Source organism: Haliotis asinina, chromosome 6 (assembly GCF_037392515.1).
Source record: "Haliotis asinina isolate JCU_RB_2024 chromosome 6, JCU_Hal_asi_v2, whole genome shotgun sequence".
In the NCBI taxonomy this organism is placed as follows: Eukaryota; Metazoa; Mollusca; class Gastropoda; order Lepetellida; family Haliotidae; genus Haliotis; species Haliotis asinina.
In genome coordinates, this window is record NC_090285.1 from 59,714,926 (window position 1) to 59,831,415 (window position 116,490).

Below are 116,490 nucleotides of genomic sequence, written 5' to 3' on the forward strand. Positions count from 1 at the left end.
CAACGCCCACGTCACCACAGAATCAGACCACGACGTCTCGCCATACCATACGACCTATGCTGACACAATGTCATCGACAAGCTCACCGAATGTGGCGCCGAAATCATGTCCGCAGACCTTTGTTTGGGTGGAGAAATGTTGTTTTTACAGATGAATCCAGGTTTAACATTTCCCATAGTGATGGACGTCAACGTGCTTATAGACGCGTGGGAGAACATTATGCACAGGTTGTGTCTTGGAGAGAATCGCTTTGGTGGTCGCTCCGTGATGATTTGGGGTGGAATAACAGCATGCCAAAGAATTCCTTTGGCTATTGTTCAAGGCAGCTTAACTGGTGTGGGATACATGGATCAGGTTATTCGACCTGTGGCAATTCCTCTTCTGCAACGTCATGGCCCTGGGTTAACATTCCAACAGGACTACTGTCCGCCCTTATACGGCAATGGTTGCTATAGATTTCATGCAACACCACAACGTTGGCGTACTGCCTTGGCCTGCAAATTCACCGGATTTCTCGCCCGACAGAGCATGTTTGGGTTGAAATGGATCGACGTCTACGCCGTCTTCCTAATCCGCTCGATAACGTCCTTGACCTTGCAACAGAACCGGCGTGACATCACACAAGCATTCCTTGCACCTTTGATAGGCTCTATGCATCGTCGATGCACTGCCGTTCTCACTGCCGATGGTGGACATACCCGTTATTGAGCTTGTGACATGGTCGTTTGACCCCTGTCCTGCATGTGGACTCGTGACGTCATTGTGAATGACTTGCCAATTGAAATACTCCCGACTTGCAATGGTCTCATGACACCTCCATTAAAGTTTATATGTATCTTTGACAATGCTATCATACTTACTGCTAGACACATATTAGATGATCCTGCGCACTAAACGCATTTGTGACAAGAGAGGCGGTACAACGAATTGGGCGAGTACACTTGGCTGCTACAGGTAGCTTGACGATTATGCACGTGCAATACATGCTAACCGTGACATGAAATCAACACCGCATATTCCTTCGAATGATAAGACTGCAATTTCAGGCATAAGACACTGATATTCCACACTAACCTTTAGTTAAGACGAAGACAAATAGATGATTGGGGCATTGACAAGCATTTTAGATATTCAACAATTTTGCTAAAAAAACCCCAGGAAAATGACATTTGCTTCGTGAAATGGATCGGTGGTCCTAAACATATTTGCTCAGTATATTGTGTTGATTCAATTCGTTGGGATTGTACCTGTTCCCAAACCATGTGTGCTATAACAATTCATGAGTGAAACGCATGGGGAAAATTAACTTCTCCATATTTATCAGACAACCTGTCTCCCTCTTGTGTCAAGTGGATCGTTCTGTGGGGCGTTCCCAAGTATGCGAATTGGGGTCATTTGTCAGGTCGTGGATCATCTTATATGTGTTTACCAGTATCAACTTGGATAATATTTTGACAATGTACAGTTTCTTTATGTGACTAGTATAGATCTCTTTAGCCAGCTCAACAGAATTCAACCTAAGGTCATCCAATCTGTATTGCAAACACAACAAATTTCCAGCATAATAAAATGTTTATTAATTCAATGAACATTTATGTTTGTTTTCTCAGGATCCTTTTAAAACCATCCTCACATTACCCACAAATTATTCTGTTAATAGAGTACCACCTTGCTCTACCGAACAGCTTTGATTCTTAAGGTTAAAACCATTTAAAAGACAAATGGATAACCAGTGCTCATACTAGCACAAGTGGGATTAAAACCAATACCTTTGAATAATCACCGGGTTTATACATTTTTGTTATTGTTGTTAGTCCTGGCTTTTATGCATGTCTGTCAGACAAATATATGTATCTAGAATGGAGAATGCATGAAGCTTCATAAAAAGTTTCTTCCTGAAATTTGAAGATTATCAATAGAAAAACATCAAAAGTCATTAATGGGATGATGACATTATATGTTGTAATTAGTCAATATATTTATTATCATGTCTCACCTGGTGTTTATCAAAGAAACGTTTTTGGTTCGTCAGTTGATCCTGCATGTGTTCAAGGAAGGCACTGATTTCAGGATTCAAGTAAGGTATAAATTTCAAGATTCAAGGAGGTACTTCAGACAGATAAAGTGTAGTTGGCGGAGTGAGAATGGTGAAGTCCATACCACATCACTACTGTAGATAAGATATATGCACATTCATACATACATCTGATATCATATCATGCACGTGTATATAAAAATATTTCTTTAAAAAACGATGGGAAGAAATATCCATCCCTTATTGTATTTTACTTCAGTATATTTCAACTGATAGTCTTGGTCTGATATGGGCTAAAGTTCACACCATTACCTTCAGGGCTTGATTTAGTGCTTTGTTACTTGCACTGGTGCAACCCAATATTACAAAGTGCAACCTAGATATGAGTCAAACTTGAACGAAGTTTGACAGGTCTAACATAATAGGCATAAGTATATAAGCTGAACTTTGGAAATTGTGGCACCAAAACCTAGCTACAATGTATTTATAGGCACGCTATGGCTATGACAGCCCTTGTAAACAAACATAGTTTCTGTGTTCTGTGGTGTCATGGGTACTAAATCATGGAAACACGTTTATGTGCACTGAAACCCCTGACATCTTAACACACTAAATTGCAACTGGAATTTGGCTGGTACAACTAGGTTTTTATCTTAGGCTGCACCTGGTGCAAGCAGGTTAACATCTCTTAACACGTTAACTGCAACCACGAGTATACTTGTGCTATCAATTCTGGTCAATTTTGCTTCTACAAGTTATCTCTTAGTGGCAATAGTGGTTTTTAGAAACAAGTTCCACATGTTGGCAAACATTCACAAAAATCAATTGTCTGCTAGTAGTAACAAAGAACACCAGGAGCCATTTCTTTCTTGTGCTTGTTTTTGTAAAACTTGTTCAAAGTACCACCGGTGTAGCTATGAGATAACTCAAAGTGGCAAATTTGACAAGAATTGAGACTATGAGTACACTCATGATAGGCAGTCAACTGTTAAATCGAGCTGACATGGGTCTGATAGTATTGGCCAAACTGTGGCTCCATCCACACAACACCATTCCACAGACTGACATGGGTCTGAAAGTCTTGCAAAAGTAAATGTCTTATGTTTGAAATATCTGAAATAGTTCAGAATGAAAAAATGGTATATTTCCTTCTTTTCCCACTTTACAATGTTAATAATGTCAGAAGCAATATGACAAAACCATAACAAATGTAAAAAGTGAATACTGTCATGAGAAAACAAAAAGTAGAGAAAGACCCGTACAAAATCGTAACACAACCATCTCCTAAAAGTTTCATTTTGATTAAAACTGATTAAATATCTGAACTAGTTATTCCAAGTCAGAAAATATTTCACTATATTTAAAATAAAGTGGGCATTTATAACATCACAGGTGTCACAGGAGACTGTTAGGACTCAACCTCCTTTCACTGGCCCAAAAATGACAAGATGACATTTTGTTTGGAGAAGGATAATAATACTGTGATCTCATGGGCTCATGCAGGTTGATGGATGTGTGTTGTCCTGTGAAGCCTCAGACACGTCCTGGGGAGACCCAGCCACCAGGTCCTGCTTCCAGTACCTGAGCCACAGCTATAGTGTTCCGATCTTCATGCATGCCACCCACAATCTGAACCCCCATCGGCAACCCTCTCTTGTTGAGCCCTAGAGGACACTGGGTGACAGGCAGACCCAGGGCATTGAAGATAGCTGTGTAGGAGAAGTTGACTGGCGTTGAGAGAGGCTGACTGTGGAGCTGGGCACAGCATGGATGGGAGGGATAAAGGAGGATTCCTCCATCATCAAGCAACTCCCTCATTTCTTTCTCAAACTCTGTCAGCATCTTCAGGAATTGTGCATTGCTGCCCTCTAGCAATGGGGTGAAGCACTCTATGACAGCCAGCATGATGGCTGGAAGATTGTGCTTGGATCGCCCAATCAACCAGCGGAGCAACTCAACAAAGCCATTCACAGACCCGTTTTGTCCTGACATGAACTCACTGAATGTTGTTCCTTCAGATGATGTCATGCGGGCTGACCACATCTCAAGGCTGTACTTCATCCGCCTCAAATTTACTCTGGTCACTCGGACCCCCAGAGTGTGCTCCAGATAGTACACTGCCTGCAAGGGGATTAAATTCTTTAATCTGAAGCAATTCCATTTGACTGGAAGAAACCATACCACACACAGTCAACTCCTGACTTAGGGAGGTCTGAACTAAGTACTGGGAAATCTACTACATACAGCACATGTCTAATTCATCACACTGTCAAATCTGGTATAAAAGTTTAGTCCCACCATTTTACCATGATATTATGATCATTAAAACATTGTCTAACCAAAATGAACAAATACAATGAATACAATGTAACTAACCAATATCAGCATGTAGGTACCACATTATAAATTTTATTTTTTAATATTTTTTGAGCATGCAGTTCTTATCTGAGAGAAAACTGAAGATTCTAGGGAACATAAATCTCTTCCAGCTATAGTCATATACATGAACATGCTCAACTCACTTTCCTCTGTGCTGCCACAAGTTCTTGATCCACATTGCTCTGGAGCAAACCACCTCCATCATTCTCCATGGAGAAAAACCTCAGCGCCTTAAAGTCCACCTGCAAGATTCATAGTCTCAGTATGTGGAGGAAATAAACAGAAATATTAATGAGCAATAATGTTTCACACAGCCCCAGAAAAGCTGTGTATCCAGGTAAAATACATATAAACAATTTCGAAATACCCACTGAAAAATAATTCTTGCATACCAATTACCCACTTAAAATGTAAAATACACAAAAAGTTTAAAACATATATGTGTACGGAATGTATTTGTAAAATTTGCTTGCTTAATGAAAAAAACTTTGATTGCTATCAAGTTGTGCTGTTAGTATAGGACTAGTGTTGTACTGTCGGTATAGGACTAGTGTTGTACTGTCGGTATAGGACTAGTGTTGTACTGTGAGTATAGGACTAGTGTTGTACTGTCAGTATAGGACTAGTGTTGTACTGTCGGTATAGGACTAGTGTTGTACTGTCAGTATAGGACTAGTGTTGTACTGTCAGTATAGGACTATTTGTACTGTCAATATAGTATGAGTGATGTTTTATGACATCATTTCCATTATGTTTAAGTTGGTTTTGATTACTGCTAGACACATATTAGATGATCCTGCGCACTAAACGCATTTGTGACAAGAGAGGCGGTACAACGGATTGGGCGAGTACACTTGGCTGCTACAGGTAGCTTGACGATTATGCACGTGCAATACATGCTAACCGTGACATGAAATCAACACTGCTACTGATTAACACCTGTCTCGCTACTGTTTTACACCTGTCTCAATACTGTTAAAGAGATTTCAGTTGTAGTAAAAAATGTCCAACTTAGGAAAACATGGGCAAATAGTTCATTCTCAGGCAAGGGAGATAGCATACAATGTTATTTATTTTATTTACCCTTAGTTAAGACGAAGACAAATAGATGATTGGGGCATTGACAAGCATTTTAGATATTCAACAATTTTGTTAAAAAAAACCCCAGGAAAATGTCATTTACTTCGTGAAATGGATCGGTGGTCCTAAACATATTTGCTCAGTATATTGTGTTGATTCAATTCGTTGGGACTGTACCTGTTCCCCAAAAAAGTGTGCTATAACAATTCATGAGTGAAACGCATGGGGAAAATTAACTTCTCGATATTTATCAGACAACCTGTCTCCCTCTTGTTTCAAGTGGATCGTTCTGTGGGGCGTTCCCAAGTATGCAAATTGGGGTCATTTGTCAGGTCGTGGATCATCTTATATGTGTTTACCAGTACCTGTCCAATTTTGATATCTCTCTGTTATCTTTCGATGATTTGTTATATGGTTTTCACAATAGTTATGTTGGTTTTCATATTCCATGTGTCATAAATGTGGATTTGTGTAAATTAGGATGTTTCATTTGAATGCATAATAACCTGTGCATGTTGAGGCTTACATGGATTTATATAGCACTACCATATTACCCTCACCTACTGTATTTTAAATAAATATTCCCTTAGATGTGCAAGACTGCTTGATTGTGTGTTCGGGCGAATATAAAATTAAGGCTGCGGATTTGGGACTAATGTTGTACTGTCAGTATAGGACTAATGTTGTACTGTCAGTATAGGACTAATGTTGTACTGTCAGTATAGGACTAGTGTTGTACTGTCAGTATAGGACTAGTGTTGTACTGTGAGTATAGGACTAGTGTTGTACTGTCGGTATAGGACTAGTGTTGTACTGTGAGTATAGGACTAGTGTTGTACTGTCGGTATAGGACTAGTGTTGTACTGTCGGTATAGGACTAGTGTTGTACTGTCGGTATAGGACTAATGTTGTACTGTGAGTATAGGACTAGTGTTGTACTGTCAGTATAGGACTAGTGTTGTACTGTCAATATAGAATGAGTGATGTTTTATGACATCACTTCCATTATGTTTAAGTTGGTTTTGATTAGGTATGACATAAGGCAGTACATGCCTGCTTAGTAATCTTACACAATGTCATACACATAGCTGAGTAAAATCACTGAAATGAAGACATTTTTGCCCATCATGGACCTTTCACCAGTATTTATATGAAGGTCTTGGTCCAACACTAATGTTTCAAACTGTCATCAACATTCTCAAAGCAGTCTAGGTTCATATCTGGTGAAGTAAGAATATTGCTTGATAAAAGATTCTCACTTGTTTCTGTAGGTTGAGCTGTGGAGCATTGCCAGACATAATCTGCATCAGAGGTAGAAGATCAGCTGCATAGCGGCATAGTGGCCCAGTTACTAACAGATCTTCCTGACCTCCCGTGGCAGGGGGATGCTGGCCGCTGTTGTCAACAACACCTGCAAAACAACATGACAACATCAGAATCTAACTGAATATTTTCAACCCATGTCCACAAAATGTTTGGTGACATTCAGAAAATGGATATGTGTCCTTCACTGTCTACTGAAAACTGTCCACTGTTGTCAGCAACAACTAAGTACATGACACAACATTCCTAAAAACCAAAAAGATAAGGATACAACAATATTTTAACTCAACATCCAACAACATTTTTCTGGGAGACAGGGCGCTATTGTTGTGTTGGATAGAAGAGAGGCGAGGAATGGTGTTGGAGCTGTCACAGGTGGTGGTGTAAGTCTGTGCTTAAAGACCATGGTCATATCCTAAAAACAGATGGGTGTGGCCTCATTACCTTGTCAAAGCTGTCTTTCAATGTAAAGCAATGCAGTATTCAAATACATTCCACTGAATATCACAAAACTGACTTACCGGTCCATGACGAAATTAAGCCATTGTGCAAAGAAGTTTATCATGAATTCTCACAGTACAAGAGTCTGTGAAGAAGATGACATATCCGCTGGTCCCCGATTATTTAAAAGAACAAATCATCTCTAACAGTTATATAAAGTCCAAATCATTTCCATGGAAATCATGAAAAAAACATACATGTAAATGGAAAAGAACCTGTAAATAGCAAAAGGCTCCACTTCAATATCTGCCTGATTTGGAAATGAAGTTTACCCCTCCCTTTTGAGACAAAGTCCAAACCAGAAACAAGGATAAATTTTTTTTACAAAAATCTAATGATTGAGAAAAGCATCACTTTCAGATCTGCCTCAAACATCTGCCAAATTTGGCATGAAAATATTGAACATTTATTTTCGTTATGCTCTGGAATTTAAGCCCCGTCTCTTCAGGACTAAGTCCCAAACATTTCTATGGAAACTGAGAAAAATTAAAATGACAAAAATCTGTAATTAGCAAAAGACACCACCTAAGGTTATGTTTGTTACAATATATGTTGAAAAATATTGAATGGTTTTGTGTAATGCTCTGGAAACAAAATGGTTATGAACAGATGGACGAGGCATTGACTATATCCCCCCCCTCCCTCGCATTACATGTTGGGGGGATAAAAATGTATGCTTCATACGCAGCTGTTACCAGCCCTTTTATAATATTTTTTTACATTCATTTGAAATGGTGAGGTATGTATTTCCACATGACATGTAATACAATCCTTGCTGATGAAAGTTACACATCAATAATAAATAGCATATCATAATACTCAAGTCAGGACACAGCTGTACATTTCATTAACATGTCAGAGTACTGTGACAATAAAACACTACTGATGGTTCATTTACAAATTTAATCATTTTGGGGCAAATTTAAAAAGTGCCCCCTTTTATTGATTTGCATTGATTTCTCTATTAGGAACATGTTGACTAAAATCTTAAGAAAGTTTTGAAACATATACATTTTTTTATTCTGCATCCTATATAAAAAGCGATTTTTCTTTGTAAATGTAAAGTGTTTTGAGGATGTGTTTTGAGAAAACATTCTACTATGGCTCAGTTATCTTCAATCATTGTGATTCTTATGTGAATGTGACATCAAGACCCTTTGTACTTACCACAACTTCCTCTGTGTAAATGATACAATGAATAATGTAACTGAAATTTAAAGTAACATCTGTCACTCATATTCTGTATCTGATAAAGAGATCTTTTGGTAGCATATCTCATTCAAGTACAAATCCCAATTTTTTGACAAACCAAGACAAACTTTCCTCTCTGAAGGTTCAGCTCTGAACAATGAAGGGGTTTAGCTATGCCTGGGATCAACATCACCCAGGATAATCCCAACTGTACTGCACTTTGCTAGCCACTCCAAAAGCGAGCCCTAAAAGCATGAAGCTCACTGACTCAAGCTGATAGACGAGCCCCTAGAAAATACATCTACATGGCCTGTTAATGGAAGGATGCTGAAGCAGAGATCCCGGAAAAGCATGGAGTACCAAACTGTTTTACCAGCATTCTGGATGTTAGTGAGTCAAGAAATGAGGTATATATATTTTTTTTTATGGATGACAACTTCTAATTTATTGCATGGAGTGACATTTTGATGTAGATCAGCAATGTTTCGATGTGTTGTCATTCATAAAGTTGCATGCCACGTTTATGGAGTACCCACATAAGGTCTCATGACGGTGGTCTGAACTTGATCTCCACAAAATAATCTTCCAGTCTTTGTCACCAAAGCATACTTGCTTGAATAAAAGCTTCTAATTCTAGTTTCATTGATATGTCAGTCATGTTGTTTGTCTGACAAGAGCCCTGTGGCTGTCTGGCCTTCAAGACAAGCACCTTATCCTGGGATGATACATCTACACACACTGGGGTGGGAGAATGAACTCTGTATAAGAGATCCTTGATTAGATGTTCCATTAAAACAATAGAGTGGCAGGTCATGATAACATGTTATCAGGAACATTTGGATTGGATGCCGCTGATGACTACATAAGAGAACCATGTGCTTGAATTTGAGACCTTAACAGCCTTATAGTTGTTAGGCAAAAGTAGGATGGGGGATCCAGATATTGATTGTTGAACATATTTTGTTTTTGTTTTTTTTCAATTTGAAGTTTTATTCTCAGAGTAGACAGTATTCATTGCATCCACAGAGAATGGACACCAAGTTTTTTCAAACATGTGCTCTTTTTAAACAATGAAACATTTGCTTACACATCCATGTTGAACATTTCACATTGTGGATGATCATCACCTTGGTTGAGTTCATTGAGGGGACAAGGAAGATGGGAGAGTAGAAGAAGTTTCCCACACAGTCAGTGATTTCATTGGCTGAGGGTGCTACAGCTGTGCATGGATACAATTTCAGTACTTTCCCTACTGTCAGACTCAGACTCTGCTGGGATTGATATCAGCTCCAGGTTCTTTCTTGGCTCTTTACCAAACAGAGAGTCTCTCCCAGCCTTCTAGTTAGCCTTCAAGACAGTGACTGAGATCAATGTAAATAACTGCCCATCTTTGAATATTGTCAATGAAACCAAATCTTTGAGAACAGCGTCCAGTGGATATAGATTTCACTCAAATGGTGCCTTCTTCAGAAATGATGTGGTCTGAGCAAGGTGACTTAGACACCAGTCTAACAGTCATCCAGCCAGTGCCCTGATGAAAGCCTATATGCAGGGATGAGAATGGAAATTTTCATTTACAGCTGAAAACTAGTCGGGGGTCTGGGGGATTTTGGCATTTTACACACTAAATATGGCTTCTAAAATCAATATTAACACTGTATATATATTTAGACGCTTCAGAAACATGACCCTGGGGATGTAAAAAAACGCGGATTTCCGCGGATCCGCGGAAATTTCTCATCCCTGTATATGTATTGTATTTTCATGACTCACTTTGACTTTGACTCTAATGTCATTATGTATGAACTATGCATAAGAAAAAAGTAATAAAGAAACTGCTACTCAAAAAACATTCACTGGAAGTCCTGAAAGTCTATGAAGAAAATCTAGTGAATGATTCTTGAGATATCTTGCTGACAATCTTAGCATGCAGTTTAACATGCTGAAATCTTCAAGGCGTTGCTGTGACCTCAAAATTATGTGAAGGTCACAAAAATGGACCAGGCTCTGTGCCTTCCTGAGATGAAGTTTGGTGTCAAATATAAAAAAATACAGTGAATGGTTCATGAGGCAATTCACTGACATGCTTTGCAAGCCGATTAACATGCTGAAATCGTCAGTGTTGCTGTGACTTTCAGAATTATGTGAAGGTCATCAAAATCAACTGAGCACTGTGTCTTCACTACATGGAGCTTGGTGTCAAGTATGAAGTATCTTGAGAATTATGTGAAGGTCATCAAAATCAACTAAGCACTGTGTCTTCACTACATAGAGCTTGGTTCCAGGTATGAAGTATACAGTTCATACAGACTGACACTAGTGACAGAGCCTGATACGATGTTCCCCGCTTCACGCTGAACATGTGGTGGAGGGTAATAAACAGTAGCCAAGTTCCTGGTCTCAACACTGAGGATTTTATACACCATCAGGTAAATGTAAATGTCAAGTTTGCCTAACAGAAAGTACTTCCTCACTCACCTCTGGTGGGTTTGTGTCCAAACACACCATTGAAGAAAGCTGGCATTCGTATACTTCCCCCAATGTCAGATCCTACGCCTATGACTGAGGCTCCAGTGGACAAGATGCAGCCTTCCCCTCCTGCAACATGAAACATACATCTTGTACTTGGGGAAAAAAGTGACTCCAATCCATGTTTGCACCGTCCATGGTTTTACAATCTATGCTTGTGCAGTCCACAGTTATACAGCCTGTGTTTGACAGTCCATGGTTGTACAACCAATGTTTGTACAGTCCATGTTTGAACAAGTCCTTGGTTGCACAATCCATGTTTGCGCAGTCCATGGTTGTACAACCCTTATTTTTACAGTCAATGATTGTACAGTCCACAGTTGTACAATTCATGTTTGTGCAGTCAACGGTTGTACAACCCATGCTTGTACAGTCCATGATTGTACAACCAATATTTTTACAGTCCATGATTGTAAATCCATGTGTGTACAGTCCATGATTGTACAATCCATGCTTGTACAGTCTACAGTTGTACAATCCATGTTTGAACAGTCCACAGTTGTACAATCCATGTTTGGGCAGCCCACGGTTGTACAATCCATATATGAACAGTCCATGGTTGTACAACCCATACTTGTACTGTCCATGGTTGTACAATCCATACTTGTACAGTCTTCAGTTGTACAGTCCATGTTTGTTCCACCAATGTTGTATTTGTACCACTCAATCACAAAGCACAGATCCAAATAGTACACAGTGTCTAGTGTCAGAAATAAAGGGAGACTCACAGTAGTGAAGTCTAATGTAAGTGTGATTGGTATACTACCTCCATGTATAAAGATCATTTAGGTGCATGTAATCACAGAATAAATGATTCTGCATGGTTCTTTTAAACCCACTTGCACAGTTTTCTTCTCAAAATATGGCTTTCTTCACAAAAAGTTTATCTTGTAACTTTTTTTCACAATACTTGACTTATTGACTGGGTATTAATCTGGAGATACAGGCGATCAAAAGTGCATATTGTTCTAAAAATAATATATTCTTAACATTAAAACAGACTAAGTATAAGTTGTCCAAACCAGAGCTCCCTCTCTGTACAAACACAATATATACAGAAAAAAATGGACAGAGGAACAGCACTATGAATTTATAGTAATTTAATATCTTAAAAGCTTATTTTGTTGTATACATTGCTTGTTACTAACAGCACTTGATGCTGAATGGAAACAAATTTTAGAACACATATCCTTCATGTTTCCAACATAAGAACACATCACTAAAACACAACCCCTTTCACACGAATGCAGTACGTTCTGCGTGGGTCCCATACATACTCTAATCTAGTCATATTCAGGTGGAAATATCACTCTGAGATTGTACACAGTGGAAGTTATTAAAACCAGCAGCCATCCAATCTGGCCAGTTGTAAACACCAGCATAAAATCTGTGACTAGGAGATTTATCATCATTTGAAAGCTCTGCAATCTGGCAGCTGTTACTATTCTGGATCTCGGTGCCAAAATATGTGTATTGTGATATACAGTTGTTCGGTTGTGAGTGAACAAACCAAAATGTTTGATTTTTCTTAAAAGTCATATGCATCCAAAAATTGAAATATAATGAAAACACATTTATCACTTATTCATGACATATAATATACATTAGAAGCATGCAATCGCATTTCAAAAGTGCAATATTTTGTACTTGGTCTTACTTCCCCGAAACAAAGCCCTCGGGACACTGGGTCTGCACTCAAGTGTAAGAATGGCTTCCGATTGGCTGGTTCATTTGCTGATACTCAGAGGGCTCATTGTGTGTACAGAAAGATGATCTGTTTGAGGGCATTTTAGAGGTATGGCGAGTCACAAGATAGTAAGATTCTTAATGGATAACAACTTCTTTTTGTGTACTTGATGCATCGCTTCATTCATATACGGATTCATATACTGTTGTCAAACAAAATCATATACACTAAAAGAAGTTGTTATCCATGAAGAGTGTATATCGAGATGTTGCGTTTTGTAAATACATGTTCTCTGAATTTGCATTCAATCCAGTTAAAAATCTCAGTAGAGATGGTAAACTTCTGTGTGGCTAGTACTGTCATTCGTCCAAGTACAAAGCAGGACTTGAAACTGACAAGCGTTTGCACCAGTTTCCATCAGAATACTCAGATCCAGTCATCTGAGAAAAATGGATGTAGTTTGTTTGCAACCCACAGACATAAAAACATGTCATGTGTACAAGTATCACACCTGCCTAATTACATAATGTGGCAGAGACGGGGCGAGTCATAAATCAATTTATTTCCTTTATGTCGTATAGTCTCATAGGTGTTAAGTTCAAATTGCATGTGGTCAATGATTGCAGCTGTGTACTGCATGTTGTCTTTAGCAGACAGGCAGGCAGACATGTAGGTGTGAATAAACCAGACACTGAGCTTTCTCTGTGACAGAGACTGCTTACCACAATCAACAAGTTTTTTTTATGTTTTTTTTTTATTTACTTGTTTGTGCATATACTGCTCGCAACCTCTTACTCATAAGGGCATGCATGCTGTTTCAAGCTCTGCGAACCTATTCACTGCGCATGCGTTATGGGCGCAGCGCGGCACAGCAGCTGAAACCACTTTTTCCCCCAGCGCTGGGGAAAATTTAGAGAAACATCTGAACTCCGATTTCGAGGGCTTTTTTTTCATCATGTTTTTCTCAACTTTATGGATTGAATAGACATTTTTGATGATTTGTTTCCGTAAGTGCATACTGAGAGGTACCATAATCTGCAAAGTTGTGTTGCATGTGATCTTTAAATGGGTTGATATATCATGTTTCTGTTATTAAACGAATAAAAGTGAATATGAGCTCAGTTCAAATGGTAGGTAACTCAACAATCTGGCACAGTGTCTAAACTGGATTATTTCTTCAGTCTGGATGAGTGCCTGTTTAGAAAGCTCAGGCTGTTATGTGCACTGATTTTCAGTTGCTGTGAGATCTGCTGGGCAATACAGAGCTACTCTGATACCTAATGAAAAACTGTTCATTACTGTATCATTACTGTTGAAAATTTGTTCTGTTGGCATGTAGAGACTTCATTATAAAAACTCCAAAAGTAATGAAATGAGATTTTATATCAGTCTTCACTCAAAGGTGCATACAGTTATTGTCTACCTGAACTTCCTCCGACGATGTGACTGGTGCTGTAGGCATTGTTCGTTCTGCCGTACACATTGTTGGCTGACTCATACCACATGCAGAGTTCGCTGAGATTGGTAAGGACGAAGGGAATAGCTCCTGCTGCCTGAAGGTGCTTCACAACCGGAGCTGTTGATGTTGCCTTGTTATCTCTCCTTGACCACAGACCAGAGCTGTTGGGCATACCTGAACAATGCAGGATAACATGGACTCACTGGACACCAGTGTTAGCTTCATGAAACTGTTCTTAGTGTCTGACCTGTACTTGTGCTTGTACATGTCCACTGATAGACAAGAGTTGTATGCTTGGCCACCTTCCTACACTTACAACAAATGAAGATTGTTACATCATTACATTTCCCCCTTCTTTGAGTGTACAGTCAGGCCGCGTTATTCCGGACCCCGACAATCCGATTCCCGCGATATCCGAACAATAGCTAACTGTAACCAATCTTGTTTACTATGTAAACTCATTACCTGTTGATTCAGTAATCTGGTGCTTCACTCTCCGTATCCGAACGTTAATCAGCGGTAACAGATTAGCTAATTACACATAGTTTTGCTTCATTAATCCGGCGGTACATCAAAAAGGTTGGGATAATCCCTTCACCCCATGAGCCCCATTCAGTGGTAATTGTTAAGTGACACTTGCAAGTTGAAGATGTCGTTAGTTTGTGATTTTGATCAATTAGTAGGTCTCACTTTTGGTTAGTTGGAGTAATACCTGTCATGCATACTTCCTGTATAAAACACTCATCGTGTCAAAATGAGATCACCTGACGCTTGTCAGTCATAATGGCAAGTCCCGCCCCTAGGCGTAAAAGATGTGAAATTACTGCCGCACAAGAAAAAACAGAAAACCCTAAAGCCAATTTTGATCTTATGTGTAAACATTTTGGTCAAGAATTCGGACAGTCTATCGACAAGAGCACAATTTCGGACATCGGATATGTTTTGTGATTGGTATGATCATTTGACAGACAGATGCAATCACGTGGTTGACACGTGATCTCACTTCGTAACAATGCTGCCAGTCACAAGTATGCCAATGTCAAACTGACCAATGTGAAAGTTGATTTCTTGTTCCCAAACATCACATCGCACATTCAGCCAACTTGTATACGTTCGTATGTTTGTATTGCCATGTCAAAGGGAAGTAACCCTACTGTAGTTGTGTTCATAAAAGTTCGTTTCAGTAGTCCATACGTTTCACTATCCGAACGTTTTTGATGAAAAACAGACGTGTTCGGATTAACTCTGCCTGACTGTATATCCCAACATATCTACAATGTCTGAATTGTAAGTGACCTGCTTGTCCTGATATCTGATCTGTATGTGATACATTAAAGCCTAAACCTCTTGAAACAGTCAGTGAACAGCCTTATATCCCCCTTTACCTCCCATCCCAATAGTGATAGTGGTAGTAGTGGTAGTGGTGGTGGTAGTGGTAGTGGAACTGGCAGTGGTAGTGGTGGTGGTAGTGGTGGTGGTAGTGGTAGTGGTAGTGGTGGTGGTGGTAGTGGTGGTGGTAGTGGTGGTGGTGGTGGTGGTAGTAGTGGTACTGGCAGTGGTAGTGGTGGTGGTGGTAGTGGTAGTGGTGGTAGTGGTAGTAGTGGTGGTGGTGGTACTGGCAGTGGTGGTGGTGGTGGTGGTGGTGGTAGTGGTGGTAGTGGTGGTGGTGGTGGTGGTAGTGGTAGTGGTAGTGGTGGTGGTACTGGCAGTGGTAGTGGTGGTGGTGGTGGTGGTAGTGGTGGTGGTAGTGGTGGTAGTGGTACTGGCAGTGGTAGTGGTGGTGGTAGTGGTAGTGGTAGTGGTAGTGGTAGTGGTAGTGGTAGTGGTGGTGGTGGTGGTGGTGGTAGTGGTAGTGGTAGTGGTGGTGGTACTGGCAGTGGTAGTGGTGGTGGTGGTGGTGGTAGTGGTGGTGGTAGTGATAGTGGTACTGGCAGTGGTGGTAGTGGTAGAGGTGGTGGTAGTGGTAGTGGTAGTGGTAGTGGTGGTGGTGGTGGTGGTAGTGGTAGTGGTAGTGGTGGTGGTACTGGCAGTGGTAGTGGTGGTGGTGGTGCTGGTGGTAGTGGTGGTGGTAGTAGTGGTGGTAGTGGTGGTGGTGGTAGTGATGGTGGTAGTGGTGGTGGTGGTAGTGGTGGTGGTGGTGGTAGTGGTGGTGGTAGTGGTAGTGATAGTGGTACTGGCAGTGGTGGTGGTGGTAGTGGTAGTGGTAGTGGTGGTGGTAGTGGTAGTGGTTGTAGTAGTGGTAGTGGTAGTGGAAGTGGTAGTGTTGGTAGTAGTGATAGTGGTAGTGGAAGTGGTAATGGTAGTAGTAGTGGTAGTAGTATTAGTGGTAGTGGTAGTAGTGGTAGCAGCAGTAGTAGTAGCGATAGTAGTGGTAGTGGTTGTTGTTACATCATTACTAATCATTCTTAATAATTAGTTACTGTCATTAGTCCCTTTCCAAGACTTTCTTTGGTACCATCAAATTCTTCCAGTACACAATATCTTCGTTAATTAACTTTAACCCCCTGGATGCCACAGGGACATAGATGTCCCTCCTCTTCACCCCTCACTTTGAAGTCTAATAAAATTCTAAATATACCGCGCACATATATATACTTCACAGTTTTGAATTCTGCGGAAAATTCCCTTTTTCGTGATACCATCCAGTATTATCTCAGACCAAGCTAAAGTGCTTAATATTGCCTTTCAAAATAGGCTTCATTGTAAATGTCGCCATTTTTCACAAGATACAAAATCGCGATTCAAAGCGTTATTTGCTGTATGTTTTGAAATGTGAAAATCGGACAATTGCTGGGAGTATTGAATTTCAAAAATACTATAGTAATGATCACTCATATCAAGTTTTCACGTAACCAGTAATGATAATTCTGAAACGTCGCCAATGAACCCAGAATCGGTTGGGATGTTTACGAAAATACACTTACACGAACGCCGAAGTGCGCTTTCCACCATATTGAATAGTGTTTACAAAATCACGTTTCGAGAAGGCCAGTGTTGAAACGCCAATTACATCACGTATGTTTCATATTCGGCTGTGACAAATGCATCATTGCATTCCCCACACATCTTAGAATCAAATTACAAATGGTCTTTGTCACCAATACCAACTGTCTTGATAAAATGAAAAAAAAGATACATGATATGAAAACGTATGCTGTGCTCGACACACAGCGCTTGTTTGAAATGTAAGCAAAGAAAAAATCTGATTTTACACTGCGTAGCATTTTAGGAAAATTTCCAACATCCAGCCGTGTAATGATTGCTTACAATGGCTCAATACGCTTAGAATACTCAAGGGAACAGCATCGTAGCAAGAAATAGCAAATTAAATAGAGATACAATGCAATCCTTAGATAATTCAGAAGAAACTGTCAAACTTTTAGTGCAGCGTGACGCCATGACTGACGCAAAATCACGCAGAACGACAACAGTACTTATACTCATTTCTGGCTTCTTCCATCATTTACAATGTAAACGATAAAAACATATAACAATACACAGATAGTCAGAATAATTCTGATTACTTACATCTCACATTTATGTACAAAACATCCTTGAATGAAGGAAAAAGTCCTGGCAAAATCCTGTGTACCCTTGTCAGCGAAACCGCCATTTTGAAAGAAATCGGTCATCGGTAGTGATGTCACACGTCAACATTGTTGACATATTAGACAATTTCTTTGGGGTGAAGGTCGGTTGAACACAATGCCCATACCATTCCGATTTCACTTTCAGTATTGTCATGTATATTTTGCGTATCGTTCAGATATTTTTTCATGAAACTGATTTCAGTATCTACATATATCCATGTTCAACAACATATCCTATGTGGATATAAGGTATGCGTTTTTATTCTTTGAAAGGTTCTGATTGTTTGAATAATATTTACATGGGGTATTGACTCAGTAAGTGTACTATACCACATTTCAAGCCTCTACACAAGTGTTGGAAGATCACACGTAGCCATTACTGCAACATGTACTTTAGTTCCGGTGATATACAATATTCAATCGTTGGGATAAATATTGCAGTTTCATATGAACAGGTTAATAAACAGCGATTTAATTCCAACTTATACGTAAAACTGATAATATTAATGAAAATGATTTGTACATTTCATGAAATATAGAGGCCCACATATTTAAAGGAACTGTCTTGTTCATCGTATTGGTTTGTGTCGTTTATATAGACAAAACAATTATGAATATTGATTGACCAGGTGAGAGTTTGTCAAAAACGTTTTATGATTCATTATGATTTTTTTTCAATAATAAAGTCAATTCTAATTCGATTAAAATATATCTGATGGCAGAATATCTAACTCAAACAATATTTATACGCAAATTGTTAAAAATGTATAAACCAGGTCGTGTCTTAATTTGGACAAGCCTTACGTCCATATTCTAATACTTCTGTACTGAAAAAGCGATCTCTTCGTACCTTTCTTTGCATACTTATGAAGTGAAATAATTTCATAATCATAAGAAGAAAAGTACATTTTCCAAATGAACATTCAGTGAATATTCAAATGTTGTGAAATTTTCATTTACGCTAAATTAATGCTAGACAGGTATGAAGTAAATATGTAGTAGATATGTAGTAAAACCGTGTAATTGTTGATATATTCAGGACACTATTTCAGTGGTAAAACCACTCATTTTATATTTTTTTCGCTAAAAAGTGTTGAATTCTGACACAGAAGCCGAGATCTTTTACACATTGAGTGGAAATTAGATTGGATATATACACTAATCAGCAACCAAAGTCGTCTTTTTCCGACGTCACAAAGTGCACAAAACATGCCGTGACGTCAACTAAAATGTCGCATTATTTTCGGTTATTTCATTACATTTGAAAATGTGGCTGCTACTCCGTTACTAATGATGCAAAATTAATAAAAATACATCCACACAAAGAGGAGAATATGGGAATCTAAGAACTAAATTCTGTGTCTGATAGGGACATCCAAATCGCTATTACCTGCTTTTTGATGTAGTACATTGGCATCTTTTATTACAAATTTTGAAATTACCAAAAGGTATCCTCTCACATTGGGGAACTTTGTATTGGAATCGTTTGGTTCAATGTGAACAAAAAATCACGAAAATATACTGTCCGTATCCATGGCAAATTCTCTCCATGTGATCTCAGTTGTGTTTACCTAATCTAAACCATATCGGAGTTATGCCCCTTTATCTTTATACGTGCATGACCTCTCTGTCGATGTTTGACGTCATAGTAGAAAATCGATTTTTGACATTTATTGCGGGTCATTTTGTATTTTGTGTGTATGATGTTATGCATTAGCACATACATCCATTTCATATACACTTATGTCGTTCAGACATCAAGCTGTATTTTTTTCGCTCACACTTTCCGTAAAGATGCCAAATTAAAAAAAATCGTAACAGAGTGCTTTTATTGGTGCACGATAAAAAACTGAGAAATTTACTGTTTTTGAACACACACAAAAGTTTTGGACAACTTTTAGCAGTGTCTATTTCTCAAACCCCTGAGGTAGCCGCAGTTATATTTATACAAAGGGATAGGAAATTAAATATTCTACATTTGTGTGCAATTTTATAGCCGTATGCATATCCAGGACCACGCGAGAGCAAATCTCGCACAACGTTCACTTTTCAAACCTTACGAAAATGTGCGCCTGAAAAAAAACTCGGCATCCAGGGGGTTAAGCAATCCATCAACCAAACATTGACATATCTGACAAAATATCAAATGATATTTCCAACTGGTAGGTGCCAGAAGATACTTAAACAAATTACTTCAGAACCCTTGTGTGTCCCTTTTATTGACAAACTGACCACTAGTATCTGAATGTACATTCTCACAATCATGTAGAATCACAAGGTCCTCGTTTATGTCACTTCAGAGGAATTACCATTCCCCCAAGTAAAGTGAATCCATAAAAATTAGATTACTTGGTCAATGCACTTTCCCAGTACATTGACCCTTCCTAACTTGACTTAAAATGTTCCTTAAATATTTGTAGCTGTAGTGGTAGTGGTAGTGGTAGTGGTAGTCCTATCAGTAGTTAATGGTAGTGTTAGTGTTAGTGGTAGTGGTAGTAGTAGTGATAATGGTAGTTAATGTTAGTGTTAGTGTTAGTGGTAGTAGTAGTGATAATGGTAGTTAATGGTAGTGTTAGTGGTAATGATAGTAAAGGTAGTGGTAGTGGTAGAAGTAGTGGTAGTTGAAGCAACAGCAGCAGCAGCATTAGCAGTTATGGTAGTAGTATGCATGAATATGAAGTGTTCAGTCTTCATCAGCAGATGTGTGGTGAGATCTGAAGGCTTACCTTTCACTTGAACTATTACATATGAATATGAAGTGTTCAGTCTTCATCAGCAGATGTGTGGTGAGATCCGAACGCTTACCTTTTACTTCAAATGATTCTTTGACAGACAGTGGCACTCCCAACAATGGTAGGTTCTTGATAGAACTGTCATCCTTTGCCAGGTGCTTGTCAACATTTGCCGCTGCCAACATGGCTTCCGAGAACCTATCCACAACTACTGCATTGACCACTGGGTTGACCTCCCTCACTCGCTTTATGAATCTTTGCATCACCTCAACAGCAGTCAGCTACACCATAAACAACATGAATACATGACATGTTCCAAAACTTTGTGTCACTTAACATTTGAAAAAAAAATACTTGTGCTTGCATGTGATCCCTTATCTCTTTCCCTCAGTATATATAGATAAAACATGTTTACACAAGCAAGGTGGAAGACTGTAAAAAGATAACATAATCATGAAGCCACACAGTGTGTGTGCGTGCGTGCGTGCGTGCGTGCGTGCGTGCGTGCGAGAGAGAGAGATAAAGCTGAAAGTCATATACTTTCCAGTATCAATCACGTTTCGTTCTCTATCTTGTAGTTAGTAAGGAAACAACACCATGTAGCACCATACATAGGCAAATCTTTACATTATAGTCATAAAACCAGTCGAAGTAAACTTAGTCTCAGTGTATTTCGTTACACTTCACCACTGAGTCTAACAAAACCTAGTAGAAGGTCGCGTCAGGTAACCTTTGAGCGACCAATGACCGTCCAATCAAATGTGAGACGGTTAAATAGAATTAACCAATCAGACAACAGCTACTATTTAGGGATCAGAGGGACTTTCAAAATATTCAGGTCATTGACATAGATCTCTCCACACACCAAAATCTGCATATGACACAGTTATTTGGCATATAGGGTTTGGGGTTTCTGTTGACATGGTTACCATTAGCTAATATTTCCACAAGATGACATCCTTGAATATTGCCAAAAAACACTATTTTCAGTGAATGTTTACTCGCCGTTGTAATGGTTGTATGCATGCCCAGTGTATAATCCGGAAGTAAGCGTGCGCTAAATAGCATTAGGAATCGTTCAGGTGTGAACCTTTTCGAGATAAAAAGTTGAAAAGGTATGTGCGAATGTCCACTTTCGCGATTTGGTAAGCTGTGTCCTGATTGGTCAATCTCAAATGTTACCTGACGTGACCTCCCATAAGGTTTTGTTAGACTCAGTAGTGGAGAGTAACGAAAAGTACTGAGGATGCGTTTACTTAGACTGGTCATAAAATGGGAATGAGTTAATGGGAGGGAAGTTTTCTTCATCATCACTGCTGATCAGTGGGGCATCCAAAATGAAGCATTTGCTTCTTGAATGGAGCATTGCAATCAGGGCACATTTTTACACCATTATCAAGCTAAAAGAGTTTTAAGAACTTCTAGCTGGAAAACAGTGTAAGAATCAACATTAAAACATCACTCTATGCAATAAACAAGTCTATTATATGTTTCATTCTGAACTTTTCCGTCATGTCCAATTCCCCAGTTATGACTACAATGCTAAGAGGAGTGAGATTAGTTTAAGCTGCACTCAGCAACATTCCAGCTATACGGTGGCAGTCTGTAAATATCAAGTCTGGACCAGGTAATCCAATGATCAACAACATGAGCATCAGTCTACGTAATTTATCAACCAAGACAGCGAGCCTGACCCTCTCATCCCCTAGATCGCTTCTTACAATAGGCATGGGTTACTGAAGATCAATCGTCACCTGGATGTTCACGGTTGATTCATGCATTGACTGAGGTTTGAGGCCACTACCATTCACATTCATACCTTTTTTGTTCGGATACGATCTGCAATCTCCACGGCACTCAAGAGCAGCACTTCATCAGTGACTGGTGAGACAGTTGTAGACGGGTACCACCATGTCAGTATCATAAGAACAGGCTGAAGGAACATCTGGAGAAGAAGGAACACGCATCTCACTGCCTGTCGAAGCAGTCTCACTCCTGGCTGCATTCTGTAGCTGAAACATCAAAGACCATCATTATATAACATGGTCTTCATCACACAACCAACAACATCATTGAATAACACTGAATACATCAAACAACAAGCAGGATCAATGTATAACACTGTCTTCATCTAACAACAAGCATCACCATTGTAAAACACTGTCCTCATCATTGAGTGAGTATGGTTTTATGCCACTTTTAGCCATATTCCAGCAGTATCATAAGGACACACGAAATGGACATCACGTATTTTACCCACATGAGGAGCCAAACCTGGATCTTCAGCATGACATGCCAAAGCTTTATCCATTAGGTTACTCCACTGTCCCACTTCATCACAGTGTTACAGAATGATGATGTTGGTTGTGCAGTGGAGATGATCATCATTGTATGACACTGTTTTCAACACACAACCAACATCATCATTTTTAATACTGTCTACATTACACAACAAACATCATCATTGTATAATGATAATTTGTACTATGATTTTTTGGTTGGTTTTACGAGAACTGGGAGGTTCGTAGGAAAATATGACAAGTATGGAAAGTAGAGTCAAGGGAAGCTTGTTTTAGGATTGCTTCCACAAGTTGAAGAAGGCGGATGAAAGCATGTATAACTGAAATTAACTGTTTTTGTAGCTGATGTTTTAGTTAAGATGACAGAAAGCTGCACATACAACCAGAAAGGGGACATAACTTTGCCACGCTTGGCACCAGTTCATGAGTACTGCACTTTACCAATGCACTTTTTCAGATTAATTATCGCTGATAGAAATTGAACCATTAAGGAGTGGAAATGGTGCCCAACCCTAACCCCAAACCTAAGGATCGTAATGGGTGACTAACCCTAACCCCAAACCCTAACCCCAAACCTTAACCCTAAAGATCATAAGGGGGAACAAAGCCCTACCCCCAAACCCCATCCCTAGGGTTTGTAAAGTGTGCCAATCCCTAACCCCCAACTCTAGGAATCGTAAAGGGTTGTTTACCTCTGTAGGAGAAATCAATGGAGTGTGAGACAATAAGCAATACAGCGAGACAGGAGGGGCAATAAAGTGAGCTAACTGCTCTGTGACAAATATCAAAACTGAAACTGAATACATTTACCATGTCTACATATAACAGAAATAAAAAAAATGACATTATACTACTTAAAGAAGGAAATAAGAAATCATATTCAAAATGTACATTCCGATAGTGAAATCATTTATGTGTACAGTCAGACTGTTTAATCAGTCAATTCGTGAAATGATTCAAACTTTCGGTCAGTTCAAGAAATGACTGAAATCTCTAGTCATTTCATAAAATTACACTGCAAATTGGCCCTGGGAGATACACGACCTGACAGAAATGGTTGTTTGTTGGTAATACTGTTTCTTGTATCTCTTTCTGATTTTTTTATTTTTTTTGCTATGACAACATCCTTATTAGCTTAATCTTACAATGAGTTCACAGGGAGTGGACTCTGAAGCAGCATACCTATCACAACATCAACATATGTCATCTCATATTTGGGATATCACTTTCTCAGTAAAGTACAAATTCTAGTACTTTTTTGGTTAAGTCCCATCCGGGATTCGAACCCGCACCCTCAGAGTCAGGCACCTAATCACAAGCACACAAAGTCAGCCGTCTAGCCCGCTCAGCCACCATGACTTCCTTTTACTGAGAAAGTGAAATCCCAAATATAACATATGTTGCATTTGACCAATTTCTAAATGGCATCTTGTAATCACTGTCACAACATCCTTATCTGCTGCCCTTTCAGTTCGCTTCTCAGGGATTAATTCTTTCCCAGAGAAGATTCAAGTGGCAAGCATAAGCAGTTATGAAAACATCTCCTGCAACACCTCCTGAATCATACAAAATGTACCAAACACTGCCACCAACAGACATTCGCAGTCAACTTTCAGTTTGGATAACAGTAGTGAGCAACGGTTTCTTACTGAACTGTAAGAGAGATAAGTCAAGTGCCCCAAGTACATGATTCCCAGAGAAGAATACTTCACTTTGGAAGAAGAGGTCAGGCAGGCTGGTGAATCAACCAGTAAAAACAGTGAGTACTACCTTCCGTCGAAGTATGAGGTCCTGCAGTGCAGTGACGTCTACAAGTTGATAATCAGGCGCCAGATCCCAGGTGATACACTTGTGTACTTCATGAGCATTGAAGATACCTTTGATGTCATAAGGAGAGTGCATGTGGCTATAGGACACAGCAGTCAAGATCAAATGACGAAACAGCTGAGTATTAATTATGTCAAAACCTTACGTGACAGAGTTGAGTTTCTGAAATCACTGTGCCTAGAGTGCCGGAAAAAGAGAAAGAGACAGATGACCAAGGGCATGGTAGTCAAACCTCTTTGTTGGTTTCACATTAATTTCAGAGCGTGTAAAAATATCTACTGGTCAATTCTGCTTTGGACGTACGTTTACTGACAGCGTAAACACAAGCTAAAGAAAACGAAAAATCAAACCAAATACATAGTTTTATGTCTTTTACAACTTATTTTTATACAGGTATGTACAAAAGACCGGGAGTAGAGAAATAAATAGCTTCAATAAGTTCTTGTATCAACACATCTCGCCACCACCGTTCTTCCCGCACATCTCCTTCTAACAACTATCAAAACACACATTTCTGATGCAGCTGCAACCAAAATAGCACATCAATAACTGAAAAGCATATGTAAATTGATATATTTAGTCAGCTATGAACAGTTGTCACTCGTAAATAATTATTATTTAATCACTTTGTTTTGAGTGTATTTACACTATCGGTATGCGTACGTCCAAAGCGGAATTGACAAGTAGATATTTTTACAGCTCTGCGCATGCACACAGTGTCTGAAATTAATGTGAAACCAACGAATTCTTACTAGTGAATGTGCCAATCCCTATACTTGAATGTGGTAGAGGTGATCTGCGCAATATATTGGGTGTGATAAAGGACAGAAACGAAAATAACATGAACATAATTGCTACCAAGGGTGGTATTCTCAGAGGGCACTACTCCCATATTTCCATGTCATCCATATCTGGTGGGCAGGGTTTTGTCAAATGTGACTGTTCAGGACTTAAAAGTTGACAGACATATTGGGCCAAACTGAGATGTAAGAGTCCTTGCCATAACAGCTTAAAGGGGCACTGATGCGGAGCATTTTCCGTGGACTGGTGTAAACTTTTGTTATTGTTTTTCTCCCGTGAGTACCCGGATGATATCCCAGAATTCGTGACTGGTTCGTGACCTCTGCTGCGCAGTCCGTAAGCGCAATTGATAGTTTAATTATAGACAGATCAACTGAGGTGAAGTCAATTGTACTTCATTACAAATGTATTATGAAAACAAATGAAACACTTAGAAGGTTAATCATCTGCCAGTGGTAGAAATGGTAAAAAACTATTAGGACGGAAAAATAACGAAGCCAATGTACGTCTCTATATTTTGTCTCATAACCCTAATTAGTTTATTGTCATATTTGTATGATTCTGAAAATTAATAAAAGAACACACGATTTGCTTATACTCATAGTAAATTTCTAACATAACAGCAACATTTATACATTGTATAGATTGCCAATGTGGATCCTATTTCACACACATACGCGATCTAGTGTGTGTTTTCTGTCATATAGATTCTGCTGAATGCTACAACAAATAAATTAAAACAAAATGCAAATAATGAACGTAAAACAGACTAATTTTACAGCAACAGTGTCAGGCTACTACCTTGTTCAGGAATGTATCCATCAATATCCACGTAAAAGAAATCGTATTCCATTCATCTGCAGCTGGTAAATAATCCTGCTCTGTGTCGCGTGTCTTACAACTGTCTCATTTGCGAAAAAGTAACACATCGTTTCACGTCTTTCGTTGGTGAACTAGATAAACCTCTCATTGGTCTCCCAAGATAGCACACCTGGCAACTAATTGTATGATGTCCACTATTCTAAGTAATTTAGTTGACCAATATTGAGCAATCAATCAATCAACGCAAGGGTGGTTAATTCTTTGAAGGGAGGATGTTGTTTTTGCACTCACACTTTACGACAGGGTGTAGTCATCTACACACACTGCCTTTTGACAAATCCGCTAGAAGAACAAAAGTAATTAATCAATCAGTGTGTTATCGGTTAATCCTTTGATCGATGTTTGTTTTTGTAACTCAGGTGATAAACCCTCTTGCATCACTTACATGCACATATTACATAACATACAATACATTTGCCATTACAGACCTTAATTTATAATGTTGAGTATTTACTCCAGACAGGAGAAATGCCAAATGGGAACCTTTGTTGAGTAACCGAAGTGGTGTTGCTACTAATTATACCTGTTATAAATTCATGAATTGACCATCAAGAGAATGATGACAAATAACACGTGTAGGTTTACACCATCAAACGCGAGTTACAGCAAGGAAGATGTAATCTCTGTGTCGCATGCAGCCTGAAAACACTTATGGGCCGAAACTGTTTTGAGGATACCAACGGAATTTCGTTACATAAGGAATACACACAGGCATTTGCTGTGTACTTTGGTAAATAAGTGAAATAAGTTTTTTTGTACGTAAGACAATTTTCAGATTTCTCTACCAAAGCCAAGGTCATCGTTTTTTTGTTTACGAATTCAAATAAATCAACTGTGTGTTTTATTATCATAAATAATAAACCATTGTAGCTACCATAGCTACCAAAATTTACGTATGCTATTTGCTATCACAGCTCAACCAACACTCAAAACTACCTAAATATACAGCTTTGCAATCTTCCGTACTGAAACAAATGGCTTGCTACGTGCCTGTAGACATCATATTTTCATGTAACATGATTAAATATCGAGGTTAAAAACACAGAAATAGGATCAAATTGGATCAGTAAGTATACCATCCAAGCATCCGAAAAGAACTACACTGCTGGGATATATGGTTACGATCAGACAGGGAATACCATGGATATTTTTAAACAAATGGCATGTGATGGGCATCCGGCCTCCTGACTGTTTAAGTGAAGAAATTTTGCTAATATGGACAGGAGCCCAGTTCCTTAGTCCGTCACGGTCGAAGGAGTGGGCACTGACCAATTTGCGGTCTGCTTTCGTAATTAGACCGTTGGCGAGAAGCATTATTCGCTCCGCATCAGTGCCCCTTTAAAGTGTTGTAACAAGTAATAAGGTATGTGCCAAGACCTGCCCTTCTGTGTATGGGCGTTTAACAATGATTGTTATCTGATTACACGTATATGAAATAAAAAATGTAATATGCATATTTTGTCTTGTCATATATGAAGTATCAGCCACGAATAACTATTGCAAGCAGGTAGTGTAACTCCCGGGGCCAATTTTCAGTCATTTCATGAAATGACTGACCAAAACAATCATTTTACGAACCGACTGATAACACGCTGTAACCCAGTCTAACTGTAACTGTTAGCGGCAAGATTATTTAACTCAAGTACCAAATATATACAGAATTGCTCACTGTAGGTCACTGCTGTATACAGTGACAAATAACCAGTAAGGAAAGTAATGTCAAGACACTGTAGATTGTTGTATCCCATTGTTATGGTGGCTCCCGCTGTCTTGGGTGTGATCTACCTACCCTAAACACGACTGAATAACAGGATCGAAGAAGCACGTGAGACCTAAGAAGCGACAGCCACACTGTGGACAGCCTGTAACAGTTATCGCTATAGTAACCTGTGTCCGATAAACTGCATTGTTACAAACACCTTACACAGACAACGAGAAAAGCGTAGTCACCTGATCAGCAGTCACGGAAGTGTATACTGATAAAGCTCCGCACACCATTCAACTTTAGTTTTTATGAAACAGGTACGCTGATGTTTCACTGCAAAGAGCCTTCGCGTTGACAAACGGCGATTGGAACGAGATCAATTTGCTGCTCTTGAAAACTTGTTTCACTGGGAAGCATGCACAAATAAATGTCGCTGCGATGTCAAATTTCATGTCTCTACATATCCAAATATACCAGAAAAGGGCTCGCGATTCGTGTTTATAAATAGTATAGCGGAATTCCGATTAATAATAAAAATAGTAACCCTGCAGGTTCGCGCACTTAGCTTCGCTCGTAGGTCTAGAGGAATTGACTGTGCTCCTGTCTATTAACATTTAAGCATGCTTCAACTGGCGCAGGATACCAACGGAACCAGATTATAATACAAATTTTCACAGAATAAATGTGTTAAGTATCAGAGGAATAGTCTGGTTTACTTGAATTTTTATCCAGGTTTGAGTGAGCTCTATAGGAACCGATATTCTTATCAATGCAGTTCACGGAACAAGCCGAAGATTTATGACAGTGCGTGGCTGAGCCAATCAAAACACTTTCTGGTTTGTTTGGGGATTCCCCAAAACGAAATCCCCTTGGAGGTTTTACGTTTTAGCTTTCAACATATTCTGCACAGTAATCTCTGAATTTCGGTAATGACGGTGACCGAACGGTACGGAATACATACGTGAACCGACTGAAAAGAATGTAAGTATTAAAATATGTAGGTAAAGTGACTCGTGTGAACTGAACACAGTAACTTGTACCCCGTACACACCCCTCTTGTACCACTAACAAAATATATCTCAACACAAATTTGTAGTTTGACAGGATACCCACTTCATGATGAAGTCTTTCGACACAGATGTTTGTCTTTACAGGTTAGACGATTCGTTCGTTGGATGAATATATCCACCGTATATGTATAAACCGATGAAAATAAACCCCAAACATGGCCGAAATCAACTTGATAAAGGTTAGGCGTTTACTATTATATAAAGTATGTTAGCAGGAAGAACTATTCAACATTTTGTATTTTCTCCACGTTTTTTAGAAATATTTTTTGACAATCAGAAACAAATATAGGCAGATATTCTGATAAAAAGAATCAAGAGTACATGGCAGAGGAGCATTTGTTTGACATGGTGATGACAACCATATGAAGCCCAAACCCTTTGAGAGATCCATCTGGTCAGGGATTAAAAGAGTCCATGGATTTTTCCTTGTCCTACAAACTATGTGTCAAGTGGAATGGTGCACGAAATGTGAGGGTCCTGTATTGAAACTGTGTGCTGTATGCAGTGTTAGAAATAGATTCAATGTGTCACTGGCCAGTGGTGCTAATGCCCCAATAATGTCACTAGCCCTTCAGACACCTTACTGCCCTGAATACTTCATGGTAATTAACAGACAATAAAACAGCACTTATGAGTATAGTAAAATATTCATTTCACAAATTAGTTGTTTCAGACTATTCACTTTGAGCCAATGAACATTGATGGGACATACTATAGAATACCCATATGTTTTCAAATTATCTTCATATTAAATTATGTTAAAGACTTCAGTCATCATCACTGGAAGAGTTTACATCTGAGATGCTATCACAGGAACTGTCGCAGTCAGAATTTTGAGCAGTTTGGGCCTCGCCATCCTTTTCACCATCTGTCTCATATGCATGTAATATCTGCTCACCATCTGACTTCCTGAGATTCCGAGGGCTGGAGAACTCTCCTTAGCCACCTGGGTTTTGCTTTCAGCCAGTGGTGAATCACTGGGGTCATACTCTGGCACTTCAGAACTGACCAATGACATTACTACTTACGATTTAGATAGTTATTTGTAACAACATGCATTTGACTATTAGTTTATGCTTTTGAGGAAAGTGTTGACACTATACTTGGCAAGTCAGGATTCAGGAAACATGATCAGCTCCTAAATTATCACTAGTTAGGTGGGCCAGCTTCAGTAACATTTGGCAGGCCAGAGCAAATGTAAAAACTAGCATTTTGCTAGCGAGCAGGCAGTAATTTTGAACAGTGGCTGTATGAGGTAGTACTGAATAAAACTGGAAGTGCTAGTGCTTACGGAGAATTTTGTTTGGTGAATGTTGTGATCTATGTACATTTCTTCTGCTTTGTTTCTGTATATTGTGCATGTAAATCCCTGATTAGTGCCTAACATACTATGAAAGTTTATACTGAAACATACTATTAAATATGAAAGCCAAGAATGTTTAATTCTTAATTTTCTATTTTGAAATTTGTAATAACCATATTTTTACTGGTAAATACCACTTTTAAAACTGGTGATATAAAACTTCTAAATGTTACTAATTTTTAGTCACATTTATTTTATGCACTTTAATTGCTGTAAAATATTTCTCTGGAAATATTGATTGTGGGAGATCAAGGGATTTCTCCAAGGAGATATCATTTGGACAGCAGATTTAGTTCAGTTCCTTTATGTCAATGCATGACTCACAATGATATGATGTCAAAACATAAAGACATGACAATACAATGGCATCACTCTCCTGGAAGTCTAATGCCAGTACCATGTTCAGAGATGCACTTTTTTCATACAAAACTAATGAAGGATGATTTTTGATGATAAATAGAATTTCATCCTCGTGTCTTCTGATATGAAATATATCAACATCCATTGATAAAGGTACAAATATCCTCGACAAGCCTCTAATATTTGTAACTTTATAAGCTTGTGGTGATATATTTGATATCAAATGATACCTTGGTGAAATTCTCTACATATTAAACAAGTAAGTTGCAGTTTAGTCATCCTTCAGTCACAAAATGCAAATGCACAAAATATACTCAGATATTGACAAGACATTCCTGTAAAATATTGTAAGCCCTTTAGTTTCTTTTATGTTGAAGCTGAATAAGTTACATGTCTATCAAGATTCTGAAATGATAAAAATATATTCATAGAAATGGCATATATGCAAACTAAAATACAACAATCAATACATACATTATTTTGTAAATGGAAATATTGCATAACATTTGGTATGTAAAATGATAGCTCAGTTGTGATATTAAAAGAATAATTTAGAATACAGTAAATGAATAACAATAAGTAAAATTGAAATGTTCTAATTTACTTTTTCAAAAGTGGTATGTACCAGAAAAGGTAATAATTAGTAGTTTCAAAACCATTGTTCATAACTTCAATCAGATTGTCTGGTCCAGATTCATATAGCTGGACTGTTGCTGAGTGTAGTGTTAAGCATCTTAAAAAGATACAATAACCAAAACGAAATATGTCTGAACCTGGTATGAATGTCCTGCTAAGGTAAGATCATGATATGGCATAAATCATTTATTATATGGTTCTATATAGCTGTTAATGTTCATTTTCTTCAATAATTGGCAAATATGGTTTCCAAAACTGAAAATGAAACTTTGACATGGATTTAAAAATAGGTCTGTGTTCAGTAATAGAAACTACAAGGTGGAAATACCACTCCAGGATGAGGTATTGTTTGTAGTCTAATTTAAATAAGTGGCGGACGTGATATTGTATGAAAGGATGAAATTTCACTTCGTACATCTGATTGATAATTTAAAATGTGCTTGCATGAACATGTATCTGTTTCAAGATTTGTACACCATCACAGCAACCACAATCGTCCTAGTGCTGTTGGACAGGAACACATAATGCACTCTCGGTGTCTTGCTATCAAATTGAAATTGGTTTATATACGAATGAAAACAGGAATGAGTAGTGATTGAGTGAGTGAGTGAGTTTGGTTTTACATGATCTGTAAATAATCAGACTCCGGACCAGACAATCCTGGGATCAACAGAATGAGCATCAATCTACGCAATTGTGAGATGATGACACATGTCCACCCTGTGAGAGAGTCTGACCATCCAACCCTGCTAAATGACCTCTTATGACAAGCATGGGTTTGCTGAAGATTGATTCTAACCCAGATCCTCACAGGTATGAAAACATGATATGAGAGTAACATCATACTACACAAGGGACTAGGCAACATTAGAACTTAAGACGATGGATTTTTCCCACTTACATCAATTCTGCATAAGTCATTCTGAAAGTCAGTGAACAGAAAGGTTCAGTAATTGAAAATTATACACTGTTAATGTACAAAATACCATTTCATTACTTTGCAAGATCACAGGCCCTAATGTAAGGAATTTTGAAATTACTGAATCTGGTCCACTTGATTCCTTGTTTTGTAGATCAGAGTAAAACAGTCAGTGTAAGCTATCAAGCATCCATATCTGCTGAAGTTAAACCCAGTAAAATGCCTTGTTATTGTTGCCTTCATTCAGTTTCCATGGTATTACGATGTGTCATCTTTCCTTGGTACAAATGCGTTCCTGGTCCTTATTTAACAAGGAAGATAATTACAAACTATGATTGTAGAGAAGATTAAGATAAAGCATTCAGTCATCAAGACTCATCATAATACAAAATATGACAATGTATGTGTCATGGCATGAGTGAGTGAGTTTTGCTCTGCAATGAGCAATATTCCAGCTACAAACCTAACAGAAAGTACTAGTATTCGTCACTTGACGTCATTACCATAGACTTACATGTTAATTTAGTGGTGCATAAATAACTTTCTTGCTTTTGATTTTTGTAGTAAGTGAGTGAATTAATATTTAACGTCACATTGGCAATATTTCAGCCATATCATGACGAGTACATTTTGATATTGAAATGAAATTGATTTTTGTAAGATTCAAGTGGAATTTTGCACATTTGTGAAGAATCATCATACCTACTATCACATAATTTCTGTCTAATTTTCTGTTGCTTGTATATCAAATGGCAACAATTTAATCAACATATGTACAGTGTCATGAACTCCAGTACCATGGCCTCGTATGGGATTGTGCATCATAGAACCGTATGTAAGTTGATAAATGTGATGTCATTAGTTAAATAGTGGTCAGAGAGTCGAACTGAAATTGTGTGCACAGAGCAGACAAAGATCCATCCTAAACTCACTTCATGAAAATTATTTTTGCTACACTGAAATAACATGTAAGTCTATAGAAATGACATCAAGAAACAAATACTTTTGGTAATGGTCTGTATACATGGTATATGGCTGCAGTCTTTAAATAGTCAAGTCTAGACCAGATAATCCAGTGATCAACATCATGAGCAGTGATCCTATTATGTGGGATACGATGACATTTAACTCCATTAATCATCTATGAAGACAAGTGAGTGAGTGAGTGAGGTTAGTTTGACGCCGCACTCAGCAATATTCCAGCTATATGACAGTGGTCTGTAAATAATTGAGTCTGGACAAGACAATTCAGTGATCAACAGCATGAGCATCGATCTGTGCAATTGGGAATTGAAGACATGAGTCAAACAAGTCAGCAAGCCTGACCACCTGATCTCATTAGTTGCCTCTTATGACAAGTATAGTCGCCTTTTATGGCAAACCAGTGAAGGTCCCGGGGTACAATAGGCCTTCAGCAACCCATGCTTGCCATAAATATTGCTGAGTACAGTGTAAAACTAAACTCACTCACTGCTTTTATAGCAAGCATGGGTTGCTGAAGGCCTATTCTACCCTGGACCTTCACTGGTCTTCAAGGTTCATGTCAGGTCATGGTATGCACAAGGCCTCTATATGTGTAGTAAACAATGTTTTAAAATATGACACCAAATGATTAATAAATATGTCACATTGTCATTTTATATTTCCATTACATCCGCAAAATTTAGCAGATCTCATCCAACTTTGAAGCGTAATGCCATTTTCAGAAAATGATCAGTGTGTTGTTTCATAGGCCCACACAAGGTGGACGTTTATTAAGTGGTAATGACAATATAATTGCCCAAATAATTCAATGTATGTAGCAATAGGCCACAAGGGTAGGGAAGCCTCCACCAAAGAACCATACAAACATGCAGAGAAAGAGAGGAGGAGGTGGTTATAAATTCCTGTGCAAATATGCAATGTAGCTTTCAAGCCAGTCTGAAGTGAAGTGAGCAGCACTATGAAATGGTAAAGATGATACATGCATATGACATCACAATTGTAAAGAAGGTGTAGGGTTTTGTGCCAAGACAGTATGGGAACTGTGCCAAGAAACTGAAAGCATGAAATGTTGTTTTTTCTTCTAAAATGATTTTTTATAAAATTCTGCATTTATGGATTGTATCACCTTGCATATCATATAACCATTATGAAACATATTATATTTGTTTCAAGTTACAGAAATCAGAAACAGAATGAGTGACAGGAATCAGCTCAACCATAGGAGGAAAATTGAGGAGTTTATCAACAGCAAGATCGACTACGATGGCAGAGTCACAATCACGTTCCAGCAGAATTTCGCCTTTTACTCCCAGGTCTTGCCAGTACCCTCACAGCGCCAGACAGCCAACCCCAGGGTCCTTGACACAGACATGCATCATGACCTCCAGCAGGCCAGAGTACTCAACTGGTGTCGGACCGCAGACCCTGTGTTCCCACTGCAGACAAAGAGTGAGTACACCCCATGTACTGTACACCTGCAGTAAACCTGGGTACTCAACTGGTGTCTTGACCAAGTTGCTCCTGTTGAGAAACCTGCTTGGCCATGTGTAAGAAAAATGTTCAGAATCCATGTATTGTTTTGTTTAAAGGTTCTCTTTACATCTGGAGCATTTTGAGACACAGCTCAGGGCTCCAGATAAGGTCCATCTTGACATTTGTACTGATAAAAAATATGCATGATACAGTAGGAAAAAAAAAAAGCAGAAAACGTTGAAGATACGCACCACTCCAATGGTGTATGGTCTTGGAATCATTTACAAAATCATTTATCTGAAAAAGTATTGCTTTATTGTTTATTGACCTGTTTACACAAGAGTAGAGATGTTGTGGTGCATAGGTGAAACGAAACATGAGATTACTTACACACCATTCAGTACTCTAATTTTTCCTAGTACTCTTATACTGAAAAAATAAGGCCCACACCCTCCTCATGTTGAAAAATCATCTGGAGCCCTCTGGAGCCCTGCAGCTGATTAGAAAATAAATCATACTGTAATTGAGAATTTAAGGTAATCTCTCAGTAATTGTAATAGAAGTAATACTTCTTCTTTTTAATTTTATCCAAGTGATCTTTTCATGGTTTGATATTGTACCAGTGTATTATATGCATGTTTTTAGCGTGATGAGGCTTCCTTTGCAGATGACAAGAATTTTTATGGATGATCAACTTCTTTATTGCAGGGTAGCGACGTTTCGGTATAGATTCTTATACCGTTTTCAAGCGTGTGGGGAATGGCAGGGGGAGTACAATATATATACAGCAGGGATGAGCGGCTTCAGTCCTTAATCAGCTTACCTCAACACTTCTCTAATGTATTGTTACCTCAAATAGTTATTGTTAATCCTGTCATTGTTGTATTGTCATCACATGCTCATCCCTGCTGTATATATATTGTACTCCCTCTGCCATTCCCCACACGCTTGAAAACGGTATAAGAATCTATACCGAAACGTCGCTACCCTGCAATAAAGAAGTTGATCATCCATAAAAATTCTTGTCATCTTTATCTCAGCAACTTCTAGAATGCCTCTCAAACAGCTTCCTTTGCAGTATAATATCTTCTCAGCTTCATAGTTGGGACCAGTGGGAAGAATGTAGACATATGGTGTCAACATTACAGGTGATGGCAACTGTCTGTGCCATGCTGTCTCATCATTCATCTGGGGCATAGCTGATGACAGTCTCACACTGAGAAGACTTATCAACATTGCTGTCGACTCTGAGAACAACAAACAAAGATGGCGGACTCAGTACGAGAGGCAGATGAGCACCGCTTCAAGAGACAGTATGAGACTGAATGGAACCGTAAGACTTCAACTCTTTCAACTTGTCTTGATATTCAGCTTATATTTTCTGAACTAGAATTATTTAGGGCCAAGACATTGCTTGATCTAGGGGGTAATGGGGTGGCCTAGTGGTTAAAGCATTTGCTCGTCATGCTGAAGATCCAGGTTCGATTCTCCACATGGGTTCAATGTGTGAAACCCATTTCTGATGTCCCCAACGGTGATATTGTAGGAATATCACTAGAAGAGGCGCAAAATCAAACTCACTCATTGATCAATGTTTCCTTGCTATTCAATAAAGTTCATGATGTTTTAAACTTTTAAACTTTCGTGGACATTGACAAATGCTGATGTAGTTTTATATCAAAAGACACTATATGGTCCTTATTGTCCAAAGTTATTCATCTAACAGTTTCAGTTTATAACATGATAACCAATGTCTTTAGTGTAAAAGGCACCTAACAAGCTTCAGTGGCAGACAGACATTAGTGATGTCTTTTGATTGTTACATCATAGTTACCAGTGATGTCACAATAGTCTGCGGAGCAAGTCACTATAGCGATACCTCCTTCATTAAATGGTTTCACCCATATCCCCTGTCTGGGTAAAACACTTCTTGAAGCTCATACAAATCCACACAAAGCCTAACCATAATAATGAATTCACATGCTGAAACAACATTGTGGATGTTGACTGATGCGATGTTCCTGCCGTCAGTGTGGCATCATGACTGACTATTATGCACGTTACTTCAAGGTTAAGTAGTAGTGAGTTAGTTTAGCTTTATGCCATGTTTAGCAATATTCCATCTACATGGCGGAGGTCTGTAAATAATCGGGTCTGCACCAGACAATCCACTCATCAGCAGCATGGGTTTGATCTGTACAATCTGGAACCAATGACATGTGTCCACCAAGTCAACGAGTCTGAGTATAGAACATATTGCAATTGCAACAGCCATGTTAGCTGCTGCCGGTGCTGACAATAAGGAGACTCTGCATTCCTTTGTTTATCCTACTGAATTATGAAACTCAGTTTGAAATTAGCTGTCATCAGTTTGTAATATTCAGTCTCATGTCGTGATATCTAGTTATTTTATTTTGAACTGGTCAAAAAGTGGATAAATTTTGAGTGTACTTCATGCAAGGTCAAGCATGGTCACTGTGTCTTGTTTTTATAAGTGGACAAATGCACAGTATAATGATTACTGACATTGTGTTTTTAAGCCTTAGTTTTTATAATGTCTTTATCAATTTTGTCTTCAGAATTTTATAAATGAACAGAGATTTTCTTTTACATATTTGATGTGTTGAGACTAATTTGATACTGATGCTGTGAAGATCCGGGCTGTTAGCAGCACTATTTTAGTAGGCATTAGAATCAGAACTATTTGAGGCAAATAAAGTTTCACTTTTTCTCAATTTTTATAGTGCTTGATTGACTTAATATGAATTTTAAGCATTTGGTTCTCTGTTGGTTTTTGTTTTGCTGTTTCTATTTCAAAGTGATGACTGATATGTGGTGAACAAAAACTTTCCGAGAGTCTTTAAGATATATTCAGTCAGACTTGTCAGTAAATGAAGTGAGTATTCTTTGAATTTAACATGTTTTTAAGTCCTGACAACATCCTAGATATGTTTCAAAAACTCAATTACACTGATTCCCAAAATAGTTTGTGTTCGCCACTGCAACCAAAGTCTGGTTATTTCAGTTAATTAGAAATATTACTTACATGATGATGACTGGCTACTGTTGTTTGGCAGGACTGGGAACAGGAATGGAAGGCAGTCGTCATGACAGCAGCACCTACCCGGAATATGATGGGAGTTGTCCCATATTCTCACCTTGAAGCTATCCATATTTTCACCCTGGCAAAAATATTGAGGCGTCCAATCATAATACTTGCTGATGCTACAGCCCGTACCTTGTCTGGAGCCAGTTTGCAGGAGAGTGACATTGGTGGCATCTACCTTCCCCTTGACTGGCCAGTGCAGGAGTGCTCCAAATATCCTGTTGTCCTGGCCTATAACATGAATCACTTCTGCCCGCTTCTGCCTCAGATGACCACCAGCGCGGAGAAGATCCTCTTCACGGTACCCATTGTGACTCATGATAATTCATCTCTGCCCATCAGATTCCTTTCAGATGGAGAAGAGAAAAATGCAGCTCGGATTCTTAAGTCATACTTGAAAGTAAAGGAGATAGGTGTATCCACAACTGAGTCAATGTCTCTTGTGCTATGCACAGAAATAAAATACGTACCCCTACCAGATCACCTGAGAGTGTTCGAGCAGACAGTGCCAAGTGTTTTAAATAGCTCTTACAGACCAAGCACAGGAGTAGCTGCAACTAACTTTGATATGGCTCCATGTATCAGCCAAGGTTGCAAGTTTTATGGTTCCCCAGCAACAGGTAATATGTGCTCTGAGTGTGTGGAGAAGTACCTACAGCAGGAACCAGCCCCACGTCTAGTAGAACCAACAGCTCCTCCTGCCTCCATGCCTGTTGCTGCAGAGTATATTGATATGTCTATGATGGGGGAAACTTGTAAAGGAGGCTGTGGGTATAGGTGTTCCATCAACACATACCCTTATTGCCATGAGTGTGCAGAAATAAGGAGAAACCAGTTGTCAGGCTCCATAATTCACCCCAGACCTACTGACATCCCTGAGAACGGTCCTAATGCTATCTCCTTCCAAGAACAAGGTGGATTTTTTGAACCACAACCCAATGCTATCTCTCAGCAAGGACCAGGCAATAACACTCAGTCACAGTTTGCCACCTTGCAAGCACAACCTGGTGCCACCTCCAAGTCAAACATGAACACAGAGGATTATCTATTTGGTGGTGGTGGTGGTGGTTCCCAGCAGGGTTTGGAGCAGCCTGAGACATTAACTTGTACAACAGAAGGATGTATTCAGCATGCAAAAGCAAAGCTTGGTGGACAGTGTGAGAAGTGTTACATGAGAGAGGAGTTGGTTAAGCACATCTGCAGCACTCCAGGCTGCAATGGACCCCGAGTCCATGATGGGTACTGTCAGCTGTGTAGGTCAAACCAAACTACAATTCACCATCCACCAACAATTGCACCAGGAGAAGAACATAAGAGGAAGATAAACCAGCAATTGACTGGACTGACTGACAGACAGGAATCGGAATCAAGCGAACAGGAAGGTAGTTTGCTGGAATCTGGATCCAAGTGTAATGCGGAGACAATGAAAATAACGGTGCTGAAAGGACCCGAGGACAAGATAGCATGTGCTAGCCCAATGTGTAACACACTTATCTATCCGCCAAACAAACTGTGCCACAACTGCATTGACATCCTAAGACAAAGCCAGGCACTCCAGCAGCAGCAGCGCTCATACCTGCAACAACTAAACCCAACTGTGGTGTCGCTGAAGCAAGAAGAGCTGCCAGGATCAGCCAGAAGTTCAGGTGAGAGGACAAGTCCAGGCCAATATTCTCAGGACAATTTATCTAGAACACTGATCAAGTGGACAGTTGCCACAGGTTCAGGTTCAGGGGTGTTCATTCATGTGGTCATCCCGAAATGTTTATAGTAGCCTAATTGGACATGCGTGAGGAAAATATGAAATATCACCCTGATTATTTGTTTTGTCACAATGATAAAAGGACTCAAACCAATGGTCAGAATATAAGCTTGTTATTTATCTAAATAGATTTTATTTTCAATGCCGCAGTTTCTTAAAATGGTCATTTTCTTGTCTGGGAAAACTTCAAGGTCAGTTGTATCATGTTTACATGCTGCTGATATAACAGAACTTTGCAAGTGCATCGTTTAGTCATATTTCATTACAAAGTGAGAACTTTTGAATATTCAGAACCATATTCCAAAACAATGTCTCTGTGACATCTATGACACCAGTAATTGTTTCTGTGTTTATTTTCTTGGGGTATTATGGCAGTCATAAATGGCAAGAATGCCAGACTGATATGGACCAGATCATGAGTTTGCAAAGTGATCTTGACCCAAACTTGCAGGGAAAGCTGTTGGTCCCAGTCTAACCATCTTGTCTATTGAAGCAAGAAAAATAAGATCATGATGACAGACAAGAGATGTATGAGTTACATATTTGTGTCTTGCAGGAAGAAGTAACAACAGTGCCCCACATGCTGTCAGGCAACACATGGTGAAGGTTCCCCTTGCAGAGACTCAGCGTCCTAACTCAGCACCAGTAGGACGGAGATGCCTCACTCCTGGCTGCAGTAGATTTGGTGACCCATCAACTGAAGGCAGGTGCAGTGCCTGCTGGACAAGGCACTTTAACCATGGGTCAATAGCGGCATCACCTGACCTTGAGAATAACACATTTGGTGGGAGTCAGCAACAGGACCCATTTCATGCTATGATGGCTCGGATAGTCAGTCAGAAGAGAAGTCCCAGGCATTGCAAAATGTCTGGTTGTTCTAACTTCGGTAACCCTAACAGTGAAGGGTTCTGCAACAGTTGCTACCCATCTTACTTACAAATGATCACAAATAATTCGTAAATGATGTTGAACTGACTTGGAGAGAGTTGATTGCCACTCAAGGCAATATTGTAGCCTAGTGGTGAGCATGAGAGGATTGCAGTTATAATGGGGTTTTTTTCTCTCATGCAGGAATACTAATTTGGGATATTCAGCGTGATAATCTTTGGCTACCCTTCTTCTTTTCTGAAGATAAGCGGACACCCACAGACATTTAAATGTCTGTGGGTGCCTGTTTATCTTCAAAAGTTGGTATCTGTACCACTTGTTTACCAATACCTCAAGTTGTATGTATGTTATGTATTGTCAATAACTTGGTATATTGATGTTTTGTGTCACTTGACACCTGAAACACCTTCACCTGAACTGTATTGACTGAGTCTTTTACTTCAATATATACAAGTACCTCTCAATATTAGCCCATCCTTGACTTTAAATTCACAAAAACACCCGAAACTAATCGTCCACCATAATAATTTTCATGAACAAAATGACATGACAGTGAAATGACACTGTTATTTTGTGAAAGAAATTGCTATGAGAAGCCATATCACCAGTTCTTGACTGACCTTGTTGACCTTTTAATAATAGGCAGGAGAAGATACTATTTGATGAGGAGATTTTTCTGGGTTCCATCTTCTTTTCCTTCTTAACACAATGATGTGTTTAACTATTCATATTTAATGGTAGGAAAAAAGATCTGATTATGAAGTCTTTTGAATTATATATAAATTTGGTTTAAGAATCAAGAATTTGGGTTTGATATGTTATCGAAAAGCAACAAACTGTAAATCACCCAATCACATTCTGTTCATTACATTTTCAAGACGAAACAAATCTTCAGTTCTAGCACCTTAACATTCCTTTTGTTCATCAACATTTGGCTTTCAACCTGCTTGCCTATGATCCGACCCAGTTCACCTGACATTATTCATTGTACATAATTTTCAACAGTCCAACAAAACTTGCTGAACATGTTCTTTCGTTTGTTGATGTAATGATCATAGATGTCCCTGAAAGATTCTCACCCCTCTTTCTTAATTTCCTGAACAATTGGTAAAACTCTTACATGTCTGTAGATATATTTTAGCTTTATATTGATAACACAGGATTTGATTTGTATCTTTTCAAGATGTACATGTGAACGTAGAAAATAAAAGATGTGAAACGAAAGGGACATTCAAGCCTCTAGATACACATATGCTTCTTGCAGAAATCACCACATCAATGGGGTTGCATACAAAACTGTATGTCATGGTGATCTTGTGGAAATGATTACTTGTCCTGATTTTACTTGTACTTACCTAATTGTCAGTCATCATTTCTGTGTACTAAATAATAAACAGCTTTGAAATTCACACAGTTCACAGTTTTGTTTTTTTTTAAATATGAAATTCTTTTTGATAGTTATATTGCCATATTGCTCATTCAATAAACTGTGTGTTGGAACTGAAGATTCACACTTAGAACTTGGGAAAACTGGATGGACAAACCATGTGGCAAATTGCATCAAACATTCCAAGGAGTTTTAGACGAAGCTGATTGTTGAGGGTGTTTTCTTGCCTAGTAAGGGTGGATTAAAGATGTTTAAAGACGTGTTGTGGTATAGTGTTTCAGAGTAAACAGTGGCTGACATGTAAGTGATGAACAATCCTTTCATTCACCCTTATCTGCAACAGCTGATAGACCAGGTTCACAATCATACCCCTGAGATTCAAATGCTGAGAGGTTCCTGGAATGTCAAAGCCATGCAAACAAAGCACTTTGTATTCATCTGCAAACTAAAGTGTGTATTCACCTGGAATATATACCAAACTTCAATGAGTCTCTTAGAAATATCCAAACATGAGAATGAACACAATTTGATATGTCTAAATCACGACTGTCATCAGCTGATAGTCTTATAATCTTAAGTACTTTGTAGTACTATTTCTCATTGGTAGGTTATGTCAAGTGGCAGTCATCATCGCTTTCAAAGTCTGAGAAAATGGTTGATTATACATGGAAGGGTTTACTGTAGGTAAACAGAACTTTGTAACACATCAGTCCGGGATAGAACAGGTCTTCAGGAACCAATGTTTGCCACAAAAAGCGACGATGCTTGTCGGAAGAGGCGACTAACATGATCGGGTGGTGAGTCATGCGGACTTCACTGACCCATGTCATCGCTTCCCAACTGTTCAGATCATGCTGTTGATCACTAGATTGCCGTGTCCAGACTCAGCCATATAGCTGGAATTTTGCTGACTGCAGCGTAAAACTCACTCACTAGTAACACATCATCAGCAGAAACAAATCCAGAATGGAAAAGGTGTCTTAATAAAAATGTCAGGATTACAGAGAAGGTCATTCGAAACTATATGAAGTCCTCAGCGTGTTGTCGCTTATATCTTTATGTTTGACAAGTAATAACAATCTGCTGAAAAAAATCATATTTGGTATTTATTGGCGTTTATGGTATGATCTTAAAAATAAATGGGTAGGCCAAAGAAATTATGAAGATCAAATTCAATCTGAAGATCATACTTTGAAAATGTATTATACTTAACAGCTGTTCAGCCATGTGACATTTGGAAATGTGACTTATATGTGCGATATTAAAGTTGTCAAATGTTAAGCAAAATTTACTAATACTCAGGGTCATTGGAAAGATCTAGTTCTGCTAATAGTACCTAGCTAACCCCCATATGTCTGTAACATGTTTGTAACAGACATGTTTGTCGTACAGACCCTGAAGCAAATATATCCAAGAAAGCACGCAAGTCTAGAAAATATGGCAAGTCTAAATTCCCTTAGCTTCAGGAAATGAAGAAAGTCTCAAGGGCTCCATTTCCTTATAATATTTTACTTTTTCAGTAAAATATGTTCATTTCAGGGACTATTTGTAGTCTAAGCGAGCACCAGAACTTCAGCGAGATGTAACTTTGCAAGGGATTGGCAGAATTTGCGGGCCCTGGTCACCAAACGTTAAATGGGTAGCTCTATAGGCATGGATGGGTGTATGTTACATTACGGATATCCTGCTGTTTGCGAGATGGCATGACAAATGATGTGCCATTTGATGACGATGCTGTTGATGCTGTGTTCACTGATGCCAACAACATTAGACGTTGATCCACATACTCACTGGTCTGGTTAGACCATGCCTATCTGTGTCATCAACAGGGACATGCATGAGATTCAGATCAAAGGAAACCAGAAAATACTTCATGCCCTCAAAACCACCATCCCGATGAAATCTTATGTGCAGATAATGAATAATATTATTTTGCAAGCATATTGATTTTGATAAATCACTAGGCTTATATATGACGAAGGTGTTTTGCTTTGTTTTCAGTGATACGACGCTATGCTTTCTTTCGGTGATATGAACCTTGGAACAGCTGAGGACATGAACAGTGTGATTGAAGAAGGAAAGAATATTTTCCCGTATCTCTTCTCTATATAAATGTATTTGGATTTATAATAACAAAATTGTTTTGACAAAACTTATGTGATAATGTAGGTTGTGTGTTGTTCTTTCGTTTTGTGATACACAAATATTGACACTTTGTGTTCAGTGACGTAATGATAGTAAAGCATCGTAAAATATAAACGACAGCCTACTGAGTTATATTTAAGAACAGTAAAATAAAATACTTTAATAATGTAATGTTGAAATTATTCATTTTCAGAATCTCGACCATAATGTGGAGATAGCACAGCACAATCCAACAGATAGCACAGTATAACAGATTTTTCCATTCATTAACCATAGGTCTATTTAGTTTGGAAACTTCTATCAGAAGCTGGGAGACTGCGAGGTTGGAGGTTTGAAAGTCATCCGACAACTTGAAAACTTCCTCAGTCTTCATCCGCTGGCTAGCACGCTGTCTTTCAAGCTGCCCGTCCGTTACTAGTCTAAGCTGAAGAGGCAGAAGGTCAGCTTCGTTGTAGAGGAGGGGAACCAAAAGTAAAAGTAAAAGGGCAAATGCCTCCATCCTTGTGCCAGCTTGTGCCAGCTTTCTTGGTCGTTGTTGGTCCTGATTGCAGCCCCAAAGACTCTTCAGTTTGATACTGACCAAACGCTGATGTCAATCCACGTTGAATCAAAGTACTCGCAGAGAGCGACCAGACCCGGCGTCACAGCCTGCTGTCTTACTTTCTGAAACGCTGGTTTGATGTGCGCAGCGTCTAAGAACTGCAGCCCCATCAACTTCTAGATTCTTTTTGACAATATCATTTAACTGAGTGAAAGCACTTAAGAAACCCATTGAAATATTCACCTGTGGGTTACAACGTCCAATTTATAGACCGTAATCACACCCAAGTTCAGGCACCTTCCTATAAATGGCTTGGTTCACGTGGAAAGTGCAGCCCTTGATCTGCACGTCCGGGAAGACTCGGTGGAAGCCTTTCTATGTACCTGCTTCAAAATCTGTAACCATTTTCTCAACCGCTATGCCGTATGCCGCAGGCCACTGACTGCTTTGAAAACCTGTTTAATAGAAAATTAGATCATTAATTGATGACAATGAACAAGGAGGAAGGGTCTACACTCAGCTGTCACTGACCAAAGGTCGTTGGACGGGAAAGACGGCATGAGATCGGAATCATCTTGTCAGGCAATCTCGTCTTTGTTCCTCCCCGTTCTCAAGTAATACCCTGCTGTGGATATTAGTCCGTTGACTTCATACACCAGCATTGTCTTGTAGCGAGATCCAAGAGTGGCGAGCAGCACTCGTGACATACGATCCCACTGATTAGTTAATAATTCATTTCTTCTCACTTCCTTCTTCCTATCTGGGCCGTTCCATGATCAAAAAAGGTAATATCGTTTTCCTCCCTAACGTCTCTTCGTGAGCTTTGGGAGGGAACCTCCCCTAGTTATAGTATATAGTTTGAAAATATTGTTATAAAGTGATGTACGTTAGTACAGACGTCCTTGGATTATTGAAAGGGTAGGACATTGCACGTTTTCACTTGGATCAACCACTAGATGAAAGTAGAAACCAATAATTTAGAGTTCATATTAATTATGAAACATTTATATCCCTATCGAAAATATTTCAAGTTCCACTCATATAATTATATATTGAATTGTAAAGAGTAAATGTCCGTTGGTAGGGCTGGCTATCGGTATAATTCAACACTACATATCGATTTGCTATCGATAAATGTTTAAAAAATAACTTCGACCGAAAATATCCCCAAAAGAAAAACATGTCAAAAGGACAAAGGATTAGTCCTTTTTTGAATGTTATCTGTGGCACTTTTGACTTTAACCTATGCCCCGTTTGACTCGCAATGACACAGTTTTTTTTAAAAAAATAAAAAATTTTGATATGACCCCAAACTTGAAACGCTTCACAGTACAATACATCTAGACTAGAAATATTGTATTGTGCAGCGTTTAAAGTCGGGGGGTCATCTTAAAATTTGTACATGTTTAATAAAAAATATTTCATCCTCGCAATGACACGAGGGCCTGTGGTTTGATTGTCTTTTGCCTACAATGAGCATTTAACGTGATGTTCTCGTTTTTCACTTTGACATGGAAAAATGTAGCTGCGGCATTCGTAACTACTCGTCTCTTTCCGTGACCTACAAGGCATTCGTAACTACTCGAACCCGTGAAAGTCCCGGGGTAGAATAGGCCCCCAGCAACCCATGCTTGCCATAAAAGGTGACTATGCTTGTCGTAAGAGGCGACTAATGGGATCGCGTGGTCAGGCTCGCTGACTTGGTTGACACATGTCATCGGTTCCCAATTGCGTAGATCGATGCTCATGTTGTTGGTCACTGGATTGTCTGGTCCAGATTCGATTATTTACAGACCGCCGCCATATAGCTGGGGTATTGCTGAGTGCGGCGTAAAACTGAACTCACTCACTCACACTCACTCGTAAGTACTCGTCTCTTTCCGTGACCTACAAGAAGACTTGTACCCCTCTCGTACGCCATTATTGTCAAGAATCGCGGCAAAACAATCAAATCGCGCGCAGTAAAACGCATTTCAAAACATGAAAATGGTGGAACCGTTGAACTTTGAAACTTCGCTACACTATACAAAGCACAATTTAAACATAAACTTTGAGCTCGAAGATGAACAACTTTGAACACTGAAACATATTTGCAAAGGGAATAACCGTATTGCTGCTTTGCCCACGGGATGTATATATTCTAAGAGCCATGTTTGGAAATTCAAAGTTAGCTTTCGATGATAACAGTAAAAGACTATTTTCATCTTCATGCCCGTTTGCGCTTAGACAGGACCCAGTTGTAAACATGGTCAAGAGAGGGGTACGAGACGCCATCCGGCTTGGCGGAATGACACGAGCAGTTACGAATGGTAACTGCGGCTCAGATCGACGGACTTATTACCTCCCTTCGCTGACTTTTTATCCAATCAAATGCCTACGGTGTGAAGTTGAGCGTACCAATCACAATTCACTTTCACCTTTTAAATTATTTAACCGATTAAACTTGGCAACGGGAACCATGCAGAGGTTCTCTGAAAGAGGTAGAACAAGTTCTTGAATATATAGTGTTCGGACCTGTCAATTTGTCAGTGTTATCTGAGTCGCAATGCCAACAAACTTTTGCAGCTGCGACCGCTAACTTTGTTGACACTGGCAAGCTCGAATGGACGTCATGCATTTCATGTTGATGATGTCACATGATTGAAACATGCGTATATACCTGTTCAAATTTCGGTTTACCTACCACCCCTATAGCCCGACGGTATTAGGGCAGATCTAAGTGTCATACTCGGTTTGCTTTAGTAACCAATAAACTCTTAAAATATTGCAGATAGTTTAGGATTTTAGTTGGGTTTTGATCCCATCAACCGGTTCTTGATGAATCATGATGTAAAGAAGAGCAAAAATAGGCTGAACATAAGTATCTGATAACAAGTAACCAACAAATGAATTAGAATACGTTGCCTGCAGAAAGTTCATGAACAAACATGTTCTTTCAGGTTCCCGTAGGTTCCCGTTGACCACCTCGCCGGATAAAGCCTAACACGACACACTTAAAACCTCTTGTACCCATCTTCGCAAAGCTACGTACTTGTATATTATCGTCTCTTAGTTTTGAACACGTGGGGTCACCACCGGAGAGCACGAATACACGCATGTCACAAAGACTTGAATACAAACTGCTGATAACCTGGATCAGGCTGATCGCTGGATCAGGAAGTTGGGGGAGACTTGTGACGCCTTTAAAAGGGGAATGACTACACAAGCATTGTTATCTGCCATGTGTGCCCTTCTGATGACATGAGGTATGTCGTTAGTGGGTACACCGTAAATTACTCCTGTCTGCGGTTTCTGATAAGAAATTATTATCGAACAGATTATAACACTATTGACACATGTTACAGTAATTACAAGAATATGTATAAAGTATGCTTGTTAAAACAATGAATGTGTCCACTGCTTGAAAAATGTGAATGGGATATATGATATGACGTACATTTCCAGAGATTATGTACATTCCATACAAGGAAACTTGCCAAGCAAAGTGTGTACACGTGGGTGAGTGAGTGAGTTTAGTTTTACGCCGCACTCAGCAATACCCCAGCTATATGGCGGCGGTCTGTAAATAATCGAGTCTGGACCAGACAATCCAGTGATCAAAAACATGAGCATCGATCTGCGCAATTGGGAACCGATGACATGTGTCAACCAAGTCAGCGAGCCTGACCACCCGATCCCATTAGTCGCCTCTTACGACAAGCACAGTCACCTTTTATGGTACGCCTGGGTTGCTGGGGCCTATTCTACCCCGGCACCTTTACGAGTCAGTGTGTACATGTACCCATGTTTGGTGGCTCAAAATGAAACCTACAAGAATAATTACATTTATATATTGTTTATCGCCCACAAATATACGAGTTATCCTTGTGTACATACTGGGATATGGGTGGGGATCAGCTGGAACGGGCAGTCAGACTCTATAGCTTGTTTCCATGCCACTTTGTCTAAATTGTGATTGAATATATCGGAGTGCGGCCTATGGCAACAAATACTAAAATGTGTGCCGACTGGATGGGCTACAGGCTTCCGAATGCTCCGATTAACCATATCCATACTATACTCTTAAAAAAGTAGGGGACCAAGAACTTTGCAGTCTTTGAAACTTTGAAAACCCACTGAAGAACGTTACAATGACATTCATCTTGTGTATGCAGCATCATTTCACGTTATCACCACAAGCAAACACAACGTGGGAGCCTCCTACACGCGCATGGGATGTCCGTATGAATCTTGACGTTTTTCAGGCAAGTCGATTAAATCACTGTACACCTTTTTGCCGATACTTTTCTTGCATCTGTGCATGGGCTGTGTTTTCAGGGTCAAATCACACACTACTGACTGAAAACTGTAAACCTGAATTTTTAATGTCATACTCCAGTCACCTAACAAGGGGGATAACTGAACAGCTTTGCTTTGAATGAAATCCATGTGGTGATGCATTCTCAAAACACCCATTAGTATTGTATGAACATTGATTTAATTCGATACATCTTCCAATTTCGACAATCGTACAGTTCCCCTACTTTTTCTGAAGAGTATATCATGAAATAAAGTAGGGAAGGAAGTTTTGTAGTCAGACTGTATTACATGCCGTGTTGTATATAACGCACAGTACGTGCTTGACTGTGATTCTTTCATCACATGGGATGCAGAATGACGAAGGTCAAATGTATCTGTCTGTTTAAACTATGTCTTTTGGATACATATCGCTGAAGGTGTAAAATCTTAGATTAATAGCTGTCATTCATGTAAATTACTCCTCAATCCTCTGCAGTTCCACTGTACAATATTATTGGAATAAACTATCTTTTGAGGGGATTTATTGGGGATCTAGCCCGCACGTTTTTGGACGGCGACAAGCTCTGTGCCCTAAAATGGACGATTTGAGATACGTCTATGTCTTCAAGAGACCCATATTTGTTGAACAACTGAATTCTATTTTGTGACCCTTTAGGGACTCTGCCACTTTCTTGTTTTGAAGCATCAGGCTTAGGCTTAGGTTTACTTTTAACACTTTGTTGACTATCAGCTGTCGATTGAGATTCTGGGTGTGACTGAGAAGATTATTTACGATGAGAAGAAGGCTTTGATGTACTAGGAAGTGAGTCCTCAGTCTGATATGATATCGCAGGGTACAAAAGCTGTGGATAGTCGCAATTTACCCAAGTCAAGGTAGTTTGGCAGCTTGTTTATGATTTTGTTATTTTAGAGCTAGACTCAGATGATGTTTTTGCTACTGTAGCATAACTTTCTGGAAGATCAGATCTCTTTACCAGTTTTTTCTTTTTCTCAGAAAAAGAGATATTTTAAGTAAAAACAGCAAAATATATTTTGTTGATCTCCATTTGCTCCAAATAGGACACTGTTTAGAAAATGATGAATGGTCGCCTAAAGAGTTGGAGCATGTTTTATAATCACTAGTACACTAGTTTTCTCATCACAGTGAGCCCACACAACAGACAATGTGCAAGTAGTTACACCGTGTCCATATTTCTGGCATCTAAAACACCCGAGCGGACTGGGGATGTAGGTGTCAACTTGAATGTTACAGTAGCCTGCCTTCAGTGATTTGGGATTTCTAACAATACCTTTACTTGTGTGCAATGTTTGTGGGCAGAGACCGTGAATGCCCACGAAAGATTTAATGGTTCATCAGGTTGGTTGATAGTAGTTTTTTTCTTGCATTCAACTAGAAGCGCACCCGAACGTAAGTGTCTAATGTCTATAACATCCCCAGCAATACTTTGAATACCGTTGGATACAGCAAAGGGGTTCAACTTTAACGGTGTCTGGTCAGGAGTCTCAATCACAAGGAAACGCGGTCAATACTCAATCGATGCATTCTCTCTGTGGTACAGGTCAGCTCTCATCAACAGTGGGATGGCGCCCGTCAAAGTAGAGACTGGCCGCTACACAAACCAACAGAATATGTGCTATTTGTGCTGCTGATGTAGGAGATGATGAACATATATACTCAGTCCATATGAAAACGCACCACTCACGAAATCTGGAATAGCTCCACGGATTGATATGTGAAGTATATACTTATGATGCATAATGATTTAAAAAGACATGTAAACATCATTAAATTTCATTCACGATAATGTTAATGTGCGAGAGAGGCTTAACTGCTGTAGGAGTCAAACAGGAAAGTCAATAACGGGTGTGACCACTATTTGCATTGACACATGCGGTGCATCGTCGTTGCATGGAGTTGATCAGTCTCTGGATAGTGGTCTCAGGGATAGCATTCACTCCTGAACAAGGGAAACCTCAAGTTCTCGGATGTTATCCATCTGGCGTCGACGTGAAAGACGTCGTCCAATTTCATCCCATAAGTGCTCGATAGGGGAGAGGTCGAGTGACAGAGCTGGCCACTGAAGCACGGGGATGTTCTGCTGTGCAAGGTACTGCATGGACACCCTTGCAGTGTGTGCACTAGCATTGTCCTGTTGGAACGTGTGGACATCGTGGTGTTGGTTGAAGAACGGCACGACATGATTCTGCAGCACCTGGTCCCGGTAGTAGACGGCGTTCACCTTCCTGTGCAGATATGGAGAGGGGTTCTGTGACTGTAGCTTATTCAACCCCACACCATAACGCTGCCATCACCCCAACGGTCCGTCTGAATGACACAATCGGCGTTATAACGTTCACCACGTCTCCGCCAAACACGTATACGGCCATCAGAGTTCCTTAAAGGTCACATGCAAAACGTAAAATACAACTTTGCAGATTCTGATGCCTTTCGGTATGCACTTACCGAAACAAATCATCAAAAATGCCAATTCAACCTATAAAGTTGAAAAAAAACGCGATGAAAAGATAAAAAAAGCCCGCGAAATCGGAGTTCAAACGTTGCAGTAAATTCCCCCCAGCGCTGGGGGAAAAACTGGTTTCAACAGCTGTGCTGCGCTGCGCCCATAACGCATGCGCAGTGAATAGGTTCGCGGAGCCTGAAACAATATGCCTGGCCGGAGTATTCGTTGGTTTCACAATAATTTCAGACTCGCTGTGCGCATGCGCAGAGCGTGTAAAAATATCTACTGGTCAAGTTCCGCTTTCCGCGTACGTTTACCGATAGTGTAAACACACTCTAAAGGAAACGAAATATCAAACCAAATACATAGTTGTATGTCTATTACAACTTATTTTTATACCTGTATGTACAAAAGACCGGAAGTAGTGAAATAAATAGCTTGATTTATGTCAGTAAGTTCTTGTATAAACACATCTCAGCACCACCGTTCTTCCCGCACGACCCCTTCTCACTACTATCAAAACACACATTTCTGATTCAGCTGCAACCAAAATAGGACATCAATACCTGAAAAGCATATGTAAATTGATATATTTAGTCAGCTATGAACAGTTGTCACTTGTAAATAATCATTATTTAATCATTTAACTTTGGGTGTATTTACACTATAGGTAAGCATACGACCAAACCGGAATTTGACCAGTAAATATTTTTACTCACTCTGCGCATGCGCACAGCGAGTCTGAAATTAATATGAAGCCAACGAATACTGTCTGCTAACAACCGTATGCAATACACAGCTTCAATCATTGACCACACGCAATTTGAACTTAACACCTATTAGGCTATACGCCATAAACAAAATAAATTGATTTATGACACGTGCATACGAGTCCTGTCTCTGCCACATTATGTAATTAGACAGGTGTGATACTTGTACACATGACCTGTTTTATGTCTATGGATTGCAAACAAACTACGTGTACATCCATTTTTCTCGGATGACTGGATCTGACGGAAACTCTTGTCAGTTTCAAGTCCTGTTTTGTACTTGGACGAATGACAGTTTCCAGCCGCGCAGTAGTTCACCATCTCTACAGAGATGATTTTTTATTGAATCTAACGCAAATTCAGAGAACATGTATCGACAAAACCCAACATCTCTATATACATTCTTTATGGATAACAACTTCTTCTAGTGTATATGATTTTGTCTGACAACGATATATGAATCCATACTGAAACGACACAGTAAGTACAATTAAAGAAGTTGTTATCCATAAAGAATGTTACTTTCTTGTGACTCGCCATACTTCTAAAATGCTCATCAAACACATCATTTTTCTGTACACACAATGAGCCTTCAGCGGATCAGCAAATGGCCCCGCCAATCGGAAGCCGTCGTTACAGTTGAGTGCACCCCCACCCGCTATGACTGGGTTCAGTCTCCCGAAGGCTTGTTTCGAGGGAAGTCAACCCAAGTACAAAATATTGCACTTTTGAATCGCAATTGTACTCTTATAATTTTGTCTATTTGTTTTTACAAGCAGCAATGTATATTACGTCATGAATAATTGATAGTTGTATTTTAATTATGTTTGATGTTTTGGTTGAGTGAAATCGTGACTCGTCAGAAAAGATGACACCGTGCCATTGTCGTAGTCGCCAATTCTGGTGCCTGTTTGCCCACTGTAGACGCTGGTTTCGGGGACGATCCGTCAACATGGGGCCGAAATAAGGACGTCGTGCACGCAGGCCTGCAGCTCGCAGACTGGTCCGTACTGTGTGGGGGTGAATGAATGCACGTCGTCCTTGGACTTGAGCAGCCGTTCTTGTCGCTGGTAGTGTTCGGTCTCGGACGTGATCCCGTACGATCTGACGGTCCTGACGTGCCGTTGTCACACGTTGTTGACCCGGTCGAGGACGGTCCCGAGTGCTCCCCGTTTGCAGAAACCTTTGATGGAATTTTGTGTGTGCGCAGAGTAGTCGTATAGCATTTTCCCATGTCAAAACATTGAGTACAGAACAGTCTCGTTTCCTGTTTACTTGGTTCTGTCCTATTGCGCAGCTTAATGCGATAACCAGTCCAGTAGTTTTAGACTATGTCATTTAACTGGATGCATAAATATTAATCAGTGTGATTTGATAAGTCTACGCAGTTGTATATAGCAACACTAAGCTCCTTCTAATCCTAGTAAATACGTCGTACGGCGTGCTATGTCGTACAGCGAGCTCTGATAAACAGAAACCTGGAAATCGTGGAAATATCAAAACGAGGCTCTGCCGCTAGAAAAGTTTAGCGGTCTCTGACGGAACTGATATTACATCAACCTCATTGTTAGTTACTGACTACGCTCAATAAGCGCAAAACAACACATAACAGGATTAACCAGTGAGCAAGACGCATTGTAAATCGTATTACGACCTCATCAGACAGGGGCAATCTGTGATTCCATAGTTAACGTATGCTGCCTCAACCTCCACATAAAGTAGAGAATGACGGTGCAATTAAAGTTTAAAATTGAAATTCATTTGTAAATACCATTTTCTTATGAAACATGGAATTGGAATTCAGTTTAACCAGAGTTGTTTGTGGTGTCAATTTACATTTTCACACGAGAAAATTCGGATCATCTGAAAAGTAGGTCATTGTCTGATTAGGTTAATGAGACTTATGTTTCGGTATGTAATGCTGGCGCCAATTTGAAGCATACCTATGTCACGTTCAGGGGCTGTAAGTCGCTTCATTGTGTCGGCGTTTAACAAGTGTCAGTGAATAAGTGAAATTTTATTCGGATTCACATGCTTTTAAGGGCAATGTGTGCACAAATTCAGAGTGAAATTCATTTTTCCTGTGGTGTGCTTGGAAAATGTTGCGTTTTTGCGAAAAAATGCCTAAAATAGAGTTACAGTTAACATGAAATTCTCGCATTTCTTGCACCTGGCATGTCGGGTTACGTCACTGTAGTGTAGTTTTTGTATAAAAATTATACTGAAGTTCATTTGAACTTAAATATTGACTTTTTTCAAGTGCTGCGTTTTCATGTGTACTCAGTGTATTACTAAGATGTCGTCTGTATGAAACCGAAAGAGAAGAATTATTGAGAAAATTTCCTGAAGATCATCGGAAAATCAGCCCTATCCTCTCTATCTAGGCTATGCTATATATACCGCAAACAAAAAGTATGGGAACACTCTAAAATTTGAAGTCATAACTTAAACGTGGTGAGGCCATTTGCTTAATGGTCATGTTAGAACATGCAGTGAAACAACTGATTCAATATTCGTTTAGTTTTCAAAAAACACTCCAGCACTTTGATTCCAATGCCCAGACACACCAGCTCAGTCCATGTTGAAGACAGACGTCCTGTTCAGTTTTTCGCGCTGTTTTTGACAGTTTCATTTCACTCAAACTCAAATCAATGAGGTAAGACTATACTAAAATATCTGTCTGTCTGTGCCTGTTGGAATATTTTAATTTCTAATTGCCCCTCGCAGATTTAAGCATCTGAATAAAAGAGTCAAATGTAAACTCTTCATGTTTCGAGGAAGGATGACTTTAATTGCTATGAGAGCGACGTTTCGGTGTAGGTTCTAACACCGTTAACAAGCAAGTGATGAACAGTATGAGGATATATACTGGTAGTGGATAAAGGACAGTTGTATGATACTGTCGGTTGTTATCAAGCAAGTGATAACACCGTTATCAAGCAAGTGATGAACAGTATGAGGATATATACTGGTAGTGGATAAAGGACAGTTGTATGATACTGTCGGTTGTTAGACTGGTTTCTCGGGATGGGTGGGCATCGCAGAGATGAAATCCACCCATCCCTAGAAACCCGTCTAACAACCGACAGTATCATCCAACTGATACACTCCTGTATCAACTCCAAATACTTCACCTGGCGAGAGAGCATATACCAGCAAACCCCACGGCCTCCCCATGGGTTCCCCACCATCGCCCTTAATCACAGAGATCTTCTTGACCCACCTGGAAGAAAAAGACCGGGAAACATACCCACATTACACCCCTCCGAAAAGTGAATGATACCTTTGTCATCCTTAAGCCTGACAGTGACCCCAAAGCTCTACTAGATCACATCAACTCCCAAAACCCACGTATCCACTTCTCCATGGGAGAAGAGTCCAACTGCCAACTGTCCCTCCTCGATGTACTGGTTCTCGAGGACACTAACAACAAACTAATCACTACAGTATACCGGAAACCAACCCATGCAGACTAGTACCTTCACTTCGCTTCCAACCATCCAGCCCAAGTCATGAAAGGAATCATCTCCACCCTAGTACGACGAGCCCACAATATCTGTTCTACCAAGCAACACCTCACCACTGAACTCCAACACCTAAAAGAAATCTTCATACAGTACAACAACTACCCCGAACAGGTTGTGCAACAAACTATACAGAGGAAACCACCAGTCAACAGACTGCGTCCTTTGTCATCAGCATCCCATACTGCGGAAGTGTCAGCCACAAAGTCCAGAGACGCCTAAACCGCAGGCCAATGTAGATGTCGTCTTCACAAGAAACAGCAATACCATCCTGAATACCAATAAAGCGAGTGGCAAACCACCTACCTGTCAGAAACAACAATCACAAGGAACAGTGTACCACGTTCCGTGCGATTATGGGCAAACCTACATAGGCGAAACATCAAGACCCCCCAAAACCCGAATCAAACAACCTCAAACCACAGTATCTGAACTTGACTCAAATTCAGCCCTATCAGATCACATCAAAGACAATCCCGACCACAGTATCCAGTGGGACAGAACCCAAAATCTAGCAACCAACCTAAAAGACTTCAAGTTCAGGAAAGTCTAAGCCATCCACTTCAAAAGACTCCAGCCACCAATCAACCGTACCAAGGTTATTACATACCTCCTGCATTTTATCAACTCATTAAAGCTACTCATTATTGACAATACCGCTTATGTATACCACAGGCTTCACCACCCCTAGTAGTGTTTGCAGGCTTCGTTTGTCACCACCCCATCAAAGCCCATGTGTTGTTATTGTGTTTGTCTGCCAGATGTCATCCCAGATTGTCGCCGATCTATTCCTCTTATTTTCACTGTATATTGCATTTTTCATCCACTGAATTTTGTTTCAATAATCGTGTATAAAGGAATTAGTACATGTGCATCCACTGAATAAATGGAGATGCATTGATATCGCCCTCATTCAGATTAACAGCGGATCCATGTAAAATCATGGAACTGTAATAACATAACTCTTTTAAAAAAAACAATGAATATAAATGTTTGAAGCTTTAAAACATTTTCATGTCCATAAAAGGAACCCTTCCTTCACAAAAGTATCTTATAATCATTTACTGAAGCAGGGGGTCGTGTAAAGATTGAATGTGTGCAGGGAAGCAGAATGTTAAATTGCTTGCCTAGCTTGTATTATACAGTGCATAATGTTCTCAATACAACCAGGAAGTATATAACTGATATGTCAGGCCATCCTGTCAACACACCCGACATACACTCACAACTAGGCGTCGCAGATCAACAATGACTTCGTGTGGCTGGTATCTGTTGGGGCTCCTGGTTGTACTTGGATGTTGGGTATGTTATGCATCTACTATCGAATTCATTTATTTACATTTTGTCAAATTTTCAAATACCTTCCCCATCCAGTTGTATATCTCCCGAGACAAGGTGGAGAACCAGAATATGTGACGTAATCATCTGTCTCGCGGTACAGATCAAGCAGTAATATGTCTACACATTTTTACCATTATCTATATCACTCTAGAAGTTACGGCATTTGTGGGAGTGGCATTTTGTAATCTGCTGATCATTCGAATTGGGGACACTGAGGGCGATCTTTGCTCCGACACGGATTAACAACGTATGACCCACATTCTTGTCTTCATGAAACATGACTGCACCTTGTATACACAGTATATACTATTGTAAGTTTGTATTGTACTTTAATGTTTTACTAGAATGTAAGTTTGTGGTTGCCGTTGATGATGTGTAAATGTGTACGTGAGTCCAGACAGCAGTGTAGTAAAAGACAATCGTGGCCAGTGAAAGTTTCGTTTAAAATGACAGATACCGTAGACTCCATTCGATTAATTTCGCAGGCAAAAGCAATTCCTGCCTCGTCAGGCTGCGTAACTATCGTTATGAAACATATCAGTGTGGTTTAACGATAATTCTACCTTCATGTCATTATAGAGGCTTTGATTCCCTTGTAATAAAACATTAAAAACGTTCGCAAGCGCTCAAAATCATCGATCTATCATTATCCCACGTGACCCAAAATGTCGATTGTGTATCAGAATTGTATACGTTCAACAGGTGACCATCATCGAATGATTTTCCCGATGATTTTCGTTGACATTCTATCCTTTAATGCTAGCTGGGGAATTTGATGACAAACGTTATGGATGAACATGCTTTACAACGATACAAGAAACAAAGTTTATCCTTGTCAGGTTCACGTATTTGTTACGGATAATAAATTGCCGTGAGAAAAGGTATGAGAAATCCCCTCTGAACCAGCAAAATATAACACAGACAAGTGTAAAATATTCGTGAGTGAGTGAGAGAGAGCACGAGTTAAAATTTAAAGTCACATCGGCAATAATGCAGCCATATAGTGACGGGAAATGTTGTAGATATACAATAAATACAAGCAGTTACAGAACCAGTTATCGACTGTAAAATAACTAGAATATCACAAAATGGTTAAAACTAGCCAGCAGGTATTTTTAAACGCAGAAAACTATTTTAGACAATACCATGTGAAAATGGGCCAATACGACATCGTCGCATGATAACCTCTTCAAATCTGGACTGACAACCCAAGTATGTGTAACCAATGTAGGGTTTGATTTCATGTAGTTTATTTATACCTACGTGAGTGTCCCATATCTGCATCAGATCATGGATGTAAGATCTAATGCTGGCCATATAATCAGAGTAAGGAATAAGAAATGGTGTCTTGGATTTCTTGAGTGCTGCCTTGGTAGCGATATAAGCCATTATGCTACCAGAAATCCCAACGTGGCTGGGTAACCAACAGAGGACGATGTCGTATTGGCAAAATCGTTATACAATTCAATAATTTCTAATAGAACTGGATGTTTGTAACAAAGACATTTAATTACCTAAAGGCTCGAAAGAGAATCCGAAAAAAGTATATATTGTTTAAATTGAAGGTGTTTCTAAATATATATACTACCGACAAGAAATAAGGGAACTAATGAAATAATAGCGACTTTGAAACCGCTTTAAATATCCACTAAATCAATTTTAGGCGTCAAGTTCAATATCTGGTGTGTCCACCATGTTGGGCAACACATTCACGGCACCTTCATGGCATGCTGTTAATCAATTTCCGGATGGTTGCCCGTGGTATTGCCCGCCATTCCTCTTGGAGAGCTGCACCATGCTGGGCCAGGTTGGCGGGTCCTGGGTCCCTGGCGTACACCCTTCGACCAAGAACGTCCCAGAGATGTTCAATTACGGACAGGTCTGGGGACTTAGAGGGCCAGTCCAATGTCTGGATACCTTCTTGTCGGAGATAAGCGGAGACAATTCGGGCCCGATGTGGTCTGGCATTATCATCTTGGAATACAAACTTTCGGCCGATAACTCTAGCCAATGGAGCCACAACAGGACGCAATATTTGGTCAACGTATCGCTGACCAGTCATGGCTCCGTTAATGATGACCAAATCTGATCGTTTGTCATGTGTAATCCCACCCCACACCATGACACTGTCGCTCCCCGCTCCGACGCCAACAACGTTTTCTGCCATCTGTGAATCGTAGGTAAAAAGCTTGACTCATCAGAGAAAATGGTGTAACGCCAGTGGCGCATAGCCCGTCCCTGATGCTGCCTAGCCCATGCCAATCTTTGGCGCTTATGGTGAGCTGAAAGGGTGACACCCTTAAAAGGCCGTCTTGCTTTCAGACGAGCTTGATACAGTCGGTTTTTAACGGTTGAGGTTGAAATGCGTCTTCCAGTGAGTGTGCGGAATTCTCTATTGATGGCAGGGGCCGATTTAAACCTATCGCGTAGAGCAATTAACGTAATGAGACGATCCTGTCGTGGTGTCGTTGATTTTGGTCTACCACGCCCAGGTCTCGTTGCAACCCCACCCGTTTGACGGTACTTATCCCACAGGCGTGAAATTACACTTTTTGATTTACCCATCTGCCGGGCAACTTCACATAATGATGTCCCCCCATCTATCATCCCCACAATTCTCCATTTTGTTGCTTCACCGAGATACTGCCTCGGAGGCATTTATGTCAGTAAGTGTCAATCTCTATTGCATTAGTGATTGCGATTTCTCCAGTACATTTACAGGAGTTAACTTCTGTATGCACGTGTAGCACGTGCTGGGCATGCATTATGCGAAATTCCATTGTCATTGGATGTTGCGTTTGGGAGATACGCCACGATAACGGACCCTGTCACAGTCAAAGTCATCTACATTCAATTTCTTGGTTCCCTTATTTTCTGTCGGTAGTATATATGTTTTAAAGCTGTTAACATAGCGTTTGTTTTTGCTGTAACGATAGAGCTGTTATCATGTGTTCTAAAAGATATTGTTTTGGATCCAATGATAGTGGCACAAGCTACAGCGCCACTATGCTTGGACACACCTGTAAATAAGGACTCTAAGTAGCATATTTACTTTTAATTGAATAAATTCTTTTTTATATTGTAATTCGTTAGTTTCTGATTTTTTAAAATGTGTCAGTGTCATTTTCCAGTTACATCTATGAATTCTCTCAATAATTCTCATATTATTAGCACCACATGAAATATGAAAATCATCTACAAAAAGGGATCCGTCGATAGAATTACTTAAAACCTTAAAAGGACTATTTTGATACTATAAAGGGTGACAGACAGGAACTTGCCTTGCTGGATCATCAATATAGTGATACAGTCAAAATCTGAAATGTCCTCATTGCAGGTTTGACCTCAAAACTCAAAACATTCTGACCCAGTAATAACTATCACTTAATCAATACAAATTACAGAGAACAGACTCTCGTAACATACTCTTTCAGCTTGGAAAACGACATGTAGCAGTTTTTAATGGTTAAGGCGCATTCGGGTCCTATGTTTCCCAGACCTACTGCAGGTGTAGCTATTCGCTCCCAGTATTGAATGTTTAGGATAGGTGAATAATTGATGCAGTAGCAAGAATACTTACCAACCCAAACTGAATATGTCATAAAGCTTGCTTATGCATGTGTTGGCATTTCAACATTATCAGCATTGTCCTATTTCCCCCTTCTTTCAGATGAGCAATGCTTTCACTACCACAACACCATTTCGTGAGTATGGATTTCGTATATCTTATTTGTGTTAGGCTTCTATAACTATTACAATAACTATGGTGCACTTGTAATTCAAGGGTTTAACTATGCCTGTTACATATACGTCCACTGAGTCATGCATGTGTACCTGGGTGGTTCTAACACGTGTTATCAGTGTAACACGGAAACTGTGTTATCAGCATAGGGTTTCCCTCTCATCATTCACATGGATGTGTGCCACTTTCAAATATACCCACGGCAGCAATACTGGCATCATCACGAAAAAACTGAAAAATAACTTTATGCATACATTTCATTCTTCATTTCGTCTCCATTAAATGTTGCTCTCAGCCAGCTATCAATAGCAACCCTTGCAGTCACTGCAATTGTCATCACGTCGGCCTCCACTACTGTTACAAAATCCTCCTGCTGTTTTTTGTAAGTGTTCAGTAAATGCACTTCCTTTCACACCTATAATTCATACGCTGCCTGGATTTTGAGGGTTTATTTGGCAATGGTTTTAGCGTTCTCATATCCGGCTCACTCCCATGTGATTTCTGTGTGTCATAGAGGGATGGCCTTATTTCTCCAAGCGAGAAGACTTTCCATAATTTGTCTGCATTTTCATCCTGTCACAGAAATAGATTGGTGTATTAGAGTGATACACAACTTAGTAACGTGAAATATATTGTATTTCTGTATATATTAAGTAAGACTTAATGTTCTACAAGGTCTTCTACCGTGCGCTAATTATATAGACGGGTAAGTATTTGCTACTTGTAATTCTAAGATGCTTCGGTGAAAGATCACAGGCGCCGACGATACTTTATCAGACGATAATGTTCCCATTTTTGCATAACGTCACAATGTGTTGGCGTCGCTACACCATTCCAATCTGCCTCCTCGTAATCGAGCGTAACCTTAGTAACCGGACGCTAGCCTTACTCAAACTAAAGATGGCGTTTTCGCATCGACTGTCGATCGGAGACATTGTTTCTCTGAATGGAGAAACCGTCCGTGTGGTGGAATTCTATTTTCCCCATAAAAATATGGCTAGAAAATTTGTGATAGAAAATCTTAGAATTGGTTGCCGAAAAGAGGAAGGTGCGATTAAGGAAGGAATGTCAGTTGCGTGCAGTAACCAGTTCCATGTTTTATTTGCGGTGCATGCTATGCGCACTTGAAGACAACTGTAGACAGGAGTCCAGTTTAATAAATTTCTAACTCCAACGTTGAACAGTTCGATCGTTGTTAAGATCGCGATCTTAAATAAATGTTGTCTTTAGATCTATCATCAAAACAAATTTTATCTCATTTTGTTAAAAATAATCGAGCGAATCGTAAAAAATGGCGATTACCATAGGCAAATTTAGGTTAAAACCGACGACGTCAGCCAGAGGTTTTAAACGTTAAAATTTGTCTATGTTGAATACCAGTGAATCCCGGAAATTGCACAAACCAAACTATTTATCGATATTGTAAACCAGTTTGTTGCGAGAAGCGTCTTTTCAAAGAACTCTTTGAATATATAGCTTGATCGTGTGTCGCAATGCGATTAGCGTCTCGTGATCTTATATTGACTCAAGACGGATTATGATATCATCTAATAGATACGTTACGTCATGCTGGAAATAAATTACACAAAACTATTTTTTCAGTCATATTTTTAATTGATCTTGATGGATAACATATTACATATATTTATGTCAATCTTAGTTACTGCAATATCCCCTGGAAGTGCAATAACAATGAAAGAAATTCTTTTGAAGGGTATTTAGAAGTGAAATACATAAGAATGAAGATTTTTATGAATATCAACTTCTTTGTTATGAGAACACAACGTTTCGGAGTTAATGCTTATGGTGATGATAAGGATGTACACGGGTAGATAGGCTATATATTGGCTACACACTGTTGTGTCAGGCTAGTGAAATGTGTAAACACTAATGAAAGAACTCCATTTTTGGCTACCCTGTCCACCCCGTGTTACTTTGCGTGGACTGGTCCAATCATGAATCACCGCATGGGTTTGATCGTGTCAAGTTAGGCCTAATTTTGATTAACGAAGTTGACATTTATGGTGGAATTGAGTATGCTCTGAAACATTCCCATATTGGACACAGTTGAAGAACTTTGCAAGTCTGAAGAGGTCCTAGATATTGAAGCAGTGGCATCGGCACGAGAATCGACGCAGAGGCATTTCTTTGCTTTGTTTCCGCGATCAGATCCCTGCTAAATGGCTGAGTACGACCTCCTCTGTACAGTACTTGATTCGGTGCAATATGACTTCAAACTTTGATCATTTTTATGTCCAGTGATTTTGCAGATGTCTCTGTTCGGCATGGTACAGCAGAGTGACGGCTGTTGCGCGAAGGCAGTGGTTCGTGTATGTGTGTGGCACCATAGCATTTTTGGATATGTTTTCCATCATTTGTGATAGCGAATGTTTTTCCACGCACCGCGATGTATTCCAAACAGGTATCGGAGAACAGACCATCCCACCAATCTTAATACAACTTGGAAATGAATCAGATACTGACCTGTCCGAAGGAGAGATGCTTTCTGATTGAAAAATGTTGAAAAATTCGAGGAAAATAAGTAACTGATCAACCACCAAAATACTAATCAAAGACCCACTTCAGTAACGTGTACATGTATAGTTTCACAGAATATGATTAATGGACTGTGAATAATGCCTAGAAAATTAACCTGTCCCCTAACTACTTCCACGCTCAAAACGGACATGTTTTGAACTGTTTATATAAGGCGGTCAGAATTGGGATGAGTGATATACTGGACACAGTGAGCTTCGATAAGTTCAATTTGTATCTTAGAGTTTGTGTATTCTACCAGTGACACCACTTTGCTCTGACTTAACACGCGTCCGAAGTCATATAACGGACCACTCTTTCCGTTTGTCCCATCATACAGCATATGCAAAAAATGGGATACCACTTCGTCGTTGTGAAACAAGGTGCTTAAAGGGGAAAATGGCAGCAGTAAGCTGATATAGACAATATATGATCGACTCGGGATTTTGGGTTGAATTTAGTTAGCTTGTGAGCAGTCTAAGTAAACTTATCCTCAGTTCTTTTCGTTACACTTCACCACTGAGTCTAACAAAACCTTATGGGAGGTCGCGTCAGGTAACCTTTGAGATTGACCAATCAGAACACAACTTACCAAATCGCGAATGTGGACATTCGCACATCCCTTATGAACTTTTAATCGCGAAAAGGTTCGTACCCGAACGATTCCGAATGCTATTTAGCGTACGATTGCTTCCGGGTGATGCACACGGCGTACGTACTGCCATGACAACGGTGAGTAAACAGTCGCTGAAAATAGTGTTTTTGACAATATTCAAGGATGTTAATTTGCGGAAATCCCTAAATAGTAGCCGTTGACTGATTGGTTAAATCTATTTAACCGTCTCGCATTTGATTGGACCGTCATTGGTAGCCTTGGTTACCTGACGCGACCTTCTACTAGGTTTTGTTAGACTCAGTGGTGGAGTGTAACGAAATACACTGAGACGAAGTTTACTTAGACTGGCTTGTGAGCGGTTTAGTTTGAGGCCATTTTGGTGTACGGCTGACAGCATCTACCTGTTACCTAGGTAGTATTTCTTTTAGAAGTGTATTCCCATGAGCGCTTATTGTTTCTTGTATCTCGGATTGGCGAGATGTAGTGAGTGTGGTCACTGACTGTGGGCGTCTTGCTAGCAACGTGGTCGAGTGCTGGGTAACCATGTTTACCATGGGTAGGGAACCCTCTGTTGTCCCCTTTCAAACATCTGGTATAGGCGAGTCTCCCATCTTGCATCAAGACCCTTCTTTTTTAGAGATAGGTAACATAAGTGACAAGTGACAAATCTTGACTTGTCTTTTATATAACTACTCTACTGCCATGGCCAGTTTCTCCAGGTCTGTCCTTTCCTGATCATAAGAAATATGAAATTAAATTCAAATACTGTATTTTAGCAAAGAGTCAATTTCACAATACCGATTTCAAATACAATACAAATGAGACAAAATCTAAGGCAATGAGTCACAAAATATATAGCAAACTCACCAAAGTCTTAGTGCAAGAGATATGCAGAATGTAACACAGTGAGCAGTCTGCAGATCAGGCTTTGACAGATGCAGAAAGATATATAGTCCAGTGAATGTGTGTGTCCATGTCCGTCAAACACGACAACTAGCATTTATATAATATATATTCAGTCATAGTTTCAAGAACTTTCCAGCACCTACGACCATAGCCACTAACGCCGAGAGATCTAGAACAATGTCTCCCGGAAGACAAATAATTAAAACAAACTCCAGATTAGGTAACTCTAAAGCACTTCCGGAAAGCCTGCTGCTAAAATCCTAAAACTGCTGACCATCTATTATACGAAATGTGACCCATCATAAGTATTATTCAAAACACTAAACGTTGTGACTCAATAATAATAATTACTTAATAAATAACAAAATATACAGAAAATACACACTCTTAACACTTGAGAGAAGACTATTTCTTCTATCATCGGTACCGCCAGGCACTTTATCCTTTATCAGTGGATTTCGGAGTTGTGAAAACCTTACACAGTGTACTAACAACAATGCAGTATGTAATGGTTTCGGCTTATGTACATCTACTGACACTCACTCAACAAGAAAGAGCGTTAGACAGAGCGTTCGTAAGGTTTTTTGTCATGTTTAACATGCCTCCATAAAAGCTTTGAAAACATTTTGATTGACTTGCGGAGAATTTCTTTAAATTTGTCCCAAAGGTAACAAAGGTTATATCTGTTGGAATCCACTGCTTTGACCTCCACAACGCGTTCTTGTTTCTGTTTAGGATGGACAGTTGTCAGGCCTTTGCATGTGTTTGTGACAAGTCTCACAATTTGATGGTGATTCATAAACACATGATCACGATGTTGTCACTCACTATACCTTTGGCATGGGTTCCCTACAGATGTCGATACCATTAGCCTTTTGAATTCGTCAGGTCTAATATGTCAATGAACATGTTAAATTCTGTTCACAGCTGGTTTAAATAGACGTCGACTTTCTTGCGTCAAAGGATTCATAACTAGTGGATGATTACACATGTTCAGCGCACAGAAGGAAGTACGAACATTACATCATATAGTAAATTTGTTGAAAACGATGAGAAGCTTAGAATTCAAATGGTGGTATTTCTACACTCTTCTTTTATTAGAAATAGTCTATTTCCAAGTGATATGCACAACACATATAATGACATAGTGTTGCTATTTGAATTCAAGTGAGATGACACCTCGATACTGATGTACGTGTTTCCAAGAAACGTTACATGTGTTGTTTTTTATTTCGGTACGATGGTGTGGGCCGTCAGCCCTGGGTACACCATGAGCCATAAACAGTGATACATATTCTGACAAAGTACTTATACAAGTGCTTTAAGGCGGATATTTGAAGCATGGAAGATATAGCAGCCCATATACAATTATATAAAACTACAAGTGTTGTAAGGCGAGATTTGAGGTATGCATATGGAAGATATAACATTAATTAACTAGCCAACAAGCATACCTACCCTCTTATTATCTTCGATCTTCTTTACCTGCCGATCTATTTTTCCCATCCAAATAACTTCAAGTTTGCATACTGTACCAACCGTCTTCCTGAACCATTCTTCCAGCTTACATGAATATGTGTGTGGTATGTGAGTGCGTGCGCGCGTGTGTGTGTGTTTGTGTTTGTCTACTTGTACCAACCGTCTTCCTGAGCCATTCTTCCATCTTACATGAATATGTGTGTGGTATGTGAGTGCGTGTGTGTGTGTGTGTTTGTGTTTGTCTACTTGTACCAACCGTCTTCCTGAACCATTCTTCCAGCTTACATGAATATGTGTGTGGTATGTGAGTGCGTGCGTGCGTGTGTGTGTGTTTGTGTTTGTCTACTTGTACCAACCGTCTTCCTGAACCATTCTTCCATCTTACATGAATATGTGTGTGGTATGTGAGTGCGTGCGTGCGTGCGTGCGTGCGTGTGTGTTTGTGTTTGTCTACTTGTACCAACCGTCTTCCTGAACCATTCTTCCATCTTACATGAATATGTGTGTGGTATGTGAGTGCGTGCGTGCGTGTGTGTGTGTTTGTGTTTGTCTACTTGTACCAACCGTCTTCCTGAACCATTCTTCCATCTTACATGAATATGTGTGTGGTATGTGAGTGCGTGCGTGCGTGCGTGCGTGTGTGTTTGTGTTTGTCTACTTGTACCAACCGTCTTCCTGAACCATTCTTCCATCTTACATGAATATGTGTGTGGTATGTGAGTGCGTGCGTGCGTGCGTGCGTGCGTGTGTGTTTGTGTTTGTCTACTTGTACCAACCGTCTTCCTGAACCATTCTTCCATGAATATGTGTGTGGTATGTGAGTGCGTGCGTGCGTGTGTGTTTGTGTTTGTCTACTTGTACCAACCGTCTTCCTGAACCATTCTTCCATCTTACATGAATATGTGTGTGGTATGTGAGTGCGTGCGTGCGTGTGTGTGAGTGTTTGTCTACTTGTACCTACCTCTGTAACTATTTCTTCATTGTTTATACCATACACTGGTTCTCTAAAACTGAATTAGAACATGTCACGTGTCAGATATGTGATAACTACATATAAATTTGATCTTAATGATATTTTCCTAACAGGTTTTGATTACACAGCAAGTAGCACTATTTGAAAACAGATGTTAGCGACAAAACGATAAAGTGAATATATAATGTTAAAATATTAGAATTGTCGTAAGGTTATGGCGCATGGGAAATATCTAGAAATCTTCTTTATAATAATTTGAATTTCTGTGATGTCTATAATTTGTGTCATGGATTTTTGCGGACTATTCATAACTGTATGTGCTGAATGCAATTGGACATTTCAGAACAAGCATTCGGCGGTGCATGTACTGATACATCCCAGTGTGACACGACCTCAGACACCAACATTGAGTGTATACAGACTGCAACAGACAAGAAGTGCCTCTGTAAGAATGGGTTGTATAGGCCCAATACATCTTGCGTTCAAAGTAAGTATTAAGTATTAACCATGGTCGCTTACTCCCTTGAATCGATTAGATAAAATATAAATGAATGAAGTCAGTTCTTCAGTTAACAAATGTGTCTCTTGCCACGTAAATCTTGGTTATAGAAACATTTACAGCTGCCAATCATTGATACCATTGGTTGTGGGAACGTTTATGAAAATGTATTTCTCTTCCGTAAATTGAATTTCTCCGTCAACGAATCTTATGGAAGTACACTCAGATCTCAGGTTCATATTATATTTTCGTTAAAGTTCCTAGGCGTTTATATGAAATTATTTCTACTGGTTTTGAGTGTGCGGATGTTCTCAAGAATATTCCCCGTCGACACATGTTATATAATTACTAGAACGTCGGTTTTGTCGCTTTTTGATCCCTTATTATGTCAAGATATAAGTTGTGAAAGAGCACTTAAATTTCTTTAAAAAATGTACATACAGTTCTGATGGTAAAACATGAATGTGTAAATATACAGAAATTGCATCCAAAATATGGCAACATGGTGTATATGCATTCGTGGCAAAATGTCTTCCTTTTTATAAAAGAATTACCTTTGATACTTTATATGCAACGTGACATTTACATGTCATGTTGACATATGTGTGTTGATAAATCAACAGACGTTGTCATTCACCATTCTATTGATCCTTATTTGCTCTTCCTTTACACTTTTTGTAAATTCAGTGAGATTGCCACAATGGTCACCTGTCAGGCAAGTCGTTAAGGTTCGTTCCCCCAAGTGGGTGTACTGAATAAAGCCAGCAGCTGGTATTTTCCCATTGTCATTCAAAAATGGTATTCTGATATTAATGTTGATAAACAGGTTTTGGAGATATGAAAACAAATAAATTCTGTAAAATTCTAGGTATATATGCTGCGTCAAAAACTAAAGAAACGCATTGATAAAACATATAACACTCCGCGGATATATCTAAACTGAGGCAAATACCTATATTAAGTCATCACGTAGCTATAGTATCAGTAATTATTGTCGAAGTGATTGGTATAATCGGCAAAGTTATATTTCGATTATGTAACATGGGAACGTTAACACATGTAACATGCGATCAGGCGTTCCCCTGTTGAGGCGTTCTACCTCTGGTTCTAAGCACATCGAGAACACAGTTCATGGATTTTCGTACACATGCACATGTGTCACACCGACAGTGTTTTTTCTCAATGAAAATTTCGTTTCTGTTAGAAGGGGCACAACATGTCCTCGTCGTTTGAGTGATTGGGTTAAATGTAAAATCCCATCGGCTGCATTTAAGCTATTTCGTTACTATAAGATGTATACAGTTATCATAAATAGACTGAAACTAGGATATATAAGCTGCCAACAAAGCACAGCAAAACATCACGATTATCAGAGAATCGTTCTAAACCTGCTGTGTAACCAGGCTACAGATCAATGTTCAGTCACCATACCAGGGAATGTAGAAACATATGGTGCTTCGACTACCTGCTTAGTACCCCAGTTGGATTTACAACAGTTGAATAATTAGGTACAGCTTAACAACTTAACGAACATTGACACCGTCGGACCGCTGTAAGTATGCACTTGAGAATATCGCATCTACCTGAATATCTTCTTAAATCAGACCTGTTCACAATCACCTCCCTTCATGAGAGCACTGTTTACGACTAGCAATGGCATTTGAACATGCATATTTTCATATAATCCACTAACCTACAAGACAAACCAAAGTATATGTACGAAACACATATGACGAAGACATAATTATAATCACTACTCTAAGGCACACTTTCACAATCCTTTATAACACTTATCGAAGATAGTAATTGGTGGCCTTTCCAGTGTTATCAGTGTTAATGTGTATACTTTCAGCTAGCCCATTAAAACCCACTATCGCAGGGACACCAGCTATAGGAACGGGTAATATTGACATCACCTGGACCAATACCGATGCCACTGGCGAGTACACATCCAACTATACAGTAACGTGGTCTCAAGGAACTCCCGGATCTCCAGCATCTGTTCCTGCAAGCCAGAAGAGCTACAACATCCAGTCTTTGTCTGCAGGAACAAGATACACTGTCACAGTTACACACACCATCACACGGGGCGGCAGGAGTCAGACGATTGACTCGGATTCCCGGGAATTTACAACATCAAGTATGCAGTTTTGTAGTTTAGCCATCAGTTTTATCCCACCGAGACATAAATAGCCACGTTTTGTATTCACTACCTGACAACTGATAGGTACTATTTTTACTTTGTGTAACGCTAAACATTTCTGACATATATTTTTGTGATTAATATGTTCCTTAAGAATCATTTAACTCTTGCAAGATCAATTCATGGTTAATTGCCTGTTATGACCAGCAGAAGACAATGAAAACAGTTTTTTGTTTTTTGTTTTGAGGTAATGCGTATGGTATATGACTACCACTTGGGTTTGGTGGATTCCAAATAATTGGCTTGAAACATCACAACTCTGTGACCATTTTTCACAACACAGTATGAATTCTTGTAGTTCATCAGTGGCCTGCAAGTGTTGAGGTGCAGGTCACTTTACCGTGTTAGCTGCAACATGCTGCTTTGTCATCAAGAGAACATGTAGTACAGCACCGATGGTGGTTTCTGTTATTGGAGTTCTGTATAGTATCCCCGTGCAACAGGCTGCCTGTTCACCATCGCGTTGACAACCCGCGATAGCAAATAACACTTTGTTGCGACGTGCAACCTTTTATCAATATTCCCGCCATCGTTACGCTAGGAAAAGGTCTCACACGTTGTATCCATATAAGGAATCGTCCTCTTGCAATTGTCCTTGCCGTCCATATAACATGTGGCTGGTCAAACAGATATCCCACCTCTTGTTGTTTGTAACCATGCATATTTTCGAAATATTCGAGATTTAAAACTTTCGATTATGATAGTATTCCATTACAACGCAACCTGCAGTATCTAATGTGAAGCTATTGGTTGTAATACTTCACGAAACTTTCAATAAAGCATTATGGGGTCTCAATATCGTTATCTAAGGGCGTATGTCTCAGAACTAAAGCATGTTTACTTACGGATGCCACACCACTTTGCTCAAAAGCTGTTTGTTCCATAAATTTTTTAAAACGTTTGATTTAGAGGTGTACGGCACTGTCAACTATTCTGCATTACCAAAGATCATGTAGACACGCGCGAAAGAGGGGCCACACTTTCTCAAATGCAGTTCTTTTCACTGCTGTATTGATATCACACGTTACTTTCAGGGCAAATCTTTGGTGGAGTATGTGGTATAGACCAATGCGACACCTCTGTAACGAATATCGAGTGTGTACAGACTACAGTGACAGAGAAGAAATGCCTCTGTAAAAATGGGACGTACGAGTCATCAGCATCATCTTGTACGGAAAGTAAGTATTGTATGGGAGTTCCTTTACTTACATCTTAGTTTTTTTGTACGGAATCTTCAGTTCAGCGGTGCATCTTGTTCTATAAACCGAGATATAACTGACGCATACGGCACTTATAGATGTAACAGTATACTGTTTCTGACACTGTGCTGTTGTACTTTACTTTTGCTTGACAATACTACGACGATTCGTACCAAACGTCCCATTGTAATATACTGAAGAAGCTCTCACTAATAAAATATCTTGCCTCTGTTCTAAAATATCATTCAAACAGATGGTTCACGAATACTGATGTTCATAAATATAGCAGGGTTTTTCATCTCTTTTCAAAGACATACATAACTATACCTTTAAGGCCAAAATTCTTGTAGGTGATAATTATCCTCGATGGTAGGTGTTTGCTTTCATTTATCAATGTCACTATCTCTGCTTTCAGCTAGCCCACTAAAACCGACCATCACAGGGACACCGACCACAGGCACATTCAATATTTACATCAGTTGGACCAATACCGATGCCAATGGAGGGTACACATCCAGCTATGCAGTAACGTGGTCTCCGGGAACTCCAGGATCTCCAGCATTTGTTCCTGCAAACCAGAAAAACTTCAACATCCAGTCTCTGTCTCCAGAAACGACATACACTGTCACAGTTATGCACACAATCACACAGTACGGCAGGAGTCAGACGATTACCTCAGACCAAAGGACATTTTCAACAAGTAGATAAGTTACACTTCTTCACTCCCAAAATTGTCAAAACTTGACCACAGATTAGGTTTATCAGTTTAAAACTCGAATGTAGTCTTTTGACTTAAGATCTTAACAAATGGCAGTAAAACACTCGTTCGTTGTTACTGAAGTCAAAGAGTGCGTGTGAACGGATATTGGCTTCGGCCTTCCATTTTCCTACCAGGGACACTTTGTATGCAATGTAACACAACAGATATCAGAGGTGTTATGGCATATGTATGGTACTATGACCTGCAATATATGTAACTTTACAAGTAGGAACATACGTTCTTAAAATGATGAGGATTTTGCTTATTATTTTCTTTGGTCTGGTTATTGCCTTCCTTTATTGCGTGTTGGTACAGTCGTCTGGGGTCCCACAATTCCCCATGCAGACAGAAACCTATGACCATGACTTCGTGTTAGGCACGACGACGTTTCTGCGTTTGTCTGAGCTATAATTACGTTCAGGGGTTTTACCAAGGGGATAAATGTCCTAGAAATCTATCACAGTTCAAAGTACAAACAAATTCACTTCTTCCATTAGTTTGTTTAATACCTGTTTAACGAGCGTTCACCGCGCACCCTATGTGTCAGGTCGTTTTGTACTGCCATCATGTTACTTTCAGAACAAGTCTTTGGTGGTGACTGCAATAATCAACTCTTGTGTGACAGCACTACAGACCCCAGCATTGAGTGTATACCGACAACAGGGCCAAACACGAAGTGCCTTTGTAAAGATACGATGTATAAGCCATCATCATCAGTACCGTGTACGAACAGTAAGTTGGAGATGGTTGAGTTCTTACTTTTAGTTGTTGACATCTATAAATGTTCCATGTAAGTGTATGTAATTAAATAGGTTTTGCAGGGAACGAAGACTGAATTACAAATGTGAGCAGCACCTAATATGCTGCGCATCTTTTCATCTGACATGCATGTCAAATGTCAGTAGCAGGATTCTCGTAGTTTTTATTATCAAATGATATCTGCTCAGGTACTTCACAAAATCACAGCAAGTATGCGTGAACACCATTATTAATGTCCTACAAAATATGTTTCTTATTGTTGGACAGTTGGGTAGCCTAGATGTTAAGTTGTTCACTCGTTGTGCTGAACACCGGGTTCGATTTCCCACATGGGCACAATGAGTGAAGACCTTTTAATGTGTTCACCGTTGTGATATTGATGGAATATTGCTAATAGCGGCGTCAACCTAATCTCACTTTCCCGACACTTATATTTTGTATGTGAAGAACAATTTGGAATGTTAGTGACACTGACAAAAGGAGAAATTTCAGTAGTCTTGTCACCCGGTTCAGGGGTGAGAACGGCTAAGTTAATCGAATGTCGCAAAAGTAGCGAACTGTTTCCCCTGGCAAGTCCGGGACACCTTTTCTCTCTTTGCTCTATACCCGCACGTGTGGGACACCTTTTCTCTCTTTGCTCTATACCCGCACGTGTGTCATGAACGGGTACTTGAGTGGGTGTCTACGATCCTCTCTCTCGTTTGGAGTGAGTGTGGGCGTATGGTTTTAGAGTGCTTTTAGTACAAATGGGCTTCACAGAGCGCCCCCTTGTGAGTCTCAAACCCAAGTCAGTCTTAACAAAATACAGGTGCGTTGAACAGGATTCCGAGTGCGTTCAGTGTCACCGCAAGTCACTTATAATATGTCTGTTGCCATGCACACGTCTTCAATTTCCACTTGCCTAAGGTGCCGTAATTCGCGAGGAAGAGTTGTGTCCCTTGGATAAGACAAGCTATATATGTTTCTGAGTTAGTCCAGACTTCAGACTCTCTAACAAAAGATGCGGTTCTTTTTCATAAACATTATGTTGATGTCCCTCATTGTCGCAACGTTTCCGGAGACTGTTGATACATTTCTATGAGTAAACATTGTATTTCCGTGTTACTTTATAGTGGTCCTATATTTCACCACATGTTGCTCTCTATATTTCCCCATATGTAAGAGACCTAATGTTCACGTGGGCCCAGTACAACTCACAACCACATGGTTCACTGGGTCTGCTACTCCACGCTTCGACACTGACCTCGGCAATGGCTACCGGATGTTTTATGTTCACGATGTCATGACAATAGCGAGCTGACAAGAAATATCAATGCACATGCTGGTGTTGAAAATGGTGTGTGTGTGTGTGTGTGTGTGTGTGTGTGAGTGTGTGTGAGTGTGTGTGTGTGTGTGTGTGTGTGTGTGTGTGTGTGTGTGTGTGTGTGTGTGTGTTGTGTGTGTGTATGGTATGTATGTACGTATGTATCGGGATATCAACATTTCTAGACAACATCGATCACTTGATTGTCTGGTTTGTTTACAGGCCAGCGTAGAAGGATGACAATGGTGCTGCATGGCTATAAATGATAAGGAAGTGCAATATAACCGGTGTACCTGTATTTACCGGTCCAGACGCGAAAACGATACGCATTGCGGTACGCTGAGGGAAAAGCGGTATTCTGACATGCATTCGGAAAAATTCGTAACACTCGGAAATCTTCGGAAATTTCCGTTTTTGTTATGCGTTTGTTGTAAAATAGACACTTCTATCAATTAATGACCATTGATATCTGATAGATCAAGTTGCTATCTAAATTCTCGGGGCTTTCGTGAGAGTACAGAAACTAGTTCAAATACGTAACCACTGTGTTGATATTAAATTGTTCTTTTTCCTGTTACATTTGTGTCAAATATTATTTACATGTATATAATATTTTGTCATGAATCAAAGGTTTTGTTAAAGCTTGATCAAGCTTGGTGATTGTTTTGTGTTTTTACTTTACAAATCAAGCATGTATCGATCAGAAGCAGTTGTTTTTCCTTAAAATATTCTTGCAATATATTGCAATACATATTTCCGTATATGCTTTTACACTGCAATATATCGCAATATGAACATTTTCTGCAATACCCACCTCTAATAAAAACATACCATTGCAGGAACATTATGTGAATGACGAGTGCTAATGTGAGGGTCAATAAGTACTTGATGTCATTACTTGTTTTCAGCGGTACACTCATAATGTTTGACAGCTATTTTTTACTGTACATCAAATGGAATCCGTGTCTGAGAATAATCAGGACCTCTAAGGATACTTTTGCACTGACGCCTTTTGTTTGAAGATTTGACGCAAGAACGATGAGAACAATGAGATGAGAAGATTTGTCATGTTTTCTTTAGATTATATCTATATCACTACTCGTAGAAGTTAATGCTCTTTAAATATTTTACTACATTTGCATGCACGCTATATTTGTGTGTGTTTTGGCGTCTGTTTTAACATTATCTACTGCAGTTTCGTTTGTTTTTTTTAAATGCAGTGCATCTTTGTAATGCTGTATGCTTGACGGCGCATGCGTCTTAGTAGGCCTGTTAAAATAGTGTGATGCTAAATGCAGTAAGAGGATGTTATATTATGTTATGTTATCGATGAAGCAGCCATGTTCAGTGAATTCTTTGTGCATGAATGTTGTCGTATGTGAATAATAGTACAGTATAATAGTAAAAGACATCTGTGGGAGTATTCAAAATAGGCCACAGATATATGGATGACCCTGTGAGTGTTGTTGGGTTTTCAGGTTTTAGGGATGCATCCATGTGATATAAAAAAATGTTACCCGTTTATAAGGATAGACAACACCGGGTATCCTTTTACAATATTTCCTTAAATTGGACTTTTTGGGGGATAAACGTGTATTTCATCTTTATAACATTTCTTTATGTTGCTTTCACATCTTTGTTTATTTAACACGCCAATGACAAAATTCCCAAATGAATAAAAGACGGTCCTCTGTAGGTGAATTACGTTCGTAATGCCATGTCTTTTGGTTGAGGCACCTGCAAAACGTGCTGTCAAGGGATCAGAGATTATAAGAGTCAGGAAAATACTCATGACGATGTAGGTGCAATAATATATGTGACAGGGGACTGAGAATACATTTATCATTCATACCATTGTTGAAAGTGAATGTCCAGTCATGTGTGTGTGTTTATTCATGTTTATGGCCGTTAGCCAATATACAAGTACTTTTCAAAACATAATTCATACAAAATAATGACACATTCAGTAATATTCGCCTTTTTACTATGAAATATATTTACATACTTTGGAGCATTAGTGTATCATTGTCCGTCATGATAGTGTGGGCATTTTTGTCAGTGATGTAAACATAATTATTTTCAGTTCGTCCACTAAAACCAGTCATCACAGATCCACCATCTACAGGAACAACTAATACTTACATCAGCTGGACCAATACCGATGCCACCGGAGGGTACACATCCACCTATACAGTAACGTGGTCTCCAGGAACTCCAGCATCTCCACCATCTGTTCCTGCAAACCAGAAGAACTACGATATCCGGTCCCTGTCTCCAGGAACAACATACACCGTCACAGTTCGACACACAATCACACAGTACGGCAGGAGTCAGACGATTACCTCGGACCCAAAGACATTTACAACAAGTACCTAAGTTACACTTTTCCCTGTCATTATTGTCTCAACTTGATTCGTTATTAAGTTTATTACTTCAAGACTTGTATGTGCTTTTTTTGCATATCAGAAATACTCAAAACCTATGCACATTGGTATGGAAATCGGGCCGAGGGGTTTCACTCACTCCAGTAGTTCTATCATCTAGTATTACCCCACAAAGACATAACTACTGACTTAAAGGCTTCTTGTATTCACAACCTGACAGTTGTGCCAGTATTACGTAAAAGTCAATAGGAAATCCTTTTGATTTCCGGAATTCTGTTTGCGACAATTTATTGGTGAAATGTCATTCACGTACGCGTCTTAAAAACCAATCGTTAACGTAGCCATCTGAAGAAAATCAAAACTGTAACACTGAGTTTTAGTGTTTTTGGTGTGATCTCTTTTTGTTGTTCTGTTTTATAATTAGAGGTTCAGGTGAATGTTTTAGCATTGCAACTCACATCATATGTAGTTGCTTAATTATGGTAGCTGTAACTTTTTAACCTTTGAGCAAGTGTACATATGCACATATGGCATCTGTTGTCCTCGCTCATATTTAATTATTTCTATTGCAGTCTTCATTTTATACCTGCAACTAGTTCATCACGATGTTGACTTAAGCAAGATATTGTATTAAAGTCTTACTTTGTGGTGTACCTTAACATGTATGTAACACTGAACTATATCAATTATTCATTACATTACATTACAATTTATATGTAAAGTTTTATAAATCACACAAACAGAATGAAGGGAGACAAATACAAGTACACCCAACAATACTGAGGTATACCGTTATGCGTTTGGTGAATATGAATATGAATATGTTCAAAAGAACACTAAGTTCACCGATTTCCATCTTATATTCCAATCATTATTTCATTCTAACATACAGCATCACTGGAGTATGTCCGCTTTTGCTTTAAACATGTATTATCTCGTTTTCCTCCCGGTCTGATCCTGGGCTAAATGCTTCTGGTGTTGAATAGGGATCGGAACTACATAATGTTTATTTAGCGGCTGTTGTTGTCACGCCACTCCTGTTCAGACGTTGTTTTACCAGAGTTCACAGTGAAAAGTTAACACTTACCTTGTTCTTGCATGTGTTTATGTCAGTGTCAGGTTAGGGGTGTCACTAGATATCATTACCTACAGACACCCACTGACAAACACGTGCTTATGTCGTGACACAGTAAGCGTGAACGCTGCATTATCTGAATGTTTCTAGTACGTGTTACTGAAAACTGTATAAACCTTCAGCGACACGAACTATATCCATGATCATTAGGAATACCTACAAGGTAAGTTAATTCACCTATGTTAAGACACAATGCGGAAATCTATGGACATCAACTTGAGTATGTGATCAAACTAGTAGCTGTATATACTAAATCTGGAAATTGTGTCAACTTCAGCCATGTTAATGCCATGTTGGTAGAAAATCTTTACATGGCATAGATGCGGGGAATAAATCAAGTCCTCAGTAGACAATGTATCGGATGTCGGTTCCAATGTATATGATTACATATGTGACTTTTATTCTGCTAATAAGCCATACGAACTGATTAATTACGTGTTGGTTTCACAAACGTCTCGAGTCCTTTGTCTTCAAGAAACGTTGATATATACTTCATCAATGTCACATTCATAACGAAAATATCTTTTCTATTCTTTCATCACTATTACGCCATATTACCGGCTATCTCTGCAGACTTACACTCAATGTTTTCAGGGATTGGCTACAACGAAGCCTGCACACAACAAGGTCTGTGTTACGATGCCAGTGCCAACTGTTACAGCGGTAGATGTCGCTGTGATCCGTGATTCTACCGAAGTACAGCCTGTGTCAGCAGTAAGTGGTTTATATGGATGTCTATGGAGCCTTACACGTGAATTTCGGATTCTGACTGGCTCATTTCTAATTCGGCACAGTAGTATTCTGACCGAATCTGATGAGAGCATGTATGTGTATGTTGCACCTGCAATATGCAGCTAGGTATGATAAATGCTTGTCCACCGTCCATTCAGGTCTTATGGGGTAGTTAGCCCTCCATGTTAACCTCAGGACGAATTATTATCTTCATGTACATTCGTCAAACCCTTTAGCGTCATGGTCCCGAAATGGGTATGCCATGCCAGGAGCTACCTTCAGCATATTTCGGTCATTTTATTGTCCATGATCGGATGTTTCTCTCTTAGTCGAAAATCGACCGATGTCACTCAGTACTTTCATCAACTTATATTGCAGTTTTCTGGACGAACATGGCTAAGTTATATATGAAGTAACAATATTCAATCGACCCCCGTCGGAACATCTAAAAGTAAATGATACGATAAACACGCATAATAATCACGACTCCAGACATTGTGACATCGTCAGTCTACAATACTAGAGCAGTGTGAATATTTTTCATTCACCCTCACAGTGATCGAATTGCGTAATAACGACTTTTTTGTTGTGGAAACAACATGTAATAGCGATATTTCCGCAATAAGTCCATTTCTCAAACCTCACTAACTGCATATGTTACTGTTGTAACAGCTACACAAATTGCTTGAATGTTTCCATTACACAAGCATATATCGGCATGATATGGGCACTAGAAATGTTACCGATGCTGATAAGAATGGGATACTTTGTATTAGATATTGTCTATCATGTGTGAAATCAGTCAGACATTTGCATTTCTCACCTCCATCACTTGGTGTGACAATGTTGAAAATATGCTCGTCTCACAGTCTCTCCCTGCCTAATATACAGTGATGGAATCCACCAAGTTCTCATTCATGAAAGATGTTTCCTGTATTGATGTGTTTCGTTTCTGTTCGTGTCAATTCAGTCAACCAACTCAAGCCTACCACTGTGACGGCCGACGTACAAAACTACTATGACAGTAACCTGGACAGCTCCATCTAACAACGTCGTTATGGGGTACTTGGTCTCGTTCACACCTAAGGACATTAATCCAATCAGTGTCGGGAGAGACATCATGACCACGCCCATCACAGGTCTGACGCCAGGGAGACTGTACAATGTGACCGTGAAGACAAGGGTTACCTACCTACAAGGACGAGATGAGATGACTGATACCCTATCTGCAGCTCCAAACCGAACAAGTATGTACTGGACACTTTAGCGTTCTTCTGTTCGTTTGCATTTGGTTGACAATGATGCCGTAATTAACGGAGTGTATTTACACCAGCATAAAATGTAAGTGACAATTGACCACAACGAAACAAAAGTATCATATTCACTGCCACAATAACTGTCAAGCAATGATCTCAACAGTAGATCCAACAAACACAATCCTCTTGTTCTTATTCAGTCTTTATCAAAAAGCCCACTTACGCACGGAATGACTTGAATCTGGCACAAGTATGAAACTGGTTTTATAAGGAAGGCATTTGCCATTACAAAGCATGTACAAAAGCAATGTCTTAAAAATATCTCAGGCCGATCAAAACCACAAGACGGATTTTCTTCTCATTCACAAAGTGAGAAAGACACCGAATGTAATTTGCCGAACGGAAAAAGAAGCTTTAGTTACATAACGATATAGGGTTCATTTATTTATCCTTGTGCCAACTGTCTCCCACCGTAACTGTCGCATGTGTGAGATCAAGCGATATCTGCAGACTCGTGCCAGTTATTTTCGGCCACTTGATGTAATTTCCATGTGCTTATTTCAGTGTAGCATAAATAATTTTCATGAAATGAATTTATGATGGATCTTTGTAAACTTTGACAGGCAAATGTGGAATCAACTCTGCTGTGTGTATACAATTGCAGTTTACTTTTCCGACCACTATTTAACTAATGATATTACGTTTATCAACTTACGTATAGTTCCACAATGCACAATCCCATAGGCCGAATTTTATAGTTCACGGCACTGTACATAAGTTGATTAAATTGTTGCCATTCTATAAATAAGCAAAGCAAAATTAAACAGAAACATATAATTGTATGTAAGATGATTCCTCACAGATGAGCAAAAGTTTACTTGGATCTTACAAAAATTATAACATTGAAACCTTTTGATGCCACACTGAATTTACATGTATGTCTATGAATATTGTCCGTCAAGTCAGGTGTCCGATTGTAACTGGCACAGGTCTGCACATTGCAGGTACCAGAATATCAACAGAATGTACAAAATGTAATAATTTGCTAATAATTACTATCACCATGTCATCCTAAACTGTATGTACTTTCAGAAGAGATGTATTCTTTTCAACTCGAAACGATAATCTTGATTTTGAAGTGTGGGTTAGAATATAGATAATGTTAGAGCAGTTTTGGATGAGCAAAACCAGTTACACTGTTGACATACCACACAGTGTTCTCATGTTCACACTATGATGATCGACAGTCACATATTGGCGATCTACAGGCTGGTTTCATATTGTCTTCTATAGTTAAACTGTTTTAGATGTATTACTAGTTTTACATATTTATATGTGATAATATAGTTGTTTTATTGTCCTTCGTTTACAGATGTTTATAATTAAGGTTTGATCTACAACTTGAATTAGTCACGATAAGGCTGATATATTGCCGATATGATGTTAAATCGCTCCTCACCCACTCACTGATGTTCATACAGTCTACACAGTTTATTGAATCTGTGAATGTATGTAGTTCGCGAATGGATCAGCAAAATCGGCATAAGCCTGTTAATTAGATGTGCATGTAAATTACAAAGGGAGACGTGTTTGTTGCCCAGCACTGTAAATCGGTATTCAGGACCAAGTCTTACCCAGACACCCCAATGATACGACAGTCTGTTTACTGGTTTTGTGGAGAGTAAAATCCACCAACCAAATTTTTTATTATTCTATTCGGTAAATGAGTATTTGAATAAAATCAAGATGGCAGTTTTAATTTCTCAACATAAATATAGTCTTCTTATATGGCTGATGAGGTTATGACACTACACTGGACCTTACAAGAGTGTCGGTTAGTGCATGTATGTATTCTATACACAGTAACTACAAGTATTTCAATATGACCTCACCTCACAAATTGTGTACATATGGATAAAGGTGAACGCCAGTAACCATGTTATGATTTTACATTAAGCAGCTAACACTGTGTCTTGAGGACTGTGTATTTTGATAGATTACATCATGCCAAAAACATAACGAAAACTGCAGTCATGCATCTATTCTAAACACCGAACCTTATTTAAAAATCTTTTGCACCATAATTCGGACAGGTCATAACATATTCAAAAAGTGCTGGATCAGGCAGTCGTTTCAAAACTGACTCAAAGTGTAGAAAGCTTTCTTTATGTCCCGCTATTCCGTCAGAGTTACTCGTGATTTTAGAGACTTCACCCATTATATACAGTCTTTGTCACTTGTTTCATTACAAGTAGGACGCTGATAGTGGACAGCAGACGATTGCAAAACACAACGACAAATACAGTATTTCCTGCGTCCGTTTTTAACACGTTAGAGTTACCTGCCCTTCGATCTCTGTGTCTGACGTCATAATGGAACTGTTTTAAATGTGATATCCGTGTCACCAGCGGGAAACGGTACATAAGGAGTAGAACGGTAAACATATGGACTGCATAGACATGTAGTGGGCGGGTCGGTGGTAAACTCTAGGAGGAGACTAAATGCTCAAAAGAGTTACAATATAACGTTTCTAAAGATATGGTCATATATGGTGAAATCATATAGTGATCATAGATCTATAATACTGACATCATCACATCAAGATTTAGTTATTACCTATCAAGTGACTGATGACACAAATGTCATCACAAGAACACTGTCGTCATTACAGCCCCGGCTTCTGTATTGGGCCTGGACATGCAAACCTACAGGGCCGCTCCAAACATCACCATTGTGTTCCCCAAGGCTGCAGGGGATGCAGACAGGTATCTTGTGTCACTCAGAGGGCGGGATGGAGATCGATACAGCCAACAACATCAACCTGCCAACACTGGGCAGGGCCTCATCTCTGTCGTCTTCACTGGTGTTGTCTCAACTGTATCGTACGACCTGAACATAGTAACACAGAGTGGGAACATCGAGAGTTCACCCTATACTACTGTGATACATGTTCTGGCAGCTCGTGAGTATCAGATCTTCAAAATTACACAATTAAATGTATATGTGGATGTGGTAGTTACCATTTGGTGAAATGCCAAATACATTTGTTCAAAAAAAGTACGATAAGAGCAGAAGCAATAAGATTTGTTTATAAACAGTACGATAAGCATATCGAAATCATACGACATCTGTAACAATATCATGATATCGCCGAACAGTTTTATACTGTTCTAGACTTACATAAAGTAAATCATAGATTTCCACAGAAACAGTACTAATTTTGCCCACAGGTGCCGAAAAAGTTAACAATCTGAAGTTGTTCGACAACACGTCCCGTTCTGTCGCCGTGGAATGGAACAGACCACTCAAACCGAACGGCTATATCTATGAATACATTGTCGACGTGAGGACTCACCCAGTCTGTGTAAAACGGACTATTATCAACTGCACTGAATGTAACAGAGATATGGTAAACGTTGTAAGTACAAATATCTGTTGATTTCTACTTTATTTAGATCCGCCCATCACATGATAAATAAATGTTCCACACTTCAAACAACACATGCGTGTTTCAAATAATACACATTGCCTTATCAAATAATGTGTTCTGCTTAGTGAAGACATCATAGAGTAGAGCGACAAAATGAATGGCCATACCAGTGATGCAAAGGTGGTGTCATCATGCCTGTGTCAGTAGTTAAAAGGAAAGGCCTGTAAGATATGTGTGACGTCTTTCCACCAATGATCTTAGACCACTCTATCACGCATCATTCTTTGTAGAATGATCTCTGTGAACATCAACCTCCACAGAATATGTACCCCCTTCCTTCCCTTTTTTATTTCTTTCGATATCCCAAATGTGAGTATTTAGTGTGAAATGCATGCACAGTTCCAATAATGATTGTTTTCCTTCATTCTTCATTGCTCAAACCATAAACAAACATACATCGGATTCTACAACGTTGACAGCACACACGGTCTCAGCTAAATTCTGATATGTCAGTTGTGTAGGTATTGTCGTTTTCGCAGACAGAGACGGCGATCGAATGTCAAACAAACATGACTGTGGCGATAACCCAAGCTGACATTGAAAACACCGCCCACGTCATACAGTACAACATAACAGGCCTGAACCCAGATACAGCGTATTCCATTGACGTAGTAGCTGTCAATGAAAAAGGACGCGGAAGACCCGGCCAAGTTAACATAAACACCTCCATGGAAGGTGAGACAAATAGTGTAATAATATATAACCACAAAAGAAACTTTGCATTTCAAAACCAAATGCCAGGTTTTGATGTAACAAGATGGTGATTATAGTATGATTGTACTGTTTTGTTATCATATGTTTCAATCCAAACTGACGGGTATTACCAACATCAGCATGTTTTCTGATGATTAAGCATATATACTGATCCGGCAAATTCCAAAAGGTAGACATGGTAAAAGGTTCGTGAAAATGAAAATGCACGCGCATGCCGTAACAACGCTACCAATAAAATGTTTTATTGTTTTGACACAATCATCATGCCATAGCTTACGAGATCCGAGGAATCAATTATGTGGACGATAGTAAGTTTTCCAGAATGCACGGAGGGTAGGTAATTATATCAATGTTCACGTGAAGATGACCTACCGACTGCAAGAGGGTTTTCAGGTTACTAACAGTATCCAAGACCTCCCACGTCGTGGGTGACCTTCAGTATGCCACAATGTAAAGACCGACAGATTGTGCGCAACCATCTGCAGGAACGCCTCCCCACAGCAATGGAAACAGCACGCCAAACCATTGGGACTCACGCCACAACATTGCGACTCGGTGTCGATACAGTGCGTCGACGTTTGCGTGGAAGAAACCTCTACTGTTACAGACCACAACGCTCTTCACCGCCCAAACGGACTGCAATGGGCACCTCATTATCGAAATTGACGTTATCTACAATGGAAAACTGTGTTTTTATCTCATGAAAGCTGATTTTGTGATTCAACAGTCGATGGCAGAGTGGAAATATAAATGAAGGCACGGGGGAACTGTTTTTCAATCTATGTATTGTTGAAGGAGACTCGTGGGATGGTCCAAGCATCATGGTGTGGGGTGTAATCGGTCTGAACCAGTAATCTGACACCGTGGTGTTCCAGAATGTTGGTGCAGGATGAGCTATATTGACCAAGTTAATATTTTGGACGTTACAGAAAGCATATCTTCCAGCAAACAACACTCGTGCCTACACTGCCAGAGTAATATTTGTCTCTTTGTCAAGACAACCTGACATCTAAACCCTGCACTCAGTTTAAATTGAAGTCCAAAGAAACACCTTTGGGACGAGATTCAAAGAAGACTGAATGACCTCCAACCAAGGCCGACAACTGCGGCTGGACTCGATCAGTCATCTCGCCAATGCCCTTCATCAACCGGTTAATTCATTCCATGTACAGACGATGCATGCCCATGTAATCCACACTCAATATACTGACTTTAGGGTATCAAAATAGTACCATTTTGGGGGATTTTGTTAGTGTGGATTCTATATGTGATTCCCGATAATGTGTTAACCATAATGATATTGTCAAGTTTGAACGCAATCCTCCGTTTTGTTTGCAATTTAGAGTGAAAAAAAGTGTGTGCTTTTAGAAACCGCTATCTGTGCGACATTCCTTTTGTTCCTCAGAATATATACCTTCTAGTTATACAGCAATCTACTTTACCTAAAGCCTAAGTGAAATTTTAAAAGTATTATCTACCTATAAACTTCCTAATTTGTCTTAGACTATATAGACATTATCAACACACACAAACACCCTCCCACACACCCATGCATGCACGCACGCACGCACACACACACACACACACACACACACACCTCGGTAACAGTTTCATAGCGGTTTGAACATATTGCAAACTTGATTAGATGTATCATATATGAGTCCCACAGTATATATTACATACATAACGACTGAATTTCAGGCGCTGGTGACCCTACGAACTTCACGGCAGAGAGCAAGTCATCCAGCGAGATAACTCTGACATGGGATCCTCCTCAACCCCGACCTGGTGTGACTCAATACGACATAACTGTGTACGAAAAACAGGAAAACGGGGGTTACAACACCTTTAACATAATACCAATTACAGGTGTGTTGGTGCCATCTGTCTTATTTACACATATTATCATATACATTACAGTCTTATCGATGCCAGATAACGTAAATAATCCGTACACACAGAAATGATGAATACATACTGAAAACTCATTACTTGTGGTGAATACAGATCCAGCGTTTCCTTTGAAACTCTGTTCCTCGTTCACAAATCTGCCTAACACTCAAGGATAAACGGACCTTATCCTCGTGTTTTGCCTCCAGACATGCTTTCTGCAATTTAGTTAATGACAACTCGCCCAAAACTGCCATTTACATCAGAATTAAATTGTATGATAGAGAGATAATTTTACTCCCATTTTGTTGTATTATCAAAGAAAAATCCGTTGTTGTACTGGTGTAACAGAAAGGGACGTTACAAGTGTGAAGGAAGTTTACTTTTCCGCCGCTTTGCAATGTTCAGCAAGATCACCCAGTGGCTCAAAACTGGCTTCACACAATGTTCCAGCGTGTTGGATCAATCCGGATCTTTCGCTTGACGACCGAACGTATTAGCCACTAGACTATTCCACTTCCCCTACAAGCGTGAAGAGATTCTTCAAGGGATCATTCTGTAGTTACGCACCACAGAGGTGGTTTACGGTCTTAGAATCAGATACAGAAGTATTTATCTTAAACATATCAATCTGTCTTCAAGCAGTGTTCCATTTATTGATTTACGTGATACCGACATACTGAGGTTTCCCTCGGAATCCCGGTTGCTAAGACAGCTACGTATCGCAGCAAATCATCTCCATTAAATGTGACTGGTCGAAATTGCGTATGTACATATAAATATAACGGCACACAAACAAATTACAAGTTTCTTTCAATTAGAAGATTGTGCCTTGGCGTCTTGTAAACAGCCAAGTGATCAAATTGCTGTACAAAGTGCTTATTTGCATTACCCGTTCTATTTGTCGTAGTCACACAGGCGGTTCAAGCTTACAAACTACAATGAAAAGACTTTGCAACTGCAGGTAGTACTTCATGCACTTACTAGCCACCGGTTAACGTTATCAAAAATTTAGGTATAGATCGGATGTTCCTCCGCGGAAATTTGCATGTTATGGGGACTGCAATTTCTACAGGTTTTGCCTTTCTTCCGCGCTATTCTCGTTACGCTGCGCGAAGCTCCACCTTACAGGGCATCGAAGAATGTAAAAGCTGTGCACCATAGCCAGGGTTATTCCATATACAGGTTCAGCCAAAGTGACATATCTTTTGTTGTTGATTAGTGCAGCTACAGGTGAGCCTCATTATCATGTAACATAAACAGATCGCTCTGCGTCCCTTCAGACTTCAGGTGAACGAACAGGTCAGTAAAATATGGAATCTGAGACACATCTCTAGACACTACATTCATATTTTCCTTGTTGTAATTACTTTTAAGGATGTTTTAAAATGCATAATTTCTCATAAATGCTTGTCAGAAACACTTTTAAACCCCTTTTGATAATATTTTGACGTCAAGAGAATACTCGTCTTCCTGACATGGTGCCATTGTTGTTCCCATGAAAAAGATTGCGTGTATGCACTCAGATCTAGATGACTAGATCCCCAAATTTCATGATTACGGCCAGTTTTTGGACGATTAAAACATTTTTTTGTTATAGCTTAAAGACATATTATGGAGAGCCAAGTGCAGTAATGTTGAGATTAAATCCATAATAAGTAGAAAATTCATTTAAATGTTTAAAATGTAAAACATTATTTTTGTATGACACAATGTCAAAGATGTAATAGAGGCAACATTCTCCTGTAGAACATTTGTCCCTTCACTTGTTTGTTGAAATATTGTGATACATGATCTTGTAATACAGGATAATAATGTGAAATTATGTTTCAGGGTGGGAAACCAACACGTATACGATTACAAATTTGTCCAGCTATTGGTTTTACAAGTTTGATATAGTAGCTCAAACAAGCGAAGGTGCTTCAGCCATTGTCAGGAGCGGCCCTGAGAGGACGATGGAATCAGGTACGAAGACAAAGATCATTAATATTTACTGATTAGCGGGATCTATTTCATTTGATATTTATACATAAGATTAGACACACACTGCTGTTACACAAAATGACGCGAAATGGCCGATACTCTTACCCATTACACAAAATGTTTTGTGTTTTTAGTCACTTCACGAAATGTCTGAGTTCACAATGTCTGACTGTAATTAAATACATACGAAATCTCTCTCTCTCTCTCTCTCTCTCTCTCTCTCTCTCTCTCTCTCTCTCTCTCTCTCTCAAAGACAAAGAGAGATACTAGATGATGCTTCTAAGTTGCTTCGATGTTGCTTCGAATCCTTTTGCACTACATCATAATGTAACCGACGTTGCGATGCACGTCATTTGTCATCGCCTCTTACAGCCTTCTACAGTAAACTGACCCGTGAAGGTCCGGGGTAGAATAGGTCTTCAGCAACCCATGCTTGCCACAAAAGGAGACTATGCTTGTCATGAGACGCTACTAACGGGATCGGGTGGTCAGGATCACTGACTTGGTTGACATATGTCATCGGTTCCGGATTGCGCAGATAGATACACATGCTGTTGGCCACACGATTGTCTGGTCCAGGCTCAACTATTTACAGACAGCAACCATATAGTTGGAGTATTGATGAGTGCAGTATAAAACTAAATTCACTCCTACAATCGTGCAATGCAATCGTGGAATGTCGCTTGACTGGTCAGCTTCATCTGGATGTACTTCTACTAATCTTACGTTGATCTTAGAACTGCGACGTTAATATTGCCCCATGTGGTTTACGTTAATCACGGATGTAATTAAAATAATTATGGAGAAGTTATAGCACCCGAACGTATACCGTCACCAAACTGTTTATCATTTGTTTTTCTAGTAACTTTCGTCTTAACGTATGGTGGCAGTTAACCCCGCGCGAGGATCGGAATTTAGGTCACCGACACGTTTGTTTTCTGCCTTAGATTAATAGAAATATCGTTAGAAAGGATAACTTGTCATCTCGGAAACTTTCGCACTGAACTTTTGATTCAAGCTCAAGCGTCCTCGTGCTTTAACCATAATATAGTTCAGGGCGAAAAGATACTTTACTATACTATTTTACTATACATGGTGAGCGAATTGTATGTCTTAATATTAAAGTGTGTGTGTGTGTGTGTGTGTGTGTGTGTGTGTGTGTGTGTGTGTGTGTGTGTGTGTGTGTGTGTGTGTGTGTATGTGTGAAAGATTGTTTGCTTCCTCTTTTAGTTTCTATTCGTTTTTTCAATAGTCTCAAAGATGTTCTGAATATATCCCCAGGGCCGACGCATGTGTTGGGACTGAAAGTCGTGAAGGTTCTTGGTGTGTTCAACGAGGTACAAGTGTCGTGGAAGTGTCCCAATCAGAAGGATGGTAGAAATGGAGAGATAGTTAACGCCAATCTGAATTATTTCACAAACGTAAGTTGAATTATCTGAGCACTTCTCTTTGGCAGTGATTGTTGCACTTAGCATTATTTCTAACTACGATCAGTGACTCATTTCAGAGCTTGGAATTATTCAGCACCACAGTAAGACTAAATAGAGCAACTTCACCCTGAATGCGACACGTTCATAACTGACTATGGAGTTTTGGGGGTTGTTGTTTTAATCTGTAAACACATATATTCCCTTAACACATTTTAGTCTTAAATGTGTTATATAAACCAAAGACATGTTTGAAGTTATTTAAGCATGGTAATATTTAACCTGCAATATTTTTCATTCAAAGCGGCGGGGAAATAAACTCGTTCATTTTTATCCGTATTACTAAGAGGGTAAAAATAATTATACTTACGCTGCAATCAAGTTACAAGCTCATAACATATGTTATATCTGGGGTTACTCTTTCTTAGTTAAGTACAGATTCTAGGACTTTTGTTGGTTCAAGTCCCATCCTTGAAATCGCGGTGGTTGGACGGATTAGGCGAATGACTGTGTGTTGGCGATTAAGTGCCTGACTCTGATTGGTGTGGGTTCGAATCCCGGATGGAACGTATCCCAACAAAAGTATTAGATTCCCAAATGTAGCATCTGTTACATTTGACCACTTTCTAAATGGTGTCGTGTAGTCAAAGTTATAAACTGCTTTATTAAAGTTTTATTACACTGTGCATAATGATATCTGCGACAGTCACTGGCCATTGCTGATTGACAGTATGACTGACGCCACATTAATTTGTCTGGGATACTATGTACGTAACACGTATTTATCATATCTGCTAGTGTAAGCTTGTTCGCGTGTCATATCCTTCCATATGAGCTCAATACAAATCTGTTTCCATCTGTCGTTATATTTGTTTACCAGCAACAGTCGATTTACGTGGAGCCTGTAAGAGGGAATAAGAACTATACCAATAATGGCGACTGCACGTGGAATGTGAAGGTGACCGTAACTACAGAATTCAAGTATGTCTTCGAGGTAAGTTGAGACACGAGGCACGAAAATATCATTATACCCATTATGAATGCGATTAATATGTTCGTAAGGAAATATCAATCAGTGTAACGGTAAAAGACATGAATCCTTCCAAAGAGTGAACCGGATTCACAATCACAGTTTGGCTATAAAGATAAGAGGTTGTAAGCCGCGAAAATGAAAAGATGATCTGACCTTGCTGTAAATCAAGTTAGCTTATGCTATCACCTGGTTGTCCTTTGCCGTCTGTCCGGTGTTAACGCCACCAGTAAATATGAATACCTGAGACACAATGTACCTATAAATAAAAAAATGCATGGGTTGATTTTCACCAAAGAAAACACATTCATTTTTTGCCATGCAGCCACACTGAAAACAAACGTTGACTGAGCAGTGAAACTCGGTGAAGACAGAAACATGGTCTATTAATGTAACACTGATTAGCCACATCAGTGGTCAAGCATCCAAAACATGCCCAATCTTAATATCTAGAATCAAAAAGATGATCTGCAAACACCCGCTGGTTTACAATTAATAAGAGATAGCAGAAGTACGTTCTTGCCCCCTCGTTTGGCAGCAAACGTCATCCCGAAGACTATAGGACGGGGGTAGCCTATGCGGTGCTCGTCACGCCGAAGAGCCGGGTCCGATTCCCCCCCTGGGTACAATGTGAGAGGTTCATTTCGGATGTACTTTCACTCTCTCACTAACTTCAGAAATGTATATACTTGTGTGTACAAGGCAGTCAAATGGAATAGATTATGATTGTTTTGGAACATTCCAGATGACAACTAAACGTTCTAAACAGAACAAAGTCCACCATATATTCCTTACAGTTGACGGTAATAAATTCTTGACAACTAACTATTGTTCAAGCACAAATTTTTACAGACGTTATCTCCTCTAACAAATGCGCGGGGAAACCTCATATTTGTTCTTGTCTATTAAACACGGTCTTTCCAAAATTTAGGCCTCGCATGAAAAGCATTTAGAAGTGGAATGCATAAGAAAAGGGAGATTAATGGATGTATACTTATCTATTGTGAATAACACTAAGCTTTTCGGAGCGCATGCATGCTCCTGATGAACGACTTCATGAAGGAGCAAGTATAAATATCGTGTTATTCACAACAAAGAAGTTGAGATCCATAAGTCTTGCTTTTCCTAACACAGCCTGCTCTATCGTCTCTCGTTATGAGGCTTGTCATGATCTCCACATTAGCTTTCGAGAAGTATCCAGTGCGCAAATTCGCCTGGAGTGTATTGCGATATTGTCAAACAATGCATTATATCAGACTTGCAGATTTGAAAACAGTGTTGAAATTGTTTCTGCCCTCACACTTTATTGTAATTGCCGCGCGAAAATATTTTGAATATATCAGTGGCAAATGACAGAGACTGTCTTTGTAAGGTACTGACTATAATTCAATGGGGGTTACTATGGTATTTGTTCAAGCATGATCCTACCGACTACTTTATCCTCTGGATTTATATGTGTTATGATTTACTGCCGACAGTCAAGTGAGAGGTCAGGATTCTTTGTCCCAGCGGTATTCGGAGATTCATACGTGTGCGTGCAAAACCACTCACTCAACACCAGCGTCGACCTAAACCATCCAGTTTGGATGAAACAGACCGTAATGAACAAATGAATGATTTATTACATAGTCTGCCGGAACCGTATCCGAGAGATGAGTGACTCGAAGGCGCCTTTGTGTCATTCGTGACAATAGTCCTCGCGTTCCTCATACTCATTCTATATGTTTTCTCTATGACTAGGTCCGTCTCTACAACACAAGGTTTGCAGGCCTTGTTGACAGTGTAAGCGTGGACATAGTGGGAGGTAGTAAGTATTGAATTACTTACTTGGTGGTTGACTGGACACTGAGATTTAAATGCAATGATATCGTTATTATTTATCACACTCAGCAAACCTATCGTTGGTTAATAACAGTAACGAAACCATTTCCTGTAGCAAATCTTTCCGTGCCGTATAACTTATATAGTTTTGGAATGTGTCCTGTAATGTGTTAATTCACATGTGAATTCACCAAACTTCACCTATATGTATAATTTGATGAATTACGTGAATTACGCCTTACGTAATAATTGTATAAGTATGATTTTATGTGAGAACACATTTCTTGTGAGGGGTCCCGATTGCATCTAATTAACATGGTTTAAATTGTAGTAATATCAAACTTGAAATGTAGCGTTTTCCAATCATTCCTTTGATATCCAGGATCAGTCATTGTAAATATTAAGCTCCTGTATGCGATAACGTGAGTGTTTGTTACTGGGAACTGACGAAAATGTGTTCTGCACTGGGCATGTGATTTCCAAAACCAGGTAGTTTTGTACAAACGGATGTGTTATTGACTATTTTCGTGTTGTTTTTTTCTGCCCCAAAGTTGTTAGTACAGCACTGTGTGAGTGTGCGTGCCTAGGTGCGTGCGTGTGTGTCTTTTAAAGCAGTGAGTGATGTCATTGGATTAGCAAGAACTGAGTAAACCTTTCTAGTCGTATGATATCATTTTGGTCATTTGTTTGTTCTCTAAAGACCAATCCTTCAATATTCTAGCGTGTATAGTCCACGTTAGTACAGGAAGGAAACTGACAATGTCTATTCTAGACTGGGTAATCGTGACAGAGACAAAAACAAAGAACTCATTCGAGAACTGACTGTTGAAGACCTCTGCAAATGTCAGACCACTTCGTAGTGTTTCTCTCTGTCAACAAGGAAAGGCCAACAAGACTGAAAACTGATACTCGAAACTCTCAATTGTACGAGGTGAAACCGAAGACTGTCACTAGGTGCTGGATGCAGAGCCCAACAGTGTCATCGACTCGCCTCCAAACTCTGTTACAAGTCCTTTGATGAGTATAGTTCAAGTGATGAGTATAGGTCAGCTATTTCCGGTCATTTTGATGGAACACAACTTTTCTCAAGCAATGAAATCAAAAAGATTACTACGTTTCTGTCAGATAAGGGTTGTGAGCACGACCGCATACCAATTCAACTTGTGAAATCATGCCAGGAAGTTTTAGTCCTTCCAATAACCAACATTATTCATCTCTCGATATCATCAGGTGAGTTGCCTTAAACCTTTAAACAAGCTCTGGTGAGACCCTCCCTGAATAAAGGTAACCTGGACCAAACTACCTACTCTGAAAAACTACAACCTACAAGCCTGTATCTAATCTCCCATTCGTCTCTAGGGTGTTAGAGAAGGTTGTGTATACCCGCCTCTCTGAACAACTGAAGTAACACAACCTGTTTGAGAAACATCAGTCTGCATACCGACCAAACCACTCCACCGAAATGCACTCATGAAAGTCACCAATGGCATTCTAACAGAAGCAGATACAGGAAATGCATCAGCAATGGTTCTTCTAGATCTTTCGGCGGCCTTTGACACTATTGACCATCACGCACTGCTGTCAAGAACAGAAATGACCTGAAAGTCAAGGGCATTGCTCTCTGATGGTTGCTACCTAACAGATCGATCACAGGTAGATACGACAGAGAGCAAACATCAAGGCCAGCAAATCTCAATAGTGGCGTCCCACAAGGTTCCGTGCTAGGATCAGTGCTGTGCTCTGTGTACACTCCACTCCACTGGGAAGAATAGCAGATAACATGGACATGGATGGACCAACATGGACATGGATGACTAAAGACCTATTGAAATGTAATGAAAGTAAAACAGAATTCCTGCTTATTGGATCAAAAACAAAACTCTCTAAGATCAGCTACGTCGCCTTCAGGCCCTCCAAAACACTGCACTGCTGTAAGAATCATAACAAAGTCTAACGTCCCTGATCACACTACTGCAATGCTAAAAGATTTACACTGGCTACCAATCACCGCAAGAACTGACTACAAACCTATTGTAATGACAAGTACAAATGTCTCAACGGAATGACTACCTCGCAGAGTTATTGTCCTGTATCAGCCCTCGTCCTCACTGAGATCACAAAACCAAATGCTTGTGACAATCCCAAACATCAAAAACAATTTTGAAAACAAGTCACTCGCTCTCAGTACAGCAATGAAATGGAATGTGCTGCCGCTTGAACTCAATCAGACATCTCCCTAACATCTTTTAAGACTGCCCTCAAAACATATCTGTTCAAGTGTCAATTTTCCATCCTAGGCGCATAGAGCATTTACTAATGAATGATGCGCTACATAAATGCAATTATTATTACCGTTATTATGAACGTCACAGGTAAGAATGAAGTCACCACAAACCATTTCCGTTTTCACAATTTTTACAGTTACTGTATTATGCGTGATGTAAGTGCAATTGCTGTTTTGACTGTGAATGTACAGATACATTGTTTGACTGAGATTTGACTGAGATCCCTAAACAGGCAGTGATGGCAGAGTTTCAATGAATACCAGATGTGTATGTATGGTTATTGTGAATGAACGGCTGAGAGATGTGGTATAAGTGTTACAGTGAATGTATAGGCATAAGTGACTGAGATGGTAGTGTATGAAAGACGGTATGGCAATGACAAATTTGAAATGGAATGAATGAATAAATAATTAGTGAGCATGTTTTGTAGTCAATATATGCTCATATGCTGTTTGTTTGAATGAGTGATTCGTTTGATGTTTTAGTTAATGCATAGGTATGTGTTGTTTGTGTGAGTGGGAGTGGTGTTTGTATTATACGGGGATGTATGAGAAACTGAACGGACGTTTCTTATGTGTATACTAACTTATTCAATTATACGCCTGGACAAAAGTTACGCAACACCAAATTCATATATCCTTATTTGTTAGTATGAGGGATTTGTTGGGCACAAACATAGGTGGTTTTGGCAACATCGATCTTTCCTAGACTTATTATCGCAAGATAGATATGATCAAGTATAGAAAACGTGAATTTGTTGAACTTCGTTCCCTGCAACCTGTGAAGAGTCCTGTTTAAAGTACAGGACTTCGATCGACGTTCTTAGATCAAAAGTAAATGAACCTTTGTTATGGCAAGACGTCGCCTGTCTACTGCCAAACGACGACACATTATTGACTTCAAGATAGTGGAATGTCTTTGAAAGCTATTGGTAGAGGAACAGGTCCTCACCATTTGATAATAGACCGTTTAATTGACAAACACCGACAGACGATTGGTGTGAGGGATCGCCCAAGATCTGGCAGGCCGACAATAACATCTGTGAGACAGGACAGACGGGACAACTGGTACACAACTGTGGTGTCGTATCAGATCCAACTGGAATTTGGTGCACTGTAGACAGATGCATTGGTCCGATTAGTGCAGGTGCTTTTGCGGATCCATGAAGGTGGAGTGTGGGTTTGGAGACAACAAAACACTAGATTTGCCGCTAAAAGTATCCATACAGGTCTAGCATTGGAGGGAAATCAATCATAATCTGAAGTTGTATATCCTCCGACTGCTAATTGCCTCTTCTGACATTCAACTTTAATGGTCAACAATATCACAATATCAGAATACCATCTTACGTCCAGTTAATATCCCTCATTTTCATAACCACCTTCTGCTCACAAGACCTCTCTACATGGACGGCAATGATAGACCCCACTTAGCCAGAACGGTACCCAGTTATTGATACAAAAAATCATTGCTACCCTGCCTTGACCAACAATGCCCGTTGATCTTACACCGATCTTACGATATTAAATGGACAATGAACATTTATGACACCCAGTATGGTCAGTGTTTTTCCTAAATTATCTGCACTGAGGATAGTTTTAACGTGTTGATTTTTCTGTTAAAATATGTCATTCAACTACGTTTCATTTCCGTGTACGCTTCCTGAATCAATGAGTCATTTTGTCATAGTTTACTTTTGTCATTTGATATTCAGAACACGTTTCTTTCTTTTTTTTTGGTTTATGACACTACAGAAACTTTCCCTCAATCTCGAATGTTATCACTGAGAGTGTTGCCATGTGTTTTTGTCATGTGTTTTTGTTTATTTAACGTAGTAACTAAACTAACGTACCAACTTACTAACCAGGCAAGCAAACAAGCAAGCAACTAACCAACCAAATAAGGTGTCCATGTTTTCTTTGTGATGCTTTGACTAAAGTATAGCAAGTCAACACTGAAGACTTCTTCACTTTCACGTTTTATTGTTTATTTTGAAGAATAATCGCATATTTATTGAAAAGTATCATTTTTATATTTTTCTTCAGTATAAGAAATATAACAATGATAGGATAGGATTTTGTACTCGAAAATCTGTATGCAATCTGGGTGTGTGCAATCTAGGTGTGTGCAATCTAGGTGCCCAAAACGCATGAATATATGCAGCGTGCACAATGGGTCCATACTATTCCTTTTCATTTTTCTTGAAAACATTGAGTTTTCCGGAAGGTTGAAATTGCAAATTCCGCCATTGTCCAAAAATCAATAATGCAAGAAACAGTCCTCTTGAATACATAAATATTTTTTGTGTGTGGAATATTCCATGATATATTGAAATCTTTTAGTAAATGTACCAAATATAAAAAGAACAGGAGAAAAAACATTGAAAAATATGAATTTTGTTTAAAATAATAAATTCGAAACATTATACAATTATAATATTTAAGTTTATCTTATTATGCAAAGTAGTAGCAATTACAACAGCAAATGTTCTGACATGAATGTACCTAAAAATCATCCATTTTGCGTAATTTTCACATATGTTGGAATACCCGTTAACTTGACACCCGTTGCTATGATACTGTACTCATCAACTCTTCAAAAATGTAACTGAGATTATATGTATACAGAGTAAAAGAATTATGACAGCGCGAATGCTTTTGACAATATTCTGACAACAGAATATTAGCATTTTCGTACATTTTAACATTCTATTCTGGGTCAGTTTCATAGAATTCTTATTAACGGCAAATATAATGAAAAATCTTGAGGGCAGAATGAGTTCTGAGTCACGTGACATTTTACAAGGCCAAATAAAGAGAATTACAAAATTTCAAGTGAATATGAAAATTTGGACTTAACGAACTCCGCATGAGTCTTAGGTGGAAAGCTAATGAAGCATCACTGTCCATTTCGCAGCCCCACGACAGTCTCTAGTTTCGGAATCTGTGCGAAAAGGAGGTGCAACAGAGGAAACGGTGTCACTGAACATCTGTCCGCGGTGCCTATATGATCGAACCAATGGTCAAGTAAACGTCACTGGGTTGATAGTGTGTAAGAAAGGAGGAAGCTGTGGAGAACCTAGTGAGTATACTGTAGACGGAAAATACGTTTAAATCTCATATAGTATGCTGATTTACCTTCCGCATACCTTTGCATTCCGCGATCTGTAGCCCGTATTTTATGTTGTATCTGCTGCTTTAATTAGAATGTGTTAGCCTTCTTTGCTAGTTTTATATCCATATCTGTGATTCCGGTGTATTTTACTGTCCTTCGTTGACAGGTTTTATTCTTCAAAATGTTTTTATTTTTATTGTTTGTATAAATTCTTTTCGTCACTATATGGCTGAGATATTGTCGACGTGAAAGTTAGATATTAACTCACTCACTCAAATCTCACATAGCGATTACTTTTCTTATTTGCACTTGAATGATATATTATTCGGATCAGCGCCACTTGAATGAGTAGGAAATGAAGTATTCACGTGTTGACGTTTTCATTATCTCCCTAACTCCGTAATGGCGTGTATATTATGTCGCAAGCAGTTTGCTTTGTGTGTTGTTTATTCGCTGCACTCAGCAATATGCCACATATATGGCAGTGCAAGCAATTTGAACATTTTCGGAAATTGTTAATGTGAATAAACTGACACAAATGTTAATGCACGGTTCTCTTGAGGTTGAAATGATATATATGATGTTGAAATGATATTTATGTTGAAACGATTCTTTTTGAATACGTACATGGTACTAATTATGCAGGGACACGTCGATCAACAACCTCTGCGGCGGACTATAACAAATTTCTTAACTGGAATGCAGCCGGTCAAAATAGTTTCAACGTGGATTACAGGGCAACAAAACAGGACTGGCTTGCTGGAAAAGAGAGTGGGTATGAGTATGAGGGTAGAGCATTACATACGAGATACCCACGTCATAATATGCTCTTACGGTTAGGGTGAATAGAGTTGGAACTAATGGAGTTAGTCGCCGTATGATTTTTGGTTTATTTGGTTTTTGTTTGTTTTGTTTTTCGGGGGTTTTTTTTATTTACAGGAGAATCAAAGTTACATTTTACTCTCGGAAATGAGGATTGCAGTGGAAACACGAAAAATGTCTTTTGCAATGGGAAACTTCCTACAGGGCAAACATTTATGTAAGTATATAAAATTTACGAATTCACAAACTTGTGGTTTAAAGATTGTGTAAATGCACTGAGGACATGTTCAATGTTTCTGTGTATTATTAGTACAGAGCCTTTTGTAGCAATGTATTCCCCATTTCAGTGTATATGCATTCTCTTGCACGAACCATGGATGCACCACGAGCAACGGAATAGTAATAACAACAGGCAAACAACAAGTGCCTGTTGCTGCAGTGGTCGGAGGTGTCGTTGCAGCGGTAGTTGTCATACTGGTCGTTACAGGCATCTTTATCATTCTGCTACGGAGGTGAGTGTGATCTATATGAAAAGCAGAGCGTAAAGTAATGATCACACCCTGCTTCCAGTTTGAGGGAATAAATGTTTATGTTTAAATGTAATTGTGAAAGTACACTTCATTATACGTCCATGCGCTATTTATTATCGCAATAACATATTTACATTTTGTGTGATAACCTTCGACATTTATCAAAATAGATCTGAATGGAGAAAATGAAGCTTCTTGGGCAAGGATTAACACCATTCGTTATAGTGACAATCACTAGATTGTCTGGTCCAGACTAGATTTGTTTACAAACAATATCCTACAGCTGCATTACTGCTGAAACAAATGTATGCTAATGATACAGTCACAATTGTACAACCCACTCAGCTTTTAGAGGAAATTACTCGGGAATGTTGAAATGTTTGTGTTCTCTTTACTGTAATCAAACTATCAAACTCACAAGTATTCTTTTTAAGCAAAACGATTGATTTTTACATGCACCTTGCACTATAAATCCTGATTATGCAATAGCTTCTAGTTCAATCCTTTTCTGTTTTTGCTGGCAGGTTTTAGTCAACAAATATACACTCAGCAAGCAACAATGTCAGCAATATTTTAGTTATTCTCGGACTTCCGCGATCTACCCGTAATTCCGTTACTCGTTAGTACTGGTCTGCACCTGCTCTTACGCTTAATCAACCATGATGACACTTTCGACCTCTAGCTACAGGACAGGTCCTACTGGTACCTGCTCGTCATCAAGATGTAGCATAGGCAAACGTTTTAAGTCAAGGACGTGTATCACTCACTGAGTCAAAAATGAGATAATAATGTGATGTCTTGCAGAAAAACACACAAGAAAAGTTCCAAGAGGAGCAGAGATGAAGTCCACGCAAGGGATGAAGTCCGCCCCGAGCAAGATGACATATACGACCAGATTCCCGATTGTCAGGTGGTGACTGTTGACAGCAGTCACAGTAATGAGGGCTATGTAAACTATGCATCTGGACATTCCACTCGGAGAACAGACAATACCTATGACGCACTTGCCACTTACCAGAATGCAGATGCTCATGTTTATGGGAGGATTATTATTGAAACCAGATTTAAATAGAACTACAAGTAGCATATAGCGAAACGATAACCATATATTCTTCAATGCAACCATGTAAAATACAAGCAGCAAACCTGCGAATGATGAATACCCATAGATAAATGTTGCAATAGTAAAATGAATACCATATATTCCCAAATGCAAAAATGTACACTACGTGTGTGTGTGTGTGTGTGTGTGTGTGTGTGTGTGTGTGTGTGTGTGTGCGTGCGTGCGTGCGTGCGGTGAATGCTGTAGCTTCAATAATCTATAGAAATAATTACAGTTTTCAGACTCGATACCGCATTCCTTTTCCTTGGAAGATCTTCCCGAGATGGTAATTGATGATCGCTGCTATGAAGATTTTTTAAAAATATGATTAAGTAATAACAATCATGATTTAGGAATTAGACACGAAAGTTAAGTTTAAATATTATCAATGAAATTTGACTTTAGTTCATTTGCAAGACGTAAGCGACTCCGTTCATTGATGCATATGGATAACTGTTGCGTGGGTAAAGAAGTCGTTTCACTAATTACACCACATTAATTAAAATATTCGTACAGTGACGCTTTGCGAGTTCATTCATGATATCGTTAGGAAGTGGCAATATGTAAAATTTTATTGGTGTTGTGATATTTGCTCTTGTATGACTACTGGAGAGCTTAGATACTCTGTAACTATTCCCCTGTCAGACATTTATTCTAAAATAACATTAATGTGTAAGGTAAAGGAATACATGATCGAGTCGATTGTTTGCCAGCGTGACTGTGGAGACTACAAGATACCTGCTTATAGTACATAATACACGTATCTCGTTAGCGTTAGTCTCCGGACAGTCAGGTAACCATACATCTTTATATGGAGTATCTGCCACGGCCATAAGACTCACCACGTTGTTGGCCAGATAACGGATGTCAGGACGTTGGTTTATTTACATTGTGAGCATCTTTATTCAAAAACAGCATTCGCTATCGTAGGGAAAGTTTTCTGTGCTTCTTGAACTCTCTGATAGGGAAAACATGCTCACATGGAGTGTAGTTAGTCCGAAAAACGTCTTGGTAAGATATTTATGACAGTGAAATAACGTCTTTTGTTCCATCCGAACTGATGGCTTTAAGCACTAACTACCATCACCAGTTGTTATCACCCTTGTTAAATACAGTAACTGGGCGGACACGAGGGCTGTCGACATCAACAGTCGACATCACCAGTGTTAAATACAGTAAAGGTTGGACACCAGGGCAGTTGACATCAACAGTCGTTATCACCATTGTTAAATACAGTAAGTGGGTGGGCACGAGGGCAGTCGACACCATTTTTAAATACAGTAAAGATTGGACACTAGGGCAGTTGACATCAACAGTCGCAGAAACTAGTCGACAACTGCAATTAGCAAGTTGACACATAAAGTTGACAATGTGTCTTATAAATACATAGACAATCAAAGAACATAAGGCATCTGTGAAGACAAAAGTCTCCAAATCAACCACTCTAAAAACTCGTCCGATTCAGACTACAAGATAGGAAAACTCTTAAAAGTAATTACCATCAAACAGTTCAACAGGACTGAGATAGCGATCAGGGTTAGTATACTCCTACAGCTTACCATATTATAATCATGAATAACTCTTCCCCGCGCTGTATCACCGGTACCATTACCAATTTCACGGCACTGTTCATCGACCTTTAGTTGTATAAGTTCATAAATATTTCATGCATATATTCATCTTGTGAATAATGTTGTGCATATGCTTGCTTGATAATAGTGTTAACATGTACACTGGAACGTCACATCTACTGCAATAAAGACATTGTCTTTCCATATAAAATGTCATCGTACAATCTTTTTACTGCCACTTGGAGGCGTGTGTTGTGTAGCTCAGACATCTTTACATCTTACTTCCTGAATCATACATCCTTGTAGTTGTAATCACATGTCCCAACTGCTTACCGGTCCACTTCAAACTCTATAAACAAGTACAACGGCATTAACAATGTTTCATTTTGCAGGTATGCTTTACAAAGACGTACAGCGGCAAGTTAATTGTTCCACTGAAGAATACGGGAGAGCATGTTAAATATTATAAGTTAAATGCATTAGCACGCCCGTTGTGTCTCTTTGTCGGAGATGTGTCAAATTTAGTATTTCTGCTATAAGGCATTTTGAACATTTTGCTGAGACACTGCACGCTGCCATTTAAGAATTAGTTGATAATACAACTAAGAAATGCGTAATAGACTGATTCAGCCCCTTCAGATAAAGCCCGCCCGCAATCTCTTGTCTTCGAAACAGAAGATTGTACACGTAGCTTTAAAAAGTGCACCAACTGTTCAGGAAACCATTCATCTTTTTCGAAAGAGTGCCCGATTTGGAAGGAACACATGGAAATTAACAAGATCAAATGTACCCGAAACATCAGTTTTTCTGATGCCCAAAACATGTTAAGAGATCTGAGATTCCAGACAGTTATGCTTCTATAATCAAAACATCAACTGAATCAAGCCATAAAATATCTACTTTATCCACAACTGTCAAACAAATTTGACTTGGGTCAAATGTGATTCTCCCCAGCCTTTATATCCTACCGCATCGTCTCAAACTTCGGAGTCACTTCCTAGTGAGTCACAAAAGCAGTCAGAGTCTTCTTCTGATCTTAAGCCATCCTCTCAGTCGCGTTCACAATCTCAGTCGTCATGGGATACTCAGTCAGCTGTTACCAGCAAAAGTAAACTGAGTCATGAGGCCTCAAAAAAAAAAAAAAAAAAAAAAAAAAAACAAAGTGGAAGAGCCCCGAAATGATCGGAAAATAGAATACAGCTACACAACAGATATGGATCTCTGGAGGACATGGACGTGTCTGAAAACGTCCATTCTAGGGCACATAGCCTGTCGCCCTCCAAAAAGGTACGGAGTAGATCCCCAATAAATCCTCCCAAAAGATAGTTTCTTCTTATAATATTATACAGTGGAACTGCAGAGGGCTAAAGAATAATTTTAATGATTTACAGCTATTGATCCAGGACTTTATTCCATCAGCAGTCTGTCTGCAGGAGACATATTTAAAGCAGACGGATACTTTTGACCTACGCCATTTCAATGCTTACCATTCTTTTTCACCCCTGGGCGAGAGGGTCCTATTATTCTTAATACTGGTGTCAGGCTGTTGCCGTGCGACGTACTTTACACGTTGCACTCACACTATGCTCTTTATGTATATATCTCACCGTCTTCCACACTTCAGAAGACCGAACTTCAAAATTTGTATAACCAACTCCCGTCTCCTTATGGGAGACGTAAATGGGAACAACCCACTCTGGGGTGGTACAACTACTAATGCTAAAGCTAAAATACCAGAGGAGTTCTGTTCCGAAAATGACATGTATTTTCAATGATGGGTCGAACACATATCTACGTCCTGGCACAGGAACATATTCAGCCCTTGATTTATCAGTTTCTGATTCAAGCCTTCTAAATGAATTTGAATGCTCAGTTCATGATGACCTCTGTGGGAGTGACCATTTCCCAATATTACTAAAACCTGTGAATCCATCTGATGATCCTCCATCATCAAGATGGAACATGAAAAAGGCTAACTGGCGTTTATATGAAACTCTGTGCGTTGACAGACTTAAACCTGAACTTTTTAATAATGTTCCTGATGCTACTAAACGTTTTTGTGATGAAATGAATGTTATTGCTCATGAGTGTATACCAAGTCCTTTGCAGTTCCACATAATTGCAAACCATGGTTCAATGATCATTGTAAACAAGAAGGAAAGGAAAAGGGCAGAACACTACTTCCGTCGACACCCCATGGTGCATAATTTGAATAAATTTAAGATTGTAAAATGCTAAAGCACGGCGTACTTTTAAACAAAGCCAACGCCAATCTTGGCAACGATATATGTATCGAACATTAATTCACGTACGCCAATGTCTAAAGTCTGGAATACGATCCAAAAAATCAAAGGTAAGGGCTCCAAATCCATTATTCACCACCTTAAAGATGGAAACCAGTTATTAACTAATGAAACCGATATTGCTAATACACTTGGCAAAACATTCTGCCTCGTCACATTATGAACCTAAGTTCCAAACATATCAAAAACAGCAAGAAAAGAAAACTATTAACTTTAATTCAGATAATGGGGAAGACTATAATGAAACTTTTTCATTACATGAGCTTTATACTGCACTTGATCAGGCTCATGATACTGTTTCAGGAGCTGATAACATTCATTATCAACTCCTGATCATGAAGCACTTGCCAGATACATGCTTAGAGACGCTCATATATTTTTGATAATATTTGGACATCTGGACAATTTCCTTCGTCGTGGAGTGATGCTATCGTTGTTCCCCTTCCTAAACCTGGACGTGATCCGACTGATCCTTCCAATTATAGGCCAATTTCACTTACTAGCTGTGTTTGCAAGACCATGGAAAGCATGATCAATAATCGACTTGTTTGGTACTTGGAAACAAATAACCTAATAACAGATATACAATGTGGTTTCCGCAAATACAGAAGTACCATCGATCATTTAATGCGTTTAGAATCTTTTGTTAAGAATGCCATAATTAATAAGCAACATACAGTGTCGATCTTTTTCGATCCGGAAAAAGCATATGACGCCACTCGGAAACATGGGATTTTAAAAGATTTACATGACTTCGGATCGCGAGGCCGATTGCCTCGATTTATAGCCAACTTTTATATAATAGACAATTTCAAGTTCGTGTGGGTTCTACCCTGTCTGATGATTACAGTCAGGATCAGGGTGTACCACAAGGTAGTATTTTGTCTGTTACACTTTTCAGCATCAAGATAAACAGTTTATCACAGGTTTTAAACGATTCATTTGATGGATTACTTTTTGTGGATGATTTTAACATTTCATGTCGTGGTAAACACATGCACACTATTGAACGGCAAATGCAGTTGTGTCTAAACAAGATAAATAAATGGTGTTTGGAAAACGGCTTTAACTTTTCTAAGTCTAAAACTAACTGTATACATTTCTGCCGTAAATACAAACCACATAAGGACCCCGAACTGTATCTAAACTGCACACCTATTAAAGTTGTAAAGGAGGTCAAGTTTCTGGGTCTTATATTTGACACCCACTTGACGTTCTTGCAGCATATTAAATCCGTTAAGGTTAAATATGTGAAGGCACTCGACTTGTTAAAAGTTGTTTTCAACTCAAAATGGGGAGGCGATCAAACCACCCTTCTTCACTTATACAGATCACTCATTCGCTCCAAACTTGACTACGGTTCCATTGTATATGGCGGAGCCTGTAAAAGCAGCCTGAAAATGTTAGATTCTATCCACCATCATGGTCTAAGATTATGTCTTGGATTTTTTCGAACTTCTCCCGTTGACAGTCTCTATATCGAGGCAGATGAGCCATCTCTCTTTCAGCGACGTATAAAATTATCTTTTCAATATCCTACAAAACTATACTCTAACAAATTTAACCCTACATTTAATTGTGTGTTTAACCCTCTTTATGAGGCTTTATATCACAAAAAGTCTTCTCTTATTCAACCTCTAGGGCACAGAATTAAATAATTTCTTTCTTCGGCCGGCACTGAGCTGGAAAACATAGCTCCATCCCGTCTTCTTTCTTCTCCACCTTGGCAGTTGGCTAGGCCACAAGTTGACCTGACATCAACTCCTTCCCGTCTTCTTTCTTCTCCTCCTTGGCAGTTGGTGAGACCAGAAGTTGATCTAACACTGGCAAAATTTAAAAAATCAGAAACTAATGAATTGCAATACAAACAAGAATATAATCAATTATAAACTAAATATAGCAATTGCAAAACCCTTATTTACAGATGGTTCCAAGGACGTTGGTGCAGTGGCTTGTGCCACTGCCATTGGATCCAGAACAATATCTTCTAGACTACCAGATAACAGTTCTATTTTTACAGCAGAAGCACGCGCCATACTAACGGCTCTTAGATATATTCAAAGACACCCTAAACTTAAACAATGTATAATCAGACTCTCTTTCTTGCCTTCAGGCTATTAAAACTATTTCTTGCAAACATCCACTTTTAATAGAAATTATTGAATTGTATAATTATCTTGCCACTGGCCAATACGACATCGTCTTCTGTTGGTTACCCAGCCATGTAGGAATCTCTGGCAACACATTGGCTGGCCTTGCTGCTAAAGCAGCACTCAACAAATCTGTGACACCACTTCTTATTCCTTAGAGTGATTACAAAGCCACCAATAGATCTTATATTCGTGATCTGATGCAAAAGAAGTGGGACACCCAGGTGGGTATCAATAGATTACATGAGAAGAAGCCTTACATTGGTTATACCCATTTCTGTTGTCAGTCCAGATTTGAAGAGGTCATACTACGACGATGCCGTATTGGTCATACGAGGTATACATATGCATACCTGTTAAAAGGTGAAGATCCTCCGGTTTGCATTCCTTGTGATGAGAAAACCACGGCAAAGCATATCCTGGTTGACTGTGTTGAATTCTCCATCACAAGGGATAAATATCTCAATGTGAAAGCTATCATGGACCTTTTTACCACTGTTAGTTGTCGTTTAATCATTGGTTCTTTAAAGGAAATCGATTTCATGGCTGAATTTTGACCGATATGTTTCTGTAAATAGATATATTTTAATGATTGGTAGTTTAGATTAGTAACTAGAAATGTTAGTGACTGTACCCTCAAAGGTGGTTGAAGCGTTGTAAAAATATTGTCCTCTTGAGAGGCTTCATAAGTCCCAAAACATCTGATGTAAATTTAAGTCTACCAGGGTCTTAATCGTAGTATTCATGTTATTTTAAGTTTGGCTAGCATTTCTTACAATCTCCAGCGGCTGAGGGGATGATGTAAATCCAACTAGGGTCCATGTAGGTAGCAAAGATATTGTCAGTCCCCATGGTCCCTAATATGGTGATCTACCTTCAGTTGTTGGAGATCTATAGCCTGATTTTACATTGTTTTGTCCAGATAGTGATATTAGTTTTAACTTTCCACACTAGTTTTAAATTAATTTAAACTGTGGTATTCTAGTTGTTTTACTGTCCCTTGACGACAGGCTTATTTATGAAATTCATATCTTCCATTTCAGTATTAAATTTCTCGTCACGATATGGCTGAAATATTACCGATGTGACTTTAAATATTAACTCACTCACTGCCTTGTCTTCGATTTTAATAGCTACCGACTAATCACGCGTACGTCACAGCCAGCGAAACAGCACTGACATGTATTTATCGTCGAAATGAAGTTACTAAAAAGAAAAGAAAAACAAGGCAGAAAATATGCTATCTCTGTTCTACTTTGAACCACCTATTTACCTCGTTATTTATGTAGACAAATCTGTCCTAATAATGTTAATTGATCTAATTTGGCAATGGTTTGGTGTTCCTGGCACTGCTCAGATGCTAATATTCAACGAGAACTCTGCAGCAATTCGTAGATCATAATGTTCAATGTTTTAACAAACGGCAAACGTTTCAAAAAGCACCAGCCAAAGCCCCAAAGTGAAAACGACAAACGCGAAGTCAGCCAATATCTAGTGTACCCTTCTCGCACGTCTAAGGTATAGGTGCACCTTGTTCTCATGCTTTTTATCAAGTATGTACAGAAAGCATGCCGAATAGCATTCTATTCCATTACTAGAGCTCTATTGAGTCCTGAGATCCACTGCCGCTTGGTGTGTACACACGTCGACCGAGTTCACCTCATGCATGCAGTTCTGGCGAGCATAGGAGTTCGTTCCGTCGACCTCGCTTAGTGGAGAACGTCCAGTAGGAGTTAGTCGTGCCCAAACGGTGACACATACCCCACCCCCGCTTAAGAACACCACTCGAACACAAATCATGGTGTTTAAAGTGACCCTCGGTGTTTTGAGGATGTGTTTTCGTTCATTAAAGTGCCACACTGATTGACTTTTGGTTGTTATGGGTCACAAGAGTCTAAGGCGCTGAGTTTGGATTTGATTTCTCATCTTGAACGTACGCTATGTAATTTTGCCTGTGAAGAGTAAGTTAGAGCACAGGCAAGCTGTAGCGCAAATGGGGTTGCGCAGCGTAGAGAAAATGACCACTTTTCTTATATGCGAGCGAAGCGACCAAAGGTTGGCAACGAACTTCCCTCGCTTCGGTTCAAAAAATATTTTTTATGTCAAGATAAAATATCGCCACCATCACAGGTACACTTCCATTGCATCACTAGGTTGTGCTGTCAGATTTCCAATCCCATATTTTATAATTACTCACGTGAAGTATGTTTTTTTCCCAACATTTTAAGTGCAACTCGTGGTACATCAGACCGTTCTTCGTCTCCATTACCCCTGCCAGCTTCAGGTTCAAAGCAGTGAACGAACAGGTTATTATTCCGATTGGAATACATAAAGAGTTACCTCCCTTGCTTTATACTCCCACTATGACAGAAGTGTCTTTATTTCAGAATATATGTTACAAGAAATCTAACAATAACGACGACAGCGAAGACCAATAAACTCCAACAGGTTCATGATAACATTAGGCAATATGGTATTTCTTTTTAATTTCTGCTTATTCTTCACTCCATTGAACCGGAAGCTGGCAGGGGTAATGGAACGATGTGAATACCACGAGGGGCGCTCAAAATGTTGAATAAAACACATTTCACGTGAGTAATTATTAAATATAGGGGTGGAAATCTGAGAGCACAACCCAGTGAGGAAATGGGAGTGTACCTTTAATGGTGGCGATAGTTTACTTTGACATGGAAAATAGTTTTGAACCGAAGCGAGGAAAGTGCGTTGTCAACTTTTACTCGCTTCGCTCGCATATATGAAGACTGGTCATTTCCTCTACGCTGCGCAATCTCATTTCCGCTACAGTTTGCCTGTGGTTAGAGCTACCTCCGGTGTTTGCGGTAAGACACTGTAAGGTACGAATTGATTCAGGTAGTTTCTAAATGTTCGTAGTCTGGCATGGTGTTTGCAACCCCAAATATATGATATGTATATAAGGAATTGTTGCTGTGTAAAGTACATTACAGTGATTCCTTTGATGAATCACTTGATGGATGATGTTATGGTGAATATACGCATACAATAGAGCGGTAGTTACAGATGTGTCTCAGTGCAATTCACAAATGGTCACTTAAAATGGATTTTGGCGATGAAAACCAAATTACATCAATGTCAGCAAAGATTCTAAACCGCAGATTGCAACGTCTTCTGAGTTTCGTGTGAGGTCCTGCAAGAGATTATAATAATATGCAAGTGAACGTAGTCCAACACCAAAACGCATGAGTGTGATTACACGATGCCATTTAGAAAGTGGTCAAATGCAACGTTAACATGTGTCATATTTGGGATTTCACTTTCTTTGTAAAGTACAAATTCTAGCACTTTTTGGTTGAAGTGAAAGTCGCGGTGGCTGAGCGGGCTAGGCGGCTGACTTTGTGTGATGGCCATTAGGTTCCTGACTCTGAGGCTGCGGGTTCGAATCCCGGATGGGACTCAACCAAGAAGTACTAGAATTTGTACTTTACTAAGAAAGTAAAATCCGAAATATGACATATGTTGAAAACGCATGAGTGTTTTGCTGAAGTTTCAATGATGATAGCCAGCTTATTTTTATACGCGTGTCTGTCACGTCATCCACGGTTACGTGCAGTTAGGATGTTGGTTGATTTGTGAACAATTTGTAAAACACAACTGCAAATTAGAAATCTGCATCATATACATTTATTGTTTGTTGGTTTCACACATAGGTCTTCACCGGACTGAGTTGAAACAACACATTTCTTGAAAACAAAGTTCAGTGTGAAGTCAACAATCAACAAAGAGTTGTGATAGAATTTGAAAATGCAACATTTTGTGTACAAATATATAGAAATCACCTTAGAAACATCACAAAAGGCAGTACAAAATAGGGTACAGATTCGAAGGCATAATTTGAACTTTCAGTTCAGACTATTTGTATCATTTCCACACTTGTATTGTCTCTCGGCTTAAATACAGGAACCAACATAGTGTACTCCCTTCTCACGCCAGTTACTTGGAGCAAGGGGACTATATAGAGAGCTGTAGATTATTGGAAGACTGGAGGATTTACAGAACACGTTTCGGTCGATCTCACCATAGCCAAACGCCACTCCCAGTCTCGTGTTTTCCTAGTTCTTCAGCTTCTCCACATTGAATCAGAGACTTCTTTAATCTCAGGTTTACCTGATACATGTATGGCAGTCAGCATGAACCCAAACAATATGTACTACCTCAGCCATCCACAATCAATGTTCTGTGGGACCCCACTTAATGAATCGGTTTCATTTTAATTTCACATCTACAATGCTGCTATCATTCTCGATATCTCCAGGGCAAATGTTGTGATGAATCTCCACTATATCCTGGATGCATCTATAGCTCAAACCGACGAATTCATTACCTCCCTTGCCTGGCTTTTTATCCAATCAGGTGCCTAAGCTGCGAAGTTGAGTGTAGCAACCACAACTCCCTTTGACTTTTTAAATTATTTAACCGATTAAACTTGGCAATACGAACCATGCAGAGGTTCTCTGGGGGAGGTAGAAGGAGTTCTTGCGTATATATTTTTCGAACCTGTCAATTCGTCAGAGTCGCACGGCAAACAAACATTTGCAGCTGCAACCGCTATCTTTGTTGACATTGGCAAGCTTGGCCACCGAGAATGCGGAACCAGCAAAGGGGAGGTAACAGAATTATCGGGTCGACCCATAGATTTATCCAGGTTATAGTGGGGACTTATCAGAACGTTTACTTTGGAGGTATCTGCCGCTGTGTGATTAGAGAGTTACTGCCTTGGAGGACGTCATGCATTTCACGTGATGTCCTATGATTGACACATGCATAAATTCCTGTTCATATTTCGGTTTAGCTACCACACCTATAGCCCGGTGGTAGCAAGATAGATCTCAGTGTCATACACGGTTTGCTTTAGTAACCAATAAACTCTTAAAATATTTCAGATAGTTTAGGATTTTAGGCGGGATTTGATCCCATCAACTAGTTCTTAAAGACTCATGATGTAAAGAAGTGGAGGTAATATCATCCCTGGATGCCTGGTTCAGATTGCGAAAATAGACTGAACATAAGAACCTGATAACAAGTAACCAATCAATGCACAAATGAATTAAAATACGTTGCCTGCAGAAAGTTCGAGAACAAACGTATTTTCATTTCCCCGTTGTCCACCTCCCCGGATAAAGCCTAACACGACACACATAAAACCCCTTGTACCCATCTTCGCAAAGCTATCGTCTCTTAGTTTTGAACACGTGGGGTCACGGCCGGAGAACACGAATACACGCCTGTCAATCTGCTGATAATCTGTCGCTGGATCAGGAAGGTGAGGGAGACTTGTTTCGCCTCTAAAAGGGGAATGACTACGCAAGCATTGTCATCTGCCATACGTAACCTTCTGATGACATGAGGTGTCTCGTTAGTGGGCACATAGTAAATTCAGTTTAGGATTTCTTTCTCCTGTTTGCGGTTTGTGCCCACTTTTTATCGAATAGATCGTAACACTATGGACACATGTTAAAATAATTGCAAGAATATGTATAAATGGAGAATGGCATGACTGTAAACAATTCTAAATCTAAAGTAATACACTTTCGTGGTGCCAAGGTGGAAAGAACAACCTAGTTTTGTAAATGTGGAGATAAATATATGGAAATAATGGAGAAATATACATATTTGGGACTGGTACTCACAACGCACTCGGATTACAAAAGAATGGCAAAGGCATCAGCAAGTTTTCCTTGTAGAGCTGTTCGGGCTCTTAATAGCTAAGTTCCAGAGTTTAAGTGGCATGGAGCTTGGGACTTTTACGAAGCTTAATGACTCTATGGCATGGTCAATGATTGAATGTGGAGCGAATATTTGGGGTACCTACATCCTGTCATCCATAGAAGTTACCTAGAACCGAGCCATAAGTTACTTCCTGAGACTAAGATAGTTTGCTCCAAACAACGCTGTTTCTGGTGATATGGGCTAGGTCTTGCCTACAGCGCGACAGTCGGATGTCATATCACTGTATATGCGCCTTCGGAGAAACGACCTGTAGAGCGCCTCAGACACAAGATTTCCAAATGGAGTCATCTATGAGCAGTAAGACGCAAATCCAACTGGGCATTCCCAGTACACAAGAAGTTGCAGGTATCTAGCCTTACTCACGTTATATCATTACACAAATTTTAAGTCAGTATGTAGTGACCACCACCTAATGTAATGAGTGAGTGAGTTAATATTTAACGTCACCTCGGCAATATTGCAGCCATATCGTGACGTGAACAGTTAACAATGAACGGAGCTATATGTATATTATAAAAAAAAACTGTCAACGAAGGACAGTAAAACAACTAGATTATCACAATTTGAAATAAAACTAGTGTGGAACGTAAAAACTAATATCACTATTTGGACGATGCAATATAAAAGCAGGCTATAGATCGCCAACAACCGAAGGTAGACCACCACACTAGGGACCATGGGGACTGACAGTACCTTTGCTACCTACATGGACCCTAGTTGGATTTACACCATCCCTTCACCTGTTGGCGATTGTAAGAAATGCTAGCCACAATTAAAAGACATGAATACTACGTCTAAAAATCCTGTTAAGTTCAAATTTACTTCAAATGTTTTGGGACTTACGTATCCTCTCAGGAGGACAATAATTTTACAGTACTTTAACCCCCTTCGAGGATACAGCCACTAACAATCTTAGTTACTAATTCAAACTTCCAATCATAAAATATATATCTATTTACAAATCAGTTAAAAAATCTAATTCTTTAAAAAATGCAATAATTAAATGAGAATTTACGTTACGAAAAAGATCCTTCATAGTTCGTGATTTAAAATAGTTATCCCTTGTGATGGAATATTCACAATTCTTTAATTCTTCTGTAACTTCTGTAATTCTTTCATCACAAGGGATGCAGAACGGAGGATCCTCACCTTTCAATAGGTATTCATGAGTATACCTTGTGTGGCCAATGCGACATATATGATGATCTCCTCAAATCTGGACTGACAACCCAAGTAGGTATAACCAATATAGGGTTTTATTGCATGTATTGCATGTATTTATGCCCACTTGGATGTCCCGCTTCTTCTGCATCAGACCACGGACAAAAATACCTAATAGTGGTTTTATAATCTGAGTATGGAATAAGAAGTGGTGTCCCAGATTTGTTGAGTGCTGCCTTGGCCGCAAAATCGGCCATCGTGTTACCTGAAATTCCGACATGGCTGGGCAACCAACAAAAGACGATGTCGTATTGGCCGGTAGCAAGATCATTATACAATTCAATGATTTCAATCAAAAGTGGATGTTTGCAAGAAATACTTTTAAGACCCTGAAGGCAAGAAAGGGAATCTGAATAGATTATATACTGTATACATTTAGGATGTCGTTGAATATATTGAAGAGCTGTTAACATGGCTTTAGCTTCAGCTGTAAAAATAGAGCTGTTACCTGGAATTCTAGAAGTTATTGTTTTGAATCCAATGACAGTGGCACAAGCTACTGCGCCACCGTCTTTGGGCCCATCTGTAAATAAGGATTTGTAAATGCTATATTTACTTTTTAATTGATTATATTCTTGTTTATATTGTAAGTCATTTGTTTCTGATTTTTTAAATTGTGCCAATGTTAGATCAACTTCTGGTCTAACCAACTGCCAAGGAGGAGAAGAAAGAAGACGGGAAGGAGCTATAGTTTCTAGCTCTATGCCAGCAGCAGATATGAAAGATTTCACTCTTACACCCAAAGGCGGCACAAGAGAAGACTTTTTATCGTATAGATCCTCATGAAGAGGATTAAAAACACAGTTACATGCAGGATTTGATTCATTAGAATATAGTTTTGTTATATACTGTAAGGATAATTTTATACGTCGTTGGGTAAGGGATGGCTCATCGGCCTCAACATAGAGACTATCGATGGGAGAGGTTCTAAACGATCCAAGACAGAGTCTTAGCCCTTGGTGGTGGGTAGAATCTAATACTTTTAGGTTACTGTTACAGGCATCCTCATAGACGATGGAGCCATAATCAAGTTTGGAACGGATTTATGATCGATATAGATGAAGGAGGGTAGCTTGATCCCCTCCTCATTTAGAATTGGAAACGACTTTTAAAAAGTCAAGGGCATTCAAGCATTTAGTTTTAAGGGATTTTATATTTGGAAGAAACGTTAAGTGAGAATAAAAAATTAGACCCAAGAATTTAGCCTCCTTGACGACCTTGATTGGCGTGCCATCAAGAGAATAGTTCAGGGTCTTTATGTGGTTTGTATTTACGGCAGAAATGTATGCAATTAGTTTTCGTTCTAGAGAGCTTAAAACCATTTTCAAGACACCATTTATTTATCTTGTTTAAACACAGTTGCAGTTGCCGTTCAATAGTATGCATATTTTTACCACGACAAGATATATTAAAATCATCCACAAATAACGATCCATCTGTTGAATCGTTTAAAACTTTTGATAAACTATTTATCTTTATACTAAATAATGTAACAGACAAAATACTGCCTTGTGGAACACCCTGGTCCTGATGATAAAGATCAGACAGGGTTGTACCCACTCGAACCTGAAATTGCCTGTCTGCTAAAAACCGAGATATAAAATTAGGTAAATATCCCCTCAAACCAAAGTCATGCAAATCTTTTAAAATATCATGTTTCCATGTTGTATCGTAAGCTTTTTCCAGGTAAAAAAAAATTGATACAGCATGTTGGTTATTTACAATGGAATTTTTAACGAACGATTCCAACCGAACCAAATGGTCAATAGTACTTCTATTTTTTCGAAAACCACACTGAATGTTCGTGATAAGATTATTCGTTTCTAAAAACCACACCAGTCGATTATTGACCATGCGTCCCATGGTTTTACAAACGCAACTATTTAAAAGTGTTTCAAGACATGAGTTGGGTAAATGTTTTAAAAGCTGATAGTGGATATTTGCTCTATCATGAGCTTGTGCTAAAGCAGTATCAACCTCATGTAGTGAAAATACTTATAATCGTCACCATTGTCAGAATTAAAATTAAGTTTAAATTTTCCTGTTGATTTTTATATTTTTGAAATTGAGGATTATAATTAGATGATGAAGAATGGGCAGCTAAAGTTTCGCCCTGCTTATTTACAATGTCAAATTTATTGGTTATTATATTGGAGCCATCTTTCAGATGATGAACACTAGATTTGGAACCTTTACCCATAATTTTCTGTATCATGTTCCACACCTTCGTCATAGGCGTACGTGAATTGATCTTTGAAACAAAATTCTTCCAAGACTGCCGCCTATTTTGCTTAAACGTACGTCTAGCCTTATTTTTACGTTATTTAAATTGTGAACGGTAGGAGGCCGGCGAAAGTATTTCTCTGCTTTCTTCCTACACTTCCTGTACTGACCATCTTGAGAGACAGCGGGCCCTGTCTCTAACAATTCCTCTGCAAGTGTTCAGGGTTTTATGTTCCGAGACAACAACCTGTTTTTTCACAAAACGTTTTAGTACTAGCAGATTGACTGATTGCTGCCTCCGTACACATTCTATCAAGAGAGAACCATTTCTGAGACGTGTGACATTTTAACCTCTCCGCAGATACCTTGAATACCCTTGGAGATGGCAAAAGGGTTGATGTTTAAAGGACTCCTATCAGCACTTTCTATCACTAAAAACCTTGGTCAGGAATCCTTGGCATATAAAGATATCTCTTCATCAGAGGAAGAAGACATATGTCTGCATTTTGATGTTTTGACGGAACCAGATGGAGTGTTAGTAGGCATGGTAGATAAATATAATTCGGCAACCCTGCGCCCCACCCGTCATCGAGTGTCAACAAGGACGGTAATACCGTGGAAACCAGACTGCAGTAAACGGGCTACAGGGTTGTTATACTCCAGAAGATACAGACTTGAAAAGCCACGATATCTTAAAGAAAATGTGTCAAGCTGGTTCTGCCTGTGACACAGTTCCAAAGAGCACGGAATTCAGAGGTCTGTATATCCAGTTTGGCCCATGAGCCACCGCCTTCTGGCATAGGACCCTAGGCAATTAAATGTATCAAATTTGTTTGCTAAATATCAAAAGGACCAATACCCATAAATATATATGTGCAAAAAGTATGCAATGCACAGGGCATGACGTGACCAGCCGATTGATAGAACCTGGACAGTTCTACCACCCGTCTAGGTGAAGTAAGGGCCAAAGTGGTGTGTTAGGCACCAGGAACATAAGGTCCTAGTCCAAGTGCCCTCAACCACCAGGATCCCTTACTCCACCGACACAGGGGCGCAACCCACGGCCAACAGGTTGGTGGACCAAATATTCCCCAGGGTCCACAACGTGGGGCTGGTAAGCACTTAGCGTTACCACCACGAGGAGGTGGCTTGCCACGGGTGCCACCACCTAATGTAAGACACTACAGCATTTAACAGAAAATTGGAGGAAAGAAGTTTCGCGACAGGAAGAAAAGAATGGAATCGGTGGAAATAAACCTACACAACACATTTAAAGTTTGAGGGCAATGTACGAATTCGTATGCCGTGAAGATACAGGTCAGCTCTCGTTAAGTTCAGGTATGGGATGGCGCCCGTCAAAGTAGAAACTGGACGCTACACAAACACGCCCTAGTCGAGAGAATGTGTCCTGCTTGAACTACTGGTGTAGGAGATGAGGAACATATATTACTAAGATGTCGTCTGTATGAACCCGAAAGAGAAGAATTGTTGAGATAATGTTGCGAAGTAACAGAAC

At 39.4% G+C, this 116,490-nt stretch overlaps 2 protein-coding genes and 1 pseudogene across 4 annotated transcripts; 2 read left to right on the top strand and 1 right to left on the bottom strand.

The window, feature by feature from the left end:
• Nucleotides 1-1,553: 1,553 nt before the first annotated feature.
• On the bottom strand, nucleotides 1,554-28,611 carry LOC137286321 (fatty-acid amide hydrolase 2-like). Of its 2 annotated transcripts, none has more exons than XM_067818106.1 (8): nucleotides 28,267-28,611; nucleotides 22,326-22,518; nucleotides 20,580-20,787; nucleotides 14,149-14,358; nucleotides 10,988-11,107; nucleotides 6,754-6,905; nucleotides 4,558-4,656; nucleotides 1,554-4,156 (listed from the first exon to the last, which is right to left on the bottom strand). In XM_067818106.1, exons 2-8 carry the CDS (start codon nucleotides 22,509-22,511, stop codon nucleotides 3,569-3,571), a joined length of 1,563 nt encoding a protein of 520 aa, XP_067674207.1. In that variant the 5' UTR covers nucleotides 22,512-22,518; nucleotides 28,267-28,611; the 3' UTR covers nucleotides 1,554-3,568. The 2 variants fall into 2 exon arrangements, with proteins under 2 accessions (XP_067674207.1, XP_067674208.1); XM_067818107.1 differs by having other exon boundaries at nucleotides 28,106-28,271.
• Nucleotides 28,612-28,856: 245 nt separating this feature from the next.
• Nucleotides 28,857-41,988, top strand: LOC137286695 (tumor necrosis factor alpha-induced protein 3-like). Of its 2 annotated transcripts, XM_067818674.1 has the most exons (6): nucleotides 28,883-29,002; nucleotides 32,093-32,263; nucleotides 34,527-34,802; nucleotides 35,975-36,159; nucleotides 37,904-39,578; nucleotides 40,251-41,988. In XM_067818674.1, exons 3-6 carry the CDS (start codon nucleotides 34,547-34,549, stop codon nucleotides 40,652-40,654), a joined length of 2,520 nt encoding a protein of 839 aa, XP_067674775.1. In that variant the 5' UTR covers nucleotides 28,883-29,002; nucleotides 32,093-32,263; nucleotides 34,527-34,546; the 3' UTR covers nucleotides 40,655-41,988. The 2 variants fall into 2 exon arrangements, with proteins under 2 accessions (XP_067674774.1, XP_067674775.1); XM_067818673.1 differs by lacking the exon at nucleotides 32,093-32,263 and having other exon boundaries at nucleotides 28,857-29,002.
• Nucleotides 41,989-56,927: 14,939 nt separating this feature from the next.
• Nucleotides 56,928-101,522, top strand: LOC137287983 (tenascin-N-like; annotated as a pseudogene).
• The last annotated feature ends 14,968 nt before the right edge of the window (nucleotides 101,523-116,490 follow it).

Bases quoted from the DNA above. Each gene is read 5' to 3' on its own strand.
- LOC137286321 (XM_067818106.1), bottom strand. From the start codon at position 22,511: ATGCAGCCAGGAGTGAGACTGCTTCGACAGGCAGTGAGATGCGTGTTC. The intron at 14,359-20,579 runs GTAAGCGTTCGG...TGCATTGTTCAG, and splicing joins AGAATCATTTGAAGTAAAAG to GTATGCCCAACAGCTCTGGT. The intron at 6,906-10,987 runs GTGAGTGAGGAA...GTTGTTTTGCAG, and splicing joins TGGACACAAACCCACCAGAG to GTGTTGTTGACAACAGCGGC.
- LOC137286695 (XM_067818673.1), top strand. From the start codon at position 34,547: ATGAGTGACAGGAATCAGCTCAACCATAGGAGGAAAATTGAGGAGTTT. The intron at 34,803-35,974 runs GTGAGTACACCC...TCAACATTACAG, and splicing joins GTTCCCACTGCAGACAAAGA to GTGATGGCAACTGTCTGTGC. The intron at 39,579-40,250 runs GTGAGAGGACAA...TGTGTCTTGCAG, and splicing joins AGGATCAGCCAGAAGTTCAG to GAAGAAGTAACAACAGTGCC.